The sequence below is a fragment of the Trematomus bernacchii genome, unplaced genomic scaffold, assembly GCF_902827165.1.
Source record: "Trematomus bernacchii unplaced genomic scaffold, fTreBer1.1, whole genome shotgun sequence".
In the NCBI taxonomy this organism is placed as follows: Eukaryota; Metazoa; Chordata; class Actinopteri; order Perciformes; family Nototheniidae; genus Trematomus; species Trematomus bernacchii.
In genome coordinates, this window is record NW_022987714.1 from 20387999 (window position 1) to 20532177 (window position 144179).

The 144179-nt window shown below is 41.5% G+C and overlaps 4 protein-coding genes across 4 annotated transcripts in view; 2 read left to right on the plus strand and 2 right to left on the minus strand.

The window, feature by feature from the left end:
- Window positions 1-52073: 52073 nt before the first annotated feature.
- LOC117491961 (zinc finger BED domain-containing protein 1-like) lies at window positions 52074-57678 on the minus strand. The gene is made up of 5 exons (XM_034142118.1): window positions 57610-57678; window positions 57344-57455; window positions 55969-57195; window positions 55713-55855; window positions 52074-52142 (listed from the first exon to the last, which is right to left on the minus strand). Exons 1-5 carry the CDS (start codon window positions 57676-57678, stop codon window positions 52074-52076), a joined length of 1620 nt encoding a protein of 539 aa, XP_033998009.1.
- Window positions 57679-62077: 4399 nt separating this feature from the next.
- Window positions 62078-63648, plus strand: LOC117491962. Its single transcript, XM_034142120.1, has 3 exons — window positions 62078-62438; window positions 62738-62911; window positions 63219-63648. The coding sequence occupies exons 1-3, from the start codon at window positions 62078-62080 to the stop codon at window positions 63479-63481; spliced, it is 798 nt and encodes a 265-aa protein (XP_033998011.1). The 3' UTR covers window positions 63482-63648.
- Window positions 63649-79560: 15912 nt separating this feature from the next.
- On the plus strand, window positions 79561-108224 carry LOC117491203 (zinc finger protein 629-like). Its single transcript, XM_034141059.1, has 2 exons — window positions 79561-79805; window positions 106803-108224. Exons 1-2 carry the CDS (start codon window positions 79601-79603, stop codon window positions 107915-107917), a joined length of 1320 nt encoding a protein of 439 aa, XP_033996950.1. The 5' UTR covers window positions 79561-79600; the 3' UTR covers window positions 107918-108224.
- Window positions 108225-140908: 32684 nt separating this feature from the next.
- The window catches only part of LOC117491767 (anoctamin-1-like), a gene marked incomplete at its 5' end in the record, with an annotated part of 13661 nt that continues 10390 nt past the window's right edge, over window positions 140909-144179 (minus strand). Inside the window, 3 exon segments of the mRNA XM_034141859.1 lie at window positions 140909-142569; window positions 143268-143373; window positions 143641-143825. Coding sequence (XP_033997750.1) covers window positions 142315-142569; window positions 143268-143373; window positions 143641-143825 — 546 coding nt within the window.

Sequence of the window (144179 nt, forward strand, 5' to 3'; positions counted from 1 at the left end):
GATCTGTATCCAAATCTAGGTGTCTTTTGTTTCCACTAATGCTACACTTACACACAATGTTAACCGTACAAATTCCCCATTTGCTGCCTCAGCTGTAGCTCCTGTAAGGGAGGTGGCTAGTGGGCCTGCACAGATGAGAGGGATGAACCGCAGGGAGTGCTATCTAAAGGAAAGCGCTATACAGGGGCATTATGGCCGGCGTATTACTGTCAGAGAACACACTACGCCAAGAGCAAAGACTCCAGTTAATGCAGTTTACCGTAGTGGTAAGGGCTGCATTATGGCGGAGCCCGCACTCACACAAGAGCGCGTGGCGGTGCGTTCAGGGACCTCAGTAGATCACACTACGCCTATAAAGACTCCGATTAATGCTGTTTACCGTAGTGGTGAAAACAGCATTATGGTGGAGCGCGCGCTCACACAAGAGCGCGCGGCAGTGCGTTCAGGGACCTCAGTAAATAATCGGCCCTTTCTGTGTCGACCCTCCATGGGCAAATCTTCCCTTCACGGGGAGTTTTGCGGCGCAACGGGTCACCAGAGAGTATCACAGATTCATAGCTGCGGGCTTCTCCATTAACACAATGTTATGGGGAATGGAAACTCAGCTGTGTGTTAACAAAGTGGATGGACAGGACGCTGAAACGGGGCTATTCACTCCAGTTTTGCAGCATCCCACCTCCTTTTATGGGCATGCGAGAGGTAAATCTGTCCTCCCAGGAGGAGATGGGTTTCCTCTCAGCAGAGATTCAGGCTCTGGTGCAGAAACAGGCTGTGTCTGTTGTGCACCCTCAGCACAGAGAAAAGGGTATTTATTCCATGTACTTCCTGGTTCTCAGGAAGACAGGGGAATTCAGACCTATTCTAGATCTCCGTGGCCTGAATCGCCACATTTCCTGCAGGAAATTCCGCATGTTAACTATGAAACAGTTACTGGGGCTTGTGCAGCCAGGCGATTGGTTCACAGGGTTCTTACACCTTTTCCAAAGTCAAATTCAAGCACTTTTCAAGCATTTTCAAGGTGCATTTTCAAGCTTTTCAAGCATCTTACAGCTGTTGTAAATTACATATTTATATACACATACTTATACTCAAATGATTATTTCCCTACCTCACATTAAATCAGATGTTCTTTATGCTATAAACAACCAAATGTGTGTTTCATAATAGCATTCTACATGAGGATGAAAAATTAAAAATGTTAGAAAAGAAAAAAGTTTAATATTTCAAAATGAGTGACCCATCTGTACGTAGACTGGGCATCCCATATAACCTGGCTGAGCCAATATAAAACAATCAGCCAAATAACTTTTCAATACATTATTGATTACTATTTTTGAGGGTACTTTTAGGTTTGGCAGTAAACACAAGTCAGAGGTAAATGGTTGTACTTTGACTCCACTACATGTATTTAATACCTTTAGTTACTTTACAGATGTGGATGAATGATGTGAAATATAATCAAGTGTTAAATCAGACTTTAGTTCCACCTGGAGTAAATTCACAAGCTACTCTGTAGTATACAAAGTCATTCAAACTAGCTGCACCTTTACCAGCTTTGATAACACTTTCATGATCAATCATTATAAAACATATCATTTACAATTATTAGGGATGCTCCGATCGCCAATTTTGGGGCCGATCGCCGGAATCAGTATCGGCCGATATCGCTCTCTTTTCCTCTCTCCCCCTCTCTCTCTCTCCTGACAGCCCGTCAGTATCTCCTGCAGCTCACTGATCCAGTAATGAGCGACCCGACAGTGAAGAATAAATATATTTATAACTAGTTTAGCTTGTTCCAGAGGTAGATAAAATAGCTAAGTGTAATGTGTGTTCTGCTCCGCTCACCGGTCCGTCACAGCGGGTGGAGCTGCAGGATTTCTGCTTCACACCTTTACAGTCTATGCTTCACACACACGTTGCATACCGCTATTTTATTGTCATTTTCGGACACTTAAAATACTGCCAGACTAGTGAAGCCATTTTGGCGAGCTTGTTTTGCTGCGCACAGAGAAAAGTGTCATGTATTTTACATGCAACGATAGCCTAATCTAAAATGCTCTACTATGGCGTACCTTTCGTGTGGTGTGTGGCTCGTCAGCGCAGACTCTCGCATCATTATTGTTGCACACTTTGCAGGAGGCTACTCTTGGGCTTCGCTTGACCCTCGTCTTAGCCATGGCTTGTATTGTCTTCTGCTAGCCAACGCTCGTTGAAACGGCAACCTCCTGGCTATGGAGCTAATTTCCTGCCATAACTCCACAAACAAACTAAACAGGTTTTACAAATGCCTTATGATTCACTAACAAACACAATGTGGTTTGCAAATACAAAACACCATCTACAAACTAATGAATTTAGTTTTGCAAAGAAAAAACGTATCTATCAAACAAACACATAACATTTTTCTAATAAATCATGTTTCAGAGACAAATTCAGCTTAGGTTTTACAAGTACACAACTTTTTTTTACAAGTGCACACATTTGTTTTACAACTACAACACTTTGTTTTACAACTACAAAACTTTTTTTTACAACTACAAAACTTTTTCTTCTCACGGCGGAATATTACTGCCAAAAGTCACGTGACTCACTCACGTGACTTTTGGCAGTAATATTCCGCCGTGGCTGGCTCATACACAGTCACACATGCTCACTCACACATGGTACACGGCAGCAGGGGGCGCTACTGAGTCCATTGGGAAGACGGGAGGTTGAGCAGAGCATGGAACAGCCCTTGCCAGTCTGATGACAGGTGTTATAGTGATAATATTATAAACAAGGTGAATTTAGCGATCACAACGAAAACAGCCAAGACACATATTGAGCCCAGAAAATAAATGTTATTAGGGGCTGTAAATATAATAAGCCTTTGTCTAAAATGGACAACATTGTAACTAAGGAGATTTAAACTATATATACAGCCAGGGGACGTTCGGGACGAATCCCGATGGGCCGGTACTGAAGTGGGCCGGTCGGATAAGTCACTGCTCACCCCCCCTTCGACAATTTCCTCGCGGTATTTACTTGCGGCACCACCGAGGTGGGCCGCTTACTTGCGGTACCGAGGTGGGCCGGCGGTACCGAAGTGGGCCGGTCGAGAGTCCCGGGCTGATTTGTTGTCCCAGTCTGCCCCTGTATACAGCGATTCTGCACTCGGTCAATCAGCTGCTTTTCATTTTTATTCCTGCTATATTCAATGAGTGATACAAATATTTTTTACCACAAGTTCTTAATAAAACTGACACTGTTGGACTTGGTACTAGTTGACTGCAACCAGAAATAAAATGAAGTACTTTACTGTGTACTTTGTGAGTAATCCTCTGTCAGAGTCCCCTCCATAGTACATAATGCATGTTTTTTGCTATCTTTGATGAATGATAAAAATAAAATGTTACCATTAGTTCTTAATGAAATTGATACGGTTTGACTTTGTATTAGTAAGCCTACTACTAACAATACATTGAAGTACTTTTACTGTGTATTTTTTGAGAAATACTCTGTCAAAGTCCCCTCCTGTGAACAAAATCAAGCCACTTCTGCTAAGTTTGATGAGGGAATTCTTTTTTGTTGCCATTAGTTCTTCGTGAGATTGATCCTGTTGGACTCAGTACTACTGAAACTACCCCCACAAGTATATGAAGTATTTATTGTGTACTTTTCCAGTAATCCTCTGTCAATGTCCCCTCCTGAGTACAAGAATGCATGTTTTTCTTTTAATAAGCGTTAAAAAACATTTCTTCCTGAGACTGATATTGTTGGACAGAGTATTTAAGAGGATGGTAGACATGATATCAGCAATACTTCCAGTCAGTACTCCGGCAGCAGCATTTTCACACCTTGGAAAGTCTTTAGAGTCTGGCCTGGAATGGATAGCTGGTCACAAATATCCTTCAGCAAAGTAACACACTCTGTCACATGGTTGCCCTCTTATGATGCTGCTGTCTTTTAATATATAATTATTCCTCTGCCGCTAGTTCGTTCCTCGCAGATTCTTCAGTCTCATCAGCCTCATCCTTCCATCAGTCCCAGTTAACGCCTCCAGCCCACTTCCAGTATCTGACTCCATATGATATTGTCCTGATGCTGTAAGGGTGATGCCCCATGATCACAAAATGACCCCTCTAGAGTGCCAAGGACCTCATATTATGTCTGTCATTAATGTTACATCACCCATTAAATCACCCAAAAAACTTAGAAGAAGTGGCTTGATTTTGTTCTCAGGAGGGGACTTTGACAGAGTATTTCTCAAAAAATACACAGTAAAAGTACTTCAATGTATTGTTAGTAGTAGGCTTACTAATACAAAGTCAAACCGTATCAATTTCATTAAGAACTAATGGTAACATTTTATTTTTGGGTCATTCCAGAATTGGAGGACATTTCATGTCCCCCATATAAAAAATCTAATAATCCATGCCCAAAAAGCTAAGACATGCACTTGTTGTGTTAAATATACTTGTCTTGAGACAAGATGCATATAAAGTTGTAGAAAAAGTGGTTTCAAAATATTATTTAAAATATCAAATAGCTCTCGAACACCCCCTAAAATTGCCCTTTTCTCTTGTCCCAGCTTCTTGGTGACCAACTTGCATGTCAACTATAACATTTAAAATAGGGTTTTTATTTACTTTTTTGGTATTATTCTATTGATATATGTGTCTTGTAATGGTAAAATCAATTTGTTAAATCATAAACACATTTTAAATAACAGTAATTTTGCACAGAAGGTGTGTCCCTCAACATGCGCGCAACATGTTACCGAAACCTTTTTAGCTTGGCAGAGGAAGTGAAAAAACTGTTTGTCGCATGACACAGTGGAAAGGACATCAGCAAGCCATGTGCTACTACCATGGGTAGACCAAAACTAAGTCCTCTCTTTTATTTGTAATATATTTCCAATCTTGTCACTCTTGAAGGAGTGTGGCACTCATACAAACGCAACCCTGTTACTCAAATTATGAGACAAAAACAAATTAATTTCAAATGTATCTTTCTTTTGTTAAATATATATAAATATAAATATAATATAAAGTGTGTCCATTCCTTGACAATGATATTACATTGTACAGCTAGCATTAATTCCTGAGGTAAAAGCTAAAATTAGCATTGATTTTCAACCCTGTTACTTGCAACCCTGTTACTATAATTAGAGTAACAGGGTTAATTCTTCATTGGAAAATATACATTTGATGCCTTAGCTGGGCAAATCACTTTTTTTTATGGTTTATTATCTGTTTTTCCTAAATACATAACAAAAAATAATCAAATGAAAGGTTCATTTTTCAAAAATGTTGGTGTCTAAATTGTCCTCCAATTCTGGAATGACCCTTTTATCATTCATCAAAGATAGCAAAAAACATGCATTATGTACTATGGAGGGGACTCTGACAGAGGATTACTCACAAAGTACACAGTAAAGTACTTCCTTTTATTACTGGTAGCAGTCAACTAGTACCGAGTCCAACAGTATCAGTTTTATTCAGAACGTATGGTAAAAAATATTTGTATCACTCATTGAATATAGCAGGAAAGAAAATGAAGAGCAGCTGATTGACCGAGTGCAGAATCGCTGTATAGTTTAAATCTCCTTAGTTACAATGTTGTCTATTTTAGACAAAGGCTTATTATATTTACAGCCCTAAGAACATTCATTTTCTGGGCTCAATATGTGTCTTGGCTGTTTTCGTTGTGATCGCTAAATTCAGATGCTGGATCGCTAGAAACACCGCTGTCATGATCAGGCTGGCAAGGGCTGTTCCATGCTCTGCTCAACCTCCCGCCTTCCCAATGGACTCAGTAGTGCCCCCTGCTGCCGTGGAGCATGTGTGAGTGAGCATGTGTGAGTGTGTATGAGCACAACCACGGCGGAATATTACTGCCAAAAGTCACGTGACTCACTCACGTGACTTTTGGCAGTAATATTCCGCCGTGAGAAGAAAAAGTTTTGTAGTTGTAAAAACAAGTTTTGTACTTGTAAAAAAAAGTGTTGTAGTTGTAAAAACAAGTTTTGTACTTGTAAAAATAAGTGTTGTAGTTGTAAAAAAAATGTGTGTACTTGTAAAACCTATGCTGAATTTGTCTATGAAACATGATTTATTAGAATAATGGTATGTGTTTATTTGATAGATACGTTTTTTCTTTGCAAAACTAAATGCATTAGTTTGTAGATGGTGTTTTGTATTTGCAAACCACATTGTGTTTGTTAGTGAATCATGAGGCATTTGTAAAACCTGTTTAGTTTGTTTGTGGAGTTATGGCAGGAAATTAGCTCCATACCTGGCATACTGTCATCTATCACTCTCATCAGAATGCCCAGGTCACACACGTAACAAAAACACTTGCCGATCACGCGCATTGCGCGGGAAGGCCGGAGCGGAGCTGTTTTATGTAAAAGCGAAGCAATTAAGCGCACTCCGACTTCTTTATTTTCTTTTAATCTAAAAAGCGAAGTAAAGCATTTACAATTTCAAGCACTTTATCCCAAATTCAAGCACCATTCCCAAAATTCAAGCACTTTTCAAACCTTGAAAACACCTCGTACAATTTCAAGCATTTTCAAGGATTTCCAGCACCCGTACGCACCCTGGGTTCACCACCATCGACCTGAAAGACGCGTACTTTCATGTAGAAATTGCTCCAGAGCACAGAAATTATCTGCGTTTTGCCTTCCAGGGGATAGCCTACGACAGGGATCACCAACTACATTTGTCCAAGGGCCAAAATGTATCCAATAGACACTATCGAGGGCCAGCGATTTTTATATAGCCCAGAATTTTGAAGTTGTTGACCTGCAGGGGGGGGTGCTAGTGGAGCACGCTCAGGTACTGCGGAGACTCTTCACGCTAACGAAGGATCACTTCTAGGCAGGGTTGGGAGGGTTGCTTTGTAAATGTAATCAGTTACTGAATACTGAATACATGCTCTGAAAGTAATCAGAATACAGTTACAGTTACGTGTCTTAAAAAAGTAACGTATTCAGATTACTTTTAGAATACTTTTGGAATACTTTATTTTTCCATAACAGATGGGTATGTTTTGGTGAAAAGGAGACACTTATTTTACTGTTTTAATGGCTTATCAAGAGCACAAACACAACATCTTGGTGTCATTCTGGACAGCTCCCTCTCATCTGCACCCCACATAAAAAACATCACCCGGACTGCATTCTTTGTACTGTCTTTAAACCTTTCCTTGGAATATGTTATGAATTGTAAGGTGTCCTTGGGTGCTTTGAAAGGCGCCCCTAAATAGAATGAATTATCATTATTATTTATTATCTGAAACGATGTAATAACTTTTAAAACTTTTTCCAATCACTTGCCCCATGCATTCAGCAGCAGCACGCCATTCACTTTGATTTGATCCCGTTATGAAATGTCATCATTTCGACAATAAATAAATGCTACATAAACGTTATCTTGCACATTTTATCTAACCATCTCCGTTTCTAACTTTCAATATATTTTAAAAGAGATCTCTCTCTCATCTACGTGCGGGGGCGGGGCTTCACAGACACGCTGCATCTCTCTCTCGCTCACAGATGCTGCAGCGCTGTGCAGTGTGCACACAGTTCTGCCGGTAATGAATATTACATTTTGTGAGGAAACTTTTCCACCAATAATTCCAATAAGTATTCCAAAATGTATTCACTTCAGGTTTACGAAAGTAACTGTAATCAGATTACTCGTTTTTCAAATGTAACGCCAGCTGAATACAGTTAGCCTACTTGATTTTTGTATTCTGATTACGTAACGCCGTTACATGTATTCCGTTACAACCCAACCCTGCTTCTAGGCTACTGTCCCGCAGCTCCTGCCTCTCTGTTGGACTCTGTCGCAGCGGGGCTACTGCTGTGGTGCGGAGCGCACAAAGCAGACTCTTCACAACGAAGGATCACTTCTTCTTCAGGGCAGGGAAGGTTTCGCAGCACGCAGTCTACTGTCCCGCAGCTGCTGCCTCTCTGTTGGACTCCGGTACTGCACATTACTCACGAGACATTGTAAAAAAAAAAATGGGTGGGGGGGCGAACGCAGTAACCACTCCACCAACGCCACAGTCACCCCCGTCGTGCGGGCCGGATGAGAATGTCTGGCGGGCCGGATGTGGCCCGCGGGCCGCCAGTTGGTGGTCACTGGCCTACGAGTACAACAAGCTGCCTTTCAGTTATTCCCTATCCCCACGCACATTCAGCAAATGTGTGGCCACAGCGCTTCAACCGCTGCGCGCCCACGGCATGAGAGTTTTCTTTTACCTAGACGACCTCATAGTCATGGCTGGGTCCCGGGAACAGGCAATGTTTTGCTCAGCACGATTGATCACACACCTAACCAAATTAGGCTTTGCGATCAATTGGAAAAAGAGCACCTCCATACCTCACCAACAGGCGTTGTATTTGGGAGTGGTGCTCGATGCAGACGCGCTACGCGCCACCCTGTCAGAGAGCAGACGTGCGTCCCTTCTCCGGGCGGTGCACAGGCTGCGACAGTGACAGCTTTAACTGTCATGCAGACTCTGGGTCTCATGGCGGCTGCTCACATTGTGGTCCCGCTGGGGTTACTACATATGCGCCGCCTTCAGAGGTGGTTCTCCAGCCTGCGTTTTGATCCCAAAAGGCACAAACGGCAGCTGGTGACCATCCCCCCCTCAGTGAAGGGCAACCTCCGGTTTTGGGGGTCCCCGGATCACCTCCGGAGGGGGTCTCCACTGGGACGGGTGACCTCCTACATCACAGTGTTCACGGACGCATCCAGAACAGGATGGGGAGGGACCTGCCTGAAGAGTGCTATAGGTGGGCGCTGGGCTCTAAAGGCCGCTACACACCAACCTGAGACCAAAGAACGCGTACCGAAGGCGTCCCGACTTTTACGTCCGCTACGTCGCCTGCGTCGGCTACGCTGCCCGCCTACGAACACACCGCAAAGACTTCAGTCGACGAGTGGCAATAACTGTCCTTACCAGCAGGCAGTGGTAGTGTGTATTCGTCATTCAAAAGAGGCAACAACCGGAAGACAGACTGCGTTATACACCGAGAGAAGAAGAACAGACTGCGTGATATAAACAAACAACAAATAGCGTCTGGGTTCCATTTTCACTCTCTCTCGTCGATCGAAAACATGTATCGTACGGTACTGGCGTTATCAGCAATTGGAGTGTTGCCTGGCTGCAGAGATTAAGAAGCAGAAGCGAAAAATCAGGAGAAACCGCACTAAATGGGTGAAAACATGGATACTACAGCGAGAAGCTCAGGGGGCTTTCCCGAACCTGTGTCGAGAGCTGTCCCAGGAAGATGGAGACAAGACCCTGAAATACGGCAGGCCACCCTGCCACACGGCACCAATATTCCAGCTCGAGCCAAGCAGCACAGGGATGAACTATGCCAATATTTTAACGGTGTCGGTGCAGTGCCTTTTCAGTGGGATAAGATATAGCAAATATGTCTAAAGAACTGTACAATGTAAACAATCGACAAAAATACAATACGATAAAAATAGTGTGTAATACAATAAAAAAAAGAATTTGCCAAATATGTCTAATGTTGTGTTATCAATGGCTGTAGTATCAAGGTACGAAATAAAGTTTTGTATTGCCTATCCTGCTATTTGTGTTTATTCTTTTAATCACACAGCGTTAATACAAAATAAAAAATGTGCCTACATAACTGTCAGTTGCAGCCGTACATTATTATTGGTTTAACTACTAACAGTATATTTTTTACACATTTTAAAATGACCATCTTGAACAGCTACAACGTTAAAATACTTCTAGGCAGATTGTGGAGGATAATGGGAGAAAGAATAGAGGGGCAGACAGAAACACCCATCTGAATAATGGCCACTTCTTGCAAAATGTACATTTCCATGTGATGCTCACAATAGGTAAATGAACAATGAACAGTGTTAGACAGTAGCTCTGTCTGTCTGTCTGTCTGTCTGTGTGTGCCTTCTTAATCGTTTGTTTTGGTCCCTCACTTCCGCTTTGCTTCTCATGCACTGATTCGCTAAGCTGAACAGCCAATCAGAGTGATTTCTTTGGCCGACTTTCTTTGGCCAACTGTCACATTTGCCGTAAAGAGACGACGGTACGGGACACACCAACCTGAGTAGGGCACCGCGAATGCCCGACTGCCTCTGATGGCCTCTGACTCCCAAAATCGAGTTGGTGTGTCAGGGCCTTAACCAGTGGCGGCTCCAGAGTATTTGTGTTGGGTAATCTATGGTAGGGCTAACCCATACAGTGGTGGGGCTCAAGTCAGTATTTGCAATGTAATTACATACACGCTATATCGCCCCCCTTGACAGTGAAACGCCACGCGTGAGGTTTAGATTATTTCCCTGTCTCAATCCAAATTGAACTGTATGAAATAAAAAGGCACATTTGTCTTGTAGTAAATAAAAAGGGCGACCTGGAGCCAATCCTGCAATTTCCCCACAGGTGAAAGAGTTGACATGCTGAAAACCCAACCCCTGCAGGGGGGTCTGGGGGGATTCTCCCCCAGGAGATTTTTTGAAATACTAACATAAAATACACATTCTGGTACTCTCTTGAGAAGAAAAATAAATAAATCTATTACTACATATTTAAAAAAATGAATGCCATTTTTGTTTTTTGTTACTTTGTTCTGAAAGCTGAACCTGCTGCTCCTCAGAGAGAAAGGGGAAGAGGCTGTGTGAATTACATTGTGGATAAGGGTGGATAGCCCCCATTGTTCTGTGTGTCAAAATGAAAGACAGCCCACACACCTATCAATCATCAAACCGTGGGGTCTTATTTCACGTAATGTTGTATCTATGTATATAGAGATGTACTACCGCTAAAGTATTCTCCGTCGGGACTTCCTGCACGCCGTTATCGTGATTCTGATTGGCCAGAAGACATTATCAAAGATGTTTTATTGGGAAGAAGATCACTACGTGACAAAAGTTTTCAAAACCGTTTCTAGTCTTCGGTATTTCCAGACAAGTGGCTACTGAAATCAATTTTACTAACTGCTGTCTGTGCAATTTACTCCGCGCGAGATGACGGACTTTATTTAGCTTACTTTAACATCATTTTTCATGGTGGGGCTAAGGTGGGGCTAAGCCATTTCTTGGTATGGCTGTAGCCTACCCCAGCCATACCCTGGCGCCGCCACTGGCCTTAACAGAGTCTCGACACAGCAACCTCCTAGAGCTACGGGCGGTGGTGTTAGTCCTCCAGCATTTCATGCCCCTAATTCAAGGGAGACATGTAATGGTCAGGAGCGACAACAGCACCACAGTGGCATATATCAACAGGCAGGGCGGAGTCCGCTCCGCCGCCTTGTTGACCACAGCGGAGAAACTGTGGTTATGGGCCTCAGAGGTGGTGTTATCTCTGAGAGCCCTCCACATCCCGGGACTGGAGAACAGAGGGGCCGACCTCATGTCGAGGGGCGGCCCCCTGCCAGGCGAGTGGGTGCTTCACCCAGAGGTGGTGAAGCAGGTCTGGGCCCAGTTCGGGAGAGCAGAGGTGGACCTGTTCGCCAGCCGGTGCAACAGCCACTGTGCCCTGTGGTTCTCCATGGCTCTGAGCGACGACCCGCCTTTGGGCGTGGACGCGTTTGCACACGAGCCATGGCCAAGGAAGCTGCTATACGCCTTTCCACCGCTGCGTCTCATTTTCCCTCTCCTGGGCAGAGTGAGGCGAGAACGTCTGTCAGTCATCCTAGTGGCTCCGGACCGCGTCGGGGCGCCGTGGTACTCAGAGATGACACAGATGAAGGTGGACCAGCCCTGGGCGGTTCCCCAGTTCTGGGGGGCGATGTCTCAAGAGGCAGGTGCAATCGGGACGTTACTCACTCTCGGCCAACCTCTCCAGGCTTGGCTCCTGAGAGGGACAGGCTGAGACAGGGTGGATTGTCTGACAGTGTTATTCAGTCTATCCAGGCAGCTAGAGCAGAATCCACCACAGCCTGTTACAGGCCAAAGTGGATGTGAAGATTAAACAGTCATTTTATTGTAATTTATTTGTATTTATTATTTAATGTAACTTTTTCAATGTCATACCAAGCAGGTATGAGTGTGTTTGACAGTGTGTCTCTGGAAGGGGGGCGGTAATTAGGGCAGTTCATAAATCCATGTAAACATGACCATTATTCAGTTAAAACGAGACGCTGCGTGCGCACCTCCTAAACCCAACACAGTCTCACGGCATTTCGTGTTATAGTCACGAAATTAATCTATTGATTCGTGTTCACCAACACGATTTTCCCATTTTTTTCGTGTCACACAGAACGATTTTAAAAGCAATGTAAATAATAACAAATTAGAAGGAAAAACAGATTTTTAAAAATACAGATTTAAGTATTCTGACACAGAACGATTTTAGAAGCAATGTATTTCTATTGGTAGTACGTTTCGTGCCTGCACCAAATAATAACAAATTAGAAGGAAAAAAAGATGACATAAAATACAGATTTCAGTATTCTGAGGCTCTGAGCCCCATTTCTTTTCCTCACTGGCGGCAAAAAAACTCAGACATTATACAATTTAAAATAAAAGGGATAGGGTTAGGCTTAGGGTAAGATATTGAGTAAGAACATGTTTTTATGAACCACACAGCTTCTGGTCTTCCAAGACCCGACCGGACAAAAAGACGTGGTGCAGGCACGAAACATACTACCAATAGAAATACATTGCATTTAAAATCGTTCTGTGTGACACGAAAAAAAGGTGAAAATCGTGTTGGTGAACACGAATCAATAGATTAAATTAATTTTGTGACTAATAACACGAAATGCCGTGAGACTGGGTTGGATAGCAGCACCGTTTGTCCAGCGGCTTAACGGTACACCGATACCGTCCAATCGGCTACCGGTACTGACTTAGTACCGGTTCTCGATACCCATCCCTAATATTGAGAGATAAATAGTAGCAGTTCTCACTATGTGTTAAATATCTTTGCCTTCAATACATTGAATTAGAAAGCTGACAAAGTCATATTGCTTGTTAACATCTAAATGTAACCTTTTGCATGGAAAAAAACCCTCAACTTCACTGATGTGTAGGTGATCTAGTATTTAGTATTGTTTAATGGAATGTATATCAGTGTATTAAAGTCAATACTTCATTTATTTAAATCAATATCTTTCTTGATTTTTTGTACAGTATGAAAAAAAGAGTCTTTGAACCTGTGCTGAAGTTCACTGCTGTGAGGAGTCCAGTTCTGTCTCTCACTCTCTGGTCCAGCCTGTCTGCATCACCTGGAAGGGGGGAGACAGACATCTTGCAGGTAATGTAGGCAGTGATGGGGATGTTGATGTTCATGATGATGGCCAGGTGATCAGAGATGTGGAGATTGAGGCTGGACAGATGATGGATGGTGAGACCAGTGGAGCAGACCAAGTCCAGGATGTGACCCAACCCAGTCTCACGGCATTTCGTGTTATAGTCACGACATTTAATCTATTGATTCGTGTTCACCAACACGATTTTCTCCTTTTTTTCGTGTCACAAAGAACGATTTTACAGCAATGTATTTCTATTGGTAGTATGTTTCGTGTCTGCAACACGTCTTTTTGTCCGGTCGGGTCTTGGAAGACCGGAAGCTGTGTGGTTCATAAAAACATCTTCTTACTCAATATCAAGCTACGATTATTGTTTTTATTTTACATCGTATAATGTCTGACTTTTTTTGCTGTCAGTGAGGAAAAGAAATGGGGCTCAGAGCCTCAGAATACTGAAATCTGTATTTTTTTTAATCTTTTTTTCCTTCTAATTTGTTATTCTTTTCTAAATAACACACTGTTATTTACTCAACAATAACACACAATTATCCTTGTTTTTATTTATTTGTTTAATTGCATAATCTCGGGCTTTTTTGGCGTCCGTCAGGAACTGAATTTCAAAATAAAAATAACCGGAAACAGACGTAGGCCTATATGGGACATTTCGAGCATCATTGCGATACACAGCCACTGAACTGATTACCCAAGATCCTCAGCTATGGTTTAAGCTCGGTGATTGGATGTTTTAGCCGCAATGCACGTTGGGATATGGTGTTAATGCGATATGAAATCCGAAAAACATTTCGGAGTTTAGGATGGCCGAAGACACTACACTACCCATAATCCCCAGCTATCGTTTGGGACTACAGTCCCCGTGATTAATCTTCAAGCTCTGGGATTGGATGTTGGAGTGGCAGTGCGCCAAGGTTACGCCGAGCGTCAAACAGCTCTTTGAAATGGAACGAAATATTTGTGATCCATGTCACGTATTCAGTTTCGGCGGCATTTCTTCCAGTTTGTCCAAAGGTCTTCTAATAAGGGCTCTATAAATAAATAACTACCGCAGATGTGTAATATGTAATGCAGCCAAACCGTGTATTACAATGCCGTTATGTGATGACTTTCAAAGAGAAAAGCAAGCACACTCGGAATAAAGTATTATTTTCTTTTTTTCAAATGTTTTTCGGATTTAATATCGCATAAACACCATATCCCAACGTGCATTGCGGCTAAACAATCCAATCACCGAGCTTAAACCATAGCTGAGGATCTTGGGTTCAGTGGTTGTGTATCTGTTTCCAGTTATTTTATTTTGAAATTCAGTTCCTGACGGACGGACGCCAAAAAAGCCCGAGATTATGGAATTAAACAAATAAATAAAAACAAGGATAATTGTGTGTTATTGATGAGTAAATAACAGTGTTATTTAGAAAAGAATAACAAATTTGAAGGAAAAAAAGATAAAAAAAAAAATACAGATTTCAGTATTCTGAGGCTCTGAGCCATTTATTTTCCTCACTGACGGCAAAAAAAGTCTGACATTATACGATTTAAAATTAAAAACAATAATCGTGGCTTGATATTGAGTAAGAACCATATACTGTATATATAAAGAAGATGTTTTTATGAACCACAAAGCTTCCGGTCTTCCAAGACCCGACCGGACAAAAAGACGTGTTGCAGGCACGAAACACACTACCAATAGAAATACATTGTTTTTAAAATCGTTCTGTGTGACACGAAAAAAAGGGGAAAATCGTGTTGGTGAACACGAATCAATAGATTAAATGTCGTGACTATAACACAAAATGCCGTGAGACTGGGTTGTGTGACCACGGCTGCGTGTTGGGAAGTTGATGTGTTGAGAGAAGTTGCAGCAGTGAAGGGTTTCCATAAATTCAGAGGCATATTTGCAGGTCGGGTCGTCAACATGAATGTTAAAATCACCTAAGAGGAGAACAGATGGGGATATGGCAGAAAGCTGAGTGAGAATGTCAGAGAGGTCGGAGAGAAAGGAGGGGTTTGGCTTCGGCGGACGGTAGATGATGGCTGTGACCAGGGGAGTGGGACCAGAGAGTTTGAAGATCAGGTATTCAAATGAAGAAACATCGGGGATGGAGATTATGGTAGTTTTAATGTCCTTTCTGATAATAGCAGCTATACCACCACCCCGCCAGGTTTGTCAATGTATGTGAATCCTGCTGGGGTGATTTGATTTATAGAAAAATAGTCCAGGGGTTTTTAGCCTCTTCTGCATGTCCAGATCATTAATAGTAACAATTAACTTACTCAAAATAATTGATGCTGCAGCCCACTGACATGGATACGGCCCTGGTTCTACTAGGCCAAAATAGAGTCAAAGAGTATATGAGAGTGAGAGTGTGTTAATTAATATATTTGGCAGTTTGGAGTAAGTCTGTAGATGTGTTTGTGTGTGTGTGTTTCATGTATAGGCCTCTCACGATAATTAATTTTGTTGGATACATTTTCCCGGAAATTATTGCGATAAACGATAATATTGTCGGCACCGTTGTATGACCATTTTAGACCACTGACATAATGATAATATATAATATAACTATAACTGCTAGTCACATCCTCATGTAAATGGCAATTTATCAAGTTTATTTTTATTTATCGTACGATAAGTCAATTATTTGCTTATCGCAACAGGCACACAATAAAACAGTGGAAACAAACATGTGTTTGACTTTCATTAGTGAATGAAACTGTGTGCCCTTTATAGTCTGTGTCCAATATTGTGTATTTGTATATATTGTATATATATCCTATATGCTAAGGTCCCGCTACTGACACGATAGCAGTCATTTAGTGCGCATATGTGTAATTAAACCCATGATATCAAAATCTCACTCCAGCCAGGTACCCAAAGTTGGCAAACCTGTGTTGTGTGAATTTAAAAAAAGTTTTAGCTGAGTAGAAACTAGGGACTCAAGAATCTTTGATAACACAGAAAGATTTGAGATAGGACGATAGTTATTCAACTCCGTGGGATCACCAGCTTTCAAGAGGGGCGATACCAGAGCTTGCTTCCACACAGCTGGCAGTGTGTGAGTGGACAGGGAGAGATTCAAAATATCAGTTACTGGTTGTGCTATAATCTGAGCTGCAATTTTTAAAAAGAACGGGTCGAGGCCGTCAGGCCCGTCAGACTTAGGATAAATTGAGTGCAAACCGTGGAAGACTTCAGAGACCGAGAAATAAGCGAAATCAAAAACAGGGGAGTTCATCCATTGACTAGGGCTGACCATGTTCAGTTGCAGCAGCACATCTCTGGTGTACTGTGTCCTCTCCCGGATGACAGCCCCATTGACATCACATGCATACAGTTGAAGGAATACGATCCACAGAATCACAGAATAAAGAATGTCCATTTTGACTAGCGGCGCAGGGAGCATTCAATCATACAGACGCTTTATCGAATAGGTCAATGGTGCACTAAAAACCTTTAAAACAAACACAAAACAAAACGGAGGACACCAAACTTTTTCCTGCCGGTCGCAGCGTGCGCATGCGCCCTCTTCATCTGGAGTGTTATGGACGTGTGAAACAGACAATCTGAGAATCAGTAGTGTGTCTCCTGTCGCACATGTTTGGATTTGTGTTCTATTTAAAAATGAATGAAGTTCATAAAATATAAAATAATAACATTCAAATGAATGTCCTTTAATTGCACTTTAAACCACATTACCAGAAAAAGCTATATATTCAGGGCGGTCATTTCTTTAATGATACTGAACTGACGTCTTATTTTTAAGTTTCAGCGTAGTCTCCTGTCAATAATTAGTTTTGCTAAGGGGAGTTTGAGACTGAGTCTAACTTTTCATATACATTAAGAGTTAATATTGTAATATTAGCATGAGTTTATCCATCACCCAGATCAGAAACAGCTGCCCATGTTATGAATCTTTGTATTGGTAAGACAGATCAGAAACATTTCCGGCATCCCCTCTGCAGCATCCGTTTTTTAAACAGCCAGAGTTCTTACAATAAGAATTTCAGTAGCGATACAGTGAGCAGTTTATTGATTCCTTGTGTCGCAGCATTGGTCTCCATGTGGACCGGCCTGCCTGCCGCTGAGAGAGGGAGCATTGAAATCCACCATGCTGATAAAAAAGATACCTTAGAACAATTCCCCCCTGCAAACCACAAGAGCTCCTTAAGCATCCAGTCATAAAAAGTTGATGAAGCTGATGAAGCTGAAAAAAAGAATTGGCCAAAATCTGGCAGATTAATCTGGAATACTACTGGATCAGTAGTATTCCAGATTAATCTGCCAGATTTTGGCCAATTCTTTTTTTATTTGCACCGTTTCTGAAGCTGCAATGAGTTCTCCTAATGGGAGCGTTTCAGGCCGTTGCATCTGTTGGTCACCATAGTAAATGAACTGTTCCGAGACCCCCGGTATGTAACACTATGAATACAAATACCATTTCTATACTATGGTGTCACCGCTGATATGAAATTGACCTGACCTCTTTCTGTCCATTGATCAGAACATTCTTAGCAACGGTCTGCTATTGCAAAAGATCAAACCTTTGAATGTCCAAATTGACCAATGTTTTAGGGACCACTACCATTGTTATCTTCCAAAAATTTAATTATTGTCATCAGTAAACACAATCAGACTTAAATTATAAAGTCATTACAACATGCAGAGCTGTCATCACATAATGTTTAATAGTTCTAATTTTTGCATGCTGTGCTGTCCATGTTTTATGTCTTACAGTTAGAAAAATATATAATCATATTAATATTCATCAAGACATGATATATGAGCCTTATCAAGTCAAACTGACCCAGAAAAAGTAATTTGATTATTGGTGCCCTGTCTTAAAAAAAAACGTAGATAAAATTACCATGCAACCACCCAGTCAATTACCAATATCATTTATGTGATATCAGTGTTGCTCTTACCTTCTGAGTGAAAACAGAATCCACTCGGCATGTTAAATCCAGTGTGAGTCACTTGAGGTCAAATTGGGCCATTAATGTAAATTGGTTACCGGTGTCTTCAGATGAAGACAGTGCAGTTTTGGATTTATATACCATCATTTAGAAAATGAATATCTCTCATGAAAATAACTCAAACCCTCATGACAGAGAGAGCTTTATTAATTTAATCACCCATGTTGGATACATTTTAATCCAATCATGGCTAGATGTTATAATAACAGGGGAATATTCTTAAGAGTTATGAAGTTATTATTAAAAAGCTATTTTTAATCTTCACATCTTGGGAAAGCAGATCAAATCAGGCGTGGCTTGTAACAGATTACATCTAAACAGGGGCGGATCTACCGGGGTGGCATGGGGTGGCAACCGCCACCCTAAAAAATTCCCTTGCCACCCCAGCTGCCACCCCAGTTGGCATCTTTGTTTTGAAAGAAAAGTTGTGGCTCATCGGACATTTATGAGAGAAAATCTCTAATGTCCGAGTGCAAGTGAATGCAGCATAAGACGCAAGTCTTGTAACCCCTCCCCCGGCCCAGGCGCAAGTTTGGAAATATGATTGGCGACGATTTCATTTGAACGGGGGGACGGCGCAAAACGAGAAGCATTCGGACCGAAGTACTGAAGGAATGAGGTATTTGCGGTCTACAATGACAGAGAAGAGACTATCAAGTTTGGCTGTACTCAGCATTGAATCAAAACGCACTAAAGCTGTTGATCTTAATAAGTTTGTGAGGCGTTTTGCTGAACCACATGGTAATAGCCGCATTCAGCTGTAATAGGCATGCCAACTTGATGCTCTGCTGACGGATGACTCGATGAGCATAAAAAACGGTTAAAGGTGGGGTAGGTAATTTTGGAGAAACCGGCTCGAGATCGCTAGAATTTGAAAATACACAGCCGGAAAAGATCTGCCACTTCCTTACAGAGCCCCTCCTCCAACACACACGAACGCGCACATGACCAATGAGGGCACGAGATAAGTTTGTGCACAGATGGAAGGCTGACAGGCAGGTAGGCCATCCAGTTATTTTAGAATGATTGGTCGTGCTTTTTACAGTACTACGGCTTCCACAGATGACATTTTTTTATGGATTTTTTGTCAAAGCACTTAAGATATTCATTGCTATCGGGATGTTAAGAGCATTCCATGGAATATAACAAAAAGTGTATCTCGAGCCGGTTTCTCAAACTTACCTACCCCACCTTTAAGATGATGACCTTGTATGTGTGTATATATATTTTTTCTTTGTGGGGGTCTGCCCCCAAAAAACAGTTTTAAGTCCTGAGAAAGTCAAATAAGACTGTGTGTAAAACTACACTGCCCAGCCAAAAAAAAAGTAACCACTTTGATTTAACTAGGCCAGTAGGTAAGGAATTTCCACTGGATAATAACTTACTGCAGCGATGTATATGTTTTAGCTGAATACACGTTTTTTTAACCCTAACTGATGCAGTTAGTCACTTCTTTAATGTTTGTTCTTTCTGATGTAAAGTCAAGGTTGTAACTGTTTGCAGTAAAGTCGTGGGGCGCTGAACTGTTCCTTTGAATCTTTTGAATTTTGATACATGATATAATTACTTGTCTTTCAAATTTGAAGGAGGGGGAACATTCATCATTAACTCCTCCACAAAATATAGTTTATTCAATAATAAATGAATATGTGAATCATAACAGTGATTGAAAGCTGATAGGAATAATATGATTGTTAATAGTATGCTATAATAGTCAGACAAACATCGACGAGACAGTTAATTAATGTACTTATTGCAGCTGTCTGCATAGATTTGGTATCCCTGCTGGTCTAAGAGTGAAACAAACTCATTCAGTTATTGTTCAGTTAAAATTCATTAAATGATGTCTGCCACCTTATATATTTATATAAGGCTTTACTGATGTGCCACAATAATGTCACCTATGTTATTGAGTTAAAATATTAATATTGTGGCTTTCCAAGTTAACATGATATGACTGCGATTAAATCAGCATATACTTCTGCCAGGGGATGCCACCCCTCAAAATCTCCTGCCACCCTCTTGCCACCCCATGGATATTTGTCTAGATCCGCCCCTGCATCTAAATCTGTTAGAGGCAAAACGTAGGAAAAAAGGTTCTCTTGACTCCACATGAAGCAAGACGAACTGGCACAGGACAAAGGGAGACGAGGATATTAGCTACATTAGCTACATTCAATGTCTCTTCATTTGCATCCCTGCGTCCCTCACTTGCGTCTTTTCCTTGCCTCCTTTCCTGAGACACAAGGAAACCACGAGAAGGGAGAAGAAGCAAGGAAATGTGTTTTAAGAGCAATGGGACGTCCTTTCCTCACACTTGAAGCGACGTCCGTTTGTGATGACGCCGGCAAAGCTGATCGTCTGACACACACAAACACCCCCCCCCGAACACCTGCCGCCTCTGTTAACACATATTTACTGACATAAACATTTGTATCATTTGTTGTAGACCCAAATAAATGTAATAAAATGAATATAAAAAGCCATTCTTAAAATGTATAAACAAACAATACTTTGATTAATATTTATTTGATTTCACAATAGAAAGAAAGAGATGTTATCTAACAAAACCCAGTTTGATTAACATTCCCTGGATTGCAAACTTTGTTTGTGTGTGTGGATATGTACGGAAAACTGTTCTTGCTGACAGACATTAAATGTCACTGTAACCAATTAACCATTCCTGGGTTTAATATACTGCCATTTCTCAGCAGACACTAACAAAGGGAGAGACTACAGCCAGTGAGAAACAGTATTTATATGGTTTGTATTTGGTAATACTTCAGAAAATGACAATACAGCATTAAATAATGTATAATATAACATTGACAAAGTGTATTGCAACTGAAAAACAGGGTAAAACAAGGATCTAGGAAAAAATAGATGATATGCAAGAAGAGTACGCAACAAAGGTATGATAAAAGCACATGCATTTTCTACAAAAATAAAGTAAAAAGTGTGATATGATGTATAATTAAGAGTATAGGTGACTAGAGGGCCTTGGGTGTCTGGGGTTTGTGATTCACCTCGAGGATTGCTAATAGTCCACTGCAGGAGGTTCTATTTGTGAACGTTCCTAAAGACAGCCGGAACATTTTGCTGCCATCTTCATCCATTTCCTTCTTTCATGCTCTGAGCTGTGGTGCTCTTGACACTGAGAGCCATCGTTCATCTTTAGAGCTGTGACATCTCCTGTCTCAGTGTGATGGGTGATCTCTCTCCTCGCTCTAATGACTATTATCTTTAATTCGCAGAGTCTCAATTAACGGCTTACTGCAGGTCAGTGATTAACAATTAGCTGATAAAGACCCTGACACACTAACAGGACCAGGGAAGGGGGCTGAGGGGCACATCACAGAAAAAAAAAATCTCAAATTATTGTATTTTCTAAAATGCAGATGTTTACAGGGAGTTATCTTAGAATTGTTGTATGTGCATGAGATGCTGAAAATAATGATCCACTTTTGTCATACTTCACTGCTGTGTGTAGTTTGATGAAGGTGCCAATATCCCTTATCAATCGTCCCAACAGGCCTTTACCTAACACAGGGGTCGGCAACCCGCGGCTCTCGAGCTTAGACAAAAATAAGAAGGGAATAACATAAAAATATTTGTAGGACTATTTATATTTTGTGGCACGGTTGAAAATGTTTCGTATCTTGTATTTTGAGGTGATACTGTGACACATAAAAAAAAAGTGGGCCCATTTTAATTATATTCATTTTCTTCAAATGTGCAGAGGACTCCCCAAGTGCTGTGTTGATATATTTTAAAGTAGGCCTGTGTATTTTTTTTTATTCTCCTTATAAGAGTTCTTTGTTTATTATTAGAGGTAAACAGTTTTCTATAATGTAATAAATAATAAATGCAAAAAAACTGTAGTTTTTGTTTATGATGTAACAATATATACAACTTTATAAGCTATCAAGCTATCAAATGTTTTGCGGCTCCAGACAAAAGAAATAGGTGGAAAAGGGGGCAAAATGACTCTTTTGGTCAAAAAGGTTGCAGACCCCTGCCCTAACACATAAGAATATATGAAAACACTGCACATTGACTTTAAGTATTGGTTGGTGTATTTACATTGAAAAGCTGCATAGCGCTCATGAGGCAGGTCTGAGGAAAGTGTTTACATTTTTTCTGTTTATCTCCTGCAAATAAAATGGGAGACGCATGGTTACACATACAACTTTTTAATTTATTTAGCTAAAAATGTTCTTCAAGATTTTTTTTTAAGCCAGAAAATTATCTATAATTATTGCTGACCTCCAGCGCTTGTCTAACAACCACGATAGCCAGCTTACTGACCTTAAAGCTAATGTTAGCACGCTATCTGGTCGATTTCCTCTACAAGAAAAGTGAGGACCTCGAGGAACGCTCAAGATGGAATAATGTTTGTTGGGTGGGCATGCCTGAGGCTCTCGGCCCACAAGGTTTACGGTGAAATCCTAAAAGATCTTCTCGCTCCCATTGTACCCTGTGCACTAGGCCTGAAGATGGGGAACCCTACGTTTCAAGTTTGGAACGACACCGTTCCCCGGCCTTTGTTTATTAGTAAGAGGATTTCAATATTCCTTAATTTTACCTCAACGTTGTCCGGCTAACGGAGTAACTCTCAAGAGGCGGTATTAACTTCAGACTTTGACAAGGCATTTGACAATGTGGAGTTGAATTTCCTTTCTTATACTTTAGAGACTTTTGGCTTCAGGAAAAACATTATTTCTTGGATTATGCAACTGTGCTCTTCCCCCCAAGTCTCTGTGAGGACAAATAATGTTCAATCTGAAAATGTTCGTCTTTATTGCTCTACAAGACAGGGCTGTTCATTCCATGTTACTTGTTAGACGCTTTTATCCAAAGCGACATGTGGACAATCCCCACAGGAGCAATTTGGGGTGAAGTGTCTCAGGGACACAACGACATGCTGACTGCAGTGGGGTTTGAACCTGTGCTCCCCTGATCCGAACACCATACGCACTAATCCACTGCGCCACACGCCTTGCCCCTGTTCCTAGAGTAAGTACTATTTGCAATTGCTATTAAGCCCCCTTTAAAAGCACAATAGTCTAACCCCCACATCACAAGTATACTGAGAAAATGGTGTGGAGTCCAAGGTTTCTCTTTATGCAGATGATTCTATCCTGCCCCTCTCTGTCCTTGACACTTTTTCTGGTCAACATTGTTGATACAAATAGAATTTTAACAAAAGTGAAATTCTTAAAATTAAAACGGCTGCCAAGAATGATCATTTACACAACATACCCTTTAAAGTGGCCATACCTGGATGTCCATGTGACAGACTTCAAAAGTCAATTCCGTTGAAATTAATAAATGCCCGATTCTAATGCATACTACTTTTTCTCTCTGGCACTTTTTTTTCCTTAAGTTGATAGCTTGATCTTTTGTGTCAACAATACAACATTTCAGGTTATGTTATTTAGCGGCCAATATAAGGAGTATTGGCTTCAATATGAAGTCTTTGATGCTCCTTCAACGTGACCGGTTATGAAGTTAAACTCTGCCCAACCTCTTTAATTGAAGGCTCTCGTACACTTTCCTGTTCATTATTCCACTTCTCTTTAGAGCGTGATGTAGTTTTCCACACACAGCCCATCTGACTGTGTCTGATGAGCTGATTGTGTCAACATTTTTGGTTTTCTTTATTCATGATTAAAATGTGCTGCATAGATTCATTTCTGCCGAGCGAAGGGAAAGGAAATGGTAAGTGTTCCCTGAGTTTTTTGTGCAAATCCAATAAAATAATTTACACTAAATAACCCTCTACAACGCTGTATGGTGGACTGTGAACTTAATATCAATTGGTGAATTGAAACACCCACACACACACAAATGCTTACACAGAGCACCAAAAGACCCGCCATCCCCTCCCCCTCTCTGTCACTACACACACACCCACTCACACACACCCGCACAGTTAATAGCTGCTAAGAAATCACATTTGGTAAATTGCATTGTGGCACTAACCTTTTCTCTGGTAATTAAATGAGTGAGGAGAGGAGGCCTGCCTTAATGAAGTAAGCAATTTACTATCACACACACACACACACACACACACACACACACACACACACACACACACACACACACACACACACACACACACACACACACACACACACACACACACACACACACACACACACACACACACACACACACACACACACACACACACACACACACGGTTGGCTGGGGAGGATCACTTTATGAAGATATTGAAATGTCTTGATATTGAAATGTGCATGTTGTTTCAGTATTTTCTTCTTCACCATCACATTTATAACCTCATCTATGAGCAGTGTTGAGATTAAAATCATAAAGAGAAGGCAGAGAAGAACTTTGAGGATTGTGCAATGATTAGGAATTGCAACAACAAAAAAACACTTCTACATGTCCGGATTTCGTCCTTCTTAATTGTGTAACTTTTCAGCCGCAAAATAAACACATTCTCAATTCTGTATGTGGCCTCTTTGACTAAAAGCTCAAGGTGCTTTGTGTGTAATCACAACCAGTGAAACCCTGAATTTCCCCTCTGGGATAAATAAAGGTCTTTCTTTCTTCTCTTCTTCCTTCCTAAACAAAACATCCCTCCTGTGAGATTTAGTAACTTACAGAAACGCCTGACACAACTAATTGATTTTCCAGGCCACACACCCCTTACAATTGCCATTAGTGAGATACACTGGGTGATTGTCGCTAGAGCTAGCGACAAAGCAGACATACAGGATATTTTAATTTATGAACTGGAACTTTAGATGACAGATTTGATATAAAGACTAATATCCATCTGTCTTTATATTTTTATGCTGCAATTCCATGTCCAGTTCATCATGGTAGCATGTACCGGCCCATTCCACTAACCAGCCATGTTCTTTGGGTACTCCCAAGACATACCCAGGCCAGATGGGATCTTTATTCTCTTCAACATGTTGCCCCCCCAGAAGATTACTTTAAGTTTAGGTAGGCCTTTCGGACAGCTCCTAACCGGGCCTCACAGTGACAAAAACATGTTTCTTAAGGTCTGCATGTAAATGGAATGACCTAATATTGCTTAAATGTCTCAGTTGGACAACACTAGAAGTAGTCCAGAAGTACACATATGTTACAGGCCTCTTCTTTTAAAATGATTAGAAAAGGCACCCAGAAGAGAGATTGTTTTCAGAGCTCTGACTGTTCTTAGGTTGATCATCATAAAGCTCTAAGAAACTACTTACACCCAACATGAACAATTGTACCAGTTCAGAACATTCTACTCTCGCCATGAACTATGTTGCTCATGTAAATCTAGCCACTTGCGTATGTAGTTCTCGGTGCCAACCGGGCAAACGGTTTACGCTTAAAACTATTTTTGCAGCCCAGAGTCGACACTTATGCAGTGGAAACACAATAAACTGGTTCCCAATTTGGCACCAGCTCTGAACCCGCCCTGGAACCGCCTCAGTGAAAAAGGGAAAGGAGGACACAAATAGTTAAATGAGATAAGTAATGTTATTAAGTGCAGATTATTCAAGTTCCTTGAAAGAATGTTGCTCTCACTGGCTGCTACATCAAACGGCTGTGTGTAACACACTCCAGCTCTCCACTGACTCTCTGTCGTCCTGTCTTCTCTCTCTGGGTCAGCGGGCCCCCAGCTGCTCCAGCAGTCCCTCTGCTGGTGTTCTGCATTTGTTCTGTGTGTGTGTGTGTGTGTGTGTGTGTGTGCGTGTGTGCGTGTGCGTGTGCGTGTGCTGTATTGTGGTTACTGGATGGCACGCCTCAGTTGACGTGGAACAGCTCAGCATCTCCTCAGTGTGTTGTCAGCAGTAACAAAGCTCTCCTTCCTCTCATCTCAATCTGTACACTGTAAAATATTACCATAATTTCACAATATTTAGCTGTAATATTTTACAATAAATTACTGTTTTACCACTTTACAGTCTTTACCTGTAATGTTCACAATATAATACTGTAATTTTGAATTTCACAGGGAAATCAATACAGGCACAGTTAATTACTGTGAATGTACAGGATAAATGATTACCAGGATTTCACAACATGTTACTGTATTATTTCATAGTAAAACACTGTATTCAGACCATCCTCTGTGATAACACAACAAATTAAGTGATTTTCTTGCTTTTATCGCTCTTGCTTGGCTTTAAATACTAATTTCTTTCTTTGGTGCAGGTTTTACTTAAATTGAAGGGGGCACCGCTGCATGTGCCTTAAAATAAACGCTGCAACATATAAATCTATGTAAAATTGAAATTGTTGTCTTGGCTTATTGTTTTCAGTGCTTCCTGGGCATTAATCCTGAGACGGGCTCGAAAGCCAAAAAGAGGCATGGCAATTTAAACCCCCATGTCAGCACTTTCTTCAGAACAATGGTTGACTTCGAGTGGATGTCTGTGTAGACAAGTGCTCCCCTCCTTGTTTTATTTTCTGTCTCCCTGCTGCGCAGGTGCACCTAGTCTGCCCCTGGCTCCGCCTCTGCCCAGGTGCACCTGGTCAACCCTGTCTCCTACAAATTACGTTCCCACAGAACTAAACTGCATTCTCAATTACGTTTAGCAAGAAACGTATTTTCTCCCACGTTACATTTGTTATGAACGTATCTCAAATACGTTTATTTTCTACATATCTTCTAGAAACATATTTTCTCCCACGTTACGTTTGTTACGAACGTATCTTAAATACGTTTATTTTCTACATATCTTCTAGAAACATATTTTCTCCCACGTTACGTTTGTTATGAACGTATCTTAAATACGTTTATTTTCTACATATCTTCTAGAAACATATTTTCTCCCACGTTACGTTTGTTATGAACGTATCTTAAATACGTTTATTTTCTACATATCTTTGCCATTTATTGTCTTGCTTATAATAATGATAATAGTCATTTATAAATATCATTTTAGAGCACACATTTGAAATCGACGATCGGGCTCGATATCCTATGGTTAAATTAAAATCAGTAGGCGAGGCTGTAATTTCGCCAGCTGCGAGGCAGAAAATAATAGTTTTAACATGCCAAAAAGCTGCTGTGTCGTTTATTGCACCTCAAACATTAAAACAAATCCAGAGTTACGTGTTTCTGTACTTCCTCTAAGAAGAAAGGACAGTATACAACAGAAGAGCTCTGTGGCTTCAGGCTTGATCGCCGTTCAAATGACAGCTGGTTTCCCCAAAAGTGGGCGGGGCTGTAAAGTGACGTAGGAAAGATCCTCAGCTCGCTGATTGGATGTTTTAGCCGCAATGCACGTCGGGATATGGTGTTAATGCGATATGATATCCGAAAAAAAATTCAGAGTTTAGGATGGCCGAAGACACTACACTACCCATAATCCCCAGCTATCGTTTGGGACTTGTCCCGTTGACAAACCCCGTGATTAATCTTCAAGCTCTGGGATTGGATGTTGGAGTGGCAGTGCGCCAAGGTTACGCCGAGCGCCAAACAGCTCTTTGAAATGGAACGAAACCACGGCAGACTTTCCAAAACTGGACTCGAACGCCCCCCCAGAACTACACATGCTGGCTATTGTGTTTCGCAACATGTTCTATGGCACGTCTCTGGGAATTGTAGTTTTAAAAGACGTTTTCGTTTTTCCCAAAATTAGAAGTTGACAGTATTAAACTGTGTACAGCCCTGGAGGTTTAGGGGATAGGAAACAAATTGGTGTGTACAAATGTAAAACATGTAATTAATAAATGGGTGAAAATCGCTTGTGTCCATAATGGGAAGCATTAATATATACCCACATACCAGCTCATTGTTACTTTGTAATTCTACTCCACTACAATTCAGAGGTTAACCTGGTATTTTTACTCCACTACATTTATTTTAGTTACTTTGCAGATTCTGATTAATGATGTGAAATATAAACAACCCTTAAAGCAGACTTTAGTTACACCTGAGTAAAATTCAGGGAAAGGTGATTGTCAAGTGCCAACAATCAGGCGAGATATTAGATAGTTGTTGCTTGAGAAGACTAAACATTTATCTGCAGATCCCTATGAAGTATATTCATTACTCGTTATTCTCTACTAATAGTTAATTAAAGAATGTATATAATGGCTATTTTGCATATCCCTTTCAAGATTTCAAGATTTTCTAAGGTTTATTGACATATCATATACACAACTATGTTGAAGTTATGCAATTAATGAAAAACTTGGGTCACAGGTTCCTCAACAGTGCATTACAAGACATCTATCAATATGTGTGTATACCTCCACCATTAAACTGTCATATTCTGCACATTTCTTATACTATCTACATACATAAGAGTATAATTAATGTGTATAATATCAGTTAAAATAAGTGCTTCAACACAGTTAACATTGCAGGAAAGCAATATATTAGACGTTAAGTACTTTGTCAGGCTTAATATTTATCTGTAGATAGATACCCCCAAAGCTTTTTTCTTATTTGAAAGAAGACCTTAACCTAAAGTATTCTTTAATGTGTTAATAAAGGTTAATTAGTTTGTCTGTTTTGCACATCCTCCTATTAATATCTTTGTACATCTGGCACTAAACTGTTTTATTGTAGAGATCACTTACAGTATCTTCTTGATTTTTTTATATTCTATATTTCTATCATTGACCTTCTACTTTCCCCCTATGAAAGTATGTACTCTTAATATTTTTTTCATCAAACAACATTATTCAACAAAAATAATTAAATAACGTGCTTTAACCACTAGGCGGTGCACACAAGGTACACACAGCATACTAATAATAACTTTGTATTATTAGTGTAGGACACTTATGATGTATAACATCTGAAGATGTGTAGTTTTATTCATGTTTTTACATAATTTTACAGGATATTGCTATATTATTTCTCATGTTTTACTTCTACACATTAATATCTGATTTGTAAAACATCACAGACAGAAAGGTATATCCGTCATTTGATGGTAAGCTATTGAAATTGTGATTCCATAGATGTGTCTCCCATCACCCAAAACCCCTGACTATTCTCTCAACTCAGTATTTACATTCTTATATTCAAAGAAAATCAGTAATATCTTTAAAAACTACAAGTCCTTTTCTATCAGCTGTGCACCGTTATGGTGTAAATATAACCTATCTACCAATTGGATCAAATATAAAAGTCAGCCGAATTAGTATTGATACTGCAAGGAGACGTATTTTGTGAAAAGAAATGTAAGATGTTGTTTAATTGTTGATATATTTATGATCCACGTCACGTATTCAGTTTCGGCGGCAGTTCTTCCTGTTTGTCCAGAAGTCTTCTCTTCAGGGCTCTATAACTAAAGAACTACGGCAGATATGTAATATTTAATGCAGCCGAACCGTGTATTACAATGCCGTTATGTGATGACTTCCAAAGAGAAAAGCAAGAACACTCGGAATAAAGTATTATTATTATTTTTTTAAATGTTTTCGGATTTCACATCGCATAAACACCATATCCCAACGTGCATTGCGGCTAAAACATCCAATCAGCGAGCTGAGGATCTTTCCTACGTCTGTTTCCGGTATTGTTCCTGTAATGAGAGTTCACATTTATGCTACATTGAAGGGTGGAATTGACAACACATCTTCAGAAACATAATTTGCCAACTGCATTAAAAACCCAGTTAACAAACACTAGGTAAAGTATTTTTCCTTCAGTAATGAAGATGTAATTCCAATGTAGACACACCTGGGGTCGCTGTTCAGTCTGTTACGCTGAGCCATGCATTGTCTGGAACGTAAAAGGGACGAAGAAGACAAAGTGAAGTGACGTACTTCCGGTTCAATGTGAAAACATTCCCAGTTAAACAACAGAAACAAATCGCTAAATAAAAAGATAAAACACTGGCATGTAATTTACGTTATAATAAATAGAATGGTTTTGAATAATAGATGAGAGTAAAATCTACGTCACTTTATAGCTCCGCCCACTTTTGGGGAAACCAACGCTGTCATTTGAACGGCGATCAAGCCTGAAGCCACAGAGCTCTTCTGTCCTTTCTTCTAAGGAAGTTTGAGGTGTTTGAGGTGCAATAAACGACACAGCAGCTTTTTGGCATGTTAAAACTATTATTTTCTGCCTCGCAGCTGGCGAAATTACAGCCTCGCCTACTGATTTTAATTTAACCATAGGATATCGAGCCCGATCGTCGATTTCAAATGTGTGCTCTAAAATGATATTTATAAATGACTATTATCATTATTATAAGCAAGACAATAAATGGCAAAGATATGTAGAAAATAAACGTATTTAAGATACGTTCATAACAAACGTAACGTGGGAGAAAATATGTTTCTAGAAGATATGTAGAAAATAAACGTATTTGAGATACGTTCATAACAAACGTAACGTGGGAGAAAATACGTTTCTAGCTAAACGTAATTGAGAATGCAGTTTAGTTCTGTGGGAACGTAATTTTTAGGAGACAGGGTTGACCTGGTCTGCCCCTGGCTCCGCCTCTGCCCAGGTGCACCTGGTCTGCCCCTGGCTCCGCCTCTGCCCAGGTGTTCCAAATTCCACTCAGCCGTGTATACATAAAGAGAAGCTGGAGGAGAAGGATGTCTCGCCTATCCTAACGCCGGGAGACACTCTCCTCAGAATACCTCTTTGCCATTTTGAGCTGTAGGCCATATTTTTGCAGATGTGTTTATGTTTAGCCTGGAGGACCTGGTAGTCCAGTTTTCGCAGCTTTATTTTGTTTCCCATAGGGTTTATAATTGATTTCTGGTTAGGGGGGGGGGGGAGATCTGGGTCCTATGGCCCGTGGTGTGGCTGGCTCGGGTTCCCTCCTTCTGTTTGTTCCTTTTGGCCAGTCCTCCAGACCTCTTTTTGCTTCCCGTTTCGCTTGTGTGAGCAAACGGCTGATTATCAATAAATGCTCATTACCAAGTACCAGTTATTGCGTGCATTCTTTCATGTTGCGGGTCTCAGCACGAGCCACTACCGCGGAGTAGAGGTTGGGGCCGTAACAACATGTCCAAGACACTGTGAAATGTACTTTGCACTTCAATGGAGTAATAAAAAGTTAAAATGGGCATTTTCTTTTTCTTTGTTTTTCTTTGTTGATTGAGCTGATTGAATTGTGTAGTTATGGTAAAATCCCAGTTAACTAGTCAAATTTACAATATATTATCGTATTATTTACATTTTTATATTTACAGTAAATTACTGGCTACTGTGTTGCATTACTTCTACAGTAAAAGTGTGAAAATACAGGTAATTACTGTAATTTAGGTACAGCAAGGTACCATAATACCACAGCTCTGTACATCACAGTAATTCCATGGGCATAGCAACTGTAAAGTCACAGTATTTAGCTGTACTTTTATTCTAATTTACTGTAAAATATCTACAGTAAATTACTGTGAAATATTTACAGTCAATTACTGTGAAATCCATGCAACTAGTAGCCAGTAATTTACTGTAATTTTACAGCCAAACATTTTACAGTGCACCTACAACGTATTCTAAAGCAAAGTAAAGCTTCTGATGTTTTAGAAACAGACCCTTTATTTATCCCGACGCTGTTATTATGAATATACAGGCTTTGGGAGTAACATTTAAAAAAAAAAAAATGTTTTAACTGTATTCCCTTACAGTTACATATTTAAAGGAAACCTATCATGCTATATTTAAATGATATATTGTAGGGCCATACCTATATAAGGTATATTTATACGTTTCTGTTTTCAAAATATCAAACAGATCATGCATTTTAGCCATGCCTCATTTCGCTCTATGTGCTGTTTGCTGTCTACGGGTCTGATTCTGCTGACCACGCCCCCCTGCAGGAGAGGTGAGCCGTGCTCTGATCAGCTGCTGGGCTGTCAGAAGAGGGGGAGAAAAAGAGATCTCCGTCCTCGTGTTTTATTATATAGAGTCGTTGTTCATTTGTTTTAAAGCTCAATAAATAACAAAGAAGACCTTTGACCGGCACTTTTCTAATTTTGTCCGGAAGATTTAAACTTTCAAGGTTCAAGGTTCAAGGTTCTTTATTGTCAATCTGACATAGCTACAGAGTAATTATGCAGTTGAAAATCTTATGTCACAGGCTTCTCCAACAATGCAACATAATAACATAACATAATAACAATAAGAGCATGAGCAATACAAAAATAATAATAGTTATAAAAATGAAATAAAGTTATGATGTGGAATAGTGCAGTATGAGTCTATATACAAGTTATTGGAATGATATATATATATTAGGTATTAGATACATACTACTGAGTAGCAGTTGAATGTTTGATGTTGTTTCAACAGTTCAATTTTTTTAACAGTCTCACTGCCCGCGGGAAGAAACTGTCTCCGAATCTTCTTGTCCTTGCCAGGATGCTGCGGTAACGTCTGCCAGACGGCAACAGAAAGAACAGTTTGTGGCTGGGGTGATGGGGGTCTTTGATAATCCGTAGTGATTTCTTCCTGAGCCGCTGGGAGTAAAGGTCCTCCATGGATGGCAGCTCCGTCCTGGTGATGTGCTGTGCAGTTTTCACCACCCTCTGTAAAGCCTTACGATCGAGGTCGGTGCAGCTGCCGTACCAGGCCGTCATGCTGCCAGTGAGGATACTCTCTATCGTGCACCTGTAGAAGTTGCAGAGTATCCTGGGATCCATTTTGAACCTCCTCAACCTGCGGAGGAAGAAGAGCCGCTGTCGAGCTTTCTTGGTGATGGTGGTGGTGTGAAGAGACCATGTCAGGTCCTCAGTGATGTGGACCCCAAGGAACCTGAAGCTTTTGACTCTCTCCACCGTAGTCCCATTGATGGCGATGGGGGCGTGTCCCTCTCCCTGCTGCTTCCTGTAGTCCACAATCAGCTCCTTTGTTTTGCTGATGTTGAGATGGAGGTTGTTCTCCTGGCACCAAGATGTCAGGTTTTCGACCTCCTCTCTGTACGCCGTCTCGTCATCGTCTGTGATCTGGCCGATGACGGTCGTGTCATCAGCAAACTTCACGATGGTGTTGGAGCTGTGTGTGGCCACGCAGTCGTGGGTGAACAGGGAGTAGAGGAGAGGGCTGAGCACGCAGCCTTGAGGGGCACCGGTGTTGAGAATCAGGGTGGAGGATGTGATATTTCCCACCCGCACTGCCTGGGGTCTGCCCGTCAGGAAGTTCAGGATCCAGTCACAGAGGGCGCTGTTGAGCCCGAGGTCTCTGAGCTTGATGGCCAGCTTGGAGGGCACAATGGTGTTGAATGCTGAACTGTAGTCAATGAACAGCATTCTCACATATGTGTTCCTGTTCTTCGGGTCCAGGTGTGAGAGGGCAGTGTGGAGGGTGAGGGCTATGGCGTCGTCTGTGGACCTGTTTGCTCTGTAGGCAAACTGCAGGGGGTCCAGAGATTCAGGGAGGGAGGAGGTGATGAATAATTTGACTAACCGCTCAAAGCACTTCATTATGATGGAGGTGAGTGCTACTGGGCGGTAGTCTAACGGTAGTCTAACGGTAGCACGGTAGTCTAACGGTAGTTTAACGGACATCTTGACCGGCGAAACAAACTGAAACTGAAACTGTGCCGCACGGTCCCCTCGTTCCTTGGAAGAGGCGGAGAGGTGGGTGTTTGTCATCTGCTGGTGGACTAACCGGAGAGAATTACAGTGCTTGCCTCGACGGGGAGGGATTACATTGTAGCGGGAGCAAACGCTTGCCTCGGGGAGGGAGAAAGGAAGCCACAGCGGAGAATAAACAGAAGGGTAACCATGGTAACCAAGTCTTCTTCACTGCTTTTGTGGCAGACTACAGCGCCACTTACAGGCCTGGCATATGTACTACAGCGTCTCCAGCGCTTTCGAACGGCAATGGCAGTGGCTGTCTCCTCCTGATTGGTGGAGTTGGCCCAATAGCCGTAGCGCCACCGTCCTGACGTCAGGACAGTGTTCAAATCTGGATCAGTTTTTATCAGATCCGTTGCAGCCCCTTTTTTAGAGATTTGGGTATGGAGGAAAATAGAGAGGGTTGTGTTTTCTGACACTTGGTGAGTTCCCTGGAACACCGGGGACACATATTCATGTATAAAAGACGTACAAAAGTGCATTTTGCATGATAGGTCCCCTTTAAAAAAATACGTGATCAGATTACTGGTACATTTAAAATGGGGATTGCAAACAGGATAACAATGTTTCAGTATATATTAAAATAAACATGTGTTATTTTTTCAAATGCAGTTTATGAACACCTGATCTATTAAACAAAAAAACGGTGTTCCCATGTCATGGCCATTTCTACTGATCATAATTCCATTGTTGAGGTCTACTAGAATAGATTTACATTGTTCAATGTTCCAAACTCACATTGGTTTCTCATACAGCATCTCTGTATAGTATGTGTATTCACTCTCTGTCCTACACGCCTTGTTGGAGCTCCTGCCCCCCCCCCTCCCTATGAGCCCACTGTGCTCTGATTGGTCAGCTCGCCCACTCTGTTCTGATTAGTCAACCACCGTTACAGCGGAACATCAGTGTTTATGTGTTACAATGGCATTTGTTAGCAACCAGAAAATGACACCGGTAATGACAAACAGATGAGAATGCTGCGTGGGGTCTGGGTGCCGTGTTGGCGGGACGTTGCGGGGCTTGCTGTCTGCCCTGTGGGGCTCTAGGAGGGGACAGTGTGAGGTGGATTACTGGTGTCATTTCCTGGTTGCTGCGTGGGGTCTGCGTGCCATGTATTGATGAATTTAAATCTTCTCGCTCCCAGGAAAGAAACTTAAAATAATGAGACTAATGGAGTCTCTGAAAAGGTTCAAATTGGTACTTTAATTAAGTAACGTGGTTAAAGAACAAGCATAGGTAAGGAAGAGACAAAAGCCGATGTTGTCCCTCGGGAGGCTGCAGCGAAAGAAGAGCGTGATGTCCCCTCCGATCTGCTTTATGCTCTTCCCGTTCTCTCCCGCTGTGTAGATAGGGGGACCGCCCTCCTCGGTCTTCAATGTTCGGCATCGCGTGAAACAGAGGATTTAGACATTTTGTATTCATTGCTTACTTCCTTAAGCCTTTTCTCCTCCTTATCTCTTTCATGACTTTTTATTTAATGCTTTATAACAGCTGTAATAGTTAGTTTAGAAATCCTAGAAACACTTTTACGGCACAGTTCTCATTTACGGTAACTCCTTCTGACGTCATAGCTACCCACGTATGTGAAAACACTTTACTATCAACTGTACCTTCATTTAATATTCAGCAGTAATAATATCTCGACGTCTATAGATGTAGTGTTAAAGTCCGTAGATTTTGGTGTGCAACCAATGTCATTTTCACTTCACATTCAGAAAACGTAATATTAGCCACATGCTAAATACTAACCGGATATGAAGGATTTTCAGAATAAAAGCTTGGCATTTAGATTTTATGAGAACTTCCGGGTTTTTTCACAATAAAACAGCTTTGAAACTGACGATATGTTTTAGACTAAATTATGCTATTAAACATTGATTTTAATTTCTAACACATGTTAGCGGGGCTGAGCTCCGCGGTGTCCCGCTGGCATGGCACTTGGTCTATATCCAGCATCCAGGGAAACACAGCGGGAAATCCACCTCACACTGTCCGCTCCGGGAGCCTCGCGGGGCCGACTCCTGAGCTGCTCGGGAGTTCACCCTGGCAGAGGGTGTGTTCTATAGCTGTGTGCCAATTGGTCCAGACTTAGTGACGTCAATAGGCCCCAGAAGAAAAAAATTGAAAGATAAAAATCTCCAACGAGGCGTTCTGGGGCAGCATAGAAACGTATTTTCTGTGTTAGAGTTTTACTCGCTACAGGGTGTACTTTGAGGGTTTGTGACTCTGCAGACCGTTTACATGCAGAAAAAGCTACATAACACACAAGGGGACGGGTAATAACCAGAAAAGCATATGATGGGACCTTTAAACTAAATCAGCATTTCACACATTTTTGATCTATATGTCTTGGTTTCGTCTTTTCTAAGGTCACATTGTTATTTTTCTCTGGTATTTATTTGCATTGCATTTGATTAAGGTAATCCAAAAGTAACTGAAAGTAATCAGGTTACATTACTTTTAGATTTTGTTACTCAGATTAGGTTACCGATTACATTTCTTTACAGGTAACTAATACTTGTAACAGATTACATTTTTAAAGTAAGGTTCAAGGTTCTTTATTGTCAAACTAACATAGCTACAGATTAATTATGTCGTTGAAAATCTTAGGTCACAGGCTTCTCCAACAATGTAACACAATAATACAGATAAGCAGACAATATTAAAACAATATTAAAATATACTATATTAAAAGTAATACAAAAAGAAAAAAAAGTTTTTTAAAAAGTGAGAAAGAAAAGTGGAATAGTGCAATACGAGTCTATATACAAGTTATTGGAATGATATATTAGATAATAGATAAATAATTACTAAGTAGCAGATGAATGTTATGAAATTGTTTCAACAGTTCAGTTGTTTAACAGTCATGAAGCTGTCTCTGAATCTGGTTGTTTTTGTCCGGTTGCTGCGGTAACGCCTGCCAGACGGCAGCAGGCTGAACAGTTTGTGGCTGGGGTGATGGGGGTCTTTTATAATCCAGGGGGATTTCTTCCTGAGCCGCTGGGAGTAAAGGCCCTCCATGGATGGCAGCTCCGTCCTGGTGATGTGCTGTGCAGTTTTCACCACCCTCTGTAAAGCCTTACGATTGAGGGCGGTGCAGCTGCCGTACCGTGATGCAGCCAGTCAGTATACTCTCTATGGTGCACCTGTAGAAGGTCAGGATGCTCTCTATGGTGCACCTGTAGAAGTTGCAGAGTATCCTGGAATCCATTTTGAGCATCCTCAGCCTGCAGAGGAAGAAGAGCCGCTGTCAAGCTTTCTTGGTGATGGTGTTAGTGTGATGAGTCCATGTCAGGTCCTCAGTGATGTGGACACCGAGGAACCTAAAGCTGCTGACTCTCTCCACCGTAGTCCCGTTCAGGGGCGGACTGGCCATCTGTAGAATCTAGAGAACCGTAGAACGGCCAGTCGTCAAGGGCCGTTGACGGCCGGCTGGCCCTTTAAAAGAAAATTGTTTAACGTCATCATTTAAGTTGCGCTGACGGCCGACAGAGGGCGACAGCGGCCGCTAATGCAGTTGTGTGGTTCTTATCTGTCAAATAATCACACACGAAGAAGAAAAAAGACCGGCCACACGAAGAGAAGGGATTAGACGCCGCGGCAGACAGGGAGAATGAAAAAACATGGATACAAATCAAAGAAAACGAAAAGAAAAAGGTGGGGCCGAGAAGGAAAGACAAAAAAAGTCACTCGCAGGTGAAGCATATAAATGTCGCAAATTGACAGACCTTTTTGGCAGCAGCGCTGCTACAAGCACTATCATCAGCAGCTTAGAACAAGTGCAAGATGATGAAGAGAATGATGAGGGCGCGAGTTCAGATATACAGCCAGCCTCCTGCGTTCATGATGAGGGACAGAGTTGAGCTGGTGGAAGAACCAGCTCAACTGGCACATACAACTGCAGGGCAAGAGCAACAGGTGGGTGAGAATTATCCCTTGAACCAGTGGCGTTTTCTCCTGGAGGCCAAGGGAAGCTAGGCTTCCCCTGTTTTTTTGGATTGTAGTTATAATTTTAATACATAAATAAAAACACTTTGTTTAGTTTCGGTAATTATTCTGTGCTGTGTGTTGCTGCCGGCCCATCTCTCCCCCATTCTCATTGAGTATTTTAAAAAGAGTGAAACAGCGCCCCTCTAGATGTTATGGTGAAACAGTAGATTGCACTCTCTTTTGCGAGAGTCTAGCCGAAATTGGCTTCCCTTGAAAAAATTGAGGGATTGACCAATCAGATGAGGCTCACGTCATGCCCCTGCCAACCTGTGATTGGTCAGGGCCATGCTAAGGCCAATCCAGAGGCGGCTGGCTTCCCTTGCCTCAACTTCAGTTCGTACTGTAACTGTCATCACCGCCCTTATAAAGTAGAAACCAACTGAAGCAAGTGCAATTATGGAGGGTTTCATCAAAAATAATTTTACTAAACTTCCGCTACAGCAGCAACTAAAAATGAAATCTGATGACAGGCCAATGCCCAAACTGGAGCTGTGTACAGAGAGGAAAAAAGGAGCGAATCGGACGTAAAACTTTAAATAATAAACAGCGGATTTTTAACATTTGACATTTCATGTGGCCGGACTGGGTCAGTTTCCAGGGCTGAATTTTAGTCCGAGTCCGCCCCTGGTCCCGTTGATGGCGATGGGGGCGTGTCCCTCTCTCTGCTGCTTCCTGTGATCCACAATCAGCTCCTTTGTTTTGCTGACGTTGAGATGGAGGTTGTTACCCTGGCACCAAGATGTCCGTTTTCCAACCTCCTCTCTGTACGCCGTCTCGTCGCCGTCTGTGATCTGGCCGATGACGGTCGTGTCGTCAGCAAACTTCACGATGGTGTTGGAGCTGTGTGTGGCCACGCAGTCGTGTGTGAACAGGGAGTAGAGGAGAGGGCTGAGCACGCAGCCTTGAGGGGCTCCGGTGTTGAGGGTCAGGGTGGAGGATGTGATGTTTCCCACCCGCACTGCCTGGAGTCTGCCCGTCAGGAAGTTCAGGATCCAGTCACAGAGGGCGCTGTTGAGCCCGAGGTCTCTGAGCTTGATGGCCAGCTTGGAGGGCACAATGGTATTGAATGCTGAACTGTAGTCAATGAACAGCATTCTCACATATGTGTTCCTCTGGTCCAGGTGTGAAAGGGCAGTGTGGATGGTGTGGGCTATGGCGTCGTCTGTGGACCTGTTTGCTCTGTAGGCAAACTGCAGGGGGTCCACAGAGTCAGGGAGGGAGGAGGTGATGAAGGTTTTGACTAACCGCTCAAAGCACTTCATAATGATGGAGGTGAGTGCTACTGGGCGGTAGTCGTTGAGGCTGGTGATTTCATTTCATTTCATTTCAAACCTTTATTTATCCAGGTGTATCCCATTGAGATCATTGATCTCTTTTTCAAGGGAGACCAGGGGCCTATACTAAGAAGCCGGATTTTCGCTTAGCCGGCTGACTTCAGGGAAAACTCGGGCTTTCCGGTCCTACGACGCTGGTTCTCTTTTTAGCGGGCTAGATCTCCATGGTAACTTATGCTGAGCGGCTAACCTCCTCGGGAGGAGGTTAGGTTGCAGGCTAAGAGATCAACTCAGTGAAAGCACCGCCAGCTGACCAATCAGAGCTCCGTGTGCGGAGTTTAAAGCTATCAAGTCATATTACAGGATAGAGGAAATACAGAAAAACTGCCGTTGCAGGAAAGACGGCCGGCAAAAATCAACTGACTGTGTGAACGTGAAAATTAATAGAATATCCCCTCCCATCTTCAGAGCAATCTGACTATTATAACATTAGCATTAAGAAAGCTTACTTAAATATCTGCCACAACATAAGTAACCGGATCAGAGTAACTTTAAGTACAGTCCACGGCACTGTGAGTGCAGACGTCGATGTGTTCCATTATCATTCATATCATATCACATCATAATGTATCATATATTTCCTTATTTGAGTCAGCTTCTTGAGCCGTATCTGGCCGTGCAACACTCACAGTGTCATATAGGCCTACTGTATGCAGAAGTATTATTTTAAGCAACACATTAAGTTGACGAAACACTCGAGTCAAATTCTCCTAATTAAAGTCAGATCCACTCGTGTCTTGGACGGGGCAGTGATATCATAAACCTGTTAATGTACGCATTCAAACACTTTTTCTTTTACCAGCTGTATTCACCTTGCAGGTGCAGCTATGTGGCTTTTATCCTGGATAAAGTGTTTAAGTCATGGATGTTTAAAGTTTAACTTCTTCATATTTGACTAATATTATAGTTCACTTTTCATTCAGGAAGTATGACGCTGCGCTGTCAGTACGCTTGTCCATGTTTGAGATTGGTCGAATGCTCCAAATACCACCCCTTTCATGTGAACGCACACCTAACTAGATAGGACACGGCTGGCTTGAGCGATCCACTTGATAACCAGCGTCGTAGTACAGCTTAGCGAGAGCGGGTATGTTTTGGATTGGGCCAACCGGCTAACTCAAACATATCCAGGTTAGGAAAATCCGGCTTCGTAGTACAGGCCTCTGCTCAAGTAGGTTCCACATGAAACATTAAAACATAAACAGAACAACAAAAAGGACATCATACAGCATCATTACAGGGATTACAATTTACATAACTATCCACATGAAAAGGTACCAACAGCTTTCGATTGAGTAGCATCCAACCGAGCTTTTATTTATGATTATTGTTTTTTTGGGGACAGGAACGATGGTGGAGTGTTTTAAACATGTGGGGACTACAGACTGCAGCAGGGACCTGTTGAAGATGTCTGTGAACACCTCTGCCAGCTGAACTGCACACACCCTGAGAACACGGCCAGGGATGCCATCAGGTCCAGGAGCCTTGTGTGGGTTAACCCTTTTAACCTGTTAAGCACCAAGCCTGTTTTTCATGTTTCAGGCTCGAAAATGACATGCCCAAAACAAATGACTACAACTTAACTTCTAAAAGGGTTATATGAATAATTTATTTTATCAAAGCAAGGTTACATCTGTGAGTTGGATGTAGAAGTGTCAGAATCAATATAGATGTTTTTTATTTATTTATTTTTATTCCTAAAGCTTCTAGTCTACTATTTTTGGACGGACACTATAATTTACAGTTTTTTACTATGTAAAATCTGAATTTTCTTTAAAATAAAAAACATCTATATTGATTCTGACTTTTCTACATCCAACTCACAGGTTTATCATTACTTTGAGAAAAAATATTATTAATTTAACCCTTTTAGAAGGGAAGATATGGTCATTTGTTCTGGGAATGTCATTTTCGAGCCTAAGACCTGAAAAACAGGCTCAGGGCTTAACAGGTTAATGTCCCGTTGAAAAGCAATCCGACTTCTGAGTTCATCTAGTTTATTTTCAATGGATTGAACATTAGCCAGAAGAATACTCGGAAGAGGGGGTCGGTTTTCTCGTTTCCTCAGTCTGACCAGCAGCCCGGCCCGGCACCCTCGCTTGGTCCTTTTCTTGTGTAACTCTCCCGACCCTGAATATATACACAGTACAATACACGCACATGCACAGGACCTAAACACATGAATACATATACACACACATGCATGTTTGGAGAGGTGTCAGAGCAAACAGGCTGCCAGGGAGCAGTTGGGTGTTCGATACTCTGCTCAAGGACACCTTGGCAGTTAACTGGCACCTCTTCAGCTACCTGGCACCACTCTGTATTTGTGGTCCTATGAGGACTTAAACTGGGCACCATACGGTTTTTTTATGCAAGTTGTTATTGTCCAGGTGAGTGAGGGCAAGGTTAAAACTGTGGATATGGCATCTTCGGTTTACCTATTGGAACGATAGGCAAACTGTTGGGGGTCTAGTGTGGCTGGACTTAAGGTGAGCCAGGACCAGTCTCTCAAAGCACTCGGTTTGTTGTGATTTGTGTAGAAAAAAAGTCCTTCTGTGCCCAAGCACATCACTTGATCTGAAACGTTAACTATGTCTATGTGGAAGTCATGAACATGAATATGAAGAACGACCCTAAACCCTATTGTAATGTCAAATGATGCGTGTCAAAGCATATCAAACAGAAAGAAGTAGTCAGGGAAGCTGAAATACACAACAGTGACATGCCCTATTGCATTGTCAATGTGTGTTGACTGTCAGATTTAATGTTGTGGACCCAGAAAAAGACCCAGAATCCGGAGGGGAGTGAAATATAAATGTATTTGTGAGTGTGTGGCTTGCAGCGCTGTGGCATTGAAAAGTCGGCTGTGATTGCTTTCTCTCTCCTCTTTTTTGTGTGAGTATATTTAAATTGATGCTAATCGTTGCCTACTGGCACTTGATCCAGCCCACAGGGGTCCTGGGGAGGGTGGGGAGGGTGTTTCTACTTTTATTAAAAAATGTTGTCTTGATGTTTTAGTTTGTTTTTCAAGGGAACTGTTGAACTGTATGTTTTTTCACGTGGTATGTATGTGTTTTGTACCATGTCGTTCTGGGTTTCTGCTTTAAATAAATACAAATTTAATCACAAAAAAAAAAACAGGCTCGGGATCCTCCTAGGAGAGTCACGTAAACCAGCGTAAGGCAAGCAGACCTGGCGTCAGAAATCTTCATTATTATTGTCAATGTGTAGGCCCGAAACTATCTTAAATGTAGGCGGATGTGAATATAGAACATCATTTGTATTGATGTGAGATAGTCGTCACATTACAGCCTGTCAGAATAAACAGAGGACTTTGAACTGTGTGTGTGTGTGTGTGTGTGTGTGTGTGTGTGTGTGTGTGTGTGTGTGTGTGTGTGTGTGTGTGTGTGTGTGTGTGTGTGTGTGTGTGTGTGTGTGTGTGTGTGTGTGTGTGTGTGTGTGTGTGTGTGTGTGTGTGTGTGTGTGTGTGTGTGTGTGTGTGTGTGTGTGTGTGTGTGTGTGTGTGTGTGTGTGTGTGTGTGTGTGTGTGTGTGTGTGTGTGTGTGTGTGTGTGCGCGTGCGCGTGCGTGTGCGCAGAAGAGGAAATACGACAGTGCATAATTATTCTTACATCAAAACTCATATTAAATCTTCAGAATAAACATGCGTGTTTGTGGTCACCTTACAAGTATTTATTTTTCAATTATAGAGATGTTAATTGCATGTAAAGGAAGCCAGAACGCATAAATGGCATTAAAATAGGGGTGATTTCCCCTGGACCCCCTACCTAGACTTAGAGGTCCAGGTAGCTCCAGTGTTTACATTGTTCCTGCTATGTTTTCCTTCTGGTTCTGGTACCGGGTCAACATTTTGGCTCTGCACCAGAAATGTGCGCTTGTATTTCTTACTCTGCAGCTGGGATGCTTATCAGATTGCAGATGCAAATATACATCTGTAACTATGTCTTCTTCAGATCAGACGCACACATGTGTGTTATGTATAGATTGGGAGATATTCTTATAATTAATCAGCAAGATCATTTAACTGATGTGCCTGTGCCACCAATCAATTTCTTTCTGTTGGGTTTCCCCAAGACAATAACTACTCTGTTTCCAAGTTGTTGTCTTCGAGGTAATACAAAGTACAGTTTAAATGTATCTTCTTTGGCTGAGAAAGCTGCAGAGACAGCCTCACAGTCTTCATCATCACCCCCTTCATCAGTTTGCGTTTGTTTTGTTGTGATTATTCAATTTTCTGGCCAGCTCTTTAATCTGATGGACTTAAATTGGTGTAATTAAACATATTACATTTTGGGAAGAATCAGAATGAGTTCCTGTTTGCACATTCACCACCCTCCCTTGCTCAGAGATTTGTTTCTAAAAGACCGTTTTATTAACTTTATCCATTTAGTTCAAAATTGAAAATCTAATTGAGAAATCGTTGTGATATGTGTGTGTATGCTTATGTGTGTGTGGATATGCATATGTGTGAGAGTGCGTGTGTCCAGTGAATAAAAGGAAGCTTTTAATTGCATTGTTCTTTGATCAAGGCATGTTTATTAGTGGGTGAAAGTCACATTAACCTTTCCATCGGCCCTGACATTTCCTCTCCTCCTAAATGGAGAATTAAAGACCATTGGAAAGTCATTACTGAAATTTACTGCTTCTGTTGGCTGGTCAGCCATTAGAGAGGCTGCAGGATCACAGAACACTGTTCACAATCTTCTGCCAAGTCACTTTTTATTGTTTAAAGGAGCAGTACGTACAGACACAAAGCAGTGGCGGCTGGTGCATCTTTTTCCAGGTGGGGCTATAACAAAATTACACCTATTTTGTAAGTCTGGAAAAGGAGGCAGGGGAAGTAAAATATAGCGCTGGTGTCGCTACAGCGACTGTTTGCTAAACCAGGTCCTTGAGAAAGAGTGCATATAATGCCTACCTCCAGTGGCGGCCGGCCCACAAGGGCGCTAGGGGCACCGCCCCACCTCTTCCCACATTCTAGATTGTCATTAAAAAATATTTTGATTTTATGATTTTATAAAAAAAAATGTAATGAACAAGGTACATATTATATAGTTGGTGTCAGTTAAATGCATAATCTACAATAAAATATTGATAAAAATTGTTTTACGATGTCTAAAGTTACTGATAAGTCACGTGTTTCACACAGGTTTCAGGCTTGAAAATGCCACTAACACAACAAAGACTATATCTTCACTTCTAAAAGGGGTAAATTAATCATCTTTTTTCTCAAAGCAAGGTTACATCTGTGAGTTGGATGGAGAAGTGTCAGAATCAATATAGATGTTTTTATTTTAAAGTAAATTCATATGGAACATAGTAAAAACATGTAAATTCTAATCTCCGCCTAAAAAAAACCATTACTTATAGTGAAAACCACCCTTGAATGATTAGTAGATTAAAAGCTTTAGGAATCCAAACTATAATATATAATAAGTACCCTGTATCAAGATTGATGCAAAACAAGTGAAATTTGACCTTTTTAGAGAGGTTTAGAAATATAAAGTCCAGGTGGACTCACCTCTGGGTAATTTGGGAACCATCAGTTCCATTTTACCTTTTTCACTGTAAAAATCATTTTATTACTTTGAATTATCACTATATGTATTCATTCCATCCAAATACAACTGTTGTAAACAGTATTTCTTTTTTAAAACATACAAAATGAAGTTTGACTCCAATTGGAGCAGATTTATTTCAAACATTTTACAGATTTATTTCAAACATTTTACAAACACACTATACAATAAAACCACACTCTAGATAGGTAGACTTTATACTTACCTCCTGAATGTAAAACTTTATACTTACCTCCTGAATGTTACAATATTTTGACATGCCACTCCTGGTAACAATTATTACTTCACGCAGTGCCAAGGTGTCTTCACCCTCTTTTTGCCAGCATCATGGCAGTTCCTGCAGTACTTCCTGATACAGAAGACATCTTTCCCATAAAACATGGGCCCGCATGTGAGTGGTGGAGGTGCAGAGCCTTCAGCATATTCCAACATTTCTGCAGCAAGCTGCTCCCTGAAAGTCTTCTGTGTGTGTGGCTTTGTCCTGATGGGGTCACTCTTCATCTTGTACAGCTCCTTGTGGAGAAGGAAGCTGTTCACAACTGCAATGTCCATAAAATGGTAAATAAAAGTCTTGTACCATTTCATCGTTTTGTGGAGAACGCTGTAGTACCCGATCAAAGCGTCAGACACATCCACGCCGCCCATGCTTCGGTTGTAGTCCAACACAGCGTCAGGAACGGGAACAGTCTTTGTCTGCCACACACCAGCCTGGAAGTTATATGGCCATTTCTTCCTCCAGTAGTCCGATCGGTTGTGAACGGTGATGAGGCCTGAGAAAATTATAATAAATTGAGGAATGTGAGGGTGAGGCAGGTGTGGGCTGGGTGAAAGTAGACAATGGTGAAGCCATTTCATCCTCATCTCCATCACTATGAAAACAAATGTGGAAAAACAAAGGGATTAGATTAATTCCTGTAATTCCTGTTTCCTTGGCAGTAAACATGCCATTTTGAGTGTGTGAATGCAATACATTTAGTGACTATAGATGAACACTGGCCTATACTTTTAGTAAATGTAACAGACAAGAAACACTATTTTTGTAAATAATCCCTCTAATTCCTGCCAAACATGCCATTTTGAGCGTACATTACATTACATTTAGCAGACGCTTTTATTTACTATATGAATAATCGTACACCAAATAAATAAGTAATAGATAAAAACAGAGAGATTACATACCTTTCCCGTGGTGGAATTTCATCATCAGTCACAACGCTCCGGGTTCCGTTCTGGCTGCAGGAGATCCTCGTTGTCTGACTCAGAATCAACGGGTAACATATCTGCATCGCTGTCAACATTAGTCACAATTTCCATTGCCTGTAAAGTAGTAAGCATCTCTTTCCTGCAAGCCATTATTTAACAAAAGTCAAAGTATAGAAAAAGTCCTAAACGCCAATCTTGTAATCTGCTCCGTTATCTGCTGTCCGCTCTGTGCGCTCTGGGTCCTGCTGCAATTCCTGTTGTTTACGTACTAAGCACGGCGTAGAGTCTGCTGCGTAATGGGTCTGCCGCTGGCATTCATACTCTATACTTTACGCAGGACCATATCTATGGAACCCATTGGTCGATTTGAGTGATTTACACATTTTTCTTAACCATTAGATCCAATAGAATCCGATGGGCAGTTCCCAAATCCACGTAAACATTACCATTGCGGAGGTAATAGAGAAGTACAAGCCTTGACTGCAAAACTTTATACCCAGTTTATTGCCATAAATATGATGATGGATTATCAGTAAAAAAATCTACGTGACACAGAGACATTGGATTAACCTTGAGCGGTGTTTTTATTCCGTTGAACACAACTTTTGATCACAAATCAAAAAAGGTAAGATGTAATTATTGTAATATTTTTGAAACCGGATGTTGTTTACTTTCTCTTTTCTGGCTGAAAGCTCCGCAAATTCGGGGTCGTACAGTGATGACACTACATGTATGGAATCTGTGGAGTCTCAGCTTTAATCGGATATCTTGTTTGTGCAGTTACGATAAGTAATAAGGGCATTTTGAGAGTGAGTGCTGTGCAAAAGTCCGTTAGCATTAGTTAGCATTTTTTCGCAAAATGCTAATTCAAAGGCTTGGTATTACTCTTGTGTTTCTTTTAGCTAAAAATGGTTCATATCTTCAGTTAGCTGAGATTCTTCCCGTTAATCTGGTGCTACACATTAATAGTTTCATAAATGTTAAGAAGCCCTGAGACATTGTCTCAAAAAAAAACAGTGGGAGGGGTCCAATGGGGGGACCGCCGTGCTTAAGAGGTTAAATATTACACATCTGTCGTAGTTCTTTATGTATCTACAGAGATCGGGCTCAGAATAGACCGGAAACTATTCTTTTACCGTTCGGTTTTAATTTCACAATAAAGTTAGTAGTAATATTTTGTTTTGATATTATTGTTTTTTATTAACTACTGGGTCATGTTAAGACCATCTTTTCTGTGTTGCTGTGGGTTTTTTCCATCGCTTTTGTGTTACAAATATCAAAACAATAACTAAATATATCCGTCGTAAACTAAACCAGAAACAGCAGTATATTTTATTTTGTTAACACTGTAAACTTGACAGCTTTTTAACCCAAACCACCTTCTGGTTAAAGCACGTTATTACATGTTTAGAGTAATGCAATGCAGGTAGATTTTGTTGCTTTTTAATGACTGTTTAAAATGCCTTTTTCTTAACCTATTACGCACCGCCCCCCCCGGTACCGGGCGGATAAACGCATCATTTGCAGGAAACAACGTCTAAGGAATCTTAATATTTAATAAACTATGAATGTTTTATATCCATGTAACGGGAAGAAACTCAGCTAACTGATCTTTTTAATGTGAGGGTGAGGCAGGTGTGGGCTGGGTGAAAGTAGACAATGGTGAAGCCATTTCATCCTCATCTCCATCACTATGAAAACAAATGTGGAAAAACAAAGGGATTAGATTAATTCCTGTAATTCCTGTTTCCTTGGCAGTAAACATGCCATTTTGAGTGTGTGAATGCAATACATTTAGTGACTATAGATGAACACTGGCCTATACTTTTAGTAAATGTAACAGACAAGAAACACTATTTTTGTAAATAATCCCTCTAATTCCTGCCAAACATGCCATTTTGAGCGTACATTACATTACATTTAGCAGACGCTTTTATTTACTATATGAATAATCGTACACCAAATAAATAAGTAATAGATAAAAACAGAGAGATTACATACCTTTCCCGTGGTGGAATTTCATCATCAGTCACAACGCTCCGGGTTCCGTTCTGGCTGCAGGAGATCCTCGTTGTCTGACTCAGAATCAACGGGTAACATATCTGCATCGCTGTCAACATTAGTCACAATTTCCATTGCCTGTAAAGTAGTAAGCATCTCTTTCCTGCAAGCCATTATTTAACAAAAGTCAAAGTATAGAAAAAGTCCTAAACGCCAATCTTGTAATCTGCTCCGTTATCTGCTGTCCGCTCTGTGCGCTCTGGGTCCTGCTGCAATTCCTGTTGTTTACGTACTAAGCACGGCGTAGAGTCTGCTGCGTAATGGGTCTGCCGCTGGCATTCATACTCTATACTTTACGCAGGACCATATCTATGGAACCCATTGGTCGATTTGAGTGATTTACACATTTTTCTTAACCATTAGATCCAATAGAATCCGATGGGCAGTTCCCAAATCCACGTAAACATTACCATTGCGGAGGTAATAGAGAAGTACAAGCCTTGACTGCAAAACTTTATACCCAGTTTATTGCCATAAATATGATGATGGATTATCAGTAAAAAAATCTACGTGACACAGAGACATTGGATTAACCTTGAGCGGTGTTTTTATTCCGTTGAACACAACTTTTGATCACAAATCAAAAAAGGTAAGATGTAATTATTGTAATATTTTTGAAACCGGATGTTGTTTACTTTCTCTTTTCTGGCTGAAAGCTCCGCAAATTCGGGGTCGTACAGTGATGACACTACATGTATGGAATCTGTGGAGTCTCAGCTTTAATCGGATATCTTGTTTGTGCAGTTACGATAAGTAATAAGGGCATTTTGAGAGTGAGTGCTGTGCAAAAGTCCGTTAGCATTAGTTAGCATTTTTTCGCAAAATGCTAATTCAAAGGCTTGGTATTACTCTTGTGTTTCTTTTAGCTAAAAATGGTTCATATCTTCAGTTAGCTGAGATTCTTCCCGTTAATCTGGTGCTACACATTAATAGTTTCATAAATGTTAAGAAGCCCTGAGACATTGTCTCAAAAAAAAAACAGTGGGAGGGGTCCAATGGGGGGACCGCCGTGCTTAAGAGGTTAAATATTACACATCTGTCGTAGTTCTTTATGTATCTACAGAGATCGGGCTCAGAATAGACCGGAAACTATTCTTTTACCGTTCGGTTTTAATTTCACAATAAAGTTAGTAGTAATATTTTGTTTTGATATTATTGTTTTTTATTAACTACTGGGTCATGTTAAGACCATCTTTTCTGTGTTGCTGTGGGTTTTTTCCATCGCTTTTGTGTTACAAATATCAAAACAATAACTAAATATATCCGTCGTAAACTAAACCAGAAACAGCAGTATATTTTATTTTGTTAACACTGTAAACTTGACAGCTTTTTAACCCAAACCACCTTCTGGTTAAAGCACGTTATTACATGTTTAGAGTAATGCAATGCAGGTAGATTTTGTTGCTTTTTAATGACTGTTTAAAATGCCTTTTTCTTAACCTATTACGCACCGCCCCCCCGGTACCGGGCGGATAAACGCATCATTTGCAGGAAACAACGTCTAAGGAATCTTAATATTTAATAAACTATGAATGTTTTATATCCATGTAACGGGAAGAAACTCAGCTAACTGATCTTTTAATTTTTTTTTCCCAAAAAAACCCCACAATGCTAACACGCAGCCTCTGAATTAAAAATGTAACCTAAAACTGCACCTAAACTCACTCATAACTCCCTTATTACTTATCCTAGATGCACAGCCAACCCCTCGTTTTGCATCTCCTGGAGACACTGAATCTGTGTAAAAAACATCAACACTCAGTGATAAACATTTGCGACGCTATAAACGAAAGCGTACATCATAACATGTGGAGCGAAGTAGCTAGAAACGCTAACATGGCTTACCTTGGTCAAAACTGGTCTTCAATGGCATTAAAACGATTAAAAAACGATGCTGCAGTTAATCCATAGGTTAATCCAATGTGTCTGTGTCCTCTTTGAAATTATTTCTGATAATCCATAAGCAATAAAACTGCTTTTTAGTTTCCAAATGCCAGAGCTAGAATGTCCCTCCACTCTGCCCTAGATTTACATGCGCGCAGCCCCCACCTTTTCTCTTCACAACGTGTGTGTGTGGGGGCCTCCCCCTTCGATTCTATTGGCTCTAACGGTCAGAAAGAGGTGTCAACCATCAAAATCGAGCAAGGGGGGCCAGAGATATGAAAAAAAAAAACATTTTCACCCAAATCACCTCAGAGGTGGGGTGGTTTTGGCTAAACCTCTCTAAAAAGGTCAAATGTCACTTGTTTTGCATCAATCTTGATACAGGGTACTTATTATATGTTGTACTTTGGATTCCTAAATCTTTTAGTCTACTAACCCATCATCCAAGGGTAGTTTTCACTATCTGTAACAAATAATTTTTGGACGGACACTATAATTTACAGTTTTTTACTATGTAAAATCTGAATTTTCTTTAAAATAAAAAACATTTATATTGATTCTGACACTTCTACATCCAACTCACAGATGTAACTTTGCTTTGATAAAAGAAATTATTCATATAACCCTTTTAGAAGTTAGGTTGTAGTCATTTGTTTTGGGCATGTCATTTTCGAGCCTGAAACATGAAAAACAGGCTTGGTGCTTAACAGGTTAAGGGTTGTTTACATGTATATTTCACATCATTAATCCAAATCTGTAAAGTAACTAAAATAAATGTAGTAAAAATACCAGGTTAACCTTAAAGAAAGCCCTCAGGATTATAAAAGACCCCCATCACCCCAGCCACAAACTGTTCTGTCTGCTGCCGTCTGGCAGGCGGTACCGCAGCATCCGGACTAAAACCACCAGACTCAGGGATAGCTTCATCCCACAGGCCATAAGACTATTAAACACCTGAACTTTGAAACAACATCCATAACATTCATCTGGCTGCTACTTAGACATTATTTGTCTAATATATCATATTCCAATCACTTGTATATAGACTCTTATTGCACTATTTAACTTTTTACTATTTTACTATTTTTCTTTTTGTATTTACTTGCACTATTTTTTCTGTGTATCTGTTTTATTGTGTTGCACTGTTGGAGGAGCCTGTGACCTAAGGGGGGGGGGGGGGGTAGGACACGTTCGAGTCTTGATTTGGATAGTGTGCCGTCGATGGGTTTCATTCCAATTCAAAGTGCTGTTTGAGGCGTGTAAACTTAGTTTACCACTCCAACATCCAATCACAGAGCTTGAGAACTAATCACGGGGTTTGTCAAACAGAGCACATGGTGTAGTCCTAAACGATAGCTGGGGATTCTGGGTAGTGTAGTGTCTTCTGCCATCCTAAACTCCGAAAAAATATTTGTTTCTCCGAATCGAAGGGGAAAAATACAAAAGCATTGCACACAATTTAAACCAATCAATGTTGTGTAATTAACAAGGATAATCTGGTGTTTTTTAGTTGATGAGTAGTGCAGATATCACTGTAAAATCAATCGACAGTAAGGGGAATACTTACTTCCGGGTGTACAATTCTCCGTTATCCGATGGGAATGGACGCTCACATTGCCTTTAAATGCCGCCGACACAAACGAATGCCGTGCTTCCATGAGCGTCAAATCCCGCCGCAGATGGGAATACATCAGGGGCGGACTGGCCATCGGGTACTGAAGTGGGCCGGTCGGACGATGTGGGTAGCACTAGCCCCCCCGTTGACAATTTACTAGCGGTATGTACTTGCGGCACCGAGGTGGGCCGGTCGAGAGTCCCCGGGACCCTGACCAAGCGTCGCTCCTGGACATTTATGGAGTGAGAGTGTGTTGGTCTGGTTCCCACCCAATGCTTTCCTGCTGTTTTCAATCAATCAAGTTTTATTTATTTATCTCAATATCACAAATTAAACATATTTCTCAAGGGGCTCTACAGTGTGTACAGCATGTGTCATTAGGCTCCTTGGTTCCTATACAGCGCAAAAGGAAAAACTCCCAAAGAAACCCAACAATGAATTGGAAAAATTGAAGAAAACTTGGGGAGAGACAGAGGAGGGATCCATATCCCGGGACAGACAGACTAAAACAAGCGTTGTGTGTATGGATCTAAAATAATAAATTCATTGATAACATGAAGGTACAGGAGGATTTCAAAAATCTTCTCAATGCTGCTCAGAAATGATAACATATAGGGGTCAGGCAGGAACACGGAAACAGGCGCAGCCACGACTCATGATCCAGACGTAACCTTTGATACTGGCAACCTGCCAAAGGAGAGACACAACATGTAGCACACAGTAAGATGCATTTATGGGACATGAGTGCATGCATGTTAAAAGAAAGAGAAGCAGAAGAAGTGAAAGGTGAATGTCTCCCACTAGTATAGAATCATAATAAGGGGCTGGTTCAAAGCAAGCCTGAGCCAGACCAAACTATAAGCTTTATCAAAAAATAAAAGTCTTAAGCCTGCTCTTAAAAGTGGAGATGGTGTCTGCCTCCCGAACACAAACTGGGAGCTGGTTCCACAGAAGAGGAGCTTGTTGTTTTCTGATCCAGCAGTCAGCTCTTTTCAGAAAAAACAACAACTCTGAAACCTACCGTGCTTTTCCAGGGCCCTGTGATACAAAGCGATTTCAATATAATCAAGATTTCTGTTTTCTGGCTTCACTAACCCTGACAATCTCTAATCTATGGGTGCAGGTGTTAGCCCTGCATATGAACCCAGAGTTTCCCAGTCTGGCTATGAGAGCTTTCACATTAAAAGGGGTGGTGTTTCCATCATAGGACCCATCACAAACATGGGTATGACCACTATCAGCAGAGCAGTAAGCAGGCTTACTTTGCGTAGAAAATCTAACACGGGGAACACAGCCTGGTGGACTGTGGCACGACTTGTTGCAGGGCATCATATAAATCAGGAAGCTGACAGAGACAAGTATATCATAACAGAATATATAATAATTGCTATTGTGGCTGTATAACTTGTGGTGCTTTCAGTTTGCTGCTACTCGATCTACTTCTGGGTCTTGCCTTTACAAGTGGAATTGTACTTTGAAAGTATTGTATTTGAAAGCTTAAATGCCAACAAATATGGATTGTTCCAGAAAAGAAACATGTACATTTTGGAATTGATTACATTTATATATTTTTCAAGAAATTAGCACTTTTTTGGACATTTTTGCATGCACAAGTCTTAAATAATGTGCCGCCTCCACTGCTATCTAATTGTATAAATATAGAATAGTGTATACTATAACATTCTAATGTCAATGTTATAAATGACTTGTACTTTAAATATAATAAAGTTACTTTCTTCATTATGTTCTTAAATGTTTTGCTCCCAAGGCCGTTTCACACCAGCATGTATTTCTTGTCATATCCAGCCAGTCTGGTTACATTTTCCATCAGATTTCGCTGACAACATCCGCCATGTTCCCCTTAGACCTGGAACCCATCTGTTCTCTCTCTCTCTCTCTCCTCTCTCTCTCTCTCTCTCATCTCTCTCTCTCTCTCTCTCTCTCTCTCTCTCTCTCTCTCTCTCTCTCTCTCTCTCTCTCTCTCTCTCTCTCTCTCTCTCTCTCTCTCTCTCTCAAAACAAGAATAGCAACAGATAATGTATTGATACTTCCATAATAACATCGAGATCAAGCTATTTTACACTTTGGGATTCACAGTAATCATTCTGAATATTGTTGTTACTGCTTGATTTTATTTCATGAAACATTGAATAAAATGTTTCTACATCATTCTTGTCAAAATAATATTAATAATGACCCTTACAATCTTGTAGAATGTTTAATGTCTTTATCCTGCAAAATCCCTACATGGACAAAATAACTGAGTTTACAAAGATCAATAGATCATTATAACTGCAAGTTTCTTTTCATTCCTGACAGGATAGCTCAGACTTTCTGATGATAACTGTAAATCAAAAGTCTACCCTCTGTTTATTAAAAAAAGAAACCAAGATGTTGTTAATATCACAAAAAATATACATAACCTTTGGTAAGATAAACCTAATCAGGCCTTTTAAACTATACCCATCCCTCCTTTAGCAGCAGAAACTGACTGAAACATATTCGTTTTCTGTTCTGGTTGAGTGATGGTATTGACTGAGCTCAACCTGGTCTGTCACAGGACAGTGTGGAACACATCTCGCAGTAAACAGGGCCCCCTGCTGGTGAACACAGCTCACAGCATGCTTCCTCAGACCAGGGAACTAAAGATTCAAAGATTCAGAGCTTACTTGTGTGACCCACACAAAGTGTGTGATCACAATTTTATGTTGTATTTAATATCATTTTAAAAACCTGTTTAACTATGGACAGCAGGGGGCAATAGATGGCAGGGTAACACTGCCATAAAGGGGTTTGTTATGATTTGCGCCTGCCGTAAACGGACTGATGTGGTGACGGAGCGAGAAGCATAGGTTGCGGTCGAATAGTCCATTTACTAGTGATGGCAAAATGAAGCTTTGAATGAAGCATCGAACCACTTGGACAATTGTGTCGGAAATAGGTTCATTTCTCGAAGCTTCAGTTACAGCGACCTCTCCTGGCGAAGTGCAAGGCTGCAGTGGGTTTAACGTATCTTTGCCTTGAAAAACATTCGATGCACACACACACAAGATTGAATATCATGTTCTATTTGCAATTAAAGATTGATAATTGTGTGTATTGGGTTATTGAGAAGAGACTAGAGAGTGCTGCAATTTTGTTTGGGTGGAGAGGGCCTTTTATCAGTTAATAAAGTATTAAAGTTGAAAAGGAATGATTAAAAGTTCATCTGTTCCGGGCTTTGAACCAGCTGCGCGGAGGACATCGTCGCTTCGGGCCGCCGGCTCTATCCACTGGGCTATCTATACCTTAAGTCAGTAACATGGTTTTTATATTAGTCTTAATTGTCTTTTTGTTCACAACTTCTCCACATTTTGAAGTGTTTCCCGAGCCAGAACGACCTATCTTTCTTCCTGGCTTGCTCTATAATGATCCAATTAAAATGGAATACCAACAACAACTCAACAGCAACAATGCAAACTACGACAACAACCCACATATTGCGCATTGTTTATAGCGGTTATAAGTGTTGAAGCGCTCAAATTCGAAACTGTTTCAACCTGTCACCTGTCAGAATAGAGACGAGGCAGTGCATTGAATCGCGTGATTGGACCGCGAACCAGTCAAGTGATTCATTCAGGAAATGAAGCAGTTGCTGCTTCGACCGTCACATGTCACGTGATTTGAAGCAGTCGAACCACTTGGACAATTCTGTCGGAAATAGGTATATTAATATGTGTATATATATATATAACTATAAATAAATAAATATATATATATATATAGAGAACTATAAATAAATATATATTAATATGTATATATAAATACCATTCTGTCGGAAATAGGTATATTAATATGTGTATATATATATATATAACTATAAATAAATAAATATATATATATATATAGAGAACTATAAATAAATATATATTAATATGTATATAAACTGTATATATATCATGAATATCTTTTACAAATAAAGATGGATGAATGCATGTATTGTGTTATTGAGGACAGGGTTCAGGGAAAATATGGCATAGGTTATGGTGTGCTTGTGTAACTTTGGCAGGGGGTGTTCATGTGGGATGGGGAACACTCAAAGATTTTTATTCAGGAACATTATTTTTTCAACGGTTTTTGGATTGAGCCGATTTCTTTTCTTGCTTACAATTTCCCCGCATTTTGAAAACACTCGCTCAGATGGAACGGATGATGCTGGCATGCATAAAATTGTTTCGCCAGTTTGAACAGATTGGGATACACATTTTGATGGTCCACCCAGTATGCCAGTGGGTCTTTTGATCTTTCCAGCGGTGGATCAGTCATGTACCGCTGCACCTCCACTGTAGCATCTGCTGTGGCATTCCTTGCCTTCCTCGCTTCAGAAGCATCTCTGTCCAGAGTTTCCCAAAGGTTAAGACCTGAAAGACAAACATGACTGTAATCATCAGTACTGAAAGGTTTCAATGTGTATCCTGTTTTACTTGTACTTATTTTGTCCTGCATTTTATCAATTAACTATTTATAACATTACCTGTGGATGATGGATTGTCAACATTTGCAAGTGCCGGTTGAGCTGATGTGGAGGGCTGTTCTTCTGTAGGCGTGTCAGGTTGTGCGTTTTTCCTCAGTTGTGTGCAAAATGCTGTCAGTCGTTTAACTGATGCCGCTGCCTGTACTTGATTGTAGAATCCAATAGTCTTGAATCTAGGATCCAGCAGTGTTGACAGGGTCAATGCAGTTTGGCTCTCCGTGGTGTCAAACTTGTTTTGCATATTTGACACCATGTTCTGTCCCAGTAGTGTTGCTGTGTCGTGGCTTGTTTTTCCAATTGTGTCATACAAGTATAGCATTAACATTTTCGTCATTGGGATGATCTTGGACCCTGAGACTCTCTTCTCCTCTGAGAGTTCCACTGTTGCCTGGAAAAAGGGGGAGAGCAATTGCAGGCATGCATCTGCCGTTTCATAGTCCTCAGAGGACAGAGGTTTCACATCTGTTTTCAGCGTCGCAAGAGCTGCCCCCACTGACTGCCTCTCTTTGAAAAGGCGTTGTAGCATTAGGTAGGTGCTGTTCCAGCGGGTGTCCACTTCCTGAATAAGCTTCAGCACAGGGCGATTCATCTGCTCCTGCACTTCTCTGAGCTTCTCTTTTGCTGTTGTGCTGGTTTTAAAGAACGCGACTACTTTTCTAGCCCTTGTGCGTAGGTCTTGTAGGCCAGGAGTTGCATCCAGAGATTTCTTCACCACTAAATTTAGTGAATGAGCAAAGCAAAGTGCATGTCTTAGATTTAAACTTCTGACAGAGGCAACCATATTTGCTCCTGCATCCGTCACAATTGAGGTCACTTTGCCTTCAGTGCCCCATTCCTCCATGAGAGACCTCATTGCAGCAGTGATGTTAACAGCTGTATGAGTTTCAGGGAAAGGCAGCACTCCCAGAAGCACTGTGGCCAGCTTCGCAGAGTCATCCACATAATGGCAGGTCACTGCTAGATATGCGTCCATATTAATGGAGGTCCACATATCAGCAGTCAGGCTCACAGCCTCTACCCTCTGCATGACAGCCTTGGCCTTCGTCTTCTCCTCCTCATAGCGCTTGACCACCATCTCCTTTAGAGCCCGTCTGGATGGAAGAGTGTATTTAGGATCAAGCAAGGCCACAAGCTCCTTGAAGCCACAGTCATCCACGATGGAAAAAGGCTGCGAGTCTTTCACCACCATATTCACAAGAGCCCCATCCAGCTCTCGCTTCCGGTCCACTAAGAGAAAGAAATAAAGACATAAAGAATAAAAACAAAACCAAATAAGGATTTATGTGAAATTGCACTCAAAGGAAGCAGACTTGTGAGTCATGGAATACAGTCATAGCATATTAGTGTTACTAGTTAATAATAATATAATACATACCATTTGTGTTCCCCTGGTTCACAGCAGCTCCATGTTTGGCAGTGAAGTGCCTAATCATGGAGGAAGTATTCCCATGATACTTCAGTTCAGTTGAACACACCAAGCACTGGACCTGTAGAGAAAGGCATTTGTAAATAAAAATGCAATTTCAGTCTATAAAGCTATAGCAGCCTAAAGGCTACATTGATCATATACATAATTGTACTTTAATGCTACTTAATATAGATTTGAGATAAACCGTAGCTATAATACTGTAGTTGACCTACCTTATCATGCGCAATCAGATTGAAGTGATCCCACATCTCAGAACGACCTCTCTTCCTGGCTGGCTCCATAATGATCCAAACGCAATACTCACAACTCTACAGCAACAAGGCAAACTACGACGACAATCCCACAGATTGCCAAATTGTGCATTTTTTTGAGCGGTTATAAAGTGTCACTTACTAAGTGACGCTCAAATTCAAACAGTTTCAACCAGTCAGAATCAAGACGAGGCAGTGCATTGAATCACCTGATTGGACGGCAAACCACTGAGTTGATTCATTCAGGAAATGAAGCAGTTGGTGCTTCGGACGTCATATGTCACGTGATTTGAAGCAGTTGCTGGTTCGGACGTCATAAGTCACGTGATTTGAAGCAAGCTTCGAATCACTGCTTCTATGGAATAGGAAGTCCAGAGTTGAAGCTCCGTTCGAAGCTTCAGTGTCAAACTGCCATCACTACCATTTAGCTTAGGAACCTTCCTAACGGAGTGAAATGACACGGAAGTCCCTCAGTGGCAGCCATGATAAGTGCCGTTTGAATTCTCTAAATTAAAAGGAAAGGAGGTTTCAAACTTCCTTTATAACCTCCTTTAGCTTAGGAACCACTGGACCTCCCTAACCGAAAGGAGAGGAGAAAATGCTGCCCCACAATGCCTTGCGGCCGCGGCATTTGCCGTCACACAACAGTCGGCCGTTCACGGAAACAACCGATTATGAACGAGAAATGATATCATGAAAGTTACGGTGCTTATTAAGCATTTTAAAACGTATGTGGTAAGTTGCCAAAGTGCTTTGTTTTGAACGTTCATCAGTATTATAATCAAAAAGAGAAATATGAACGTTAGTTTTTACTGAAATGATCAAATAAAGTCAACATTTCACAGTCTTTACTGAGCTGTGTGGGGTTTGTTCAACTTTTAAAAGATGTTTGAATGGTGATATACACAGTGATAGATGTTAAGGACTAACGTTTATAATAAATACATGTGTATTGATTTTAAGATCTTTTCATACAATCATACGTATTGGGATCATTTGTATTAATGTGGACCGGAGGGAGAGGGTGAGGAGCATAAGTTTCACTTTCCTTTTTATTTCAATTCCAACTTTGGTCATGAAGAATATGTTTCTCTGTTGTCCCCGTTCATAAAGCATAAAACAACAGCATCAGAGCACGGTGCAGAGTCTCTAGATGAGTTTACAGTACTAGTCCCTCGTTCTTCTTAAACATCCATGTTGTAGTCCGCTGTATAGAAAACTGTAGTTTCCATAGTTTCCCCACAGCAGCAGGCGCACATTTATGACCTCCGCTGGCGCATCATAGTCGGATAGTGAAAGTGCAGTCGGATTCTCTAAAGTACCGCAGTCTCTTCTCCTAAATCCTTTTGAATTCTCCTATCCACTATCCCTTAACCCCATGACGTTTCACTCCGAGGTCAAGGAATAGACGATAGGGTTAGAACTTAGGAGCTGTTTTTTTGGAGTATTCGACCGCAACCATAGATACTGGGCCGTTCTCATTTAATCAAATTCCCCTCCTCTCCTCGACTCCTATCTTCGAGACTTAGTCCCGCCCACAGGAGATGCGAGCGGAGGAGCCGAGGAGGGAAACCGAGGAGAGAGGAGGGGAAGCAGCAGGCGGTTAGAGAAATGAGAACTCCTCTCCTCTGAGCGGTCATTTTAAAGAGACGTCCATTAATGATGACAGGAGGCACAGCAGCCCTCTGTCTGATGGACAGATGTGTTCATGACGACTTATATATGTACTTTTAATTAATTGACAGTGCAGTATAATGAGACAATAACAGGCTACAGATGCAGACACACACACACACACACACACACACACACACACACACACACACACACACACACACACACACACACACACACACACACACACACACACACACACACACACATATATATATACTGGATATACCCCCCCCCCTCTCCCCTCTCTGGTCGCTACAATGAGGAAAATAAATTATGGGCCAAAAGTTGTATTTACAAGTATTAAAAGTAAGCACAGGACACCAAACCAACTGAGACCTGTCTCCGCTGCATCTACGCACACACTGTACCACACACACACCTATATGGGCTCAGAACAGTCTCATATTACACACATGCACACAGAAGGATTCACACTTGTATTTCATGATCTGCAAAAGGATTCACACTTGTATTTCCGGATCCACACTTGTGTTTGTCAATGCACACACAAATGTGTTCCGTTTCATATACATGTACATAAAATCCAAATACAGCAAAAAGTTTTACATATGCATTTTTGATCCTCACATATTTATTTTCCGTTTAAAACCGCTGCACCTGCAAACACAAACCGCTTTCTGTGCATGGATCGCTGTGCATTCGTGTGTGGGTTTTTTGAGACTCCCCTGACGGTCACCCGATTCGTACTTGTAATTTTTTCTATCTATAGCCAATCAGATGTCTCCTCAATTCTAAGCCAATCACATGAGCGCGCCCCCACGAGGGTAGATTTCTTGCGTTCATGACGTAGCGCTTCATGTACGCATTTTGCGCTGTCTGGAGCTGACAGGTCCATGGAGCCTGCCTGCAGGCGCTAATCTCAGGACACTTCCACTCTCAGTACATTGCCACTTTCCGAGCAGGAAATGCACGCAAATACAAGCCTTTATATTATTAAGGTACAGCGCCACTTTCCGAACCATTAATGAATACTTGTGTACACAAAAACGGCAGGCAAAACCGTTTTAAATGTGTGTTTCCTGTATGGCGAATACAGCTGCTTTATTTATGTCTGTATGAAGTTGTTGTGAGTGTGGAGGGAGCAGCTACAGGTTAGCTTAGCCTAATCGATCAGTGCACTACGAAGCCAGTGCTAGACAGTGAACTGTGAACTGGGGGAGCCCCGCCGGTCATTATCGGCCGATATTCACTCTTAATACTTTGATCGGTGCTCTCTATAAAGGCCGAACAGGAGAGCTGGATCTGATCGATATGGACATAAACGCGAGTGAAGTTTTAGCGAGCTGCATGAGAAACTGACGGGCTGTCAGGAGAGAGGGAGGGAGAGAGGACAAAAGAGATGATCCTTACTCCCGTGTTATTAGCCATATCCGGTCATAGTCCGGTAATTACCTGCTAACGGAAACTCTGCTACACAATTCTTCTTCTTCTTCTTATTATTATTGAAACATGACCGGTAAGTTTCAAATTTGTCCGGTAAAATAAATTCTGTCCGCGGAAACCCTGCTCCGGACAGCGCAAAATGCGTACATGAAGCGCTACGTCATGAACGCAATAAATCATACCCTCGTGGGGACGTGCTCATGTGATTGGCTTAGAATGAAGGAGACATCTGATTGGCTATAGATAGAAAAAATTACAAGTACGAATCGGGTGACCGTCAGGGGAGTCTCAAAAAAACCACACACGAATGCACAGCGATCCATGCACAGAAAGCGGTTTGTGTTTGCAGGTTCAGGGGATTTAAACGGAAAACAAATATGTGAGGATCAAAAATACATATGTAAAACTTTTTTCTGTATTTGGATTTTATGTACATGTATATGAAATGGAACACATTTGTGTGTGCATTGAAAAACACAAGTGTGGATCCGGAAATACAAGTGTGAATCCTTTTGCGGATCATGAAATACAAGTGTGAATCCTTCTGTGTGCATGTGTGCATTATGAGACTGTTCTGAGCCCATACACCTACACTACACACACGCACCTACAGCTCCTAAAGCATAATCAGGCTACAGCCGTTGTGTATTTTATTATGTGAAGCACTAAATGGTTTTAGAAAAATATCGAGTCTTTGTTTGTAGATATCTACTAAACTAAAGCAAATAAAGAGAGTAGGCCTGTTATACTGAGTGATATATATTATACACACTGCTCTGCTTTCTGCACTGACCTCACAGCTGTTCTCACTGTAAACATCGCGTCGCGATGAAAGCAGTTAATAAAATAATATCCAGGGGATGCATGCAGAGCTGTCATTGGCTGAGATCAGTCCGGCCGTGCGTCACGACTCTTTGAAACATCACTGTTGCCGGAAATGCATCCACGAAGGAGCCGTGGAGGACCGTGGAGGACCCATCAGTGTATCCTCGGTTATAGCTCCTCCAGAGAGCCTCCTCGACTCTCGATGCTTGGTCCTCGATGTGCATTAATGGCGCAGTTCCACTGCAGCGCGGAGCTCGCTTTAAGCGTGCCGTGTCGTGCCGTCCCCTTTTTTGGTTGTGCTTCCACTAGGCCTCGTTCCGGCGCGGCACGGCGCGGGGCCACTTTTTCACTTCTTTTCTGGCCCTAGAAAATTGTGGTTCTATCGAGGCCACACTAGCGGGCCAACAACTGGGCGGACTGCTGATTGGTCAGAGAGAATCGTCACAATTCTCGCGCGAGTTGATCATCCCTAGCGTCGCATATAATGTGACGCTTGCAGCATTTTTGAAAACAGAAGCTAGAAATGGCAAAAAAAAGCACACCGTGGTCCGTTGACGAGGTCACGACGTTCCTCCATCTTATAGCAGATGATAAAATACAGCGGGAGCTCGACGGCACAACCCGGAACCTAAAAGTTTTCCAGGAGGTCTCTGCACTGTTGTCCGTACGCGGATACTCAAGGACTTTCCAGCAGTGTAGGGACAAATTGAAAAAGCTGAAGAGTGAATATCGAGCCGTCAAGGACCACAACGGCCGGAGTGGTTCGGATAGGAGAAGCTGGAAGTGGTTCGACCTCATGGACGATATTTATGGCCATAGACCGTCCAGCGTTGGGAGGGAGGGAGGCCTGGACTCTGCAACCGCGTTGCTGGAGTCTCTGCATGGTAAGTCTTTGCTAACGCTCTGTTATTTGCTTGAAAACGTTGTGTCCCTATCTATTATAAAGCTCACTTCTAACAAACAAGTCTATTTTATCCTTACATTTAAGTTCTACAACCCATGCTTGTATGGATCCCCGAAGAGCTACATAGCTAGGGCAGATAGCATTAGCTAGAGCTATTGTTTGCTACCACCACATGTGCCATTGTTTACGTTCAGTTTTTCTTTCTACAGTTGTTGTTGTTGCTATTTAGTATTGTGCTGCAGTAGTTTGTGGAATTAACAAGTCATGTTGCTGTTCTAGATGATGCCATTGTCTCGAGTGAGGAGGAACAGTCCCGAATAATGGGTGATCCATCCTCGTCGTCGTCAAATCCAGAAGGGACCCCATCTCGACCCCAGACACCAGGCCCAACCGAACACCCGACAACTCAACCACCAACGCCGAGTGCCATCGCGACACCGCAGCGTGTTCTAGGTAAGAAATAGGCATGGCAAAACGACTGCAATTGTGATTTTTTTTAAACTTTAGATCATCCATCCATCGTCAGTAAGTAAAATAAGCTATACCAGTGTGTGGAAGTGCTCTGTTACAAGTAACTAGCTAGTAAGCAGCTAGTACAATTTTGTGTGACATCCTATTATATACATATATTTATATTCATTATCAACAGGCTGGACATAATGTAATTCACTTTCACAATCATTGTGTGACCTGTACCTGTCCTGTGTTTTTCATTGTTATTGCTAATTCTTATTGCTATAATTATCTTATCATCATACAGGCAAGAGGAAACGAGGAGGAGACGAGCACCTGGCACAGGAGGAACGGCACCATGTACGGAGCCTGGCCCAGGTGGATCGGCACTGGCAGCTGACCATGGAGGATACTGCCCGGGCAAGGCAGGAGGAAATGGCCTTCAGAAGGGAGGAGAACGCTCAAACGCAGGCATTTAACTTAGCCTTCCTGCGCACTCTTGGCCAGGTTGTGGACAGCAGACGTGGCCCGTCTCTTCATGAAGATGACCAACCTCAATTGCCACAGTAGTGTCTTGTACATGTTTTTACTTTTTTTTTTTAATGCCATGCCTTTTTATGCTGCAGCAACATTTTTAAATTTTGTACAATATCTTGCCTTTTTATGCTGCAACACATTTTTTTATTTTGTACAATGCCATGGCTTTTTTATAATTCAATAAAGTACTTCTCATCTTATCTCTTGTTGATAAATGCATCGTCTGATTTCCTGCCATAATCTGATTAACCAACTGATTTTCGGGACCATGTAAACAAAGTCACTGGGTTGCCACTCGCACACAATTTTGTCATCCAATCATAAACAGAAATGAAATGTACACGTTTCATTAAAGGGCTTTAAATCAGCAGAACAAAATCACTGAGAATTGTGTCTTAGTCCAACGTTTAAAAAAAAATGCACATATGCACATAATTTTGAGGCTGAAGTTATAGGTCTATATTTGTTCTAAATAATAATAAAAATAGGCTACTAATAACATTTGGGGATCTAACATTGTACATGAATTTATAAAGCAATAAGAAACACCAGTTAGGAAAAAGGGCATAAGATAAAAAGGGAATTCGAAGAATAGATTTAAAGCAAGAAATAGTTTGCTAGCTTCAGGTCCTCCTCTAAAACATTCTTTGGTAACTGACACATTAAAGTCAAAGACTACCTTTTATAAATAAACTGGAAGGGGGTATTTCGGAAAAAAAAACGGAAAGAGGATGATAAGAGATCATTTGTATTTGTTTAGTTTACTTGGATATTTGCTTAATTTAGAGATTTTCTTTTCAGGATCTGATATTTGCTCAAATGTTCTTATTATGGGGCAGTACTTACTGGTACTTGACATTCTAATATTTACTAAATAGTCAATTCTGATAACATTTTTTGGTTTAAATCATTTGACAAACACATGTATGTGAAAGAGAAAAAAAGATTTATTTATGTTCAACACAATGTAGTAATAATAAACACAAAACAAAATGTCACTACCCTTAAATGTCCCACAATCTTTCAATTGCTATTCAGGTAGCGCATCAAACCCTCTCTTATGTCAGTGCCCCCCTCCTCTGCACCTTGTGCCACTGCCACCCCAGGCTCTGCTGCTGCTGCTGGTGCATCCCATTCATCATCGTAGGCCTCTCCATGACTCTCGCAGAGGTTATGCAGAGCACAGCATAGCATGTCAGCACCATAGATTTCACAAGGTTCACATCACAGTCATTCCTTTTCATGAGGCAACGCCACCTTCCCTTCAGTCTACCAAATGCGTTTTCGACCACTACCCGTGCTCTGCAAATGCCCGTGTGGGTCACATGTTCTGCTGTCAGCTGTCTATTGTCAGGGAACGTTTTCATGAGCCAGTTTTGTAAGGGATAGGCATTGTCTCCCAGGATGTAGTAGCCAGCATTAACCCCACCAATGTTCCTGGTGCAAGCTGGAAAGTAGTTGCCACGACTGGCCAACTCCCACAATGAGGACAGCCTCAAAACCCGAGCATCATGCATGCTCCCAGGCATTCCTGCAAACACATTCCAGAAATGTCCCCTACCATCAACAACTCCTTGAAGGATGATGGAGTGCCAGCCTTTACGGTTAAAATAGTCACAGTGGTATTCCTGTGGTGCCAAGATGGGTATGTGTGATCCATCAATAGCACCTACACACTGTGGGAGCCCCCACCTCGTCTCAGTGTAGGCAGCCATTTCTGCAAACTTCGCCCGGTCTGGTGAACGAATTAGTTCCGGCACTAACAAAGTCTCTGCAGCAGCACAGAAGTCGTGCACACACCGGCACACAGTTGTGTTGCTCACCCCGAAAAGATGTCCAATGCTTCGGTACTCTGAGCCGGTCGCAAGCTTCCACAGTGCGATGGCCACCCTCTTCTTTAGAGGTATACACTTGCGGAATGATGTGTCCTGTCTCTCCATCGCTGGCCGCAGTTTGTTGCACAGGTAGGTGTATGTGTCCTCAGACATCCTAAAGTTTTCCACCCACTGAGTGTGTGTGAAAGACGGAACAATCACACCCCACCACTCGGTAGCTCGGTCGAGCATCCAAACACATGGTCTGCGGCGGCGACCTAACGTCTGAAATACACAAACAAAAGCATACATATTTTAATACGTAAAAGTGGTAGCTACAATTAATTAAATACTTGAAACACTTTGGTCGTATAGTGAGCGTGAAACACATTGCTAGTTAGCGAACGTTAGCTTACCGAGTAGCGTTGAGCGTGCCGTAGTAGTCTCTGTCTCTGCCCGCTTTCTACGATTGCCATAAGTCTCCCATGAGCTGCTTCTCTATTACGTCTTGCTATAAGCCGCCTTTTTCGAAACAAAGTCTTCCTTCTTGCTGTGATAAAACACCACAGACACAGAAACAACTTAACGATGGTATCCACATCCTCCATTGTTGCGTGTTTCGTCAGTTGTGTCGCATTGAAGATGACGTCACGGCAGTTGTATGCAGCGTCGCTCCGCCTACACTGCGTTACTATAGTAACTACCCCAGTTCCTAAACTGTAATGGAAGCGCAGCATGAAGTGAGTCGGCCCTGTTAAGGCCCAACGTGGCCAAGCCGTACCGAGCCGTACCGAGTGTGGCCGAGGCCGACCGTGTAGTGGAAATGCGCCATTAGAGAAATGAGATGTCCTTCACAGGGCTGCTAATCGTTCTTATTATACATCCATGCCTTCAACATGGCGCGCTAAAATTCATTTCCGGGTCACTACCGGAGGACCGAGTAGTCGAGGGGTCGAGGAGGGGGATTTGATTAAATGAGAACGGCCCATTGACAGATATATATATAAACCATAAACACTAGATGACTCACCCGTGCTGCTGGCCAATGGAGACCGACGTTGCCACATGCCCGCCATCTTGCTACAGGCAGTGCTCTCATTCATAACATTATGGTTTACTATTTAAATAACCATAGCTAGCTCAATTTTCAACCAATTTTCAAACGGTTTGGTTTTTTATAAACATCAAAGATGTAGTTATGATACTGCATACTTATAATCATGGACTTTCATATGAAAATAACATTAAGCAGATAAAGCAATAGCTATACACACACACACAAGGTATTTATATTAAATATTTGCCGGTGTATATATTTCCATTTATTTTATTATATTGTTAATATTTAAAATAAATTATAAAATTTAAATATATTTATATTTTATATATAAAAATCGGTCTCATGTCACCACTCTGTAAGCCAAGAGTTGTTAATTTAGCAATGCCTTAGCTTGAAGAACAGGGACACAACTAATGACAATAGCATATGGTGGTATATTATTTAGAAATTCACACCTTTATCAGAAGAACCAAACCAACATAAAATGAGCTCACAGACAGGCCAGTTCTGTCTCATTTATCACAATTATTTTTGACATCAGATCTTCATATCGTCCTAGTTTTGTATTTAGTTTCTAGATTTGTAAACAAATCCAGAACCTTTGAAATACGTTACCACTTCCATACTGTGTGTCGGCAATGTGCTCCCCGAGCAAAAACACATCCTCTGGACCTATCCTCTTCCGCACAATGTAGAGGACCTCAAGCAGTTTGATGGGCTGTGATCGTCTGGAATCTGCTGATGCCTGGCGAATTACCCACTCTGCTGCCCTGACAACACTCACTGTGCCTTCAGACGGAATCACCAGGCCTCCATTGTTTCTTAAAGTCAGCAGGTGGTAGCTCTTGTCCTTACTGGCAGATGCAGCGTCCGTCACCAGGCTGGCACGGCAGACATCACAGGACAGCTTCTTGAAAGTCCGTCGCACAACAAATCCTGAAATTAGAGGTGGACCGATTAATAATAATTAATAAGCATGGGGAAATTAGAATTTTCGACGGACTGTGAATATTTCTTTTTTTGGACTATCGTCCGATTAATCGCCCATCGTTTTCACCGCAGATTTTGACTATTGGCACAATCGGTTATAAGCTAAATACACTATCGGTCGACCTCTACCTGAAATGTACACGAGCGTTGTCCACAAGACCATCGAAGCGGGTGGGAAGGTAGCTGTGGTCATGTACAAGGGCAGGAATGTCAGCAAACGGGGATGGAAGATCTTCTCCTTCTTCTGCAGAGGACATATTTACAGCTGACAGGTTTGTAGATGTGTCGATGTGGTAGGACTGGGCAGCAGAGGACATTGCTACAGCTGGTAGGGACTCTGTGTCATCCTGTGCCGTCACATTACCTTTGCTGCTTGGTTTAACAACCCCACACCGGGCCATCAGCTTCCGGAAGATGTACTTGAACTGGCTGGCATTAGGGTTGTTATTCCAGCCACCTTAAAAAAACACAAGATATGCAAGTATATTACACAGATATTCAATATATCTTTATGCTTTAAAAAAAAAAAGACAAATTAGAACCAGCCACGCCTGAATGATCTTTTTCCACATAAATTAAGTTGAATGACATTATCATACAGTTCAGACTGTATCACAGTGGTGACAAATTCTGCAAACGGATAGACAAACACACAGACATTTTTCTTAATACTCAAAATGGTTTCTGTGACACTTCCAGATACTGTATATGTCTTCAGAACCGCATTTTTCCAAAAAAACAAACAAACATATGGACAGACAAACTGAAAAGAATACAAGCATTTGCTGTCACTTAGTGTTGCGGCTGGTAAATATGAACCCTACCGGATGCTCTGATGGAGTTAAAGATAAGCTCCAAGTGGTCCTGGCTGAATCTGTAGGTCAGGACATATCACTGTCCTTCAAGCAGCACAGGAACCATCAACATCAACGTGTCGATATTGATGATGAAGCCCAGGATAGAGAGGAACCTTCAAAAGCAAATATTGTATTACTACGATGATCCCACCAAAACAGGAGACAAGAAAGCAGGGATGCAAACACATACGGTATAGGGTGAAAATAGTTAATGCTCCCAGAGCAGCACTTCTCAGGGAGCTGCCAGGGCAGATACAAATCCACATTTCACACAATTCACTTCATTGCCACATTTTGGGGGGGAAAAGGGGACCGTACCCTAAAGCTAACTAGTTTGCATCCCTGATCTTAAAAGTATAATCAGTGTGAGGTTTAGGATCCTTAAAATTACTTTTAGGACACTAAACCTGCTTGAATTAATTCACCACCGAACATGCAGACCATGCAATACAGACCATGCAATACATACCATTTTGACACCTGCATCTGGGGGAACAAAAACTGAACACAACAGAGGAACAGAGACAAATTCGCTGACAGCAAACACATTGGAGCAAGATAGTGTATAATACGTACCACTTTATGAACTCAATGCAGAAGAGTAGGGCATCTCATGAACTCGATGCAGACAGGACAGAGCATCTTATGAACTCGATGCAGACAGGACAGAGCATCTTATGAACTCGATGCAGACAGGACAGAGCATCTTATGAACTCGATGCAGACAGGACAGAGCATCTTATGAACTCGATGCAATGTCCTGGGCCCTTTCTCATTTCACTAATTTCCCCTCCTCGGTCCTCCGGTAGTGACCCGGAAATGGATTTCAGCGTGCCATGTTGAAGGACATCTAATTTCTCTAAATGCACTTCGAGGACCGAGGATCGAGCATCGAGGAGGCTCTCTGGAGGAGCTATAATCGAGGATACACTGATGAGTCCTCCACGGTCCTCCGCGGATCCTCCGCGGATGTATTTCCGGCAACAGAGATGTTTAAAAGAGTCGTGATGCACGGCCGGACTTATCTCAGCCAATGACAGCTCTGCATGCATCCCCTGGATATTATTTTATTAACTGCTTTCATCGCAACGCGATGTTTACAGTGAGAACAGCTGTGAGGTCTGTGCAGAAAGCAGAGCAGTGTGTATAATATATATCACTCAGTATAACAGGCCTACATTACTTTCTTTATTTGTATGCTTTAGTTTATTAGATATCTACAAACATACTTAGTGCCCCGGCACTTATTACCCCATTCCCTGAGGGAAGATTACGCAAATGAGCCGCTGACGTCACTTCGTCTTCTTCTGCTTTGGGTTTACTGGCAGGCCGCAAACCACTTCACGGTGTATACTGCCACCCGAAGTCCCCGGCCGGAAGTCCCCGGAGTTGGGGACTGGCTTCAGTAGAAGCTGCTGGGAGTCCCAGCAGCTTCTACTGAAGCCTTCCGAGTAAATCGCCAGAACGCCGACACCTCCTCATCTCCACCGCTCCCATGCTTTATTTTGTGTTGCCATAAGTTAGTCTCTCTGCGTTTGTGCGCTGGGCGAATGCTAATGCTAATAATGCTAATGCGAGGATAATAAAATGGCGGCTCTACAAAACATTTCAGAGTTTTACGGGGCGTGGTTTGCAATTCGCCCAGCCAATCAGAACTGGGGCACTTTTTTCCCCCAGGAAAGTACCATCTCTCAGCAGGCACAAAAAATGGGGGTAAAAGTTCCCGGCACTAAGTACTCTTTTTGGTGTGAACGCGACATAAGGGGTACTAACGGAACTAAACGCGATAAGTACGGGGAAAAGTACTCCGGTGTGAACGCGGCTTATGTAACTGCTACAAACCAACCTACAAACAGAATCAGTTTGTTTGACCCCTGTGTGGGCCCTACAGTGACAAAATTAGGTTTTAATTAACAATTGTACAGTATATCTTTGAAATAATTATTTCATTTAGCTAAACATCTGAAGCGCTCTGCAACTCTTCTGTGTGGCTCCATGAATTTTTCATAAAGCTCTGGAAAAAATAAGAGACCACTCCACATTTTTCTTAAATGTCATTCTCTACATCAGGGGTCGGCAACCCCTGGCACGCGTGCCAACATTGGCACGCGGCACCGTAACCAGTGGCACACTAGGAATAAGTCGAATAAGTGTGCAAAATATTTAAATTGTATTTTCGGATCCTGAACGAGACCGCCGCCAGAGCGCATCTCCCCGTTACCTGCAGAAGGAAGCCATGCACGCAGCGCAGCCCCGCTCTGTTTAACTCCAGGTGACTTTCTGCCGCTTTCCTCCGTGGTGCAGGGCTGATCGTTTCACCACAGAGGAAAGCACTTCACACATTGCAGTACCCATAAGGAGCTTTACAAATGCCACAGTTTTTGCGTGGCTGTGTCTTTAGTTGAAAGCCCAGTGGCGATCTGCTCATCTCTCATTGAAATAATATTCTACAAAGGGGCGGACTGGCCATCTGTGTGTTGAACTTTCCTGTCGGCTCCCAGACCGTAGTCGAGGAGGGGCAGAAGCAACAAGCTTCAGGTTCAATAACCCACTTTAGCTTAAATGACTGGAGAGAGGCGAGCTCTTCTTGGGAGGCCGTTGCATTTATTTAGCTGTTCTTCTGTTTCACAAAATACATCACAGACCTCTGTTTTTCTGCTGCCTCGTTTCACTTCCAGAAACATACACACGCTCGCTCACTGTCGCTCTAACCATCCACACACACATGCACACGCCACATACCCCTCTCTCTCTCTCTTAAAGGGACAGCGATCTCATCTCACTCTGCATGACCCTAATATCATAACATGTGTGTTCTGGAGAATCACAGAACGGACGATCGTCCTTATTATTATGCCGTTTAAACCAATTATTTAAATGGCATCATGTAAGTTGTGCTGACAGGTACACACACACACACACTGCTTCCGCGCAGCGAGGCTCCCCCCGCCCTCCCGTTGATAGTTCACCAGCGTCAAGTTCCTCCACCCCCCCCCCCCCCCCCCGTTGATAATTCTCGATCGTTGGCACGCCGATAACAATTTTTTATTTTAATGGCACTTCATATCAAAAAGGTTGCCGACCCCTGCTCTACATGTATGAGTCAACAGAAGAAACTTCATTTGCAGTTCTAAACATATTTAGGGTGTTTTTTACCCACTTATTGTCCTGCCCACAACGTTATTCCTCTCTCCTACAGCGTCCATTACAATTACATGCATATTGTAAATTATGCAAATTACTTAATTGCGACTTTTAAGCCCCCTACACACCAGGCAGTCACCAGAGAACTCGCCGACATCCGACACCGACAGATCCATCGACGAGTTCTCCTGCGTATTGGCCGTGTGTCGCACTGAAATACACCGCTTTACTACAGCCGAGCACGTACGAACTGCGCATGCGTGAGTGGCAATAACTCTCCTTACCAGCAGGCGGCGGTAGTGTGTATTCGTCATTCAAAATAGGCAACAACCGGAAGACAGAGAAGAAGAACAGACTGATATACAAACAAATAGCGGGTGCCGTTCCATTTTCACTCTCGTCCATCGAAAACATGTTTTAGAATATAAAAATACATGAATGATGAAATGAGCACATAAAGTGCAGACATACTATAAAATCACAGTTAATAGACCTGCATCTGATGATCGCAGTGTTCTGGCGGGTGTGTAGTTTATTGAGTCAGCAATGTAATAATGGCCACTTCTTGCTAAATTTACGATGAGATGAAAAACCGGACTCGACCAAACAAATCACGGAGCTCTCAGCAGAGGACAGCCGGGGACGCTCCCGCCGATATCAGAGATGTCCCTGCTATGTGTGGGAGGTAAGAGAGGACATTTAAGGGCTATGTTTGATGTCTTTAAGTATCACCTGCTGGGGTTTAGCTGCTGTCCTGTGCTTTAAATCGTTTGTTTACGTCCCTCACTTCCGTTTCGCTTCTCATTTGCTAGCTGAACAGCTGATCAGAGTGGTTTCTTGGCCCGATAGCTTGTGTCGATCGTGAAAGGCCAAATAAGGCGTGTCACGGCCGAGGGTTCGGGACACACCAAATTGACTTTGGGCGACAAGGAACCCGTTTTCGCCCAACAACGCAAGACGGCCGATATCGGCCTGGTGTGTAGGGGCCTTAAGGACAGCAAATCCTCACTATGGAGTTGGCAACACTGCTAGTGATGACTCAAACTGGTGTTCAGGTATAGGCTCTCCTGGCATCGAGAAAAGAGCACAATGTACTGTACATATGCAGTAAGTCATTAAAGGTCCCATGTCATGGCCATTTCTACTGATCATAATTCCATTGTTGAGGTATACTAAAATACATTTATATTGTGCAATTTTCCAAACTCACATTGGTTTCTCATACAGCATCTCTGTATAGTATGTGTATTCACTCTCTGTCCTAAACGGCTTGTTGGAGCTCCTGCCCCCCCCCCCTCCCTGTGAGCCCAGTGGCCGTCTGCGAGACAGCGAGACACAGCCCGAAACACACACACACCCGCAGCCTGGCTGGGAGTTTGTGTGTGTGCTCAGGCTGAGTTCTGCGGTGTCTCGCCGACCCCACACCAGTGTCCGCTCCTCGCAGCAGCGAGCCTCGCAACGTCCCGCCGAGTGTGTGTGTGTGAGGAAGTCCGCGGATTGGTCCAAACGTAACGGCTCCGCGGACGTAACGTAACGGCTCCGCAAATTGTCACTATACCCAAATACGTCACTGTACCCAGGAAGAAAAAGAGAAATGTCCAACGAGGCATTCTGGGGCAGCATAGACAGGTATTTTCTGTGTTAGAGTTTTACTCGCTACAGGGTGTACTTTGAGGGTTTGTGACTCTGCAGACCGTTTACATGCAGAAAAACCTTCATAACACACAAGGGGACGGGTAATAACCGGAAAAGCATGACATGGGCCCTTTAAAATCACTGGGATTTGGATTTATTTTTGAAAGACTGTGACCGGAAGTCACCGTGCTGTTGCTGCTGACAGAACGCGGAAGTGGCCATATCTGCGTAGGTAAAGATAGATATCATATGACGGTGACGGAAACCTCAAAATATACACAGATGGTTCTAAGAACAAGGAAGAGTGTGTTGGAGTTGCTATATATATCCCAGACTTTAAAATATCGATCTCAAAAAGAGCTTCAGATCAACTATCAGTGTACACAGCAGAAATGCTGGCAGTAATAATAGGATTACAGTGGGTTGAAGAGGTCAGACCAGATAGGGTGGTGATATGCACATATTCATTATCCGTATTAAAAAGCATACAGTCAACAACAACTGTCAGGGAAGATATACTCAGCGCCATATAGATAGAAGAGTTACGACAGCGGAAGTCCAAAATGCTTGATCGTCACGTGGTTCAGGGAGAGTCAATAGATCCCCGGAAGTTCGTGGCGGGACATTTGAATGCATGATTACCGGAGATAGAACTACGATTTTTGGTAATAAGTAGTGAATAAAGGTTTTGATTTGCAATATTTATACAACATACCGATATGTGTATATATTTACATCAATATGTTTTAAAAATAAAATAGAATCTGCTAATATTTATGGATAATATTAGGAATAGTGTGAACAGCTAGTTTACTTGTTAACATATACATGTTAGGCTAACGTTGCCTTGGTTAAAGAGCCTGTTGCTGTTGTGTATTGATTTGAATTATTTAAAACAAATATTATCTTCTTAAACAGGTATGGTAGTCAGGAGCATCACTTCCTAATGTTTATTGATATATTTAGAGGGAGGGGATGGCAAGGAATGCTTCAAAATTTAGATTAGATTAATTTCTACCATTTTTTAAATTCATGGTGGTTTCAGTAATCCCATGGTACTTGAGGACATAAGTAATCTAAATGACTAATGCAATCTTTATGACTTTCAGAAAGGACAGGAGACCAACAGGTGACTATCAATGGACTAGCAGCAACATGATTATGACGTTAAATGTGTTGTTTTAGGAACATCCATTGTAAATACATGGAATTCAATAAACATTGAATAGCATGTCATGCAGTTTGTCTGTGCCTTTTCCTCAGTGTTGTCCTGGCATATCGTCTCCACCATGGTTTGCTGTGCTGCCTGGGGATGCTCCAATCGCTCCGAAAAAGGAGTAAGAATCAGAATGTACGGCTTCCCCACTGACACAGAGAGGAGGGGGAAATGGCTAGCTCATGTCAGCAGGAGCAATTTAACAATCAAAACAGACAGCCGCAACAAAATATGTGAGGTAATCATATTCAAACACTGCATTTGCACTTTTTCACAAAACGAAGACCACACCATTGGGAAGCTTAATGTTTGGTTTAATACAAATAACAGGGAAAGGCTTGAAAAACTCTGAGAGTTGAGACTCAGGGTGCAGGGTGAGGGTCTCAGTGCAGGTATTCAGGCTCTATTGCAGGGGTACTCAAACTTTTTTATTAAAGGTCCAGTTGCGAACTTTATACAAGGTCACTGGTCCGGATCAATGCCAGTAAAGTCCCCCCCCCGTAAAAGTAGAAGTACCAGAGTGTAGGAATACTCTATTACAGTTTAAGTCCTGCATTCAAAATGTTCCTCAAGTAAAAGTAGAAAAGTATTCTCATCAAATATAGTGAAAGTAGCGACAGTAAAAGTAGTGATTGTGCAGATTGGTCCATTTCAGAATAATATATATGATATGTTTTATAATGATTGATCATTAAAGTGTTCTCAAAGCTGGTAAAGGTGCAGCTAGTTTGAATGACTTTGTATACTGCAGGGTAGCTTGTGAATTTACTCCAGGTGGAACTTAAGTCTGATTTAACACTTGATTATATTTCACATCATTCATCCAGATCTGTAAAGTAACTAAAGGTATTAAATACATGTAGTGGAGTAAAAGTACACCATTTACCTCTGAACTGTGGTGGGGTAGAAGTACAAAGTAGCAAAACATTGAAATACTTAAGTAAAGTAAAAGTATCTCAAAATTGTACCCAAGTATAGTACTTGAGTTTATGAACTTAGTTACTTTACACCACTGGCTATAAAGATAGAAAGACTAAGCCTTGCACAGAGGCATGAAAATAAATTTTCAAAATGCTCAACAGTGCTGCCAAAATTATAAACTGACTGCTACACAATTAAAATAAATGCTTTTATAAATGTCTATTAGATGTGACTCTTTGGCGTTTCTGTTATTATTAACTGCTTTAGTTGTTCTGACTGCTAAAATCCTCTGTTATTCCGTGGGGTCGGGGGGCTCGGATCCTTGTCACCTTTTTCATACCTGATGAGTTTGCATCCCTGAAATTAAAGGGTGTTACATGTTGTCGTTGCTGTGGACCTTCTTAATCTACCTTCTTTGGGGGCCCCCTTCTGGTCCAAGCACTTGCCTGCCTTGCCTGTCGGTAAACGGCGCCCCTGTATACACACACACACATTCAATACATACATACAGTATGTCAAGGTAAACTTGCGGTTAACTTGCGGTCTGCTATGCGTGTCACGCTCGCGCACACAAGTAAATATATATGCACGTTCATTCTCACAACATGTCAGACACAAGACGCACGTACATGATGATATACATTAATTTATCAGAATCGGATTTTTTTTATTATTTTTTTTTTAGAATGGGACACAGGGTTCGGTCCGGATTGATTTGCAGTTCGATCCGGATCCGGACCTTGGTCCGGAGTTTGAGAAGCCCTGCTCTATTGAATCCCCCTCTGGTTCTTGTGCTGAAAGAGGGAGAAACAGACAGGAGAAAGGGTAATACACACCTATATAGCACACCTATTGGATGGGAAATTGCCTTGGGGAGATAAGGTGTGGTCTTTGTTTCCAACTGAAGTTATGGAACTTTATTATTTGTGAGTTTAACAAAGTATGACAAATGGCATCAGCAATGGATGTGATATTAATTTGAATCTGCTCCTCCACCTGTAACATCATTGCCCCTCCACCTGCCAGCACCCAGCCAACATCCCTGCTCCTCCACCTGTAACATCCCTGCTCCTCCACCTGTAACATCCCTGCTCCTCCACCTGTAACATCACTGCCCCTCCACCTGCCAGCACCCAGCCAACATCCCTGCTCCTCCACCTGTAACATCACTGCCCCTCCACCTGCCAGCACCCAGCCAACATCCCTGCTCCTCCACCTGTAACATCACTGCCCCTCCACCTGTAACATCACTGCCCCTCCACCTGCCAGCACCCAGCCAACATCCCTGCTCCTCCACCTGTAAACAATCACTGCCCCTCCACCTGCCAGCCCCCAGCCAACATCCCTGCTCCTCCACCTGTAACATCACTGCCCCCTCCACCTGTAACATCACTGCCCCTCCACCTGCCAGCACCCAGCCAACATCCCTGCTCCTCCACCTGTAACATCCCTGCTCCTCCACCTGTAACATCACTGCCCCTCCACCTGCCAGCACCCAGCCAACATCCATGCTCCTCCACCTGTAACATCACTGCCCCTCCACCTGCCATACAGTAGGTTACTAATATACACTAACAAGATTACTTACATTACTTACATGTTTAGTATGCTTACTTATATACAACAGTAGTATTACATTTACCTTGTGTTTTCACTCTCACTTTGGTCCCTCTCCCTTTGCCATCATTTCAAAATCAGCTGAGCTGCAACATAATACAGACAGGTAATAATCAACAGAATACACTAAAAACACTCACCCATAAATTACGTTTTTGTTTACTGTTTGGAAGTCTCAAATATGCACTCTAAATTAATATCAATAGCGATGTATCACACAAATAGCTCTCTTCCTTATTATTGTGTAACGTTAACTTTATTATACTAGCTTGTAGGCCTACTCCAAAATGGAGATCGTAATTTCTCCACCTCCACTCATTACAATCACACGTGCTAATATTATATTCCTCCACCCCACAAAAAAATCACGTTTAGAAGCCCTTTTTCTCTAATTCCACAACGTTGGATGAAATAACATTAGGAGAACGGATTAATAGGCTGTTCATGGTTAACGTGTGTTGCTAACTTTATCCGGTATCCTAGCCTAATCTGTTATCTGTAAACGTTCCCTAAATCAGTAGATTATGGGATAATCCACTAACAGCCTTTAATACACATGTTAATTTGACTCAGAAGTGCTGATAATATCCGCAATATAAATCTTTAAACGTCTTCTTACCTTTAAAAGTCCATCACGAATGCTGCAACTCTACTGCGCTGCTAGCCACAGATCGTGGAGCCTCTTGAGTCAATAGTCCCCCGGAAGTCAGCGGCAAACTAACTTCCGGGGAACTATTGACGGCTCCACGATCCGCCATTGCTGTAAAAAAACTGGTCCATTGGAGTGAACGGAGATGTCGTAACTCTTCTATTATATGGCTCTGGATATACTCATAGAACTTAACCATAGCTTGTTAAGACTTCACAGAGGCGGTATAGATCTTCAGTTCTGCTGGGTGCCTGCACATGAGGGGGTAAAAGGGAACGAGTGTGCTGATAAATTAGCAAAAAGTGCATTACAAAAGGAAATACAATTACCAGTTCAACTTGGAAAAGGAGAAGGAAAAGCAGTAACCCTTAGATGCATAAGTGGGTCTTTTTTGACCCGGTGAGGTGGTTTTCTTATGGCGCATTTCCATTGCAGCGCGTAGCTCGCTTTAAGCGTGCCGTGTCGTGCCGTCCCCTTTTTTGGTTGTGCTTCCACTAGGCCTCGTTCCGGCGCGGCACGGCACGGGGCCACTTTTTCCCCTCTTTTCTGGCCCTAGAAAATTGTGGTTCTATCGGGGCCAACAAACAGGGCTGAGTCGGGCTGAGTATGCTAAACTAGAGAGAGGAGCGCAGGCAAGAGGGCTAGAACTACAACAAGATGGACATATTTGACCGTGATTTAATTGTAATACACGTTTCAAAATGATGCCGAAGTAACAACATACTGATACCGGTTAGTAAAAACCATGAATTAATGCTTTGTCAAGTCTGCAGACAGACGGCAGGCGAAAAACCTTTTAAAATTCGTGTTTTTCTAGATGGAGATTGGCTAAGCTAACGCAGTATATGCTCCGACCGTCCACACTCACAACAACGGCCTATACAGACATAAATAAACCAGCGACTGTATTCACCATGACACAGGCAGTCTGTGGTTTGTACTTGTTTAACTTTTGTCTAGTTTCTGAACAGATATGAGGAGCTGTGAGCTCTGAGTGCTCACAGCTAACGGCTGTGTTGTGTTTCTGGATTTCTCATTGAAGATGACGTCACGGCTCCGCCTACACTGCGTTACTATAGTAACTACCCCAGTTCCTAAACTGTAATGGAAGCGCAGCATGAAGTGAGTCGGCCCTGTTAAGGCCCAACGCGGCCAAGCCGTACCGAGCCGTACCGAGTGTGGCCGAGGCCGACCGTGTAGTGGAAATGCGCCATTAGAGTATCTTTGTAATTACATTTTTTTATCATTTCATATTCCAGCTATTCCTCCAAAAACATGTTTTGGCATGCCATTCAAATTTTTTATTTACATTTTAAGAAATTGTAGTTTTTGTATTACTACCCTAAGCTTCCATAAGTGGGTCAAAAATGACCCGCATGCATTTTCTATGGAATTACGTTTTCTTTTCAAAATGTAAAAATGTCTAAAATTGTAAATAGTGAAAAATTAAATATAAAATATTTCTAGTGTGAACCAAAATATAATACTAAATATTATACAAGTGATTTTTCTTAACCAAAATGACAAAAATGGCATAAAAACACATATTATTCTAATACGGGTCCTTTTTGACCCACTTATGGAAGAGTGTAGGGTCCAGTCACTCGTGCATCTAAGGGAAAAAACTAAAAGGGATGGAGATCTGGGAGAAAGACCAGAAAGGCAAAGAGTATCACAAAGTACAAAAGACAATCACAATTAATATTTATAAAGAAAGAAACAGAAGGGAGGAAATCATGATAACTAGACTCAGACTGGATCACAGAGCATTGAATGGTACGCTGTATGTCATGGGGAAAAGTGACAGTGACAAGTGTAGGAACTGTGGAGTTAAAGAAAATGTGGAACATCTTATTACATTGTGACAGCTATAAAGCTGAAAGAGAAAAACTAAAGGATAAAGTTATAGAGGCAGAGAGGGAGTACAATGTGCATTCTGGGAACAGAAGGAGAAGGAGTAAGAGCTACCAGAAAGGCACTGTTTACCTTTCTGAGTGAAACTGGGGTAGGTCAAATAATCTAACATTAGGTTAGAATAGATAATGGATTTTTGTTTTGTTTTATTTATTTTATGTTTTGTTTAGATTATGGATATATACGTCCATGAGTTGAGTGATGGAATGACATGATGATACACACTCATGTACAGTAGGTGGCGGTGTGCGACTAAAAGCTGTTTGCGACCCGCCAAGAGAGAAGAAGAAGAAGAAGAAGAAGAAACGGAGTTACAACCCTATTGTAAGCAGTGTATGATTGAAAGTATGTCTAAAGTAGACATGTTGAGAGAGGTGGTGAGTGAGCGTCTCACTGCGGCGGCTTTAGAGATATTCGGACTGTTTGAGAGAACCGTGGCGGAATATGAAGAACAACTATGTCGTTCTAAAGAGGAGAACGAGCGGCATCGGAAACTTCTGGACGCTGTTCTGAAGCCGGAAGTCCGTTTACACAGAGCAGGTCAGAAACTAAACTTCGTAAACATTACATTACATTACATTGCATTTAGCTGACGCTTTTATCCAAAGCGACTTATTTGTAAACTACTGTTTGTTCTATTCCTGTGTTATTACCCTGCTGAAAAAAACAGCTTAGACCAGCTAAGTTGACCAGCCTGACCAGCCAGTAAATGGGTTGGCTGCTTCCACTACAGCGCGGAGCACGGTTTAAGAGGGCTGTGACGTCAGCGGCCCGTCTTTGGTTGCGTTTCCACTTGGCCTAGTACCGGCCGGCGGGTCCTAATTCACAGTTTTTCTGGCCTCATAAAATCGCGGGTCTAGGGCCAGAGACAACGAGGCTGAGTCGGGCTGAGTATGCTAAACTAGAGAGAGCATCGCTGGCAAGGGGGATACAACTACAACAAGATGGACATATTTGACCGTGATTTAATTGTAATACACGTTTCAAAATGATGCCGAAGTAACAACATACTGATACCGGTTAGTAAAAACCATGAATTAATGCTTTGTCAAGTCTGCAGACAGACGGCAGGCGAAAAACCTTTTAAAATGCGTGTTTTTCTAAATGGAGATTGGCTAAGCTAACGCAGTATATGCTCCGACCGTCCACACTCGCAACAACGGCCTATACAGACATAAATAAAGCAGCGACTGTATTCACCATGACACAGACAGTCTGTGGTTTGTACTTGTTTAACTTTTGTCTAGTTTCTGAACATATATGAGGAGCTGTGAGCTCTGAGTGCTAACAGCTAACGGCTGTGTTGTTTTTCCTGTGGTTCTCTGAAGATCACGTCACGGCTCCGCCTACACTGCGTTACTATAGATACTACCCCAGTTCCTAAACTGTAATGGAAATGCGCCATAAAGTGAGCCAGTCCTAACGAGGCCCAGCCATACCGAGCGGGGCCGAGCGAGGCCGTGTAGTGGAAACGCGCCAGGGGTTTTGGACACTTTAGCTGGCCAGGATGGCTGGTTTAGCTGGTGCCAGCTAAACCAGCTAAACCAGCTAAACCAGCCATCATGGCCAGCTAAAAAAACAGCATGGCTGGTCACCAGCATCCATCTATCACTAGTTTATGTTTAATAATAGTATTAAATATATCATGCTGGAAGCTTACCAGGATTCCAGGTGACCAGCATACATTGTTTAAATACTGGTATGATTATTTAAACCAGAGAACATACATATATTACAAAGATTCATTGTGTCATGCATTCTGGTATCTACCAAAATAAAGACATTGTATAGTGTTCATAACAGTATTTTAATTTCATAGCAATAAATAGCTAGTTAATATAATAAAATACACAGTAACAATACAATAATTATACAAATAACAATCAACCTGCAAATCAACCTATACATCAAAATAAATATATTATCTAAAACAGGTGCATTTGATTTAAAATAAAAGTAATAAATAGAATTCAATATTTAAATGGTAACAAAAACAGTAACACTATGTATGATAAGAAAAAGGCAACAAAGAAAGTGTTTTTTGTTTTTCCTTGTTCATATCCATAATGTTTCCCGTTGTGTAGCGTCCAGCCTTTCCCAATCTGGCATTTCTGTCTGTTGAAGCCACTTCTTGAAGCAAACTGAAAAGAAATGTACAGATATAAGTACACTGTAAAAAGAAAACTTGACATTTACGTTAACATTTGGGCTGCTGTGGTTGCCAGAACTTGACCTTTGAAGTATGGTAAAATACATTACAAATTACAGTTGGTTGGCATAGACGTTACAGCAAGGGTACTCAAATACAAATCTTAAAGGTCCAAAAAAATTGTTTCAATAAGACAAAGGTCCGTTTATTACGGTCATTCAAACTTTTAAACAATTGCAACAAGATTCTTAACACGAGGTTGCACAAACAAAAATAATCTGTATGCAACAGTTTTCATTGTTATTGTGTCTGTGCTTGATCCCTCAGTCGCAGTGTGAGCTGCACAGTTATGAATAAAGGCAGCTGCACCCTCTTTCATTCAGCATTCCCATTATTGCTTTATAAATGTCTTGCCCCCTTGTGTGTCCACTGAGGTTCGTCAGGCCCAACACATCTTCAACAAACTCCCCCTTTGCCTCATCATAAAAACTCACAAACACCAGCAACAGAGCATTGTCAGTGGTGTCAGTGGACTCATCCACAGCTAAGGAAATGCACTGTGCATTTTTTATTCCATCACAAAGCTGATTAATCAAATCACCAGCCAGTATTTATGTTCTTCTGGTTGCTGTGGAATCTGAGAGGGGGATTTGCTTGATTTGACCTGTTATTTCCTCTTTGTTTGCCTTCAAACATGGTCTCCATCACTTCAGTCATGCATTCTTTTATACTTCAGTTATTATCCAGTGTAATGTCCTTACCTACTGGCCTAGTTAAATCAAAGTGGTTACTTTTTTTTGGCTGGGCAGTGTAGTTTTACACACGTCTTATTTGACTTTCTCAGGACTTAAAACTGTTTTTTGGGGGCAGACCCCCACAAAGAAAAATATATATTTACTAGGGCTGTCAGTCGATTAAAATATTTAATCGCGATTAATCGCAAATTTTTTATCTGTTCTAAATGTACCTTAGAGGGATATTTTTCAAGTTTTTAATACTCTTATCAACATATGAGTGGACAACTATGCTTTATATGTTTGTTTATTATCATTTGAACAATGACAAATATTCTCATGAATATTAAACACAACAACCTCTGAACATTACAAATATTCGCCTCAATTCAACCTAGAACCTCTCTCATACAATACTGTGTGTGTGTGTGTGTGAATGTGGAGGATCGTTGGAGCTATGTGCAGCTCAAGGCATATATGCCTGTGTGTATGAGCTGTGTTGCGGCACTATCCGTGCTGAGTGTGCGGTCTGGCTACCTGCATAAAGTCAAGTGCTCGGCGCAGTTGTCGGCGAAATGTCGCTCCTCTGTTTTCATTGAAACAGCTCCTTATATCCGTTAGCTCAGCTAGCTAGCACCAGATGCTAACAACAACACGTAAGGTGTGCTTCGCTCGCGCCACACATACACACACCCTCCCGGTCCTCCCGATGGCCAGTCCGGGCCTGCCGGTGAGCGTGGAAGTGTGGTCTGCCACAAGCGGGCAGCAGGAGCGGGGCTGTCAGCATCAGCTTGTAGATGGTATTTTAAACTCGATGCGCTCTGAAACTACGGCGGCCGAGGACAAAAAAATACACATGCGTTAATCGCGTTAAAATAATTAGTGGCGTTAATTTTTTTTTGCGTTAACGCGTTATTAACGCGTTATTAACGCGTTAACTTGACAGCCCTAATATTTACACACGTAAGGTCATCATCTTAACAGTGTTGTATGCTCATCCGTGAGCAGAGCATCAAGTTGACATGCCTATTACAGCTGAATGCGGCGATTACCATTTTGTTCAGCAAAACGCCTCACAAACTTATTAAGATCAATAGCTTTAGTGCGTTTTGATTCAATGCTGAGTACAGCCAAACTTGACAGTCTCTTCTCTGTCATTGTAGACCGCAAATACCTCATTCCTTCAGTACTTGGGTCCGAATGCTTCTCGTTTTGCGCCGTACGGTTCAAATGAAATCAGGGCCGGGGGAGGGGTTACAAGACGTGCATCTTGTGCTGCATTCACTTGCACTCTGACATTAGAGACTTTCTCTCTCATATGTCCGATGAGCCTCAACTTTTCTTTCAAACAAAGCTGCCAACTGGGGTGGCAAGGCCTATTTTTAGTGTGGCAGTTGCCACCCCGGTAGGTGAAACTAGGCTACTAGCTACAGTACAGATGCAACTAGATGAGCTGTTAACTCTCGCTCTTTTTTTTAAACACACACGCATTTTCCCCACCCGCATTCCGCGAAGACCCGCCCTACTGTGCCTCTGATTCGCAGACTGTTGGTGGGGGGAAAAAACGCTGACGGGATGCTGAATGTGATTGGACCAAAGCGTTGACAGACACACACACTCACACAGACAGTGGAACAGTCTGACATGCAGAGCGCTGTTTGCAGTGGACATAGCGGAGAATTTTGACTCGTTGTGTTGTGGCGATGTCTCGCAGATAACACAGATAATACAGATAATACATATGAAAAGTATAATTTGCTCAGAGTCCAGAGACAGTTGTGGTTCGGTCCGGATCCGGACCGGAGTCCGGACTTTGAGGATGCCTGCGTTACAGTCAACAATTGCTTATGGTGAATTACAATGCAGGGCTCGACATTATAAATGTCCCGCTGTCCCGGAAGCACTATTTAGACACACCGGGCCAGCATAACGTACTTTCCACTTGCCCGCTCGGGCCACTAAAAATATTGCTTTAAAAAAAAAAAAAATTGTCCTGAGGTATTGGAATTTTGACTAGCAATTTTGTTCAATTGTTTCGTTTATTTAGGTGAGAATCACATGACACGACAGGTGAACATGGCGCACTAGGTGGCTGCTTCTCATCAGACCGAATTTGCTAAAAATAATCGGCTAAAACAGTCTTTTCCTGATATTGACTTTTTGATCTCTGCTGCTTGAAGTTGGTTATAAGCGAATGCCTAAAAAGCATCAAACTAGGCAGACAGCGAAGTCGCCAAGGAATAAACACCACGAGGACGCTCGCACAATGGAACCAGCTGAGGAAAACACAGAGGTAACACCGCGCTGGGCCCAGCAGCTGTGCGCAGAGATTCAAGATATCAAAAAGGGATTTGAGAATACATTTGATACTCTCCAAAAGACTATACAAACAATGAATAAAGACACGAAAGCAGCACTCAACAGGATATCTAACGCTGAAAAACGGATAAGTACGCTAGAAGATCAAGCCAGCACCGACGGTGCGACAGTTAAACAATTATCCAAAGATGTGAAACTTTTACGCGAACGGGTTATCGACCTCGAGAGCAGAGGAAGAAGGAATAATATCAGAATCAGTGGGCTGAAGGAAGGCGCTGAAGCAGGGGACCAGGGGCCTCATTTATAAAGGGATATACGCTCAAAAAATGGCGTACGCCAGTTTCTACGCAATGTTTGCGATTTATAAAATACTAACTTGACGGGAAAATGTGCTGTCCTCCACGCAAACTCTAACCCATGCGTACGCACTTAGCACACAAACGGGAGAGACGAGAAACTGCGACACCGTTGGCAGAAGGAAGAACGGAGAGAAATATGTGGAAATAACACCATAAATAAAATGTTACCTGTCATTTATCAAATATGAAGAATTCATTTTCAAACATTATTAAAGCCAATCTTAAAATGATTAAACAAACGCCTGTTTGAGACTCCTCAGTGCACACAAAAACATAACTTGGATAAATAAATAAATACGGATATGTTATTTAAAACCACCTCGAATATGTTGTGTTAATGTTATGAAATGTTTTCTCATAAATGATGCGGTAAGCAGGAGGACAGAATTACGTCTAAACTGATGCCGTTTTGCATTTCTATAGGTTGTAGATACGAGCATGGTTTTATATACTATCACGTTTAATCGTGTTTTATGCCGTTTGCCAAGACTTGATAAGTCGCTCGTAAAACACAGGAGGTATGGAAACTAAGAACACCATATGTGGTAAATTGTACAGCTAATATAACACAACACATTAGTTGTATTTCCTTTAACGGCTGGATTATGGATATATAGTTGCTGATCGACAGCTGGAACACAAACCACCAAATACAACAAAAATAATTCAGATCCAGTCGTCATGACTCCACTCCGGAGGGATTCCCCGATCATTTCTTACAGTTTCTCATCAAGGGGGGGTCTCCTGTCCCCGGTACAAACACACTGCCTGAAGGTTATGTGTATTTTTTTGTCATTAACTTTTTTCGGACCACTTATTTATTTATTTTGGTGACGATCCGACCTCCATGCTGCTACTCTGGTTCAAACTGCATCCACCAAACAATGTGATTTATCTCGACCTCCCCACAATAACCAAAATCTGACACGGTGTGAGATGTCTTTTTTAGCTGTTCCATCGTCATTTCCTGCGATCTTCTTCATGCAGTCAGTCAAAATGAATGAATGAATGAATGGGCGTTTCTTTGACTATGTATAGGCAAATATGGGCGTTACGAGTCGATTGTGATTTATAAAGGGAAACAGGCGTAGGAAGTGCCGTACGCACTTCCCTCGCCGGTACGCAATGTTTTGTATGGCGGAAAATGTATGTACCTATTTTTGTGCTTTGTACTACGTAAGCAACCTTCCTACGTCAATCCTACGCAAGGCGTTATAAATGAGGCCCCTGGTCAGCTTCTTGAACAAAATTATACGTTGTATTTTGGATTTGAAAGAGAGCGACCCACTCCCAGAGATCGACCGGGCACACAGAGCCCTCGGACCTAAACCGAACCCAGATAAGCCTCCGCGAACCATCATCGTGCGGCTGCTCCGGTGGGGTGACAGACAGAGCATCTTACAAGCATCCAGAAACAAGCAGGCACTACTCTTCGAGGGCCAACGTTTCTTCGTCCGGCAGGATCTGGCAATGGAGATCCAAAAACAACGAGCGGCCTACAAGGACATCATCGAGAAAGTTAAGAACACCGGTCTGCGATTCGGTCTGCTTCATCCTGCAAGATTTGTCATCACTATCGAGGGAGAGACTTTCAAATATGAATCACCGGAGGCGACACTGAGGGACCTGAAAGTCAAACTTCCAGACGTTTTTTGAGCTGGTTGCTCTTCTTTCCTAAAGATGACTGTCAATATGTAAGTGACTGCGCTTTAAAAATCTTAACTTGCTTGCTCCCCTTCATTTCAAACTCTTTAATTCAAGTATGTACTGTAGAGGCAACCATAGTTTTATTTTCACTATTTTTGTTGCTCTATTCAAGTTAATGCTGATTAACATCAGAATAAGAAAATAGAAAACAAAATAACACTTAAAAATGTTGCGGTCTTATTCTCAGGACATGCCGGTACTGTATAAGTTAATTTCATTTATTTTTCGGTCTGGTTGATGCAGCAAACCTGCGCCTACACCCTACTATCGCGGATAGGAGATGGGGCTTACCTTATCTCACGATTGTATTTATGTATTGTCTATGCCACTTGGCGTAGTAATGTTTGATAGTGATATAGCCATGTTACAGGAGACCCACTTGAACTTAGAAGAATCAAACAAATTAAAGCAAAGATGGGTTGGCCAAGTGTTCTCCTCCCCAGGCTCTAGAGGCACGAGAGGTGTCAGTATACTGATATCTAAGAAAATATCTTTTGAACTGACTGATTTGGTTAGTGATAAGGAAGGTCGATATCTGGTTTTGCAAGGTAAATTGCAGAATGAAAAATGCACATTAGTGAATATTTATGCTCCAAACTCTGCACAAGCTTCCTTTATGTGCCCTCTGATCACCATTTTGGCCCAGTACACTGACAGCCCTATCTTGATGGGAGGAGATTTTAATCTAGTAAAAGATGCTTCACTAGACCGCTCAAGCCATCCTCTTCCAATGGACAGATCACTATCAAGTGCCTTCAATGAGCTGTTAGAATCACTGGCAATGGCTGATGTATGGCAGACACTGTACCCTCTCTCTCGTGAATATACATTTTATTCTAAGGTGCATAAATCCTACTCAAGAATTGACTACCTCTTATTATCCCACTCTGTTATTAAAAATGTAATGGATGCGGACATACATAGTATTGTCCTATCAGACCACGCCCCTCAGTCGATCACTTTTTTCCTAGTTGCTAGTGAGAACAGACCTAAACAATGGAGACTTAACAACTCTTTGTTAAAAGATGACGCATTCATCTCACTTATTGAAAATAAAATAAAAGAACATATATCAATAAATGTAGACTCTGTGTCTTCCATTCAAACTGTATGGGAAGCCTTTAAGGCAGGGGTGTCAAACTCAATTTCATCGCGGGCCACATTCGCATAAAGGTTGCACTCAAAGGGCCGGTTGTAACTATATAAATATATAATATATATATAAAATAATGTATTATATTATATTATTGCCTCTGAATTGGATTATTATCGGATAGGATAATAACTTAGTAATTAACTACGTCTGAAAGCAGAAGTCCAGGGCAAATAATTGCAAGTCTCTTCAGTGCGCATGTCACAAAACGAGATGCATTGTGGGACATGTAGTTTATGGGCAACCTGCTTCTGTAAAGTGGCATGTAACCGTATAATAAATGTATTATATTCTTTGCAAGCTCTTGCGGGGCCACATAAAATGAAGTCGCGGGCCGGATTTGGCCCCCGGGCCTTGAGTTTGAGACCCCTGCTTTAAGGCCACCTGCAGAGGGTGGATAATCAGCCATGCATCAGCTAAGCACAGAAAAGCTATTAAAAAGAAAAATAATTTACAATCAGAACTTAAAACTATTGAGAAACAGCATATGCGTGATCATAAAAACCCACTACTTCAGAAAACATTACTCACAGTTGGAGCTGACCTGCAGGCAATATTACATGAAGAGACAGCTTTCTCCCTCTACAGACTCCGTAAAAAACACTTTGAATGTGGTGATAAAGCAGGAAAGATGCTCGCTCTTCAGCTTAAACAGTTAGAGGGGAAATGATCAATTCCAGCTATAAGAGACTCTGGAGGTAATATTATAAATGATCCCAAGCTAATAAACCACGAATTCCAAACATTTTACTCCAATTTATATCAAACTGAGTGCACAGCGCAAGACCATAGCCTGGATACTTTTTTTAAGAATGTTACACTTCCTGTACTAAATCCTACTCAGAAACACAAATTGGAATCTTCTGTCACGCCAAACGAAATAGCAAAATCTCTTACATCGGGTAAGACCCCTGGGTGCGATGGCTTTAGTATTGAATTTTATAAATGCTTTCTGGAAGTGTTGTCGCCATTGTTGGTTATGTTGTATAACGACATGATAGAAAAACAATCAATGCCCCTAACAATGCGTACCGCCACATTATGTCTACTTCCGAAACCTGGGAAAGATCATTAATACATGAGCAACTACCGACCCCTAAGTCTTCTTAACAATGATTACAAAGTGTTTGCAAAAATCCTAGCCCTTCGCCTGGAGGAAGTTATCCCATCCCTAGTGAATCTAGACCAGGTAGGATTTGTAGCTGGACGCCAGTCAGCTAATAACATGAGAAGGCTGCTCCAGGTTATTTTTAGCGCCAACACCCTCCATCTCCCAGCAATGGCAATATCACTGGATGCAGAGAAAGCCTTTGACAGAATAGAATGGCCATATTTATTTAATTGTCTATCAAAATTTGGATTTGGCCCTGTCTGTATGAGATGGTTTAAAGCTCTTTACAATAAGCCAGTCTCCTCAGTCAGAAGCAACAACATGCTTTCTGATCCTTTCCCCCTGCATCGGGGAACACGGCAGGGATGTCCAATATCCCCTCTAATATTCATTTTAGCTCTTGCGCCCTTGGCTTGTGCCATCCGGGAAAATCCAGGAATTATGGGTATCCCAAAATGCGGACATCAGTTCAAAATAAACTTATACGCTGATGATATCCTTTTAACATTAGTTGACCCACTAAACTCTATACCTAAGGTGCTAGAGGTTATTAGAGAATTTATCTTATTTTCAGGATATAAAATAAATTGGAGTAAAAGTGAAGCCATGCCACTAAACTGTCAGACTCACTCCAATCACTTAGGCTCTGCTCCTTTTGTTTGGAAAGCTGATGGGTTGAGATACTTGGGCATACACATCAGATCACCAATTAACAAGATCTTCGAAATGAATGGTCCAGGCCTACTTAGAACTATTAAAGATGACTTGAGAAGATGGACTTCTTTACCCCTATCGCTGTGGGGAAGGGTGGATGTGTTAAAAATGAATGCCCTACCAAGATTGACCTATATAATATCCTCAATTCCCCTTCAAATCCCACAATATTGGTTTAAAGAAATAAATACTATATTCTCTCAATTCATATGGAAGGATAAAAAAAACACGAATCAACCATAAAAAGTTGTCTATGCCGAGGAGAACAGGTGGACTGGGGGTACCCAATTTATACTTATATTATCTCTCATATAATGCCAGATTCCCTATAGTATGGGGTTATGGAGCGACACCGAAAAAAGCTAACTGGGACTGGCTGGAAGGACAAATAATTACAGAAAACAATAAATCAATATCTTTAAATTCATTATGGTACTCTCCCAAATCCAATCTGAAAAACCATTAATTCAATTTTCTATCAGTGTGGTTAAATCTGTACAAAGGAGGCTAGGCATCACTGGTATTTCCCTCCCTTCATGCCCATTATGGAAAAACCCAATATTCACAGCGGGCGGTAACCCATTGAATAATATACATATGGAAGCACATGACATACAACACATTGGGCAAATAGTAAAAAACAATATCATAACTCCGTTCACAGTGTTGATGGAACATTTTAATCTGAATAAATCCCTCTTCCTCTCCTATATGCAATTACAATCAAATATAAAAAACTTAACATCAAAAGGTATAAAGATAAGTTGTCATGAACACCTTGATATGAACCTAAAAAGACTTGCAAACAAGAAAGGAATGATTTCAGGTATATATAAACTTCTCCTCACTAGGGATGGGAATTTGAAAGCAAATGTATATTCGAATATTCGACCCCCCAAAAAACGGTTAACCGGTTAACCGAAATGTACATATCCTATAAAAAAAAAATTGGGTAAAAAAAAAAAATTCTAACATTTTTTTTCAATAACTTTTGGAAATAAATAAATACATGTTCAAATAAGTATAGAAACCAAGTCGAATTTGTCAAATTTATTGAACTGGTGATCACAGTTTGACAGCTATAGGCCTACAGCTTTCATGTGCGGAGGCGATTCACAATCAGGCCAGCTGTAGAGAAGACCCTCTCAGCTGGAACGGAGGTTGCGGGTATAGCAAGGTATAGTATGTATATATATAAGTTTAATTTGGCATAGTTTGCACTCTACACCGCACTCACTAACCTGGTCGAAATATTTCCACACATTACTCCTTTTTGACGCCATGTCTGTTGTGTAGGACTCTTCTTAGAGTGTAAATAATTACCGGACTATGACTGGTAAAATATGTTGAATACCGGCAAAACTAAATCTCTCCTGTCAAAATGTCTATGTACTTTGCCGCCACACACGGTTGCCAGGCAGCGCTTATTGTTGTTTAGGCTGGCCACTCATGTGTCGCGAGTGTTGACAGGGGGCGGGGGAGCACGCTCATGAACTGTTAGCGCCGGAACCTCGCAACGGCTGCGGAGCGCATTTGCGCCGCATTTGGGCATAAGATGAGGTTTGAGTCTGCGTGATTTGCGTGTAGGCAGGGGCAGCAGGCATATCATTAGCTAGAACTAGCTAGATCTGATGGATTTAGACATAAACGCGAGTGAAGTACCGGACGCGAGAGAGAGAGATCAGCACCTGCAGCTCTGCCCGCTGTGAGGGACCGGTGAGCGGAGCAAAACACACCTTTAGACGTCACCTAACACATTTAACTATGGCACTGTCGTATACATTGAATTATTCAATTTGATAATATGTAATCAACTTAGGCATCCCTCCCAAAAAAAATAAAAAATAAAAATATTCATAACTCATATTCGAATACCTGAATAATTATTCGAATACCTGAATAATTTCGAATATTCGATTAATCGTTCCCATCCCTACTCCTCACCTCAACCGCCAATACTAATCTGCAGTCACAGAAAAGATGGGAGCAGGACTTAGGCATCACCATTACCCCAGTTGAGTGGGACAGAATCTGGTCAAACTCAACATCAATCTGCAAGTGTGTCCGGTTTAGAGTAATACAGTTAAAAATCCTTCACAGAGCATACATCACACCCTGTAGACTCAAAAAGATGGATCAAACACTCTCGGGCCTATGCTGGCATGGTTGTGCGGAAGTGGGTACCCTTTTACATTGTCTTTGGTCCTGTCCGGCTGTAAAATCTCTATGGGATGTAGTTGGAGATACTCTCGCTGAGATTCTGAACATAGAGATACTCTTAACTCCAGCTACATGCTTGCTGGGATCCCCGCTCAATGGCATAACATCAACATTTGCAAGTAAACTTATAGCCCTAGCATGCCTTTCAACTAAACGCCTCGTTCTTATGAACTGGAAAGTCAGAAAGTCCAACTGCTTCAATTTAAATAGATGGCTGGAGGACTTCCTAAACATCTTAAGTATGGAAGAAGCTGCTTTCTCCCCGTTATATTTGGTTAAGCCAGACAACAGGCTTTGGGATAAGATAAGGGCTTTCCTGGACTCAAACCATCTCGGCTGCTAACAATAAATATAATAATATTAATTAATAATATTAATAAATATAAAGAGAAATAAGCTATGAAGAAACAGAAAAATAACGGTAATAATAATGAAAGAAGTGAAATTAAATGGGAAATGGATGAATAGGTGAATTAATCATAAAAGGAAGAGGTGTGTATATGTGCATATGTGTGCATATATATATATATATATGTATTTATTTATTTGACTTTATCTATTTATTTACCTATTAAACAATGAAGTATACCTATATTATGAAGCAAATCATGTATAAATACAACGCCATATGCATACATCAAATGTAACTGACACTGTAATCCCCCCACCCCCCACCCCCACCCTTCATGTTATGTCCTGTCCTACTTGTAATGTATGTGAGCCATGTCCTTGTCCGTGTGTTTTTGTCTTTTGAAAATGTTTAATAAAATATAAATGTTAAAAAATAGTTTTGTTTATTAATGCTACAACATAGCGTTTCATGAGGCGGTTGTCGTTGTTGGATGAAAAACAAACAGCTGTTTTTGCTGCTGAGCGCAGCGCGAGCAGTCTCCCGTGAGCGGGAGCGCGCTCGTTCACTACAGATTTTAGCGCCACCTAACCATTCTCCAAAATGTTTTTAATACCAGCGGTAACCGGCCAAGCGCCGGGCAAAAAACAATCTTCAAATAAAAGAATGTCAACGGAGGAGTTAAAGGTCCCATGTCATGCTTTTCTGGTTATTACCCGTCCCCTTGTGTGTTATGTAGCTTTTTATTCATGTGAACGGTCTGCAGAGTCACAAACCCTCAAAGTACACCCTGTAGCGAGTAAAACTAACACAGAAAAGACCTGTCTATGCTGCCTCAGAACGCCAGAACTTCCTCACACACACACACTCAATCTTTTCTCAGCTGTAGCTCCGCCGATTTCTCCGCCTGAGACGGCGGGACTCGGCAAGGCTGTGAGTCTGTGTGAGCACACACACAAACTCCCAGCCAGGCTGCGGGTGTGTGTGTGTGCTCGGGCTGGTTTCGGGCTGGGTTTCGCTGTGTCGCAGACGGCCACTGGGCTCACAGGGAGGGGGGGCAGGAGCTCCAACAAGCCGTTTAGGACAGAGAGTGAATACACATACTACAGAGATGCTGTATGAGAAACCAATGTGAGTTTGGAAAATTGCACAATATAAATCTATTTTAGTATACCTCAACAATGGAATTATGATCAGTAGAAATGGCCATGACATGGGACCTTTAAAGGAGAGTGACAGGGAGTATGAGAAGAAGAGGGAGAGAAAGTTTCAGCCACACTGGCTTGATCGATGGAGTTGGCTTCAATATGATGCCAATATAAACAAGGTCTTTTGTCGGCTCTGTACATCAATGCCGACCTATGCTGACAAGTAAGTGAAGAGTAGAACACATATAAAGGTATATTCGCTGTAGGGAAATGTCCCAGCAGTTTAGGATAATGAAGGTTCTAATCTAGGCTATTACATAGCCATTACATGTCTAACTCCTAATGACAGGAAGGCAGAAAGCGCATTATACAAATAATAATACTCATAATAATGATAATAGCAGACATTTTTTAACAATGACCACAATATAATTATTTTAATAAACCAAATATGAACAATTGAGGAAAATGAGGAAGAACTGATGATTAAAATGTTGTAGTACAAGTAGTAATGTAGTTTGTGCATAAATGACTATTGCAACAAATGTGTTCATTTTCTTCATTATTAGTCGATTTTTTGGACGAATGCTCTTGGGCCAGTGGAATTTTACCCTTAATGTCTACCCCTGCAATGACAAAAACAAATAGAGCTAGTGTACACGGTGCAGCTGTATTATCTGGGAAATAGAAGATCAGGATTCGGCAGACAATCAATATCAAATGAATCGGATCATTATTAGCATCAGCACTTGATCACCTTTGTCGACTTGCAGCCTAAATACAAAGATAACTCCACTCCTCTCCTACCACTCTTACCTCTAATGAGCCTTGGTAGAACTAGTGTCCGAGTCATAGGGTCCAGAACTGACTGAAGACATGTGGAACAGAGTACAGGCATGGTTCCATGTACAGGAAACTGGAACTTTGAACAGGTGTTTTCATCTTTTCTGCCTGAAGATTCACAAGTTCTTGATCAGGTGTTTGATGTGGGCTGGCATGATCCTTTCTGCAGCGATGAATAAAGAAAACAAAGAAAACATTATTAATAATAATAATAATGATGGTAACAACTAGGGATGGGTATCGTTAGGATTTTATCGCTACCGATACCGATACTGCTTATCGATACCGGTATTTCTCGATACTCTTATCGATACTTTTCAATAATTTGGTGCTCAAAATTATAGACATGATTACAAGATGTGAAGATTAAACAAGTCATTTTATTGTAATTTATTTGTATTTATTATTTAATGTAACTTTTTAAATGTCATACCAAGCAGGTATGAGTGTGTTTGACAGTGTGTCTCTGGAAGGGGGGCGGTAATTAGGGGCAGTTCATAAATCCATGTAAACATGACCATTATTCAGTTCAAACGAGACGCTGCATGCGCACCTCCTAAACCGGAAGCTCCGGTCGGCTAACCATTATAATCCGTTTATTGCGTTTATTATTTATAATTGTAATGATGGATTATCAGTAATCATTTTAAAGTTACACAGAGACATTGGATTAACCGTTTTTATGCCCTTGAACTAGGGCTGGGCGATATATCGAGTTTACACGATACATCGTGGATTGCACTACATGCGATGTCGTAAATGACCACATCGTGAACATCGAGTATTATGTTGTCAAATCAGTTTCCCGCCGCGGCCAAAATGAGCTTTCCTTTCTCCCTCATAGACACAGTCACACACGCAGGCACACACGCAGGCCCCGCCCAACTTGCACACAAACATTACACACACGCACAGTGACAGAGGCATTTGTTGAGGAGAGCGAAAGAAAGGTTAGCTAGTTTAAACCTTAGCACAACATGTTAATTTAAAGAAGGAACGACTATGGAAGATAGAGGTGCCGAGGCTGACGAACTTGTTCAAAAAAAAGAACAGCACTGGGTCCGTAATTTGGCGGTGGTTTGGTTACCATAAGGATGACGTTTCTCAAACAACGGTAATCTGTCATGGAACTTACCAGAGGCTCGTCAGGTGTGTATCACCACAGATAACGGGAGTAACATCGTCAAAGCTGTGAGCCTCAATAAGTGGAAAAGACTGCAATGTTTTGGCCACCGGCTGCACCTCGCAATTGGTGAGTAGGTATCTGTCTGCCTGTTTTATTTTTTTAATATCAGCGATGTTACAACCATACTTGTCAACCCTCCCGATTTTCGCGGGAGACTCCCGATTTCATTGCCCTCTCCCGGTTTCCTCCCGGGGTTTGTTGATTTAAAATGTCTAAAAAGTCCTTTTATTTATGTTACATTAAAATGTCCAGTGACATGCACAAAGAGTGCGCTTTAATTTATTATTTTATTATTGCACTTTCAATATGTTTTGATATGTCCAAGGGTTTCTGCGCTTTTTCATTGAGCTCTGTTTTTGCCCATAGAAATAGGCAACAGTATGTATGTAGGCCTACATTTATTTTAATATGTATTGAATAAATACTATTTAGTTCAACTCAACTTTATGATTTACCGCACATTTGTCTCATTATTTTACATTCCCTTTTTTCTAAGTATATATTTTTTGTGTGTTGGTTAAAATCGTTTTAATAGAAACCACTAATGAAGACAGTATACATAACAATGGTTTAATGCAGACATATGTTGCAGGGACTACTAGAATCATCATACTGGCGTGACTGTAAACATCAAGGGGTTAAATAAAAAAAATGTATGTGTTTGAGGAAATTTCAGAATATCGCGATATAGTCAGTAAATATCGCGATATAATTTAGAGACCATATCGCCCAGCCCTACCTTGAACACAACTTTTGATCACAAAACAGCAAAGGTAAGACATAATTATCATCATGGCTACGTAAAGTGAAGTTGTTTTCTTGCTCTTTCCTGGCTGCTAGTTCAGTGAGTTTTGGCCGTACAGTGATGAAACTTATACCAATGGAATCTGTGGAATCTCACGCTTTCATGTGATATGTTGTTTGTGCAGATACAATGACGTAGAAAAGATCGCTTTTGCCAGTTATGTGCTAAAGTAGCCGTTAGCCCGTTTTGCTAAGTGTTGATTTAGACCAGGGGTTTTCAAAGTGTGGGAAGGTGAGCCTCCCCTCAGAGAACATAAGAACAGCCGCGCCCCCCCCCTCCCAATTATTATTGCTATTATTATTATTATTATTATTGTTGTTGCTATAATGCAGGGGTATTCAATTGCATTTCAAAGAAGTCCAGTAAGAGAACATGTCATTAAATGCTCTGTTTTCGCTGTCTACCTTTCTCTTTTTTGAGCTCGCCATTTGAAATTACTCACTGCTGTTTCTCTCTTCTTGTCTCGTCTCTGTGTGTGTGTTTGAATCTACCGTGCTGACTCACTGACTGCACCCATTTGATTGGCTGAGTAGCGTCACCTCCTTAAAACATTAAACAATAACTTTTTAAAACATTTGTATCTTTATGTTTTAAACATTTAAAAAAAAAAAAATGCGTTCAACATGGTGGATAAATCCTTATATGCTCCCGGCAACACACTGAACGTCAACTTTGCCTCCTTATTACACTCACCCCTACTTTAGTGGGAACAATGAGTCTGCGTCTTTGATGCGCACAGGCGGATGATGCGGGGATGCAATGTAGACAGGAATAAACGCAGATCATCCTCTGGCTGCAGCCTTGACCGGTACTTGCTTTTGATCAAAGTGAACGGACCTCTGTCGCCTGTCAGCGCAACTTAGATGATGCCGTTTAAAAACATTAAAAATAAAGGGCAGTGACGACCGGCCGTTCTGTGATTCTTCAGAACACACAGAGGGCCAGGCTGCCCCTGGATGGAGGTGAAGGGAATGAGCACTTTTACAGCCTTTTTGGCGAGGTGGGGGAACTCGGTCTCCACAAACAGCCAAAAGTGTGCAAGTGACACTTCACTCGTCTTTTTCTCGTTATTTCTTTCTCACGCTGCGCCTCCCCTGAAGCTCTCTGGCACCCCCCCAGGGAGGCGCGCCTCACACTTTGAAAACTGCTGATTTAGACTCTTGGTGTTGGACTTCTGTTCTGTGTAGGTAAAATGGTTAATATCGTCTGTTAGCTGAGTTTCTTCCCGTTAAGTGGGTATGCATCATTAATAGGTTGTTAAATGTTAAGAAGACTTGAGACGCTGTTTCTAGCAAGATGTTGCGGTCTTACCCCGGGAGTCTCACAATAATAAGAGCGCTGTTAGGAGAGATGACGAGTGGCATTCTATCTGTTTTATCTGTGATACAGCAACGGATAGGTAAGATTTGTGTTGGGAGTTGGTGCGCGTGTATAAAGTTTGTTGGGAGCGCGTTTGCAGTGCGGCCGGTTTCTGTGTTTCGGCTCGTTGTGGGAAGGACATTAGGTTTCAGATCGTTGTTTGGGGACTGATTTGATTACTTTGTGAGGCTTTGATTTGTTTGGTATTATATTTCGGGCGAGTGGTTGCTAGTGGTTCTTAGCCGTGGTCAGCTGTTTGTTTAGTTTTTTTCCTTTCTGTCTCGTGTGGGTTTGTTGGTGCGTTGCATGTGGAGCAGTGTGGAGCGGTGCAGAGTTTTCCCTGGCAGGTTAAGCGGCGGTTCCCTTGGGATTGTTGAGCGGGGTGTGTAGTGTTGCGGAGAAAGTGGTTGAAGCTTCGGCTTGGGAGCATGGCCGTGGTCTCAGTAGTGTTGCTAGCTTGCTAGTCGCTTTACTGGGCCAGCGGTCTCCAGTGCATAAATACCCACCACAAGTAAATGCATGAAGACTAGGGAAGAGATTAGTCAGTGGGATGGTGATAGTTAGTGGGGAAACTCCAATCAAAAAATTAGTGTTGTTCCACTTTGGACGCATAATAAACGTGGTGGTATCTGTCTGGTTTGTTTTTGTGTTTTTGTTTTTTTTCCTTCTCTCGGCGTCAAGGTCCAGTGTTGTGTTCCGGTGAGGGGTCGTTGTAAGTTAAGATGGCTGACGTAGAGGCATTTATTGAAGCTCCGTCTCAGGAGTCTCTTGGCACCTTTTCAAGAGAGCAATTGCTCTTGATTGCTGAGCATTTCTCTGTGTCTATTGTCGGTGATAGAAGGGTGAAAGACAACATAAAAGACTCTATAGTGTCGACATTAAGGGAGACAGGAGTTTTTGCTACAAAGGAAGAGGGGGTTTTGTTAAAACCTTTTTTTCGGGCTAGTGCACTTTCTTTTGAGCAGCAGAGGGAATTGTTGTTGTTGCAGCTGGAACATGACAGAGTAAAGTATGAGTTGGGAATTGAAAAGAAAATCACAGTGGAGCGGATGCGACAAGAATCTGAGAAAGCCAAGATAGAGTTGGAGGGACATTGTCTGTCTATTCTCAGAGATGGCGCGTTGTCCGGTGAGGGGCAGGGTGAACAGGTGTCCAGGTCTCATCGCTTTGATATTAGTAACCTGCGCTTGCTGCCTCACTTTAATGAAAGTGATCCCGACACGTTGTTTTAATTATTTGAACGTGTAGCTAGGGCTAGAGATTGGCCTGATGCAGACTGCGCTCTGATGCTTCAGTGTGTTCTCACAGGAAGAGCACAGTCTGCATATTCAGTGTGCGAAAAAGCACAAGTCCCACCGGCCGCACTCCAAACTATACCCAACCCTACGTATGTGTGATGCAGTAAAATCTTACCGCTCACTTGTGAACTTGTGTGAACTCATGATTTTGGAACAGTTCAAAAATATTCTTCCTGATCGTATTGCAACATATGTCACTGAACGAAAGGTCACTTCTGCGGCTGAAGCTGCTGTGGCAGGTGATGAGTTTGTGTTACTTCATAAGAGCAGGTTCGGAGGGCGCTCTGGGGCCCTATCCGTTTTTGAAGGAAGTAGAAAGGCTGTTGATGTTGGTTCATTTGGGATGGATCCAAGGAAATTGGGTTTAGTAAAAACTGATGTGGACAACATGGTTAACATTGATAATTGCCACTACTGTCGTGAAAAAGGCCATTGGAAGGCAGAATGTCCTGCGCTTAGAGCAAAATCTGAGGGAGGAAGATGTTTTGTTGGGCCTGTTGCGTTGGCTGTGCCTGTGAAAAGCTGCTGTGTTGCCAATGTGCTTAAATCCCACTTATGTGGATCTGAGGGTTTGGCATCTTATCCATTTATACGAGACGGCTTGGTGTCATTGGTAGGTAGTGATGTCAGAGTTCCAATCAAAATCTTGCGGGACACAGGGGCTTTTGACTCCTATATTGTTGACTCTGTTTTGCCGTTGTCTGGTGAAAGTGACACAGGTGACACAGTTCTGAGTTGGGGGATGGGATTAAAAGTTTTTCCTATTCCTGTTCATAAGGTGTATATTGACTGTGACCTTGTTAAAGGTGAAGTAGCTGTTGGTGTACGTCCAGCTTTGCCAATCGAGGAGATACATTTTATTCTGGGCAACGGTTTGGCACCTGTGGCAGAATCTGGACTGATGTTCCCCCTGCGCCTTTAGTGACTGGTGGTCTGATTGAGTCTGGGTTTGAGGAGAGCTCTACAGTGGTGCCAGAGGTCACGTCCTCCTGCGTGATCACGCGTGCTATGGCCAAAACTATGCTGTTTAGAAACCAGAAGGCCAAGCATTGCTCCACTGGTCAAAGTGGTAGTGGTGGCGGCGGCTTTGATGGTGATGGCGGCGGCTTTGATGGTGGTCATGGTGGCCTGATTGAGGACACCTGTCTGCTGGCACCAGAGGATTTAAAGGCCTGAGCAGACTCTCGATCTCTCTCCCCGCAGAGGACCTGATCTGGGAGCAGCCACGTCGCTTAGTTTTCTTTGCTTTGTTTTTGGTTTATGTTAAGTTTTTGTTAATAAATATATTTTTCATATATGTTCTCGTCCTTCCCACGCTTTTTGTTATGGCCAAGAGCCAGGCCATGACACTTTTCTACATCCAACTCACAGGTTTATCATTACTTTGAGAAAAAATATTATTAATTTACCCCTTTTAGAAGGGAAGTTATTGTCATTTGTTCTGGGAATGTCATTTTCGAGCCTGAGACCTGAAAAACAGGCTTGAGGCTTAACGGGTTAATTAAAAAAACACATGACACGGGCGAAAACCATGACCAGATATTTGCATGCTTCATAGATTTACAAAGTTATTGAATCAGGTGTAAGGGGTAAAATATGACATAATTAAATCAATGTACACAATAAGTGCGCTATTAAAAGATTGGCAACAAAAGAACAACATTTTTCTCTCAGAAGCGTGGAGTGAGACAGGCTGCTGTATGAGGCCAATTCTATTTAACATCTATTTCAATTAATTAGCCACTATCCTAGAGACTTCTGAAGAACCTGGCCTCACTCTAGATGACTCAGAAATCAAACTCCTGCACTACGCAGATGACCTGGTTCTGCTGTTTCCTGCAGAACTATGATTACAGCAGACCTGCTGCAACAGTATTGCCAGACCTGGGCCCTGGCAGTAAACATGAACAAGACAAATATCTTCCAAATAGATCCAGTTCAGGGAAACATAAATAACTTCACATTAGGAACTCTTAAAATAGAAAACGGTACAGAATAAAACAATCTAGGCTAAGTTCCACTGGGAGTTTTAACCCACCAATAAATGAACTGAGAGAGAAAGCACAAAGGGCATTCTACGCAATGAAAAGTCAAATTTACATTCAAATCTGGTTTAAATGACTGGAATGCGTCAAATAGGACCAATTATTCTCTATGGTAGTGAAGGGTTGGGGCCTCTACCAGATGAAATAATTTGTCTTAGTGAAGGGTTGGGCCCTCTCCCAGTTGAAAGTTAACCAAATTATAAAACACCAGAAACAAAACTATATCACCAATTGAAACACAAAATGCAGTGCTATCTGGCCCTAGAGAAACTCTACCGTGAACAAGTACAGACTCAGTGAGAACAGATTTAAAAACAAACATCCTGAATTTGACCAATCCCAAACACCCCAAAAGAAAATCAAAAGCTTCTTCTTGAAGGGAGCCCTTGCTAAGCTAACTTTCAATTAAAAAAAAACACAACATTATTTCACCACTCCATGAGAAAACATCCAAATAGCAACTCACCTGCAGCAACCGAACCAAACATTTCCCTCTCATTTTAAACCCACGGCCACGCCCCCTTTGGTGAGCAGCTCACCTGATCTAGTGGGAGGAGCCACGCCCCCCTTCTTCTTCTTCAATAGATTATTGGCAGGTCGCAAACAACTTAAAGGTGCATACCGCCACCTACTGTACAAGACTGCCATCATCATTTCAACACCTGAAAAATCATTTTATCACTGTATGATACCTGGTTTTCATATTCACATCAGTGTTATTTTATTAAAATGTTAAGTATAATATATGTTGTTCTTTAGGTTTGCCATTGTTATTGATATATAGACTCAAGTTTTGAATACTCTTATCAACATATGAGTGGACAAATATGCTTTATGCAAATATTTGTTTGTTATCATTTGAACAATGACAAATATTCTCATGAATATTAAACACAACAACCTCTGAACATTACAAATATTTGCCTCAATTCAACCTGGAACCTCTCTCATACAATACAATAATACAATACAAAGTGTGTGTGTGTGTGTGTGTGTGTGTGTGTGTGTGTGTGTGTGTGTGTGTGTGTGTGTGTCGGCGCAGTTGTCGGCGACATGCCGCTCCTCTGTTTTCATAACTGTCAAGCATGAGACTGTGGGTCTCATGCTCCCACTGTGGGTCAAAATAATGCGCTGTGACCCCGAGGTAACTGTCATTACTGAGTGAAGTCCAATAGTCTCCGGTGAGCGCATCTGTGGAAGTCTTTCTTAAATCCTCCTCTACTTTCGCTTTTTGGACTTCATACAAGTTGTGTATTTTCGACACAGTGGTGGCTCTGGAAGGCAATTCATAAGTGCAGTCGTTGGATGCGACCCGAATTATATCATGCAGCCCCTCGTCCTCCACAATGTTAATTGCACCCATTTAGCGATCTTTGTTGAAAGTTTGCTGCTCGTAGACGTGTCCAGGCGTCTCCCCCGCACACTTTATATATATATATATGTATGTATGCAGATGTAAAAAAGGAATGTAGAAAAAGTGTATACATAACAAGAAATAAAAAATATAGACATAGGAATATGAACAGGAATGTAGTTCATGTATAAACATAATGAGAAGTCATAAATATATAAACTTATATTTAGGGATGCTCCGATCGCCAAATTTGGGGCCGATCGCCGGAATCAGTATCGGCCGATACCGATATCCGATCGAGTGGGCGGGGCCTATGGGGATCTTCCATTTAAAGTGATGTTTAAAACTCAGTTAATGGGGCTCATTCACTGGCGCTTCCACAAACAACAACCAACATAATTATTACATTCAAATGAAGTAGGCTACATTATTCAAGTTTACATTAACTTTGGATAATAACACGGGAGAAATTAGCGGATAAGTGCTCTCTTTTCCTCTCTCCTCCTCTCTCCCCCTCTCTCTCTCTCCTGACAGCCTGTCAGTATCTCATGCAGCTCACTGATCCAGTAATGAGTGACCCGACAGTGAAGAATAAATATATGTATAACTAGTTTAGCTTGTTCCAGAGGTAGATAAAATAGCTAAGTGTGTTAGGTCTAACTCTTGTGTGTTTTGCTCCGCTCACCGGTTCGTCACAGCTGCAGGATTTCTGCTTCATACACGTTGCATACCTCTATTTTATTGTCATTTTCGGACACCTTAAAATACTGCCAGACTGGTGAAGCCATTTTGGCGAGCTTGTTTTGCCGCACACAGAGAAAAGTGTCATGTATTTTATGTCATGCGATCGGCTCTCGCGATCGGCATTTTTAGAGAGCACCGATCGATCGGCAGAGAGTGAGTATCGGCCGATATCGATCGGCGGCCGATCGATCGGAGCATCCCTACTTATATTTATAGAAATATGGTTTCTGTAGCTGAAAGTAGGTTGAATTATACATATTTACGAATTGATCAAAACATGAATAGAAAAATGTTTTGCCTCTTGTAGGTGTATAACAAAGCGTACAGGAAGTCGGTCACTTCAGAGATCTTCTCCTAGGGATTTGATCCGATCGACTCCAAATTCGGAGGGTAGAGTCTCAAGACATGGGAAAAATCATAATTTTTTACCACACGGCGTAGTCGTTATGCAGCGCCCATTTTCACGTTTGCTCGATGCTAGGAGATCCCTCGCCATGGAACACGATGATGTCATAACTCCAACTGACGATCGTCCACCAAACTTTAGTTGTATAGTGTTATGGCAGAATGTTTATCACAGCGTATTTCTGGTATATTCATTAATGTCACATGGTATTAAGCAACAGTATAGTGGACTGTGTGGTGTTCATTTGGTTTGCTGGAAGGAGGCCCATCTATAGGCATCCAGCTGACACTCTTCACCAGCAGTTGTATACATTGGCATGTGTGGTAGCTGCTAAATAAGGTCATGAAATCTGGGATCATGTAGAACTCAGAGGATGCAACATGTATGCCTGTATAAGGTTGGAACATGTCCAAGTTCAGGAGAACTGACAATGTGTGTGCGTTAAACATGTTGAGGGAACATGTTCGTGTGTCATTTAGAAAAGTATATCTAGTCCTGTGTTTCTTCTGTTCTGGGGGGGCAGTTCCGCGATTGGCTGCTGTGGCAGCAGGTAATGTTTCCCCATTATTGTTTGTTTGTTGCAACAACTAAATAATAATTACTGATCAGCTATGTCTGTGTTTGTGTTTTATTGATTCCTCTCTGTTTCATTCTTTCCTGTTGTGTGAGTGCTGGATCTCCACAACAATATCACCGGTCCATTCCTCAACAGCTTTACCAAGTGCCAAATCTCAGGTCTCATCATATGCCGTTATCCCTCGCCATAAAACATGATATTGTCGCAACTCAAAGGAAAATCGTCCAAACGGCACCAGACTTCAGATGATGGTTAATGGTCCGGACCTCAACATGTCTATGTGCCACTTGTGAGTTTTCCTCAAAAGCCGTTGCCATGTCAACGCATCCCTCGCCGTTAAACACGATATTGCTATAACTCCTATGAAAATCGTCATAAAATGGTCAAACTTCCCGTGTGCTAACAGTCCAGCCCTTAAGACAGATATATTTAATTTGTGAGATTTTGTCAAATGCCGTTGCCAAGGCAACACAATGCTCGCCATGAAACACGGTTTTCTCATAACTCCAGTGAACATGCTCCAAACGGCCCACAACTTCAAATGTTTGATAACGATGAGACCTCAAGACATCTAAGCCTATTATGGGGTGTCCTCAAATGCCGTTGCCATGGCGACAGATCACTCGCCATCAAACACGGTGTTTATGTTACTGCTGTAACTCCCATGTACATTGTCCGATCGGCCTGAAACTTCCCACGTTTGCTAACGACCGAGTCCTTATAACATCAGCGCCGACGTCGACATGCGGACAACAGCGAACCTTTGCAGCTTTAATTGTTTTTTAATTCGTTTTTTGTTTTATATATATTTATGTTGCATTGTTGAAGGAGCCTAGGAATTAAGATTTGCTTTGCCATATCTACAATTATTTTAGTTAAATGGTATGGCTTAACGGGCTTTTTTTTCACGAAACTGTGTCTCAGGGCTTCTTAAAATATAATAAACTATGAATGTGTCATACTCACTTCACGGGAAGAAACTAAGCTAACTGACTATATGAACCATTTTTACCGAAACAAAACACAAGTCTCACAAGAAGCGTCTAAATGAGCCCTGAACGAAAAAAATGCTAACGCACTTAGCACAGAACTCTAGGTATAAATCAATCGATATACTTATCGGATCTGCTCAAACAAGCTTAGCTAGCAAGCTGAGATTCCACAGATTCTAGAAATATAAGTATCATCATTGAGCGATCAGAAGCAACAGGGGAAGCAAAACCAGACAACACACAACGTAGCTTTAGGTAGCAAAACACGGAGATATGCTCACCTTTTGCTGTTATTCTGATCAAAAGTTGTGTTTAATGGCATTAAAACGAGAAAAACGCGGCTGAAGGTTAATCCATAGGTTAAACAATGTGTCTGTCACTTTGAAAAAATTATTGATAATCCATAATTCAATTTATATGTAAAAATATTCAGATTAGCTGCTAATGATAGCTTTCAGAGTGTATGACAGCTTCCTGTTTTGGTTACGCGTCACGTGTGTGTGTATGTGGAACCTCCCCTCGATTCCATTGGCTCTAACGGTGAAAAAGAGATGTCAATCATCAAAATCGACTAAGGGGGGCCAGAGATAGGTCAAATCCACTCAAATGACCCCAGAAGTGCTTTTTTTGTGCTAAATCTCTCTAAAAAGGTCATATTTCACTTGTTTTGCTTCAATCTTGATACAGGGTACTTATTATATGTTATATGGATTCCTAAAGCGTTTAGTCTACTATCCCATCATTCAAGGGTGGTTTTCACTATAAGTAATGTTTTTTTTTTGGACGGACACAATAATTTACATTTTTTTACTATGTTCAATCTGAATTTACTTTAAAATAAAAAAAAATCTATATTGATTCTGACTCTTCTACATCCAACTCACAGGTTTATCATTGCTTTGAGAACAAATATTATTAATTTACCCCTTTTAGAAGTGAAGTTATGGTCATGATGTTTTTATTTTAATGAAATGTTATTGGATACCTGTCACTGTAAATAGGTTGCTAATGTATACCCCTGTAATTATGTTGTGATGTCCTTTTGTTTTCTGTTGTTTTTATGTGTAACTAATGTACCGCAGGTCTCCCTTGAAAAAGAGATCGTTGATCTCAATGGGATTTTTTAACCTGGTTAAATAAAGGCTACAAACAAACAAACAATTTTAAAGTAAATTCAGATTGAACATAGTGTAAAAATGTAAATTCAGATGATATCTTGTTTGTGCAGATCCGATGAAGTATAAAATATTTCTACCGGGAGTTATGTGCTAAGTGCGTTAGCACTCTTTCGCTTAGTGCTAATTCAGAGGCTCGGCGGTGTTTTGTTTCGGTAAAAATGGTTAATATCGTCAGGTAGCTGAGTTTCTTCCCGTTAAGTGGGTATGACACATTCATAGTTTGTTAAATGTTAAGAAGCCCTCAGACGCTGTTTCTTGCAAGATGTTGCCGGGGGCACCGGGTTTAACAGGTTAAAAGGTCAGATAATAGTGAAGTTCAAAGTCGATGCAAATGTCTTGTTTTGTCAGTACAAAGCCCGAAGACATTTCAATACATTTCTTTTATATAATATAAAACAGGAAAAGCAGATAATCTCTATATTTGAGAACGTAGCAGGACACATAATCAGGGCTGTGCTCAAATAAGATTTGGCTGTCCTTCATGAAGTTTTGGAGACGGCAGAGAACAATGACAGGAAGTCATACATGTTAGTGTGTAGAATGTTCTGCTTTAGTTACTTTGTTTTAGCCTATAGCAGGATTCTCCTTTGTTGGTGATCTTTTCTCATCAGTGACCACCGCTTCACACATTATCCCTTACTTAACCGTTCCCTATAACTTTTAAAATGTTCAACATTAGCATTAGCAAGGGGCTTTAGTTAAAAACTATAACATTTAGCATGAATGTAACGCAGCATCATTACAATTCCTGTAATTAATGACTGCTTTAATGTGTTTCTTGTTTCAGTATTATCTGGAGATGTTCATCAGTCCCCCAACATTAAAGAGGAACAGGAGCAACTTGTCGCTGTGAAGAGCGAAGATGATGAAGAGAAAGCTGAGCCACAGCTTCATCAGAGACAAGAAGAAAACAGCAGCTCAGCCCCACAGATGGAGAAAGAGAGGGATAGAGAGGACTGCAGAGGATCAGAACCAACCAGAAGCTTAGATCCTGATGGCTTTTCACAGCCAGCTCATGATTACAACCCTGCAGATGAACAAGCTGACACTGTGACATTAACTCCGATCCAGGCAGGTGTATCCCTCAGTCCACCAGCTGTGGACGACAGGACTTCAGACTCTAGTGAGCCTGAGACTGACAACAGTGATGAAGACTGGCAGGAGCCAGGGAAACCTCAGCCAGATCTAAAAAAGATCAAGAACAATAGTGTTCCCAAGGGTAATAAAGAAGGTAACACTGGTAGGAAGTCTTTGAACTGCTCTAAATGTGGTAAAACATTTGAATCCAAAGACTGTGTGTTGGCAGAAATTCCTCCATTCGTTTGCTCCGTTTGTGTTCCAAAACCGTCACAGGTTGCATGTTTTGTCACAAATAAGATAAGTGCCTCAGGGGGAAAAGCCTTTGGATGTTCAGTCTGTAAGAAACAATTTGGCTTCAAATCAGACGCCGTAAGACATATGAGGATTCACACCGGAGAGAAACCCTTCAGCTGCTCAGTTTGCGGGAATAGATTCAATCAGAGCACGGGTCTGAGCTCGCACATGAGAACCCACACAGGAGAGAAACCATACAGCTGCTCTCTCTGCCCTAAAAGCTTTATCCGCAGCGGAGTTCTGGACCGACACATGAGAGTTCACACCGGAGAGAAACCTTACAGCTGCTCGGTGTGCGACACGCGTTTCTCTCTGAGTCAGACCCTGTTGAAACACATGAGGATCCACACAGGAGAGAAACCGTTCAGCTGCTCCGTTTGTGATAAAAGATTCCTACAACAGGGACACCTGACGCAACACATGACACTCCACACAGGGGAGAAGTCTTTCAGTTGCCGTGTTTGTGGAAAAAACTTCACTAGACAGTACCGCGTGAAAAAACATAAGTGTGTTACTGAGAGTCAGTGAAACTGCAAAACTGCAACACAAAACTGAATGTCATACGCCAAAGATAGATTAGAGGGTTCAGATAAGAGCAACATAAATCTATTTAAATATTCTTTAAAGAAAGAATTTGTAAATGCTTATATATTTATATTACTGCGTCCACTAATGTCCACTGATTACTGTTAATGACTCATGACAATCATTATTGATAATGTGCCTATACTTCATATTTATGCTGAAGTTGTACAGAGACTCAATCAATCAATCAATCAATGTTTATTTATATAGCCCAATATCACAAATGTTACATTTGTCTCAGTGGACTTCACAGTTTGTACAGAATATCAGTATGACAATACGACACCCTCTGTCCTTACACCCTCACATCGTACAAGGAAAAACTTCAGAAGAAAACCCACAGTTTAAAGGGGAACATGGGAGAAACCTCAGGGAGAGCAACAGAGGAGGGATCCCTCTCCCAGGACGAACAGACGTGCAATAGATGCCGTGTGTAAATTGAAAAGATGATACATTTGCAACATAGGTAGTCCAAATGTTTGGAAATGCATGTGTCTATAATAGGAAGATGAATCCACGAGGATATCCATCCAGGACTTATGATCCAGGACCACAGCAATAGGCACAGCCACGACTCAAGATCCAGGGCTCGCGATCCAGGACTCAGGACCACAGCAACAGGATTAGCCATGACTCCGGATCCCGGCGTATGTAGACACCAAAAAGAAAGACATTTGGGGAAGCTGGGTTATTCGGAACATGAGAGTACACGGGTACAGACAGAGAGAAGGAAGAAGTAAGGTGTGCCCCGACAAACTAAGCCTATAGCAGCAAAACTAGGGGCTGAATATAATCAGCTCCAACTATAAGCTTTATCAAAAAGGAAGGTCTTAAGCGCACTCTTAAAAACGGATAGGGTGTCTGCCGCCCGAACACAAACTGGAAGCTGATTCCACAAATGTGGAGCTTGATAAGAAAAGGCTCAGGCTCCCATTGTACTTTTAGAGACTCTAGGAACAACCTGGTCTCTCTGGTGGTCCTACAAGACTAGTTCTTTGTAGGATTTGTCCCGCCCCTCCTTAACTGTCATTCATTTTATATAAAGCTTAGAATTTTTTCACTTGGCACACAAAAGAAACTGATTAGCGGCTCAGCGCTGGGTCACCTGCTAGCTTCTACAGGACCATTGCTCTCCTTTTTAAAAGTGTCCTTAAGTGTACAGTGGTTTATTGCAGCATTTGCCTGAGTTAGGCCTTAATGAATTGTTGACAGATCTGCTGTTTAAGTGGCCGTGACAGACCTCACCTTTACCTCGCCTACCTCTATTAAGCTTACTATTGATAAAAAATGCTAAATTGGCTATAATTTGGTTTGATGGAAAGGATATATGTCTCAATAATGTCTTATCAGACATGTGAAACCAGACATGTGAAACTAGACAGAACATCCTGAACTCTTGACCAATGCACATTATGCATTTTAGAAGGTGCAAGCAAAGCATAAAAGTTCCAACCACAATTCTAGGAAGGTGTTGTGGTTTTTGACACCTTGACAACGGTTATGATTGAGGACAATAATGCACACAGGATGAGAGTGAACTGTGTACACACTTGATGATTTTAGGTCCAACATCCAGGAGCAACAAATCTTAGAGACAATAGTGACAGTTGTGTTAAGTTTCTGTTAATAAATTAAAGTATAAAGTTTGCATATTTGTTCAATTTTGAAGTTAAAAGAAAAACTCAATTCTAAACATGACATTGAAAATGTGTTTTGCTTTCATAAAAATGTTCATATTCCCTTTTGTTAAAATTGCATATCATTACTATAGTCTTTATTGTTTTCATTTTAACTTTAATTTTTTTATTAATTCATTAAGTAAGAATTGAACCTGTGTGACCTCCTTCTCACTTCAAAAAGTCCCTCCAAGCTCTCAAAACCTTTTTGAGGCTTGATTTTGGGTCTTGGCTTGGGCTCTTTTAGAGGCTCGACGGGGGTTCACTTGGGAACCTGTTGCTGTTGTACTTTGACCTTGTGTCCTTGTAAAACTTTTGTATCTTACTTTTGTTATTTTTAGGATATTGTAAATCCTCTATTTTTGTTAAAAACTTAATAAAACCGGTTTGTACTTTGTACATTTCGACCCAATTCCTGGTCTCTCTGGTGGTCTCTGAAGGTATCTGCTTGGTCTTAGTGTGAGGTAAGAACACCCTTCCTTGGAAAAGGCGGACAGTAGTTGATCATTTGGACTTGAAATTGTTTAAGGGGAATAGAAACCCTGCTAAGGTTAAACTGTAGTTTCATATTGGTTACTGTAGTTGATGTGGTTTTGATTGATGCTGAACTATGACATGTGCTCTGCTGATGTGGTAATATCACTGCTGTGATATCAAAGTCAAAGTCAAAGTCAGCTTTATTGTCAAGAATTCTACATGTTGTACATCCAGAAATCTCGAAATATCATTTCCCGCAGTCCTACAGTGTGACATGTATACATCAAACAAAAAACAAAAAGGGCCTATATAAACATGGTATACATTAAACAAAACAAAGGGCCTAGATAACCGGGGTATACAGTTTAAAATGTTAATAATATATTCAAGTGTTTGTGTGTGTGTGTGTGTGTGGGGGGGGGGGGGGGGGGGGGGGGGGTTAGAGTCCAGGAACATTTGGGGCAGGGGAGAAAGGTCGGAGGCAGGGTGGAGAGTTCAGGGGAGAGATGTCAGAGAGGGGGAGGAAGGGGAGAGAGTTCAGCATCCTGACCGCCTGGTGGAGGAAGCTGTTGCCCAGCCTGGAGGTGCGCGAGCTGAGGCTGAGGAACCTTCTTCCTGAAGGCAGGAGGCTGAAGAGGCTGTTGGAGGGGTGGGTGGAGTCACCCACAATGCTGAGTGCTTTGCGGGTGAGGCGGGTGTTGTATAAGTCCTGTAGTGAGGGGAGTGAGGCACCGATGATCCTCTGGGCAGAGTTCACTATGTGCTGCAGGCTCTTGCGGTCGGCGGCGGTGCAGCTTCCGAACCACAGCGTGATGCAGCTGCTGAGGATGCTCTCGGTGGCCCCTCGGTAGAAGGACAGCATGATGGGGGGTGATGCTCCGGCTCGCTTGAGCTTCCGGATGAAGTACAGGCGCTGCTGGGCTTTCCTCGCTAGAGCGGTGGTGTTGTTTATCCAGGTGAGGTCATCAGTGATGGTCACCCCAAGGAATTTGGTGCTGGTCACCTGCGTCACAGCAGCGCCGTTGATGGTCAGGGGGAGAGGGGGTCGACGGTGGGTTCTCCTGAAGTCAACAACTATCTCCTTTGTTTTCTCCAGGTTGAGGAAGAGGTTGTTGTTTTGGCACCACAGGGCCAGCTGGTTCACTTCCTTCCTGTAGTTAGTCTCATCGTTGTTGCTGATGAGACCCACCACAGTAGTGTCGTCTGCAAACTTCACGATGTGGTTGGTGCTGAAGATGGGTTTGCAGTCGTGGGTCAGCAGAGTGAAGAGAAGGGGGCTGAGCACACATCCTTGGGGGGCCCCCGTGCTCAGTATGAGGGTGTCTGAGGTGTTATTGTTGACCCGTACAGCTTGTGGTCTCCCTGTGAGGAAGTCCAGCAACCAGTTGCAGAGAGAGGGGCTGAGGCCCAGGTCTGTAAGTTTTTGTACAAGCTGCTGGGGGATGATGGTGTTGAATGCTGAGCTGAAGTCTATGAATAGCATTCTGACATATGGGTCCTTAGTCTTAGTCTTAGCCTTAGTGTTAGTGTCCAGATGTGTGAGGGCTGGGTGGAGAGCGGAGGAGATTGCATCCTCTGTGGACCGTTTAGCTCGGTAGGCAAACTGAAACGGGTCCAGGGGGAGGGTGGATTTGATCTGCTTCATGACCAGCCTTTCAAAGCACTTCATGATGGTGGAAGTTAGTGCGACGGGGCGGTAGATGTTGAAGCCGGATGGAGATGACTTCTTTGGCACTGGAATGATGGTGGTTTCCTTGAAGCACGAGGGAACAACAGCCTGGCTCAGGGAGATGTTAAAAATGTCTGTGAGGACATCTGTGAGCTCTTCCGCGCAGTCCTTCAGCACACGACCAGGAATGTTGTCAGGTCCTGCAGCCTTGCGGGGGTTAATCCTCAGCAGTGTGCTCCTCACACTGGCTGGTGAAAAACACAAAACCTGGTCGTCGGTGGGGGGGGTGGTTTTCTGCGCAGGTGTGTTGTTCTGTGCTTCAAAACATGCAAAGAAGCCGTTGAGGTTGTTGAGCAGGGAGGTATTACTGTCACAGGTCTGTGGCGGTAGTTTGTAGTCCGTTAGGGTCCTTATGCCCTGCCACAGGCTCCGTGAGTCCCTGCTATCCTTGAAATGTCCTGTAATTTCTCAGGTGTATTCTTGTTTTGCTTTCCTGATGGCACCGGACAGGTCAGCCCTGGCTGCTTTCAGCCCAGCTGGATCTCCAGCTCTGAAGGCGATGTTGCGGGCCTTCAGCAGCGTGTGGACCTCCCCTGTCAGCCATGGCTTCTGGTTAGCCCGGATGGTGATGGCTCTGTTTTGTGTCACATCGTCAATGCATTTCGTGATGTAGCCCGTGACTGTCTCTGTGTATTCTTGGATGTCGGTGTGATGGTTGTATGTGGCTGCCTGCTTGAACATGTCCCAGTCTGTAGTGTCAAAGCAGTCTCTGAGTGCAGCTGTGCTGTCCTCTGACCACACCCGAACCTGTTTTGAAACCGGTTTGGTGGCTTTTACCCTGGGTCTGTAGGCCGGTTCCAGCAGAACAGTGAGGTGGTCAGAGAGGCCAATGTGGGGGAGGGGGGATGCCTTGTATGCTCCCTTGATGTTGGTATAGACCAGGTCTAATGTGTTTTTCCCCCTGGTTGGAAAATCAACATGCTGATATATTTTAGGCAGCACAGTTTTTAAGTTAGCGTGGTTGAAGTCTCCAGCTACAATGAGTAGGCCGTCTGGGTGTGCTGTCTGTTGCTCACTGATGGCTCTGTACAGTTCACCGAGTGCCTCCTCTTTACCCTCGCTACTGGGGTTAGGCGGGAGGTAAACAGCCACCACAAGAATCGCTGTAAATTCCCTCGGCAGGTAAAAAGGACGGCATTTTAGAACCATAAATTCCACCAGTGGCGAGCAGTGTTGGCTAACAACAACAGTGTCTCGGCACCAAGCGTCACTGATGTACACACACACACCGCCGCCCGTCTTCTTTCCCCCGTTATCTTTGTTCTTCTCTGCTCGGTAGCTTGTTAGCTTGTCTAGCTGAATAGCGGAGTCAGGGATGTTGTTGTGGAGCCATGTTTCCGTGAACACGTAAACACAGCAGTCTCTCACCTTACGCTGGGTTGATCGTAGCAGGCGTATGTTGTCTATCTTGTTATCCAGTGAGCGGACATTTGCCATAAGTAGTGATGGAATTGCCGGCTTGTGTGGGCTAGCCTCTAGCCTAGCCTGGATTCCTCCACGTTTCCCCCTCTTCTGCTTCCTCTCACATCGTCGGCGGCGTCTCCTTTCCGGGTGGGGCTCGACGCGAGACGGGTAGCAGAGGAGCTCCAGGCGGCTGAGTTCCTCTACGAGTTTAGCTTCCAAATTGAAGAAAGTTGATCTTCTTCCAAGAAGAAACTCACGGCTGTATTGTTGTCCTTTACAGTGTATAAGTCCAACGGAGACGACGAACAAAGTGACAAACTCGACAGTGTTTGACTCTGGCTATGTTTGATATTACTTTTGCATTGTTTTAATTGGTATAACTGGGGATCAAAAGAGGGGGTTAGGGATTGTGGGTCCTGAAGCTGCCCTAATTACCAGGGAGTCTCCCAACGACACGGGGCAGTTTAGATACTGCTCTGGGGTTCTACCAGCCCACCAACACCTACTGCACTACACACTCCGTTTTGCTATCCTGGCGGTCGGACATCCGATGCTTTAGTGCCTGAAATAAGTGATACGACGGGCAGCTGGTGTTAGAGGCCACGCTGTTAGTGCCCCCCTAAGCAGATTACGGTGATTTTGCGTGTAGATTCTGGGGGGTTCAGTCCTAAAGGTAGGGCGGCCGTTTTCCGGAGCCTTATCAGCATCGGAGCTCGGTATCGAAGACGACCTAGATATTAACGTTGGTTGTATCGAAGTTAGATTCCTTTTCAAATTAACCGCAGTACTTTGAGTATTTATTTTATAACCTGTAAATATTTTGCATAGAATACATTACTGAATAGAGAAACAATATGATTTATGTGATATGCAATTTTCTTTTTGCTCACCGCGAGGTTGGGCGCAAAGCCTTGCGGTGAAACCAGCCAGATAAGATTAGTTTCTACGGGAACCATGTCTGCTAGCTTGCGCCGGTCAAAGTTGAAATAGCTTTAAATTTGAGCACAGCGCGGCGACAATTCCAAGCTCTCGTCATAAGAACACAACTGTTAAGTCGGTGACAATGCTTTAGTCTTCGCATGGTTCCTTAATAATGTGTCATATATGGGAAGGTAACAAAACAAAAACACTATCTGGAAATCTTAACTTTTAAAATCATCCACATTTGACCATCAGTACCTCTCTGTAACATCAAACTTATTCCATGACAAATGTTCTGCACTCGTTCTTTATGTGTGAAAACCATAGACTGTATATATAAATGGACGTAGGGTCCGTGACGTCACCCATAGGATTCTGCAGAGTTGCGAGAAGCCCTTAGTAGGCGGAGTCGGCCACTAACGGCTCGACAGTGACGTCTGAGTCTAACTCCCGCCTGCTACATCCTGATCCAAATAAGGGCAAAGAGGCGGAGCCGTGGCGGAGACGAGGCGGGACAGGGCGGGACCTTCTGCCAACGGCCGTGAAGTTCCAGACCTAGCTCAGGCTAAGAAGCTAAGCTAACATGCTCACAGTATTAAGCTAACAACCCAGCTTCCGGTCACTGCTCCTCGTTCCCGGCGTTCTGAAGGTAAGATCCCCTGTAACTTTACAAAACTTGTCCTTTTGATTTAAATGTTCTTGAACCTACACTATACAATTGTTTTTTAAGTGCTTCACCGTTTTTCAAATATAAATGTCATTTGTAACAACTTTGTAAACTATCAGAGATATGGCCAGTGTTGCGTGAATTAGCCTATGGAATTAGCCATAAACTGTGGCCTATACAGTATGTAAAGGAATTAGCGTATTGTGAATTAAACAAAGCTTTTCCCTATGATTTAACTGTTCTTGATATTACACTATACAAGTTTAAAAACGCTTGTCCATGATTCAAATATAAACAGTGTAATATGCATGGGCTAACAAATGCAAAATTTGCATATTTATACTTTTTGACCATCAATTGTATATACATTTAATCCAACGTTACTGTTTCAACAGCGCTGTGAGAGTATAAATTAAATATGACTGTAGAAAAAGAAAGGCGCTTTTATATTGATTAAACCATTTTTATTTCTTTCAGCATTAAGAAAAAAAGATGGCAACCTCCTCCACAACCTGTAAGTTGATGGTCCTGGCTTACTTTACATGACTTCAGATGGTTGACATTACACACAAACATACTATATATATATACATATATATATATATATATATATATATATATATATATATACGTCAGGTGTGATTTCATATGTTATGTTGTATGTTATTGTCAAAGGAACAAAATGAGCAACCCTTTATACTTAATTTGATATTCCTCATTATCTGAAGCATTTGTTACTCTCATTTATTTTCCTCCCATAGTGACTGTATGGATAATCGGACAGCTATGTCCGGCGTGGAGCCCAGAGAGCTACAGAGACCATCGGCAGCAACCTTGGCCTCGACCTTCGCGCCTGCTGGTTCGGTTGGGGTGGACTGCGCTGGAGAGGTCTCCTCCCCTTCTTTTCCAACTCCCTGCGAGGAAGAGCAGCCCTGGATGTCCTCCTCATCCACTGTGGCGGCAACGACTTGGGGGATGTGCCCAGTGTTCACTTGGTGAATCAGATGAAGGAGGACCTGCACCAGCTTCACCATCGGCACCCTGGCATGAAGATCATGCTCTCCCAGATCAACCAGAGGTGCCGATGGAGGGCTGGTGCAAATCCTGTCAAAATTGACAAGGCCCGGAAGTTTGTTAACAGTGTTATCGCTACTTTTGTTCATAGCCTAAATGGTGCCATTGTTGACCACTCCAACATTAGACATGACAGTCCTGGGCTTTTTTTGCGAGATAGAGTTCATTTCACCCCTAGGGGAAATGATATTTTTTTAAAGTCACTAGCCAATTGCCTGAAAGACCATCTCCAAAGACTGTGAACTGCTAAAATGTCAGTATCACTGTTTTTGGATTTGGCCTTTAGAGTATGTTTTCTAAGGCCCTTGCTAAGCCCAGACTGTCATGGCTAATGTTGAGTTAGATATTACATCTGTAGCCATAACACTGTTAACATGGCTGCTCTTCCTCTTCCCCACATCCCACCCCCCCCCTCTTCCCCCCAATGGACTCTGTAGCTCTCCAGGCCCATGCTGGGCATGGCTGTCTGTCAAACTTTTTTTTTAATTTGTTATTATGTTTTTTGTTATTTTATTTGTTAAAATAATTCTGTAAATATTTAAAATAAATCACATTCATATTTTCACTTCTTTTGTCTACTGCTTACTGAAAATGTTAGCTATCACATCCAAATCTGACTATCAAATGAAAGGATAAGCTAACCATACAATACAGAAAACATTACACATTAAGGCTCAAATCTTTTCCCAAGCCGTAGCAGTCTGAAAAGAGTCCCAAGTTTAAAAACACAAAATCTTGACAATGAATACTACCTTGTCATTTATCAGTGACAATGCAAACACCAAGAAGGTCTCCCCTAATCCCATGTATTTTGGCATCAAATATGTCATAAGCATACCATAGAATGTAATTATGAAATGCAATACCCACAATCCCTACAGGGTCGTAACATCACAGAAAATAATACCTTTTAGAGAGTTTCTAAATTGTTCAGTATGCAGATAATTATTTGTTTTACAATAGAAACATTTTTCTCAATAAATGTTCCCACATGTTGTGAGCATCAACTTTAAATCTTTTGTCAACAAATAAAAAACATCTTAATTTCCTTTACGACAACATTTTGTTTATAACACTACTACATTAACAATAAGCATAGGAAAATTATAAATGTATAATTTAAGATTGTGCTTTTACTCTATATTTAATCCGATCTATTTCACATTGAAAATGGACGACTTAAGTACACTAGAAAATAAATTAAAGATGTGCAACAACTGTATCAGTAATTAAAATGATATAACTTATGTACAGGGTTGGGAGGGCTACTTGCCAAAAACGCAACCAGTAACTTAATGTGAGTATCAAGATATAAAAGTAATGTACTGTAACCTGATAACTTTATTTTTCTTTTGGATTACCTCAATATCAAATGCAATGCAAATAAACACAGGAGAGAAGAAATATTAATAAGATTTTTTTACTTAAATGTATAATATACATAAAGCTGACTCAGGCAGTAGGTGTATAGATTCACAATTAAAGTATTAGCCTACAGAACAGTACCGCTTCCAGAGAAGAGAGAACATCTGATCATTTTACAACAAACACTATATGCTCTTTTCAGGTTTTGAATAAGATTGTAATCCTGAGTTTCCCTATTATTAAAAAAAGTCAAACTAATCCGATTACATCTTTTCCTATGTAACTAAGGATTACACTTTCCTTTTTTTCTATACGATCTTGATTCGTGTTGGATGTAATCCATTACTACCTAAGCCAATAAAAGTCATAACTTTTGGAAAATTGTCTCAAGTTATAAATTATGCCTTCAATCTCTTTCACGTGGGGAAGACATCACATTGGCCGAGGCGTTGCAACTTCCCTCAAGCGTCCTACATGAAAGAAAGATCACATGTTAAAAATGTGTGCACAGACTATTCAGTATGACCCGTCTTAGTTTAAAGCCCACTCACCACGACAAGGTCAATCAGCAATTTTATATGTTCAAATGTCTACTGTGAAGGATATCATAAATCCTTAATGCAATCGAATGTAAAACAAAAAAGTTATGATTGATGAAAGTAGTAAATCGGTCAGATTTGACCCGAAGACAACAGGAGGGTTAATGCCATATTCACTTAATAACACATGAACAACTTTTACAAATATTTCTATATAGTCTGTGTTGGTAAATGTCATCTAGGTTGCACATTTCCTGCTGAAATACATGCATACCAAGTTACTGCGTGGCACTTTGGTTTTGATAAAACAGTGTAGTTCCACTATATAAACGTTACATTCATAATCAAACGAGACAATCTGCAAGATAATGAGCTATTTGTTGTTATTTGTAATGCTTGTCATTCACACGTTAATAAAATAAAATAAGTACTGATACATAGCAGAACAATTGTGGCGATGTTCAGCTTAATAAGCCTTGTTCAACATAATTTATTTAGCTAATACTACAGCGGGCTGCAGGCGAACCAAGTCTGCGTTTCGCTGCATTCCTTGATCTCCAGTTATAATGCCGGACTCCGCCGCCGGCCGAAGCTAACGGAGCCGCCGGGACGCGCTAGCGAGCTAGCCCCCTGCGGCTCCGTTAGCTTCGGCCGGCGTGGACTCCGGCGGCCACCACTGGGATAATTGGGTCCCCTTTTAACATTTGCTCCCGTTTAGCATTATGGGCGTCACAGCCATATACTATAAAAGGCTGAATCATAAACTAAACTGTATATATATATATACACATGTATAAAGGGTTACGTCCTTAGCTGGCTAATAAGCTACATAATAAGCTACATAACAAGCTAAACTAACAAGCACACAAACACCTGCTAACGGGATTAACATGTATAATATTATCATTTTACTCACCGAAAAAAGCTGAGAGTAGACTTCTTGGAAGGTCTGTTAGTACATTGAAGCGCACAGCACGACATTTTAATTGTCTGGTATTTGTAACAATATTCCCTAAAAGGCACAATCACCACGAACACGGCTAAAGGGTCAAGTACAGCAACTACAACTAACTAACGTTGTAGCCTAGCAGAGTGGACAAATTGCTGTTAGCTGACAGTGAGGCACGTACCTGTCCATCAAAGTGACCACGCCCTAATTTATGCAAAAACTTTAAGACCTAATATAAATAAAAGGGTCGCGTTAGAAAACAATTCACTCACAGATTCATAATCACGAAGGTGGAATCTAACTATATACATAATAAAATGTATTGGAGCCAGGGCTAGAAACGTTTTTATTCTGCTGTGAAATTGGGCATTTTAACATTGGGGTCTATGGAAATTGCTCCTTTCTGCAGTCATCGCCTATCGGCCAATATATGAACTGCAGTTTGTGGCACTTCCGTATTGGCGTCCCGGCTCTTCCCCAGAGTTTGCCGCTTGGTGAAAACAGAGGAAAGGCAGTTTTCCACACCACACTCCAGTTTCTTGAAGTTGTAGAAGTGTGAGATAATGGACAGAGTCTGCGCTGTAGGAAGAGACTGTGTTCGCAGAATGATAGCTCAGCAATAATCATGTTATAATAAAGTAAAAACCCTCTGATTTCTCTTTTCAGTTTGTCATTGCAACACATGAGATCGTTTTTATTTTCCTCCCAAATACAAGTATTTTACCATGTGATTAATCATGATTAATCCCTGATTATTATTGTGTTCAACACAATTAAGTGCTCAGAATTGTGCACTTGGGATTTCAAAAGATATATGTTAAAGCAAAGTGTTAACACTGCCTTTAAGGTGTTTTGTTTTCAATACTGTAATTTATAACATTTAACTGAGTTACTGACACACATTTTGTAACTGAAGCCGCATTTTCGGAGCCTGAAATCGATAAACTTTTAAACCGGCTCCCAAAGTGGGTAAGTCTGGAGACGACACGCTTGCGGGGTCAGTGTATGTTTTGGTCATTGGATTTTCTTTTCACAAATGGAAATTCAAAAACAAAAAACGATATTGAGCCCAGAAAATGAATGTTATTAAGGACTGTAAATATAATAGGCCTATGTCTAAAATGGACAACATTGTTAGGGGATTTCAACTATACAGCGATTCTGCACTGCGGTCAACTCAGCCGTCTCTCCAGTTTGTTATTATTTTTTCTGCCATTAGTTCTTCGTGAGATTGACACTGTTGGACTCAGTAGGCTAGTAGTGAAATTGAATGAATTGTACCCACAAGTACTGTGAAGTACTGTTTCAGTAGTACTGACTCCAACAGGATCAATCTCACGAAGAACTAATGGCAACACAAAATAATTCCCTCATCAAACTTAGCAGAAGTCATTTCATTTCATTTCAAACCTTTATTTAACCAGATTGGTCCCATTGAGATCATAGACCTCTTTTTCAAGGGAGACCTGCAGCATATAGGTTCCACATGAAACATAAAACAATAAAGGACATCATACATTATATTTACAGGATACATTTACATAGTTATGTAAATAGAAGTGGCTTGATTTTGTTCTCAGCAGGGGACTTTGACAGAGGATTTCTCAAAAAATACACAGTAAAAGTACTACTTCAATGTATTGTTAGTAGTAGGCTAACTAATACAAAGTCAAACAGTATCAATTTCATTAAGAACTTATGGTAAAATTATCTTTTTATCATTCATCAAAGATAGCAGAACACATGCATTATGTATACTGGTGACTCTGGCAAAGGATTACTCACAAAGTACACAGTAAAAGTAGGCTACTTCATTTCATTTCTGGTAGCAGTCAAACTAATACCGAGTCCAACAGTGTCAGTTTTATTAAGAACTGTCAACGGGGGGGGGGGTACTGTCAGCGCAACTTAGCCTACATGATGCCGTTTAAAACATAATAATAAAGGGCGGTGCCGGCCGTCAGCGAACCGAGCTGGCCTTTCTCCGCATCTGATTTATGTCATAAATCAGATTTTAGAAAAGCGTTTTAGCCAATCAAAATGAAATATGCGGGACATCGTCTCAATTTGCGGGACGCACCAAAAGTCGTGAAAATGCTGTGCAGTACCTAACGCACAAAGCGGGACATCTGGGGCCTCATTTATAACGCCTTGCGTAAGATTGACGTGGGAAGGTTGCTTACGTAGTACAAAGCAAAAAAATAGGTACAGAAATTTTCCGACATTTTCCGATTCACAAAACATTGCGTACCGGCGAGGGAAGTGCGTACGGCACTTCCTACGCCTGTGTCCCTTTATAAATCACAATCGACTCGTAACGCCCATATTTGCCTATAAATAGTCAAAGAAACGCCCATTCATTCATTCATTTTGACTGACTGCATGAAGAAGATCGCAGGAAATTACGACCGAACAGCTAAAAAAGACATCTCACACCGTGTCAGATTTTGGTTATTTTGGGGAGGTCGAGATAAATCATATTGTTTGGTGGATGCAGTTTGAACCAGAGTAGCAGCATGGAGGTCGGATCGTCACCAAAATAAATAAATAAGTGGTCCGAAAAAAGTTAATGACAAAAGAAATACACATAACCTTCCTCAGGCAGTGTGTTTGTACCGGGGACAGGAGACACCCCCTTGATGAGAAACTGTAAGAAATGATCGTGGAATCCCTCCGGAGTGGAGTCATGACGACTGGATCTGAATTATTTTGTTGTATTTGGTGGTTTGTGTTCCAGCTGTCGATCAGCAACTATATATCCATAATCCACCAGTTAAAGGAAATACAATGTGTTGTGTTATATTAGCTGTACAATTTACCACATATGGTGTTCTTAGTTTCCATACCTCCTGTGTTTTACGAGCGACTTATCAAGTATTGGCAAACTGCATAAAACACGATTAAACGTGATAGTATATAAAACCATGCTCGTATCTACAACCTATAGAAATGCAAAACGGCGTCAGTTTAGACGTAATTCTGTCCTCTGCTTACCGCATCATTTATGAGAAAACATTTCATAACATAACACAACATATTCGAGGTGGTTTTAAATAACATATCCGTATTTTTATTTATTTCTCCAAGTTATGTTTTTGTGTGCACTGAGGAGTCTCAAACAGGCGTTTGTTTAATCATTTTAAGATTGGCTTTAAATTAATCAATGTTTGAAAATGAATTCTTCATATTTGATAAATGAGAGGTAACATTTTATTTATGGTATTATTTCCACATATTTCTCTCCATTCTTCCTTCTGCCAACGGTGTCGCAGTTTCTCGTCTCTCCCGTTTGTGTGCTTAGTGCGTATGCATGGGTTAGAGTTTGCGTGGAGGACCGCACATTTTCCCATCAAGTTAGAATTTTATAAATCGCAAACATTGCGTAGAAACTGGCGTACGCCATTTTTTGAGCGTATATCCCTTTATAAATGAGGCCCCTGGTCGTCCTAGAGACGGCTGAGTTTACCGCAGTGCAGAATCGCTGGAGGCCTATAATTTAAATCTCTAAACAATGTTGTCCATTTTAGACATAGGCCTATTATATTTACAGCCCTTAATAACATTCATTTTCTGTGCTCAATATGTGTCTTGGCTGTTTTCGTTGTGAAAACAAATGGACCGTAGATACACGGATTGACCGTCCTCATCTGCGCTCTTATTTTGTAAGGTAACTTCCGGTAGCAGAATATGAAAAAACTGTAGTTTTTTTGTTTCTGTTTTCTAGTGATTTTATTTTTTGTTTTGAGAAGTAGAAAATGAAAATCATCCCGTTTTTTTAAGTTTAGTAAATCCCTTTTTGACCATGATAAAGAAAAACGCCTTGTATTTCAATTTTGGTTTTTCAATTTTAAAACAAAAATTGAATATCCTGTCGTTTTTTGTTTTTGAATATCCATTTGTGAAAAGAAAATCCAATGACCAAAACATACACTGACCTTGCGGCTCCGTGTGTACGCCCTATACGATTGTCGGAGTGGCAGTGTTCTATTGGCCTGAAATCCCCAAATGTGCATGTTTTAATTATTTATTCAAGTTTGGTTTTAATCAACATATCTTCTATACATTTGATTGACTTCTAAGGTGTGATTTTATAAGGATCATTGCATGTTTTTTTACTTGTGCTGTGTGGTTTTTAATGGAGTGATTATTGCATGATTTTACCTGTGAATCTTGTTTGTTTATTTCTTGGGATTGGCATTATTGAAACCGGCTGGACTTACCCCCCATGGCGCATGATTGGCCAATAGTGAACGGTATTTTGTTTTTAAGCAATCAGACACAGCTGAGCTGAGGCCTGTACTACGAAGCTGGATTTTCGCTTAGCCGGCTGACTTCAGGGAAAACTCGGGCTTTCCGGTCCTACGACGCTGGTTCTCTTTTTAGCGGGCTAGATCTCCATGGTAACTTATGCTGAGCGGCTAACCTCCTCGGGAGGAGGTTAGGTTGCAGGCTAAGAGATCAATTCAGTGAAAGCACCGCCTGCTGACCAATCAGAGCTCCGTGTGCGGAGTTGAAAGCTATCAAGTCATATTACAGGATAGAGGAAATACAGAGAAACTGCCGTTGCTGGAAAGACGGCTGGCAAAAATCAACTGACTGTGTGAACGTGAAAATTAATAGAATATCCCCTCCCATCTTCAGAGCAATCTGACTATTATAACATTAGCGTTAAGAAAGCTTACTTAAATATCTGCCACAACATAAGTAACCGGATCAGAGTAACATTAAGTACAGTCCGCGGCACTGTGAGTGCAGACGTCGATGTGTCCCATTATCATTCATATCATATCACATCATAATGTATCATATATTTCCTTATTTGAGTCAGCTTCTTGAGCCGTATCTGGCCGTGCAACACTCACAGTGTCACATACTGTATGCAGAAGTATTATTTTAAGCAACACATTAAGTTGACGAAACACTCGAGTCAAATGTAATTAAAGTCAGATCCACTCGTGTCTTGGACGGGGCAGTGATATCATAAACCTGTTAATGTACGCATTCAAACACTTTTTCTTTTACCAGCTGTATTCACCTTGCAGGTGCAGCTATGTGGCTTTTATCCTGGATAAAGTGTTTAAGTCATGGATGTTTAAAGTTTAACTTCTTCATATTTGACTAATATTAAAGTTCACTTTTCATTCAGGAAGTATGACGCTGCGCTGTCAGTACGCTTGTCCATGTTTGTGATTGGTCGAATGCTCCAAATACCACCCCTTTCATGTGAACGCGCACCTAACTAGATAGGACACGGCTGGCTTGAGCGATCCACTTGATAACCAGCGTCGTAGTACAGTTTAGCCAGAGCGCGTATGTTTTGGATTGGGCCAACCGGCTAACTCAAACATATCCAGGTTAGGTTGAACCAGCTTCGTAGTACAGGCCTCTGGAGGAAAAAGAAAGGAAGAGGTTCAAGGAAAAGGACGAACGAGGAAACGGAGGAACGGAGAAACGAAGGAAGAGAAAGGAAAGCGGAAAGCAGAAACCAGGAAGCAGAGCAGAGGAAAGACAGCGGAGACGCTTGGAGCAATCGGATCGGGGGAGACCACTGAACTCGATACAACGCTCGAAAACAGCTAAGTAAAGGGAAGTCACCCGGCAAACCCAGCTGTTTGTCTGTGTGCTGTTATTGTTGTTGAGTGTCTGTGTCCGCGCCACTGAGGGCTCTCTCTCTTTCTCTTCCCCCCCGCCGCATCAGTGTTGCAGAGTGGAGGAGTGACGAGAGGCGGAGCCTAGGAGAGACGCTGAGGAGAACGAGGCAGCGAGCCCTGACGGATTGGCTCGGTGACAAGCTCCTCCCCCCGTGTGGGATATTACTGGACTCTGCCAGTAGGCTTGTTGGAGACAAGCGAGACCTGCGCAATTGCGATCAACGTCTTGCTAGTGCGTTGCATGATGGATAGTCATTTTGTCCGACTTGCTCTGGAGGCTCGCCTACATGAGACGTTGAAATCTCGCGGGACAAAGACGCCCGCAGACTTGAGAGCGAGGCGTGGCGAGGCGCGGCGAGGCGCGGCGCAGTTTCTCTCCACGGGCTGCGGAAGCGAAATGCTTGATGGGAAACGACTCGCTGGTATCTCGAGCTGAGCGCTCATTGGTGGGTTTTACCCCGTGCTGGTGATGAAACTCTCCATTGGCTCGGCAAAAGTTTGTTGTTTTGTGTCAGTTTTACGTCGCCACTTCCTTTCACATTTTTCATCATTGTTCCACAATGTTTATCATCATGAAATTAATATCTATATATTTTATACTATACTTGCACTGCTTACCGTTTTCATACTTTATATATCTTAGCATATTCATACACACTGTTAATACTGTGATGTAAATGTGCCTGCATGGGCACTGATTAACTGAACTGAAACAGGTGTGTTAATCAGCGGAGGGACTCACAGCTGGGGGACTGACAGCTGAGAGAGAAAAGGCAGTGGAGAACTGTGAATGTGGGTTGGAGGACGCTACATGTGACTCGGCACTCTTTTGGGTGGGAGGGTGTCGTTCGCAGCGGATAGAGCTGCCGGCGATGAAGACAGCCAGACAGGAAAGACGTTCGAGTGTCAGGATCGGGAGGCCTGTTACTAGTGAAGGCAAAATGAAGCTTTGAATGAAGCATCGAACCACTTGGACAATTGTGTCGGAAATAGGTTCATTTCTCGAAGCTTCAGTTACAGCGACCTCTCCTGGCGAAGTGCAAGGCTGCAGTGGGTTTAACGTATCTTTGCCTTGAAAAATATTCGATGCACAAGACTGAATATCATGTTCAATTTGCAATTAAAGATTGATAATTGTGTGTATTGGGTTATTGAGAAGAGACTAGAGAGTGCTGGAAAAAAAAATTGGGCGGAGAGGGCCTTTTATCAGTTATCAAAGTATTAAAGTTGAAAAGGAATGATTAAAAGTTCATCCGTTCCGGGCTTTGAACCAGCTGCGCAGAGGAAATCGCCGCATTCAGGCCGCCGGCTCTATCCACTGGGCTATCTATACCTTAAACTATTGAGCTGTTTCTATATTACTAATTGTCTTTTTGTTCACAACTTCTCCACATTTCAAAGTGTTTCCCGAGCCAGAACGACCTATCTTTCTTCCTGGCTTGCTCTATAATGATCCAATTCAAATGCAATACCAACAACAACTCAACAGCAACAACGCAAACTACGACAACAACCCACACATTGCGCATTGTTTAGAGCGGTTATAAAGTGTTGAAGCGCTCAAATTCAAAACTGTTTCAACCCGTCACCTGTCAGAATAGAGACGAGGCAGTGCATTGAATCGCGTGATTGGACCGCGAACCAGTCAAGTGATTCATTCAGGAAATGAAGCAGTTACTGGTTCGGACGTCACATGTCACGTGATTTGAAGCAGTTGCTGCTTCTGACGTCATATGTCACGTGATTTGAAGCAAGCTTCGAATCACTGATTCTATGGAATAGGAAGTCCAGGGTTGAAGTTCCGTTCGAAGCTTCAGTGTCAAACTGCCATCACTACCTGTTACCTCCTATAGATAGTCAGGGCCGGGGTTTTAGTGAGTGAGAGCCGCGTTCCCTCCTTACGCACGGCGGTGCCCAAGCAACACGGACACCAGCTGTAGTGACTCAGTTCACGTCGTCCAGCGAAGCCGATTCCCGGGGAGTTGGACGGCGTCCCAAGCGTAGGGGGAGGGTCTCGCCAACTGGCGAGTTACGTATATCCATTTATATTGTTGTATGTCTGATTTTAGAAGTATTTTACAGTGTATGGAAGGAGAGCAGCAGGGGAGAGGCTACCACGAATTGGAGCTCTCGCCCTAAATTGTTGGTTGGGTCATTGCAGTGTGTGTGTGCTGCGTGTTCATAATCGCCTAGTTGTGTGCCTCCGGCAGAGGGTGTTTGCGTGCCGTGTTCTTGGTGTGGTGTGCCGTGTTAAACGCTAGTAAAACTAGCCCTGTTGAAGTGTATTTAAAAGTGGACTCCACAGTCTAGTGTGGGTTTCTGGTGCCCCGTGGACTTGCTTCCTCTTGTTCTCTCCTCTCCTCTTACCAATGAACTGTTGTTGTTAAAATAAAGATTGTCCTATATTTTGTACATAGCTGCCTCTGTATTTATTGGAAGGTTCTGACAAAGTGGTAGTGTTTACTGCCACACCTGAGCGAATCCAACATATATTACAATACTGCTCATAGGCTACTGTGTATATAGTGTATTCATACCCCTCACTGTTTTTTCATCATTCAATTGATTCTATATTTTATTCTGTAGATTGTGTACATTACTTTTCACTTTACTGCTTTATGCACTCCTGGTTAGAAGCTAAACTGCATTTCGTTGTCTCAGTACCTGTAATCTGTGCAATAACAATAAAGTTGAATCTAATCTTGAGCAGGAACAAATGTATTTACTGAGTACATATCTGACATTAACGATTAAACACATTTGTGCATTCTTTATAAATGCAAACTGGTCAAGACCACTGACGGAAGTAGTTTTGAAAATGAATAAGTGGTGTGGTTCTGTCTTTTACATGTAGGATTCAACCCCCCTTGTATTGATTTGTTTTAAAATGAACAAACACTTGAGTCATTAATTTGTAGTGAGGTGTTATTTCTAGCAATTCTCTTAAAGTTAAACCAAATCATTAAAATAAAATGTAATGTAATGATTTGGTTTAACCGGTTTAACCTTATTTATTGAATACATCATTTAAAATGGCACTACAATGGCAAGATTAAATCACATATACATCCATGTTGTGCACATCATAAAGCTTAAAGTGGCAGCTAAATAATTATATTTCACACCAATAGGAACAATCACCTACATCTAACAACACAGCAGCAGGTCAGTGTTCAATTCATGCTCATCAATCTTCATGTGTGCGGATCTGAAGGGACTGACCATGTGTAGCCTGTCCACCTATCAGTTTTGCAAACATTAAGAGGGAGGAGCATTTCTAATTATGGAACCCAGTCACTGGTGTGGTTTATCATCATGACTCAATTAACAAACCTATATAAAGCAATGGAGGTCACCTTTGTCTACAGTGGGTAAAATGGAATTTGTGGTCCTTACACTGCGAGACAAACAAGGAGACATCACTTTAAGAGTCTCACAAGCAATTTCCGAAAGACTACGAAATGGTGAGTAAACAACTAAATTGCATTCCTATATAACAATCTGGATATGACTTTAAATTATGTAAATTATTTTTCAGATAACATTTTAGCAGCTGCACTTATGCAGCAAGCAAGGGCTGCAACAAATACACAAGGTAATCTATTTAAGCAATAGCTCACGACAGGCCGTGATATATGCTCATTATATCACAGCTAAGGGGCGTGGTTCGACGCGAAGCGGAGGGTCGACAACCCCCTTAGCTAGAAAAGCAAACTGCAGTTTATATATATATATATATATATATATAAACTGCAGTTTATATATATATATATATATATATATATATATATATATATATATATATATATATATATATATATATATATATATATATATATATATATATATATATATATATATATATATGCATTTTTTTTCTTTCTTTGTACTCCTTCATTTATATACGTTTTTGACGCAATCATTTTGGTTGATATGACATAAAAGGAAAGGAAATTAAAAAAATATTTCTTCCACAAAGAATATGACAGTGTATTTGTGTGTGTGTGTGTGTGGGGGGGGGGGGGTGAGCTCTTTACAAAAGGTCACAAATCTGATTTCTGTGCAACACTGCATCTTGGTTCTCTGGATGCGGTGGCCCGTTATCTGCTGCTTCAACCTGCTCATCAACTTCAATTGGTTCCCCTTCCTCCAAGCACATGTTGTGAAGTATGCAACAGGCAGTGACTGCTGTGCTAATGTTTGCGATGTTTTTCATGTACAAACATTTGAGCCTCCTGAACTTCGTTTTCAGTAGGCCAAAGGTATGCTCAATGACCACGCGTGCAACATTTAATTTCTGATTGAAATTACGCTGCCGAGCAGTTAAATGGCCATTGTCCCTGTATGGCCTCATAAGCTGAGGCAATAGTGGGTAGGCAGAGTCCCCAATGATGTGCATTCCCTCAGGCACCAGGGACTGGGGATCTTCATCAAGCAGCCTTCCAACAGCAGACAACCGGAATGCCCGTGCATCATGCCAGCTACCAGGGTGGCCCACATTAACGTGACAGAATCGCCGCTCACTGTCACAGAACCCAGTAAGCACAACAGAATAAAACTGTTTTCTGTTGATGTATGCTACTGGGTTCTCACAGTGTGGTTTCACAATAGGAATGTGGCATCCATCTACCGCACAGACAGTGTTGGGAAATCCTGCTGCACGAAATCCTAACTCAGAATTATGCAGGGCTTGCCCTGTGGGCCAGGAAATGTGGTGAGACAAATATGTAGTGACAAGAGTACAGAATTCATGGAGATGCAGACAGTGGATTTTGTCATATTGAAACGATCAGCAACCCCCCTATAGGACTCTTGGTTTGATAGAGTCCACAGACAGGCAAGGACACTGTTTTGGAGCGCCACTTTACTGTGCTGTCTGTTCAAGTAGAACGGGCCAATAGTCGTCATCACATCCTGTTTGGTAGAAAGGAATAAATGGTCAGATAATACATATTGTATGTTATTTACAATATATATATATACACACACACACTTCCACATGTCCCTTGGACAATCGGAAATGACTTTTGAAGTCTGAAGGACTGTACTGTGGGACCACTTCTTCCACAAATTGTTGGACCTTTGGAACGGATCTAAGGAAGGCAGACACAGGAGCAAATGATGAGCATAAATCATTAGACCTATTCAACATTCTTTAGTGTTTTGCAGTTGTTGCCATAACTGCTGCTGCTGTAGGCCTACAGTATATTATCTTCACTTGATTTCAATGTTATTCTTGTTTATTTATTGTGTCTTTGTACTACTATCTTGCTTGCTTTCTATATCTTTAGTAAAGTAGCTTTTATCTTATCCCATTAGGAAAAAAGACTAATAGTGTCATAATCTTTGCACAATTTGTGATCTGTAGAGTAAAGTAATCAGTCCGGATAATCGATCATACTTTTTTGAAGCAGCCAGTAGTAGGCCTAGATACATTGTAGTAGCCTACAATGTATTTTGTCTTTTTACTTGTGTATTGTATTGTGTATCTGTTTTTGTTACCTGCCTAGGAAGCCTACTACGGATGTAAATTAGTTTTGCTCAAAAACATTTATACTTCTTGTATTTTATACTGATGTTCATTAACATGCTCTGTCCCTATCAAATGAAAAAATAAAAATATACGTAATTACCTCCGCAGACGGTGTTCATCATGCCCTTCTCCATACAATAAATGTGGGATTTCTATTGCATCCACTTCATCTGCAACGAAGAACGCCAACGCAATTTCCGCCATTGCAAACCGAGTCCAGCCTGTCAAGCCGTCTCCGAGCTGTCCGACTTAAGGCGAGCTTTTTGAGACCTCCCCCAGCTGCGATCGGCTATTCTCGTCTATTTTCAAGCCAAACAAGCCTATTGACAGTTTTCTAAAGACACTAGGCTTGTTTGAGACGAGCTGCGGCTCGCCTCGAAAGTAGATGAGAATAGCCGATTGCAGCCGAGGGAGGTCTCAAAAAGCTCGCCTGAAGTCGGACAGCTCGGAGTCGTCTTCGTCTTCGTCTTCGTCTTCGTCTTCGTCTTCTTCTTCTTCTTCTTCTTCTTCTTCTTCTTCTTCTTCTTCTTCTTCTTCTTCTTCTTCTTCTTCTTCTTCTTCTTCTTCTTCTTCTTCTTCTCTTCTTTCTTCTTCTTCTTCTTCTTCTTCTTCTTCTTCTTCTTCTTCTTCTTCTTCTTCTTCTTCTTCTTCTTCTTCTTCTTCTTCTTCTTCTCGGGTTTTGGCGGATTGCAAACAACTTTAAGGTGCATACCGCCACCTACTGTACAAAAGTGTGTATCATCCTATCACCACTTGTGGAATTATACCACTGTATTTACGTTGTTTTAAATTCTTCCAATCAATCCTGTTTCACTCAAATACTTAAGAATGGCCTTCCTGGTAGCTCTTACCCCCTCACCTTCTGTTCCCAGTGTCCCCATCAGGCTCCACTTCCTTCCTGGTAGCTCTTACCCCCTCACCTTCTGTTCCCAGTATCCCCATCAGGCTCCACTCCCTTCCTGCCTCTCTGACCCTGTCTCTTAGTTTTTCCCTCTCTGTTTTGTACATGTTGCAGTGTAATATGATGTGTTCCACATTTTCTTTCACTCCACACCCCCTGTATTCTTCAACTTCGCTTTTTCCCATTATAAACATTGTGCCGTTTAATCCTGTATGATCCAGTCTGAGTCTAGTGATGGTGATCTCCTCTCGACTGTTCCTTTCTGTATAGATCTTTATTATGACTGATTTATGTAACTTGTGGTATCTCCTCCCTTTCTGATCTTCCTCCCACCTTTTCTGCCATATTTCCATACCCTTCTTCTTAATTATTGCTTTTCCTTCTCCTTTTCCAAGTGAAACTGGTATTGCTATTTCCTTCTGTAACGCATCTTTTGCTAACTTATCAGCATGCTCATTCCCTTGAACCCCCTCATGTGCAGGCACCCAGCATAACTGCACATCTATTCCCCTCCTCTGAAGTCTCAATAAGCAATGGTTAAGTTCAATAATGAAATCTTCTCTAACAGTTATTGTCGACTGTATGCTTTTCAAAGCAGATAGTGAGTCTGTGCATATCACCACCCTATCAGGTCTCTTCAACCTATTGTAGCCCAATAACTGCTGCGAGTATTTCTGCTGTATAAACTGATAAGTTATGTGACACTCGTTTTGAGATTGATATTTTGAATTCTGGTATATACACGCCTATCCCCACGCATTCTTGCTTCTTAGATCCATCTGTATACATTTTGAGGTAATTGTAATACTTTCCGTTCAGGTACATACAGTACTCGTTTTAATTCCCACTTCATTTATTTAACACTCTTTTTTCCTTTCTATGATACTCACATCTATATTAGCTTCTGGGGAAAGCCATGGGGGAACACTGCTAAATGGGCTTGCTTTGGCAAACTTTATGGTCTCCACTCCATATGCCCTCGTTCTCTCCTTACTTGTCCAGCCAAACCCACGCCCCTGGAACTTTGTATATTCCCAGCAATCTTGTAGTATTCTGTTTGTGATATTTTCCTCTCCACTTCCTTGTAGCCTGACCCAGTATGACAGAGCAAGTTTCTCTCTTCTAAAGAATGCACAAATGTGTTTAATCGTTAATGTCAGATATGTACTAAGTAAATACATTTGTTCCTGCTCAAGATTAGATTCAACTTTATTGATATTGCACAGATTACAGGTACTGAGACAACGAAATGCAGTTTAGCTTCTAACCAGGAGTGCAAAAAGCAGTAAAGTGAAAAGTAATGCACACAATCTACAGAATAAAATATAGAATGAATTGAATGATGAAAAAACAGTGAGGGGTATGAATACACTAGATATACACAGTAGCCTATGAGCAGAACAGTATTAACAGTGTGTATGAATAATGCTAAAATATATAAAGTATGACAACGGTAAGCAGTGCAAGTATAGTATAAAATATATAGATATTAATTTCATGATGATAAACATTGTGGAACAATGATGAAAAATGTGAATGGAAGTGGCGACGTAAAACTGACACAAAACAACAACACACTTTTGCCGAGCCAATGGAGAGTTTCATCTCCAGCACGGGGTAAAAACCACCAATGAGCGCTCAGCTCGAGATACCAGCGAGTCGTTTCCCATCAAGCATTTCGCTTCCGCAGCCCGTGGAGAGAAACTGCGCCGCCTCGCCTCGCTCTCAAGTCTGCGGGCGTCTTTGTCCCGCGAGATTTCAACGTCTCATGCAGGGCCGACCCTAGACTTTTGGGGGCCCTAAGCGAGCTTTAGCTTGGGGGCCCCCCTCACTCTAGCGCGTTTTCATTACACACAACACGGAACCAACTTTTGTCTTATGATGTTAGCATAAGCACACATATTGTATAAATAAGCATGTAAACCAGTGGCGAACCGTGTCTATCACAACTGGACCTTCTGTAGACACACACCCCCCCCCGCCGTTATAATGTCCGTCTTTTCACTGAATTGTCGTCTTGAAAAGGGTACAACATTTCCGCAACAACATCATCTTCACCTGTTGCACTTGCCATTTCAACGTTAAAAACAATAAAACGGCATATGAATTGCTTTGTGGCATTTATCTAGATCCTCTGTCTCGAGCCAGTGAACTACCGGGCCTTCTAGAATACCCTGGAACCGAGGGAAACTCTGAAAGGATACGCCCATTGGCTAAAAATCAATATATGATTGGTTGATCAAACTGTCAATCCAATGGTACGCTCTCATTCAGTGCAACGGCCAGGGTATTCTATCAAGGATATAGAATACCTTGGTTGAAGGATATTCTACCCAGAGACCCAGAAACAGATCTGATTGGTTGCATTTCTTTTTCTAACACAAAACCACTGAAATGCGTAGTGCATGGTCCGAGAAGGACAAACAAATCAACGTAACACTGTGCTATTACAGATCAACAACACAGATACGATTCTCATTTATAAATTTTACATACATTTACATACATTTTATTTATAAAATTAAATCGATTTTGTGTTTGTTTTATCTGAGTGTTCCAGGGTATTCTCTGAATACCTTGAAGGCCCTGACGGTTCGCCACTGATGTAAACACCGTGGACCTAACATCCTCTTGGGGGGTCCGGGGGCATGCTCCCCCAGGAAGATTTTTCTTTTTAAATATTGAAGTTAAAAGCATCAATCTGGTGCACTTTGAGAGCAAAATTAAGAGATCTATGGATACATCTCTCAACACCCATATGAAACAGAACTGTAAACAGATTTTTCTTTATGGATATTTTACAAATCACTCCCCTTTTTAAACTGTATTCTTGTTTTGTCATATAGTATTTCATAACTGTTTTTCATTTATCCTCTCTGGCTGTCCATCTCATAATGTTCACATAGAAACTAGCTGTCAATAGGAATATCATTCAGAAGAATTATAATTTCATGCAAAAATCTGTCAAAAAGAGGTTGCACATTTAAATTCAGGTGTTGTTATGGCAACGTCAGTGGCCAAACAGCCACATTTACTGCTGCAAATACGTTCAAACATGCTGTCGACACGTAAAGCAGTGGCAACTATGCCACCATGCCACCATTTCAGCTGACTTTTTCTCAGAAATACAGTCACATAACATCCATATATTTGTGCTAGGTTGATGCTTAGCTAAGCTAACTATGAAACACTTTAACTGACAGGACTCAGGATCAACTGTGTACTGTAAGGTAGCTTCTAGCTTCATGTCGAACAGTAAGTCAACATTTCCCAGAGAGCTTTCTTTGAAATCACCAGGTAACGCTAAAAAACATGACATTTATATTGTATGACAAAGTGTTAATTTAATATATCTGGCTAGCTATAGCTACTTGCTAACGGTTTAGCTTACCCCCGCGATTCAAAGTAACGTCAACGTAGCTGTAATTTATGCTTTGCTTACATGTTCGCATAACTTGGAAGTTTACTGACATTTACATACCTTGTTCTCCTGGCTCAAGTGGTGGCTCTGGGCTTGTTGTGTGAGCCACCACTTGAGAATTGTCGTCTTTTTTAAGATTTTTTTTTCTTATGTCCATCTTCAAAAACTCTCAGTCCGACTGACAGTTTATTTTAAACATTGTCACAGCTCACAGGATAGGTACCTGTCAGCCAATAAGACAGATGTTTATTTCCATTCAACTCTCTGGTTGGTCTCTGGTGTCTTGCCTCTGTTGCATTCACTGAACACGGGAAATTACAATCTTGCCGTCCTCTCTAGTGTCATGATGAGGTTCAGGTAAAGCACGGTTAATGTATCTAATAATGCAATCTAGGCATATTAACAAAATTAATTAAACATACTTATCACGGCGACGGTGTACTGAGATTATTGTTTTTTTTCATTATTTTTTTTCATTTTTTGCTAGGGGGCCCTTAGTGGCTGCGGGGCCATAAGCGGCCGCTTATGTCGCTTAATGCGTCGGGCCGGCTCTGGTCTCATGTAGGCGAGTCTCCAGAGCAAGTCGGACAAAATGACTAACCATCATGCAACGCACTAGCAAGACGTTGATCGCAATTGCGCAGGTCTGCGTCGGTCTCGCTCGTCTCAAACAAGCCTATTAATTCTGCTTGGTCTTGATTCCAACCAGTTTTACCTGTGTTATACTAGCTATTTTAACTAGTATAGAGTGCCACAGTAACGCGTCCTAAAACCCGGAAGTAAACTCATTTCCGGTTCCTTCGACAAAAAACAATGCAATTTCTCCATAGGATTTTGGAAAATAGCTCGAAATAAGGTCTGTGGTTGACACAAATTGAAGAGACAGATCACGTTTTGTTCATTCGGATAATCTCCACATGTCTACCCTACTTTTATAATTTTCTAATCATAAATCTAATCGATAGATTTATGATCAATAGATTTATGATATTATCCGGCTGAACAAAACGTGATCTGTCTCTTCAATTTGTGTCAACCACAGCCCTTATTTCGAGCTATTTTCCAAAATCCTATGGAGAAATTGCATTGGTTTTTGTCGAAGGAACCGGAAGTGGTACAATGCTAACTTACTTCCGGGTTTTAGGACGCGTCACTGTGGGACTCTATTGTATTACCTTTTATTATTACCTTGTTGTTTTTAACCATTTTTATAAATAGATCTATCTTAGTATTTAAACTGTAATTTATTGATTATAATAAATTATCTAAAATCTGTCCTCTATTCTTTGACGGTGGAAATTAGTTGCTGGTATATAAAAAGGAACCTCACACTATCGTGTGACACGATCTATTCCTGAATCGATGACGCCGTAGCCCCGCCTCTCCCCACCTCTCCTGCTCACCCCCGCATCATTGCTGATGCGTTTCGCCAACAACAACAATAACAATGGCAGATCACAGGGTTGCGTTCGTGCTCCAGACGCTACTGACCATGATACAGGTTTTTGTGCAAAATCTACAGCTCCTCTACAACAACCATCAGCACAAATGCCTCCCTTCTTGCACGAATATCCGCCATCTTCTTTGTTTGTTTATGCCATATGCCCATGGGGGTCTTATTCGCTGCTTTTGGTGTATTTTGTGGCGGAAGTACAGCGCTACTTACAGGCCCGGCATATGTACTACAGCGTCTCCAGCGGTTTTGAGCGGTTTCGTTTGGACGGACACATTTCTTGAGCCGATTCCGTGTGGACGGAAGACTTTTTTGAAATCGACTTCGGGTTCGAAATCGGTTTCGTCTCCGTGTGGACGGGGCCTCAGAGATAGGCGTGGTTTTGTTATATTTATTTATTTTGTTTAGCACAATCTCCTTTGTCTCCTCCTCACTTAAAGAACATTTGTTGGCAGTATTCTTTGATTTAAAGGAATAAACATTTTTGTTAGCGTTCACTCTGACTCCCTTGGTTATTGGTTGTTGTGTGTTACTGTTTCCAGGTCCCATAGACCTTAGTGGGGACGTAACACAGATTTTAAAGTACATTTCCCAAACTTTAGAAGGCATATTATCTGGGTTACAGAGCAACCAGAGGTTTAGAACAGATGTATCATGCATTTAAACAATTTTCTTAATATGAATGTATGACTACAGACTTGATTAATATAGTGTCGACCATCCTTCGCTCTATGCAGACTGACTGACATTTTAAAACAGCATTTTGTGGGATAGGTTAAAGGTGGGCGCTGAATCTATTTCTAACTGTAATGATCAAAGCTATTCAATCAGGAGAGACGTGTTTTGATGTACCAATATATATTTATGGCAAGAATACCGAGATGAAGGTAATGGTGTTTGGAAATGAGACCCTGTTGGCCAGGAGTATCATTCGGGAGGGGAATACCGAGCTGATGATAAAGATGTAACAAGTCAACTTCCTGCTTTGAAAGAATGAGACTTAAAGCGGTGTAGAGTTTTAAATTACCCAGTGTTGGTAAGTCTTTCCAATGAAAGTAGCTTTGTTAGCTTTAAGTAGATAGATAGATAGATGGATGGATGGATAGATCAATATATACTTTATTAATCCCATAAGTATATACACATAAGCCAAAGGTACTGCAAAAAGGCAGTATGTGCCCTAGGACTGTTATACTATTACATTTAATTTGATTAGTATAAACCTAATGGAGGATTTGATATATGGTTAGTTGAGGGGGTGCTTACTAAACTAAAATTAAACTTGTATTGGGCTGCAACAAATAATAATTTTCACTATGATTATTATGCTGGTTTTCTCTATTTAGATGTTTACACATTAATCAAAAATGATTACATATTATCATTTTACACCTTGAAGGAAGATTAAAAATGTATATGTCACGGCCCCACCTGTGTCCCTGATTCCTAGTGTTTTCCCCAGTCTCCCTTTTCCTTGTGTGTCCCTGTTTGTTCCCGTATGTGTGTGCATGTGCGTGCGTGTGTGGTTTCCCTTGCAGGCAGTAGCCTGATTGCACTCACCTGGTCTGCCCTACTCAGCCGTCTCTCATCAATCATGACACAGCACATCTGCTCCAGTCCCCCAGCAACTCACTGCAGATTGTTTTCTACACCAGTGGTACTGCATCCTCCTGGCTGCTCAGTTGAGTTATCTTGTCTGAGTGTTTTTCTGTACTTTATCTAACAAGTTTCTCCTTGTGCTTCCAGTGCGATCCCTCAGCCATCAACCACCAGACCCTCCAGCCAACCTGCCTGCTTCTCCCTTCCCCATACCTGCCTGCCTTGTTCCGTGCTCAGCCTGACCTGCCTGCCTCCCCTTCCATACCTCCATAGTCCCGCCATCTCCAACCCTGCCTGAGTCTCTGAACAATAAATCGGTTAAACATCTTGAGTCATTGTCTGTGACTGGGTCCAGTTTAAAACACAATCCTAACAGTATATGATGACAATTATTAGTTCATCCCTTACTACTCTGCTGCCCTTTCTTTCTCTTTTTAAATATATAATCCCTAAGATTTTCATGACAGATTTTTGATACTTATACTACTTCTTATAATACTTATTGAACAGGTGTTTGTTTGGCTGCAGGACATTTTGAGGTAATGAAGCTAAATTCAGTCAGGAAGAGTACCTGCTATTACTGAAAAATGACAGATTATTTTCTAAAAAGACCAATTGAAATCAGCAGAGCGATAACATTGCATTGCTTTACTTATGGATTTAGTGCCGTAGAAATGCACATTATATGGAACTAGAAAATGCATTTCCTGCAGAAAATGCGTGCGAATGCTGTAAACTGTGTACATTTGTTGCTGAATTTAGCTGAAAATGCAGAAAAAGCTGAATATGTTATTAGCTGAATGGTCTCTGTAGCTGCTTTTAGCTACAGAGACCAAGTAAGTGTGTTGCTGAACTTGGTGGAGAAACGCAGAAAAGTGAAATGATTTGAATCAAAATTGTTACAGCTCAAATGCATTGCAATGACTTTGTTGAAAACTTGAAAGTGAAATGTTAAACTGGAAGAGTAGGAAAAATAGTGAAGAAGCTTAATATTTAAAAGAAAAGGTATAAACAACTAAATGTATAACCTCAATGTCCTGAAATAGTTGAATGGTTTATAGCTGAAAGTAGGCTGAAGGAGTTAAATATTAAATGTAAGTAGTAGTGAAAGAATGTGTAGTAAAGAGAAAAAGTAAAAACGCTTTGAAAAGCATCAGAATATTTTAACTGCAAACTTTTCGACTAAAACCAAACGTCACCAATAATGTATAAAATATGTGGAACGTGTTGAAGTCAGTATGAAGTCTCCATCAGACAGAAAATAATAGGCTGAGACAGTCTGTGTTTGAGGTGACGTTATCAAACACCTGTGTGTGTAAGACCAGAGATCAAAGATTACCATGGTAACGACATTATCAAACACCTGTGTACGTGAGCCCAGAGATCAAAGGTTTCCATGGAGATGTGCTGTGAAAGGAGAGCCTTTCCATTGTTCTGAATGAGAAATAAACCTCTTACATTTCTAACTATAGTTTAAAAACGGTAGCTGCTTTCGGTAGAATGTCAACGCGTGGAGGATGTCAGGACCGTGAGGAGCGTCGGAGTCTGCTTTTTAAACGGCTCGTTGTAGCTCCAATAGCTCCAGCCCCCACCCTCCCTGTGAGCACAGTGTGCTCTGATTGGTCGGGACGTTGTGAATCGCGCTGAGCTCCGTGGAGGTGTGGTTTCCTTGTTTATCTATAGCGATACACAGCGAAACACAGCCAAACTCATCCTGAGCACACACAAACTCACAACCGAAGTAAAAACAATAAGTGTGGCTTGATATTGAGTAAGAAAAAGGTTGATAAACGCTGTGAGAATGGGTCTGCAGAGAGAATTTCGCCACGATCCCAACTGTCTGTTATCAGCCTGCAGCCAGGGAGGAGAAATCAGCAGAGCTGCCTGCACTGAGTGTGTGTGTGTGTGAGGAAGTCCGTCAATCAGCGGGGGCTTAACGTAACGGTTCCGCGGACGTAACGTAACGGCTCCACGGATTGGTCCATTTGGTTCCGGGTACCGCATGACCATATCGCGTCATAGCTCTGGGCGTGGCTACTGGGTATCCACACGTCACAATGCCCAGGAAGAACATGAGAAAGTTCCAACGAGGCGTTTTGGGGAGGTATTTTCTGTGTTAGAGTTTTACTCCCTACAGGGTGTACTTTGAGGGTTTTTGACTCTGCAGACCGTTTACATGCATAAAAACCTTCATAACACACAAGGGGGCGGGTAATAACCGGAAAAGCATGACACCTCTCCTTTAACGAGCGGCGCAATACACACTAATGTTAAAATCTGAAGAAAGCTTCTTTACCAAGCTCCAAACTAAGTTAAATATCTCAAAAATCTGAAGTTTTATAGCTGAAGGTCTTGTGACCGTTTCAAAGTTGGAATGAAGTCTCTAGCTGAAAGTATGTGGAAGGAGTAGCATTTGGCACACGGTGTAGGTAAAAGAGGATTTGAAGGTTCCTCCCATTGAGTTACATGTTAAAAAAATAGTTTAAAAAGCTGAATATTTCAAAAAGTATAAATGTCAAAATCAAGAAAAGTCATAGCACACATGTCCTGAAGGAGCTGAACATTTTAATATTTGAATGGTTTCTGTAGCTGAAAGTATGTGGAAGGAGTAGCATTTGGCGCACGGTGTAGTTAAAAGAGGATTTGAAGGTTCCTCCCATTGAGTTACATGTTTAAAAAATAGTTTAAAAAGCTGAATATTTCAAAAAGTATAACATATTTTGAAAAAGTTGAAAGTTTCCCATCATGTGCTGAAAAGGCTGAATATTTGGATATTTGGATGGTTTCTGTAGCTGAAAGTAGGCTGAAGTTATTCGACGGCAAAATATTGGTTGAAATAATACGAAGAAGAAGATGATTAAAGAAACAGAAGAACTATAGTGGAGTGCTGCTGCACAGCATTCACACTAAATATCAAGACACCTGGTAAAAGTGGAAGAATGCTTCTAACTAAAATATTATATGTATTTGACTTAGAGGCCTTTTTTAAAATTATAATACAGTATGTGGTATATTTATAAAACCGTAACTAAAAAATAAAGTCCTTTCCCTAATGTTGCCTCTCTTGCAGGAGGAAATGTACCATAATCTACATTTACACAAGTGTTTGTGAAAGCAGTAGTCAGATGGCGCTGATCACAGCCTTGACTGGACCAGTTTCCTCTCATGAGTGATGGGCTGTGAATACACTGCGTACACCGGAGCTTTTGACCTGAGACTGAAAATCTCCTTCCGAAAACGCTGCAACTAAAAGGTTTCTCTCCTGTGTGGCCCCTCATGTGCCTCTTTCCTGTTTCAATGTACCTTTTCCCACAGATTGAGCAGCCAAATGGTTTCTCTCCTGTATGAATTCTCATATGTGCAATTAGTGGGAAAATGTCTTTGCTCAAACAGGACAGCTGTAGGGTTTTCATTCTTGCTGAATATTTGACCACAAATAGTGCAACTAAATGGTTTCTCCCCAGTGTGGACCTTAATGGTTCCAGGTGTCTATTTGTGTTGGGGCCATATACATAATTGAAGCAGGGAATCATACTTTACTCTGTACAAATATTATAGAAATACAATATGTATTCAGACTTTACATGGAAACTCACATTTCGATCCTCCTCTCCACATTTTATTACAGGAGAGGCATCATCTTCACTCTCATTACAAGATGATGTTTTATAGGCAACATTAAAGCAATCAACATAGTTATACATTTCTGATGATTAAAATATTTTATTCTTTAATGTAGGCTAAAAATGCAAAGCTACATTGGAAGGAAAAACATAAAATATATATTAAGAATAGAAAACGTATACAAAGCAAACTTTAAACCTTGGTAATGCAATGAATTGAAAACTATAAAAAATGAAATGCAATAATGAGACATGTTTCAACCATATGTCATGCTTCTGTGACCCTGCTTTGACACTGCCGACATGTTTTTATGACATTTGCAGTGGGTATGTGTGAAGCCTAATAAGGAGCAAAATAATATATGTATGTAGAGTTATGGAACCTTCCTTTCGCTCAAATGTGTAAATGTTTCTTTTACCCAAACCTCATAAACTCGTTGTAAATGGCTTTTTATTGATATGTGGAACATTGACATTTTAATTTCCAAGATTGAAATAACAGATGTCTTTGTTCATACCTAAAATACGCTTTGCCTGTCTTTAACATGTGACATACTTTTTGCGTCGGTATACCCAGGTCCAGACCTTAAAACATAACAAACTTTAGGGTTTTCAGTCAGAGGCATATTTATCTGGGATAAGCAGGTGGTAATCTGCAGTATATTGGGCACACACATGATGAGTAGGACTAGCACCAATGCTTCAAACCTGTTATATTTTTAATCAGCTTTACCTTTCTGTATCCAATAGTTGCCTCTTGCTAAGATGAATACACAACTGCAGTTGCAAATGTCTTCTTTTTAATAAAAATCCCAAGTTCAGCAATAGAAATCAATTTGTCTGGATTTCTTTTATTGGCACTTTGTGCAAACTAGTAGCTGGGCTTTAGTCTTGGTAAATACTCAATAATAATCATTTGCATTTATGTTTTGTTGTACATGGGCATAAAGTATATGCAGATTTATAGATTTATGTACACTTTGCAAATCTGAGCATGCATTATTCTCATACGTATTCTCAAAAATGCATTTAAGTTTCCTGTACTAATTAAAAAAGTATCAGTTTATTTTACAAATCTAAGTGCACACACTAATTGAGAGCCACATATTAACCCCCTCCCCCAATCAATTCACATCTCATCACCCAACTGCTCTCCCAGTTGTTGGAATGTACTGAAAAAGGATAAAACATATAGTTAGGTAGCCTGAGCTAGTAGGCTATTAGCAATTCCTGCCAGCCAAGCTCTGCTAATGAAGAGCGAAGGATGAATCATTTCATTTCAAACCTTTATTTAACCAGATTGTCCCTTGAGATCATAGATCTCTTTTTCAAGGGAGACCTGCACAATGTCTCCAGCATCAGAGGCTCCCAGTGCTGTTGTGCGGCCCGGAGCGGGGGTGCACTGTGGTGCTGTAGTTGTTGTTGTTGCTGTTGCTGCTGTTGGACTTCCCCCCCCCGGACACCCTGCTGTCAAGGTTACGGCTCTTGCTGTGCTCTTCCCTCATGAAGAGCTCTACTAGTAGAATCTTCTCTTTGTGGATCTGCATGCTGATGTCTTTTGGGATGTCTGGAATCAGCCAGTCCACAACGTCGCTCATCAGCATCACAACGTTCTGGAAGCGAACATGGAAGAAAACTCTTTATCCTGTGTATTCTGGGAAAACTTAAAGGAATTCTTGGTCATCTCACCTTCCTGCCCTGGGTGATGATTAAGGCAACCCATCATTTATTGTATCCATCTTCACAATATTGTAACAGGCAAGTCGTTTCTATAAGATAATCTTCTTACAGATGTGTTGATAATATCAAATATGTCATTTGTTATCAACTTAGAGAGAGAGAAAATGTTTTTCTTAGTAAATGGAAGAAATGGAGGATTTATGCCACAGCAGCAAATACTGATATAATTTTCCAAGAGGCTATAAGACTTTTGACTGGCCATTTGTCACCATGGTTACTGCATTTTAGTTTTTAGTTTATTTGTTTTATTAAGTGTTTTTTTTCATCAGTTTTTTTATTTAATTTGTATTGCTCTGTTCTAGCCTAAACAAAGTTGCAAGTTACTTGTTGAATGTAAAAACGAAATCTTTGTAAATATAAAAGTAACAAAAATGTGGGATAAAACACTTGTAACACAAACTTTAAGAACTAAGAGAGGTTTATTTGTATTATTATTACACGCTTATTTTGGACCGTAAGAGGTCTGGTATTTCTTGATAGCAGAACACTGCACAGGTATAACAGACCATTGGTAAGGCTTATGAAACTTTCTTAATAATCTATTTCCTACTTTCTTTATGTTTCACCTTACCTGGAAAATAATGACAAATGCCAGTCGCACCGCCAGTACTGTCCAGAATTCCTTTGAGATCTCGTATGGTGTGACTGACCAAGGCGGTTCTCTGTAGTCCTTATACCTTTAGAGACACAAACACATCTTTTGTTTGGTCTTCAACACAACAAACATTCTTACTATAAATATTATCCACTTAAGCGTGACCCTGAGCTCAACAGAACTTCATCAACTTTATTTAATATTGAAATCTCCTGAAGACAATAGATGTCTCAACCTTGGTAGCATTTGATTAATTATATGAAGTAACACATTTCAAATGACAGTGGTATATTGATGTTGATTGTTTTGTCATGAGATTGACCATTGTGAACTGAGTTTGATTTCCCACCTGCACATCTCAACGTGGTAGCCAAGGTGCAGAGGATCCATTGGTTCTTTGCCTTCCTGGAAATGGCTGACATTAAAGTAGGACAGCGTATGGTTGACAAATCCATGCATGGAGCCATCAGGGCTGTACATGTACTGGTAGACCATCCGAGGGATGAAGTCTGACGTGAAGGAGATGACAAATGCCTAGGAGTTGTGATTTGGGAGGTGGAGGGAGGGGAGGGGGTTCAGAGGTTATGGACATACATGGGAGTTAGAATGTGAAAACAAGACGGCGTGGAATTTATCAACATGCAGTGTCAAGCTGAAATGAAACAATCCATTGGACTGTAGTAGTTGAGTTGAAGATGTTTCATCACTCATGCAAGAGGCTTCTTCACATTCTCTACCCTAAACACAGCTCACAACAAGCAGTCATTTACCTTTTTCTGTCTCCGTTATCCATATAAACTTTCATTTCTTAGATCACAAATTTGACATTGCTGTGTTTAAAACGTACTTTTGAAAAATAAATAGAGCTACCTTAAATTAATAAAGTGT

Coding starts and splice junctions, on each gene's coding strand:
- LOC117491961 (XM_034142118.1), bottom strand. CDS start 57,678: ATGGAGCCAGCCAGGAAGAGAGGTCGTTCTGAGATGTGGGATCACTTC. Junction 57,196..57,343: donor GAACCAGGGGAACACAAATG/GTATGTATTATA, acceptor TCTTTCTCTTAG/TGGACCGGAAGCGAGAGCTG. Junction 52,143..55,712: donor AAGACCCACTGGCATACTGG/GTGGACCATCAA, acceptor CTCCTTTGGCAG/GTTGCCAGTATCAAAGGTTA.
- LOC117491962 (XM_034142120.1), top strand. CDS start 62,078: ATGGCAAAAAAAAGCACACCGTGGTCCGTTGACGAGGTCACGACGTTC. Junction 62,439..62,737: donor GTTGCTGGAGTCTCTGCATG/GTAAGTCTTTGC, acceptor TTGCTGTTCTAG/ATGATGCCATTGTCTCGAGT. Junction 62,912..63,218: donor GACACCGCAGCGTGTTCTAG/GTAAGAAATAGG, acceptor ATCATCATACAG/GCAAGAGGAAACGAGGAGGA.
- LOC117491203 (XM_034141059.1), top strand. CDS start 79,601: ATGATTGAAAGTATGTCTAAAGTAGACATGTTGAGAGAGGTGGTGAGT. Junction 79,806..106,802: donor AGTCCGTTTACACAGAGCAG/GTCAGAAACTAA, acceptor TTCTTGTTTCAG/TATTATCTGGAGATGTTCAT.